Here is a 138214-nt window from a genome sequence, read left to right on the forward strand (position 1 = left end):
ATTATAAATTTGTTTCTATTTATTTAATTCTCTTGACTTACTGCTTTTGTTTAAGGTGTTAGACCAAATACTTGCGTTAAATATTTCAATTTTGGCATCTTGTATATTAGTTTTAGTGCATCGGTTTGATGGTGCGCCTAATGTGTGGATTGAGTGAGATCAATAAAAAAAGAAAATCAAATTTGTGCTCTACTTTTCTTTATTGTCGTGTCCTCTAAAAGATGTTAGATGGTAATTAACATGAAATATTCATCATGTTTATCCTTGTGTCATCATCATTTCTTTTTTTTTTTTTTTTTTGAAGAAGCAGATTATCTCCTTTTATTCAGAATTGAAAATTCAATACATGATGGAATGAAATCGACACCATGGTGACTATCAAAAGACCTAGACGCTCTTGCAATGATATGAGCGACTTGATTAGCATGTATCCAAACAAAATAATGAACCACATGCAACGTTTTGATTTTTTTTTTAGCAGCTCCCACAAGTGAATAATGGACCCAAGTTCTGTGAAACAAACTGTCATTGGCTAAGCAGTCAACAATATGCTTGGATTCCACCTCAATAATAACCTGCTGCAAGTTCAAATGTCTGATCCAAGTGATTAATTGCATCCAACAGTGTTATATATAGCTTCTACCTCGAACACTGTTTGTGAACTATATGGCCAAGATGTTCGTGCCAAAATAAATTCCACACAAGAAAAATATGATATCTCTCTTTTTAATAAATTTGATCTACAACAAGATGATTTAGTTGTACTAAATCAATTTATAAATTAAAATTGATTTTTTTGGTTTTGTAATTGAAGCATGAACATCAAATTATTATGAGGAAATGGCTTAATCAACAATACAATAGCGCTAAGAAATAATTTTATGCGTCCTTATGTGAAATGACTTTTTATCCTAAAAAGTTAAAGAAATTTTATAAAATAAATTTATGTAAGCAATTAAAATATGAACATGTAATATCTTTAAAAATCTTTTAGGAATTGAAAACAGTAAACTTAAATATTATGTTATAGAAACTCAAGTTAATTCTTATGGGTCTAACCTATTTCATATTTTTAATCATTATCAATAGTATATATTAGAATATTTACATATAGATTCACATAGTATATATATATATATATATATATATATATATATATAATAAATACAAACTTTTTTTTTTACTTTTTGTGCTAGTTAATATATTGGCAGAAGTCCTCGTGTGATAATACATTATATTCACTAATTTTAGAATTTCAGGATTCCGCAAACACATATAGAAGAAGAAGCAGCTATCATATTGTATATATCATTAATTTAGTTAAAATTTTAATTAGTATTTATGTTTTCATTAATAAACCTCGGAAGCGATTATCTAATTTTTTTAAAGAAAATTTATCATTTTGTTTTTCCTCGGATTGTGACAATACGAAAGAAAACATAATAAAATTGAACAAAAATAATTGAAAAAACAATTTACTAAAAAAAAGTTCGTGGGTGCAGATTTATTTATTATTCACCTAACAATTTGAACATTCTTACACTCTTCCTGCAATACTACAACAATTTTACAACCCTATTTATTTGTTTTTTCTATATAAAAAAGAAAAACCACATTTCCTACCATTGTGAGGGAGCTCTCACCTATAATAATAGGGTTCATTTGCTTTGCTCTCTCACTTTGCAAGAAAGGAGATGAAGGTGAAGAAGGGTTGGCTCGCGATTCAAGTGGAAGAAGAAGGGTCTCAAAGTTGTGATCCCTATTTCGTATCTTTATCACCCTCTCTTCAAGCACCTTTTGGATAATGGCTACCACACCGAGGGTCCTCTTAAACTTCCATGTTCAGTTGATGACTTTCTTCATCTCCGAGAAAGAATCCACTACCCATCACCACCAACATCATCATCATCATCATGGCCAACTTCATCACGCCTTGTATTTCCATGCTTGTTAATTCTAGCTCACTTTTATACTTTCTTTCTTTCTTTCTTTCTTTTTCTTGCTTTTGCTTGTGCTTCTTTCTTTCTGCCTAGCTAGCTTCACCTTTACCTCTTTTTTTTTTCTTCAAGAAATAGAGGAAAACATAAAAAGAAAGGAAGATTGACACCGCTCTGTAACTACACACTTGGAGAGAAATATTACCATGCTTTAGAGAAGTCTTTGTCTATGTAATTTTGCTTATTTGGAGGATTGGATCGATATGTTTATCTCTTTAAATTTTCTCTCATTTTCCCAAGTTTTCTTGAATTTGAAGAGAGCCCAGAATTAATGTGGTTCATGTTTATCTACTGTACGTACAGCATAAATTAAGAGTTTCACTGGACATGAGTTTATGGAGCTATTGTCTGGTGCATAACAATTAAGAGTTTCAGACAACTCAGATGGTGAGGCCTCAGCATTATGTTAACAGTAAAGCCTGTAATCATTCCCAAGGGTTTTCTTTGTTCTGGAAGCTATTTGTAGAACTCATTATAAAGATATTTCTTCGTTTAGTATTCAAGTTTTGTGTATAGAGCAGTGAATGAGTAGAGGGGATCAAGGTGCACTGACAATGTGGAAACATTCAATCATAACACTTTTTAAAAAGTCACTAATTTTATTTTTCTAAATTATCACGTCACATTAAATTTTAAACATATATGTATAGTCTATATTTACTTCTCACTCCTAATAAAATGATTTATGATTTATATGAAGAAAAAAAGTTTTAAAAAAACCCACTAAATAGTAGTAAATACCCTCATCAGCATCACACCCACATGGATTCTCTGTGCAACACGACCCCACCATTCCTAAACCAAATAAATAAATAACTAATAATAATAACTAATAACGCGTCTTATGCAACTTATTATCGACTTCAGTTCTTCCACTTAGATACTCCCTCTTCTCTTCATTCACATGTTCTTCTCTTATCTCTATCTCTTCTGCTTTGGAACCAAAACACAAACACAATAACAACATATCAAGCTTTAAGTGCAAGTAAACAAACACAACACAACCAAGGTTGACAAGAATTGAAAGTTGAATCCTGTGTGTTGCTGGTGCAGATATGGACTCAAACTCAAAGGCTGTGTGCTTCATAACCCACCAAGCCATTTTCAACGCGGTTCGATGTGGGGACCTTGAAGGGCTGAAGGAGCAGCTGAAGAACAAGGGTGAAGAGGGGGTTTCTGAGGTGATGTCTATGCAGAACGATGCAGGGGAAACCATGTTCTACATAGCTGCTGAGATTGGTCTTCGTGAGGTGTTCAGCTTCTTGTTTGGTTTATGTGACATGGAGGTGCTGAAGATCAGGGCCAAATCGGATTTGAACCCCTTTCACGTTGCAGCCAAAGGTGGCCATTTGGGTAGGTTTCCTTTAATTGATTTTTTGGTTCTTTTGTTTCATTTTTGACTCTTCAATTGGGTATGTCATTTCTAGGGGTTGGTTATGGGTATTGTTGTTTTATTATCAGCAAATGTTAATGGTTAATTTGTTAGTTTTTCTTGTTAGCACGGGGATCGAACCAGCAACCTTTTCCTACTTTCCTTTTTTTTAACCACCCAATCAACCTTATATCTTCAATGAGTATTGCTGTTGATGGTTTGTTAAATCCAATTCACTTTAAAACCCATTAAAAAAGATGAGATTGACAGCTTTGGGTGATAGTATGTATATGCATTTAGCTTCCATGGTTTCACAGCTTTTGAACTTTAGAGGGAATTCAAAAGACTATAAATCTTTTCACTTTTTTTTGGATAAATCTGTGACGTCACCCTAGTCCCTATGATAGCACTAATTCCCAATTATCAATTTTGGATTGGGAAGTTTTTCTGATCAAACTTGGTAAGCCAGCATTCCAATGTAAAGATTCCCGGGGATGAAAATGCAATACCTCAGCATTCCAAATTTGAGTTTTTAAGAATTTGGGTTTGCTTTTTCAATCTTAATATTCAAGTATTAAACTTCATGGAAAACACCTTCCAGACCTCAATATTCCACCTTCTAGGTGACATTTTTCTTTCCGTTCTTTCTTTTTTCAACACATTATCAGTTAGAAGGATTAAATATTCTACTTGAACCATTAATTGCTGCAGCCTACAGATATGCCTTATTTGATGTTGATTTTATTCTCTCTATTGAGTATGCTTTTAAATTGATCAAGTTAGTCATGAATTTCAGGATTTGAATCCTGATATGTTTGATTGTCAATCTTTGTCCAGATATTGTAAGGGAAATTTTGAGTACTTGGCCTGAGGTTTGCACGTTATGCGACTCCTCTAACACTAGTCCCCTATATTTTGCTGCTATTGGAGATCATTTGGATGTAGTGAATGCAATATTGGATGTTGATGTGAGTTCAATGATGATAGTAAGGAAAAATGGCAAAACTGCATTGCACAATGCTGCTAGGTATGGCATCCTTCGCATTGTAAAAGCACTGATTGCCCGGGATCCCGGAATAGTCTGCATCAAAGATAGAAAGGGTCAAACTGCACTGCATATGGCTGTGAAAGGACAAAGTACTTCAGTGGTGGATGAGATATTACAAGCTGATCTTACCATATTGAATGAACGAGATAAGAAGGGTAACACAGCTCTTCACATGGCTACCAGGAAATGCCGTCCTCAGGTCAATAGAACCGTAATTGATTTCTTTTATTCCGTGTTTGCTTCAGTTTTAGTATAAACTGGTCCATCCAATCTTTCATGATGTTGTGTTTATGTTAGCTTCTTAGTTTTCTTGGCCATAAACAGTATGAGGTGGCAGTTCACTCTTGCAAAGAGTCCTGTATAAGCATCTATTATTGCATTTGCTCATTATTCTTGAGAATAAACACTCAGCTTGACTACTCAAGAAAAAACTCACCTTGACTTGGTTGATTCTAATATCTGTCTTTTCAGAAACTTAGTTTCAGCCTTGTTTGAGTGGTTTAATGGATAAGAATGACAGGGAGTTTTTTTAAAAGTTTTGTTTCAACAGTATGCAAATGAAGATAGCATGGGCTGAAAGTTAGTGAGAGTTCACCTGTTCAGATGTGATAAAAATGTTAGGTTATAGACAGTGTCGTTGTCCCCTCCCCTCCCCCGACTGGTTTTAAGGGTGCAGGGTTTTATTTCTACTGTAAATCTATGGTTCATTCTATAACAATGCATTTTTCAAACCATAAAATACATAATACTTGTAATAAAAATTTGTTATACCCTTTTAATATATTATTGGTGCATCCGCTAGCAATAGTAGGACATACTTTCTTGATGCCCTGGAATCAGTTGTGTAAATAATAACATGGTGCAGAATCCAATTCAAGGAGAAGCAACTCAAACATCTTTTAATCAACTTTGGTCATAGATGACCTAGCAAGGGATTTTAATCCTGTGATTTTGTATGCTAGTAAAATAGTAACAATAAAATACCACCACCACACTGCCAATCTTGGATTTTGAGGAATGGGCTATGTAACTTTAAGTCATTGATTATCTCCAAACTGTCTTTGTTCATGTTTGGTTCTATGTTATGTTCAAGGATTTTTGGCTGCAAGTCAAACAGAACTTAGAATTTGTAGCTTCTACCTCATTTATCTGTATTTGATGCAATTTTGTTACATGACGTGTTTACATGACACAAAACCAAACTCAGAGTTCATGTGATACAAGATGTGGATCAGTTACACATAATTGATATTCAGCTAAAATAAACAAAATGCATGTGTTTGTTTTTATCTCTCAGAATTGCAGTGTGCCTTTCTTGCAATGAATTTTTCCTGCCTCCACTGACACATGGTCCTCCTTATTTCAGGTAGTAAGCATTTTGTTAACCTACACAGCTCTGAATGTCAATGCCATCAATAATCAGAAGGAAACAGCCTTGGATTTGGCAGATAAACTACGATATGGAGATTCAGCTTTGGAAATCAAGGAGGCCCTTGCAGAATGTGGTGCCAAGCATGCCAGGCATATCGGGAAAGTGAATGAAGCCATGGAACTAAAAAGAGCCGTGAGTGATATAAAGCATGAGGTGCAGTCACAGCTCATACAGAATGAAAAGACTCGCAAACGAGTTTCTGGTATTGCTAAGGAATTGAAGAAAATTCATAGAGAGGCAGTTCAAAACACCATCAATTCTGTCACAGTAGTAGCTGTCCTTTTTGGCTCAATAGCATTCATGGCCTTATTCAGTCTACCCGGTCAATATCGAAAGAAGCAACCAGAGGCAGGGAAGGCAAATATAGCCGATGATGCTGCCTTCAGTGCTTTCTGCCTTTTGAACGCTACAGCTCTTTTCCTTTCACTTGCAGTTGTTGTTGCTCAAATCACTTTGGTGGCTTGGGATACAAGGTCTCAAAGGCAGGTTGTGTCAGTGATTAACAAGCTAATGTGGGCTGCATGTGCCTGCACTTGTGGTGCTTTTCTTGCTATATCTTTTGTGGTTGTTGGAGATGAAACATGGCTGGCTATTAGTGTCACAGTTTTGGGGGCACCAATTCTACTTGGTACTCTAGCATACTTGTGCTACTTTGTTTTTAGGCGACGCTTTGGACTCCGCAGTGATTCCCAGGGATTAGTCAAGAGACCAAGTGGAAGCAAGTCATTCTCATGGTCCTACTCAGTTAATATATCAGATGTGGATGATTATGATTCTGATCATGTGAAGATATATGCTCTATAAGTGAGTATGTAAACTTGAACTGATATCCTTCCACCTAAATGGAAAGTGAAATGTTCACTCACTTGGATTCAGCTGCTTAATTTGCAGTTGACTAGCAAGTTTTACACGAGAAATTTGTTGGATAGGCTAATACATGTGACTGATAATCCGAAGTCGGATGCAGATTTTTGTACATGGTAAAAAAAATATAGAAAGGAAGTTCTCTTTAGCTTATATATCTAGCTCTGGATTTTTGAAAATGGATCCAGTGCATAATTTGGTTGGGGTTGGACTTTAATTTGTTGACTAATGATATATTAAGCATATTTGAGAGGCTTTTCTTTGCTATGAAGTTGAGATGGAAAATAAATTATTTAGGTGTTTAGGAGTTTGTTGTGGTTAAGCAAGGGAATTCAATGTGGTAATTTAGTGTCTTGAAATATTGCTTAACACTGCATCTTCCCTAATTACTTTTCCATTTTGAAGCATGATCTCCAATACAGCACTTTTTGGTTGGTAGAGGATTAGATAGATGTTCCTTTTTACGATTTCGAGGATTGTTCAGTTGGGGACAAGTATAGATACACATAATTAAAACTACAAATTGGTTGAACATACATACCCCTATGTTGGAATATCGTTTTCTCTGTATGCATTACTCTTCCATAAAGGCACTCTTCATATTTCACTACGTACCACGATTTATCCACCATTGATTATTTCTACTAATATTAAGCAAAGTAAGTGTATTATGTCCTTAAACTATAAAAGACTAGTTTGGTAAGATTATCCCGTGAAGTGATGCTTCCATTGTCTCCAAAAATGGGAGTCTTCTTATTATTTTTTTAAAAACCAACCAAGTCCCTTTATTTTTAAAATTAAGCAAATTTGATATGTATTGATTTTCTTCTACCTAACACCTTTAAGCTTTTATTTTCTACTCATTTTTTTCTTAAATTCCTCTTCAAACCGTAATTTCACATTACTATAAAATTCTTCAAATGTTATCAATTTTTTTTACCAAATTTCTAATTTATAAACTTTTAAAATTATTTTATATCCTAAATCCATCATAAACATATAGTAAATGAGAATTTAAGAGTTTCAAATATAAGAAATTTAGAGACCAAATTTGCTTGATTTGAAAAGCAAAGACTTAATTGACTTAAAAAAATATTTTGGAACCAAAATCAAATATAATCCTAATAAAAGGGACTATAATTAATCTTTTTGCGTGAATTTAACATCATTTAGTGACCAAAAACTATATATTCTCCATATTTGTTTGGTTAAGTACACGTCAGCAAATAAAGTCACGTCACAGCCGAAAGTGAATCAACGAACAGTGATCAACTCAACAATGATGAAAGTTTTATTATAGAGGATAGCTCTTAAATTCCTGGCAAAGTATTTTATTTAAAAAAATGTTTTTACTAGTCGTGGCTAATGATTAGAAAGGGGAAAAAAGGTCCCACGCAAATCAAACCAGAAGCAATTGCGTATCAAGGAATACTGGAATAGTGATCAACTCAACAAATGATGAAATTAAGTTGTATCTGATCCCTTTAAAATGCTAGGCAATTTCTCAGCAAAACCATCTTATTTTAATAAATGTTTTGACTAGTCCTAACCCACAAGTTGAAAAACAAAAATTACTCCTTTCCGAAAAGAAAATTCCTTGCGAAAGACAATTTGCAAAAACACACTAAAAAATAAAACTTAAATCAGGCAAAAGATGCAAACAATTTTCGCACCTTCTCTACAACACGAAACTAAATCATTCCATCCCTAATAATTTTTGCTTGCTTTTCACCAGTACGAGACAATCAAACAAGAGCTCCCTTAGCCATGGTTTAATCTCGCCGTTTCAAGTTAGTCAAGTAGAAATTTGTAACTGTAGACCCAAATTAAACAGGTAATCACAGGCTTTATGTCATGAAATTTAATCAAATGCTATAAACATATTCCCTTGCAGAGTATACTTTAGCCAATTGTGCGATTTCTTCGTGAAAGTAGCTAATTCCTTATATTTTCATATGGCAGTATATGATTAACAGGTAGACAAAAGACATTTTACTAAATCAAATATCTCCCTCTAGCCCACATGGTTTTTAATAAATAAAAAATAACATAACCACGTGGGAATCACGTTGTACAAAGTCAAAAGAATAGCCTAGGAAAAGCCCAAACTTATCTTGATTCAAAAACCCAATTTTTGCCATCCCAACTTCTATAACAAGTGGAATAAAACGAGCTACTATGATTTACAATTTTACAAATCATACCGACCCTTTCAAAGTTGACATACTTTAACTTAGACCCCATGGGCAGAAGCAATATTAAAATTATAATTGTAGCTGCCCTGGACCTCTCTTTGATGATGATCTTGAAGGAGGAACATTAACTTCAATAGACTGAGGTTTTCTTGGTTCTTCCTCTCTTTGTGGCTCCTGCATGTAATGCTGTAATAACATCATAAAACTGAACAAAGCAGAATAGCTCAAATGATGACAAAAATAATACATAAAAGAAAATATACTATGTTGAGCGATTAAAAATCAGGCACCATCTCCCTCTTCCTCTCCATTTCCAATATTCTTTATATTCTATGGATTTTTACACAACAATTTATGTGAAACATAAAAACAAAAAATACAAAATCAACATGCAGAATGAAGAGGTCAGCAACCTTTGACAATGAAGTGGACATATTGCGCAACTTTGCCTGTGTTTTGGTAAGCACCCGATGCTGATGCTGCATTTGCTGAAACTGTTGTAGCCTAGCAGCAAAATTTATTCCATTGCGTGAGCTACCACCATCTTTGGCTACGTCACCATCCTCAATGGTTCGAAATCCATCCGGCACGTTACGAAATTGGTATGAATCCCCTGAAGGCATTCTTTTCAACTGCTCTCCATTGAATGAATACAATGGCACAGCTTTTAAACGAGTTTTTAGTATCTTAAAGGCGGCACTTTGCTGCACAGTAGTATAAAAAGAGTTAATATATAAACATCAAACCATGTATTCCTGAAAGACGACCTGCCTAAGAAACAATAATTAACAAAACTATCCTCCCCATCCCACAAGTCTTCGTTATTCATTAAGTGTAGATAGTAGAGGGTATAACTGGCAGGAAGATCAAGTTGATACATTCAACAATAGTTATTATCATAAGAATCACAAGTCTTACTGGCCCGACAAACATCTCCAGGAATATATATATATATATATATATATATATATATATATATATATATATTACTGACACAATGGTTAAGAAAACATGCAAGTGAAACATAAAAATGATCTTGCAGAAGGCATTATATTCAATGACACAAGGGTGTCAAACCTTGTACCAATAGATTCTAAAAAACAGCTTAAAAACTAGGCATACCTTTTAAAAATGTATTCAGGCGTATAACATCTAAATTGAACAAATTTGGTCCAGCGGCGTATTAATCCCAAATAGCAAATGCCTCAAAAATGAGATGGATGCAAAGGAAAGTAAACATATGTAATATACCACATTCCTTCTTTTGACAAAACAGTGTCTTGAAACAAGAAAATTGGCTTTATTAAAAAAAATAAAGCAAAGCAAAATGCCACTTCTAAACAAAGAAAAGAATATAGAGAGGAGATAATTCAAGTATTGTAACCAATGCAAGTCTCAAAAATGACCTCCAAAGAAGGGTATTTGAACACATCCCATTCATACAAGGAAATCAATGCCTCAACAACTTCTCAATAGGTAAGAAGAAATTGTTTGCAGATACCTGAGGAAGCAACATCAGAAGACCATACAATGCCTTGAATAGCCAAATATATCTTCCAGGTTCAAGAAGCTGCAAAATTAAGTAATAACTTCAGCACATGAGAGAAACCATTTAAAAGGATAACTATCCCTTAACACAATTAAAAGAGGACCAATCATTACTTGATTCATCTAATGCAAGAGAAAATTACCCATATCAAACACAATGAAGAAATGGCAAAAACTAACATGAGGATTGGCAATAGTATAAGATGAGAGTGTCAATAAAGGGCACCATAAAGAGATTGAGAACCACATTAAATATTCCTACATATGATTTTATGTTTATAGAAACAATCAAGATTTCAAATTATAACAGCTGATGTATTCTATCATTTATTACGATAAGTTATATTACATATATTACATATTACATCAATTACAAAAATGGGATCTTTCTGAGTATCCACCCTTGATATTCAATCCATAATATTTAGTATTTACCAATACCATATTTATATAATGCTCTCTCAAATTATGATACAGGATTAACAGAGTTAGATAATGCTAGTAATGCCTATTAGAGAACTCATCCTATTAATATGCTAACCTCCACCTTTTAAGTTTTAAAAAATAAAAAAGGATAACGATTGCATCAGAAGTATGTTTATCACAGATTAATTGTCTGCTAGAGGTTTGATCCAAACAAGAATCATTTAGTATTTGGTGTGTGGTAAGATAAATGAAACCTAAAGAAAAATTATCATATATGGGATTAAAATAATTGTTTTATAGTTTAACAAAAATAAGCACAATCAACCATTCATCAACTCCATATCCATCATATTTTACCAGACTAAGTACAAAATATACATTATTAAAAGATACATGCTGATGAAACATGCTGTTTTAATTAAGCACCTGCAATCGAAGATAAGCAAAGATTGGAGTTTCCATCAAGCGAATCAATTTATCCAGTTGGACCAAAAATTTGACATTAATATCCTCCTCCTCCATTGATTGAATCACAGCACTGGCATGTTGGTAAGTCTGTCGGGGAAGAAAATTTTATTTTAAAAAAGGTCATATGGTTCATATCCACGAAAAGACATTGTTTACAATGTCTGCCCGTGGTATGTGACATGTGGGCACTTGCTAGACAAAGAAAAACTTGAAAAGGAAACCAATAATCAGAATCGTGTTATAGATTCCTACCTGAGCCAAAAAGCAAAGACTTATAATTGCCATAGGAGAATGACACCAAGAGGCATACAGAGAAACATACAAGTCCTTCCCAGCAGGATTTACCAGTGATTGCTTCAAAAGATCTCGAATCTCAGATAATTCTGATGATGTAAGTAAGATCAAATTCAGAGCCTGAAATATTTTAAAAAGGGAAAAAATTAAATGCAGATGAATACTGCTTCATTACATAGGACAGCCTAATTAAAAGAAAATCCATTGCGGCCATTTTAAGCACTTGAAAAAGTCACAAACCTGAACCATAATTGACGCAAAATCAAAGTCAGATTCTCTTTCTAATATTGTAGAAAGTTCACGGTAGACTCTCTCAGCATTCAAAAGAACACAAAGGCGACGGACTATCAAAGCACCACGCCTGGAATTTATAATATAAAATTAAAATTTTAATGAATGAAAAACTGGAAGAATTCATAGGATAAAGGAAAATAGCTTACTTCTCCAAAAGAGAATTATCTAGTCGGAAATTGTGCACTAGAAAAACAACAAGCTGCCGGAAGTGGTGGGGATCTCTTGCAATGCATGCATGAACATCAAGAACTAGAAGCACAACCTATTTAATATTACCGAATTGAAATGAATTAAGGTTAATTAAAGTGAATTATTGAAGGCATATACAAGATATTATTTGAACTAGAAGCACAACCTATTATTTGATACAACTTTCAAAGTATTGCTTAACAGTCAAGAAGGCATATACAAGATATCTATCTTGATGGCCTTCTAACAAAATCACACTCATTTTTCAGAAACAATTTTTCATTTAAAAAACCACTTGAAAGTGTTCTTAAGGACAATTTGTTAGAAGTTTGATAAACCCATATTTGACTATATTTTGATGTGAGTTTTCATGTCATAATCATGTATTTTGATATATTTTATTTGATAAAACTCACGGTTTGGTATAAGTTTGTAAAAGACAGGTGCTTATGGGCTTTATGTGGGAAAGAATTTAAACTCTTAGATTTTTGGAGTCAATCAGAAGACTATGGTTATGGTAATTTTTTGTGCATGTGGTAATTTTGTAAGCCTGTGATCCACTTGCATCACCTATCACTTAAAGATTACAAGGATCACCTGTCAGATTTAAATCCTAATTGATGAGATTAATTAAGGAAAGGTAGAAGGAGGCCTCCGCAGAATATTATAAATAAGAAATGAGAGCCTCTCTTTTTAGTGTTTTTTGTTCTATTTACATTTTGAGAAAGAAAAGGGTCGTGCAGAAGTCTCTTAGCTGCGAAGAAGCAAAAAGATCACAATTAGGACGAATTTTGGTCAAGTCTCCTTTTCTTTCGGTATGTCTATGTTCTTTATTCGGATTTCTAATTTTGCCATGACGATGAGCGGCTAGTCTCCCTAGTTCGGGATTGTGATGTAATCATACTCTTACCATTCACTGATCTTAATGAAAACCTCAATGTTTTCCAGTCAATTAAATATTTCTATTAAACCATGACCAAAGGTTAATAATTGAATTTGAGAATACTAGTGATCGACAATATTTGGGGTTTTGTTAGTGTTGGAATTACACACATTGTATGGGTAGTTGTTCCACACATTGCATGGGTACTTGTTCCAATAAAGAATAGTTATTAATGTACCTAGTTAGTCACATATTCATGTATCTAGGAATTCACATGCATGTACATAGGTACTAGAACTTCATTAATATTCTTGTAAATTTCACATTGTATTTACTCCCAAAGTCTATATAAATATAGATCAGTGAGTGGGTTAAGCACTCAAGCATTTCACAACCTCTAGTCTCTTCAATATGGTATCTAGAGCCACCTTGTTTGTTCTTTAAAGGTTTCTGCATCTGGTCAGCAAAACCTAAAGTCCCATCTTTGTCCCTTTGTCCAAACTGCAGCCTCAATATCAAAAACTCCAAATAGGAGGAAATTCAGGTGACGGTATTGAAACTTCTGTCATGGTATCTAATCGAGGGGGACAAGGTGATCATGGAAACCGAGGAGGACGAGCTGGAAGAGGAGGTCGCCCTCAATGTTCTTATTGTAAGAGAGTGGACCACATACAAGACACCTGTTATTCTATTCATGGATTCCCCGAAAAATCAGTGAATATTTCAAAGTCTGAAACATCTGAGATAGAGTTTTCGAAGGCTGACTATGAAGAGTATCTCCAGCTAAAAGTTGCCAAGGAATCTCTAACATCATCTACTATATGTGGTCATAACTCCACTGCCAGCATTTCCCAATTTGGTAATAATCAAAGTCCATGGTTAATTGATTCAGGTGTTTTTTATCACATTGCTGGTAATAGTTCTTTATTTTCATCCCTCTCTCCTCCTAAAATTCCTCATTTCATTACTATAGCCGATGGTTCTAGAGTTGCAGCAACAGGAATCAGTCATGTATCACCCACTTCTTTGTCTTTAAACTCTGTTTTGCTCATACCTGGTTGTCCTTTCAATATAATATCTCTTAGTCAGCTTACTCGTTCTCATAATTGTCCAGTAACATTTGATGCTAACTCCTTTGTCATACAGGAACGTGATATGAGTCAAACGATTGGCGTAGGACATGAATCTCATGATCTTTACTACCTCAAGCCTAATCTTTTTTGGGTTTGCAGTGCTGCCACATCACCAAAGCTCCTTCATGAACATCTGGGACACCCACAGATTCTACCATAGATATTCCTGACAATCTTCCACTTGAGCAGACTCAAAGATCACCCATCGTATATCAACGTCGTCCTCGAGTTCTTGACATAGAACTTGAAGGTAATGAAAGACCAGCTGAATCATGTCCTACTCCAGTAGACAACCCGACCATGGACCTACTCGAAGAGAATCTTGACTTGCCTATTGCTCTTAGGAAAGGTACTCAGTCTACACTTATCCTATTTATAACTTCTTAAGTTATCATCGTCTTTCTTCTTCATACCATTCTTTTGTTTCCTCTTTATCTTCTGTTTCTCTTCCTAAAAATCTTTTTGAAGCACTTGATCATCCGAGATGGCGACAAGCCATGATTGATGAAATGCAGGCTTTGGAGCATAATGGTACTTGGGAGCTAGTTCCTCTTCCCCCAGGCAAGAAACCAGTTGGTTGTCGATGGGTATATGCTATAAAAGTTGGGGCCAATGGACAAATTGATCGCCTCAAAGCTCGATTGGTAGCCAAAGGTTATATCTAGATTTATGGCCTAGATTATGGAGATACTTTCTCCTATGGCTAAAATGACTTTTGTTCGACTCTTTCTTGCCATAGCTGCCATCCGTCATTGGCCACTATATCAGTTGGATATTAAAAATGCATTCCTACATGGGGAATTAGAAAAGGAGATTTATATGGAGCAACCACCGGGATTTGTTGCTCAGGAGGAGTCTAGCTTGGTTTGCAAACTTTGGAGGTCTCTTATGGACTCAAACAATCCCCACGAGCTTGGTTTGGAAAATTCAACTCAGTTGTTCAGGCTTTTGGGATGAAACAAAGTGAAGCAGACCATTCAGTTTTTTATTGTCATACCTCATCGAGAAGATGTGTTTACTTGGTGGTCTATGTAAATGATATAGTCATCACAGGAAATGACCAAGAAAAAATTGTTCAATGAAGGAACATTTATTTAGTCATTTTCAGACTAAGGATTTGGGAAAACTAAAATATTTTCTTGGAATTGAAGTTGCTCAGTCAAAAGATAGGATTATCATCTCACAAAGAAAGTATGCGTTAGACATATTGAAAGAAACTGGTATGTCAAATTGTAGACCAATTGATAGTCTCATGGATCCAAATAAAAAATTGCTACCCAATCATGGGGAGCCTTATTCTGATCCTGAAAAATATCGGAGATTGGTTGGGAAGCTTATCTACCTCACTATTACAAGGCCATATATTTCCTTTGCAGTTGGAGTGGTGAGTCAATTCATGCAGTCTCCTCATAATGATCATTGGGATGTAGTAATTCGAATTTTGAAATACATTAAAAGGACCTCAGGACAAGGACTACTCTATGAAGACAAAGGAAACACTCAAATAGTTGGATTTTGCGATGCAGATTGGACATAATCACCCATTGATAGGCGTTCCACTTCAGGATATTGTGTGTCTGTTGGAGGAAATCTTGTCTCATGGAAGAGTAAAAAGCAAAATGTTGTTGCAAGGTCTAGTGCAGAGGCTGAATATAGAGCTATGACTGTAGCCACTTGTGAGCTCATTTGGATTAAACAACTTCTTCAAGAATTGAACTCAACAAATGAAGCTATGTTGTTATAATCAGGCAACCCTACATATAGCTTCTAATCTAGTATTCCATGAGAGAACTAAATATATTGAGATTGATTATGATTTTGTCCGGGAGAAAGTCCTTTCTAAGGAAGTTATTACTAAATTCATTGGTTCTAATGATCAACTAGCAGACATCTTTACAAAATCTCTAAGGGGACCAAAAATTCAAAATATTTGTTCCAACAGTTAGAATTAAAATTGGGAAAATTTGGGTTAAGTGTGAAATCACAATCCTAGGTTGCTTATTATAATTGTTTTCACATCAACTATCTTTGATTCTTATTTACTAAATTGAGTAATTGATCACGACTATCTTTCATTTAATTTAACTTTAATTGTTTAGCTTTACAAAATTGTTTGGGAACAAAACTGATCCTTTGGGTTCGATATCCGGACTTTTAGTTCACTATTACTACTGCATAGGGTACATTTGCCCTTGTGCAAGTTCTATTTTTACGCATCAAAGTTATTGCTCGTGATATCAAGCTTCACTAATGAAAAAGTAAAAAGTAAAAATTAAATTATAAAGCAACAACATTGAGCTTTCATCCTTCTGATCTTCAAATTTTATCATCTTCCATGTTCTCTCTCTCAAGAAAACTACATATCTTATAGAAACGATGATACTTCTTAAGAACCATAATAGGATGGAATGGGAAATGGCAACTGCCAACTTTCAATCACTATATCTATGTAATTGAAGCACAACCAACATCATCGTTTCTCAGTATAATATGGCTTGCAGTACCTAGATAACCCCTTTAGCCAATAGGGCATGTGCTGAATGGTCTTCCTCATTTTGTCCAAGGATGTATTGTGAAAGGAGGCACGGGCAGTTAAAAAGGGATATGAAAGTCTTCCCAACCATTAAAAAAAAAAGTCCAATCTCTTTGCATATCATCTAATATTAGAACAAATTTAATGTATAGACCCATAAAAAAATACTCCCTCCAGTCCTTTATATAAGAAACAAATTACTAATTTATCAAGACCAATGAAATTAGTTTAGTTAGTTAATTTTAATTAATAATGTCATGAACTAAATTGTATTCCCTAAATACCCATAGAATTAAATGGTTTAAATAGTAGCTATACTTAATGACACTACATAATTCAAGAGATAATTTTTCCCACCAATTACTGTGACTTAATAAACCAATAAATATATCCACCTGCATAGGGAATGAGTGGGTGTCTTATTAATAGATTTCACAATACATTGAGGATATAAAAGGAAATTAGCAATTCATACATCTAAAAGTGGGTCTATGTTTCTTATAATTAGGACAAAAAATGTACTCATTTGTTTCTTATATTAAGAGGACTGGAGATAGTATTAGAGAATAGAAATCCTAGGCCACTCCAAATTTCCAAACACCTAAGGTAGGTGATTAGACTTAGCATCTCAACTACTTGTGATTGTTTAAATTGAAAGGATATGTATGCACTAAAACTTATCTACGTAATATTTTGATAAACACTATGCACAAAGATCACAAGAAATAAATGATTGGTTTGATGAAATAAAAAATAGAAAGAAAAACATGTCATCACCAGGACACTACCTCATCAGATGAATCTGAAAGTGCTTTGAGTAGGGTTTCAAATATGTCATTCAGAAATGTCAAAACCTGTTTCAGACAAGGAAAGTCTTCAGTGAACATGGACGTAATGGAATCACACCCTTACAAAATATTTTGTGCAAATTGAAAAAGTAATTATTCAAAGGGGCTGACATTAAGAAAAATAAAGTTGTGCACAAAAGGAAAAAGATTTCCAAACTAGAAGGCTCGGATACAACACAACATGGACACAAATATACGTCAAAATTCAAAAATTGCAGGACATGGCACTTCTATAATATACATAAAATTAGCAGTTTTGCTAACATCAGTCCTTAGAGCTGATTTGTATACATCAGTCCTTAGCAACTAAAGGTGGAAAGTTTTTCTCTGGAAAGAGTTCATTATTTCAACTTTTGTATCTCCAATGCAATAAATACTTTATTTCCCAAGAAATAACTTTCCATTTGAAGTTGCTTCAAATTAGCTCTAAGGGATGTTGTTAACAAAACCGCAAAACAAAGCTGAAATGAACATAAAATAAAATTCTTAAAATACATGAGGGTTAATTCTAATAAAGAGCATGAGTCATCTAAACATAATTAATTAACTGCTACAATTTATCTTAATATTGTAGTATTCCAATTTGTATTGGTATCAAAGTTGTAAAAACTAAAAGTAATAAAATTTGTAAAATGCAGCTAAAATCGTTTGAAGTGCCCATGCCATGTCCAACATTAATGCATGTTTGACACATGGCTACTAATTAGAAGTATCATGCTTTCTTGACACCAAACAATAAATTTGTACACAAACTATATTTGTGTGTTGTGTGATAATAAACAAAGAAAAATTAGCATAAATGAGAATGCTAAGATATGTGGTCAGGCCACCGCCACACAAGAAAGGATAGGGTACAGAATGATTAAATATGAGGAGATATTAGTGAGGTACCCATCGAGGATAAGATGACACAAAATTGTTTAAGATGATTTGGACATATGCAAAGAAAGCCACTAAAGGCACTGGAGAGGAAAGTAGATCGCATGGCCTTTAGCCCTGTAAAAAGTGATAATGGGGGAACATAAAAGACATTGAAGGGGATCCTTAAAAGGAATCACACAGAGTAAATAATATCCAGGGAATTTGATTGTTGACTGAACCTAGTGATGTCACATGATCCATGTAGCCGACCTCATCCAATGGGATAAAACAATTGTTGTTGTGATAAAGAAAGAAAGTTATGTTATTTTATTCAGTTTGGTTGTCATGACAACATCATAATTATTTGCAGAATTGAGTGAAGGGCCTGGCTGTTAAAGCTTAGAAAACTTAAAATTCTATAATTCAGCATTTTTTTTTAAAGGTTCCTTTTTTCCAAAAGCTATTTTCAACCTCTGAGGAAGTCGTAAAACAGATTTTTATTTTAGGCTTTTGCTGGTTTTTTCAAAAGCATTGCATATTTATTCTGAATTTTTTAAGATATTTTTAATTAAAAAACAAAAACAGTTTTTTTCTGGAAAAGCACAAACAAGCATTCACTTAATGGCTAAGATCTTTTCTAACCATAATAAATTAAACCATATCAAATAAAATCAAAGTAGATCCCTTATTCCTGGAATAACCAAACGGAAAGAATAGTCTCATTTGATATTCAAGCAAAAGGGTAAAAATATAAAAAGAGCAAAATAGCATTAGTTACTGGTTACAGCCAAGTAAATTCTATTATTAATCAATAGAAATAAAACTCTCAAGAAAACCTATAATCAAGGGTCGGTCATGACATATAAGGGCATAAACAACAGAAAGGGGCATGGAATTGAGCTATATGACAAAGACTCCAAGGAACACATTAAGAGACTAGATTAAGTCACACAGATGCAGGTTGGGAGTGGAATTTCATATGGAGGAGATCCTTGTTTGACAATGAAATCGACTTGGCTGACAGCTTCTTGGGGGATATAGCGCGGACCCTAATCCAGCCACATAGAAGAGATAACTGGGTGTGGAAAGCAGATCCAAATGGCCAATACTCAACACAAAGTGCATATAATCTGGCTGATGGGGGAATCAATGAATGAGAATCTGGATGGAGCTTTTGAGGAATTGTGGAAATTAAAGATCCCAACCAAAACATCCTTTTTTGCGTGGAGGTTAATTAGAGACCGATTGCCAACAAAATTAAACCTACGAAGGAGACATGTAGAGATCAATGATTTACTATGCCCATTCTGCAGGAACAAGGAGGAGGATGCAGCTCATCTATTTTTCAACTGCAGTAAAACCCTCCTCTTTGGTGGGAGTCTTTGACTTGGGTAAACATCTCAGGTGCCTTCCCGCATAATCCGAGACAACATTTTCTGCACCATGCAAATGTGTTGGACGCTGGAATAAGGGCTAACAGATGGAAGTGCTGGTGGGTAGCACTAACATGGACTATTTGGCAGCATAGGAACAAGATAGTTTTCTCAAATGACACCTTCAATGGAAGTAAACTGATGGATGATGCAATCTTCTTAGTTTGGACATGGTTCAGATACATGGAAAAAGATTTTGTAACAGATTTCAATCAATGGTCGAGTAACCTAAGAAAAGGTTTTTGTAATCAGGAGAGGGTAGCAGATATAGGATCTAAGTAGTATACAGATTATACTGTAAGTAGCTTCTGGTTCCTATCCAGACTGTCAAGTCTGATCTTAGGAACCAAATGTCTACCCAATCCCAAACATGTAACTTTAGTACCTCTAGTACTCATATATATATATCTAACTTATTTTTGCTGAGCAAAAAAAAAAGTCTGAATATTAATAGCAGCCTAAAAATATATCAAAATAAAAGATGAATTAAATTGAATCACCTCACTACGATGTCTGGATAAAAGGGTTGATATCCAGTGCAAAGCTTCAATACGAGTAGCCTCCCATTCACTAGATAGTTGCCTAACCAGTCAAACCATTCCCAAAATCATTCTACAGAATAATAAATGCAAAACAGAGTTGGCTAAACAAAACAGACCCTCATAATCATTTCCCTTTATATTCTTGGATTCCCAAAGCACTATACAAATCAATAATTTTTTAATAGAAAGTATTTTCAAATTGAAACCTAGCCAATTTCCCGGGTAAAAAAAAAAAAATTACACCTCCTAGCAATGGAGAGGATTGCTCCTACATCAAATGCTTCGGCTGGATCGGCCTTGATTGCACGTAACTCTTCATTGGTTTCACGAGCAACCTTATACATAAGCCAGAAATTATTTCCAAAGCATTGTTTTCCAAACAAAATTAAACATCATACAAAACAGAAAATTTAAAAAGGTAAATTAAAAAAAAAAAGTAAAGAGGAGGAGAAACAGGGAAGGCTCAAGTAGGCCTACCACTCTAATTTTCTCTTCTTTATCAGATATGCAAGGCAAAACAGCTCCAAGAATGTCAGCATAATATGGAACAAGCTGATCTCCACCAAGTTTGACAAACTCATTTATCTGTTAAAACAAGAAAACACACATTATTTAAGGAAAATAATAATGAACAACAGCAAACAATACATAATAATTTTGACTAGATGCCAACACTAAATGAAAGTTTATTAGAATAAAGACTTATTTAACAAGTCAAAACATTGCAATACCACTCACCCATGTGATAGCTGTTAACCTAGTAAATTCATCTGGAGAACCTGCCCTTTGTACCAGTATTTCAGCCATTCGACCATAATCTACAGACTTCAAGAGTAGCACTGCTCGAGTCAGAAAATGACAAATGAACAAAACAATTTGCTTTTCTTTCAATATATTAGATGAAAATGATGCACACTTGTACATCAGAGTTAATCAACACAAAATGCACAAACAGAAAGGAGTCAGCAAAGAGATGAACCCCAAAAGATGGGAAACATATGAAAGCAGACAATGGCTGAAATAAACCCTCCCCGTGAAGCTAACACGAAAAACAATGCCCTAAAAGCAGAATTGTGGTCTGAATAGTTTCGAAAGACTTGCTACTCCAACAAAAAGGAAAAAAGATACATTAGTAGAAGCCTTACTGGTGAATTCTTAATCTCTTGAAGAAACTCAGAAAGAGCTGAATCAGCTTGTTGACGTATTTCATGACTTGAATCGCTCAACATATTAAACAAACCTGAGATGTTTATGAATGATTAGCTGGTTTACATTGATGTTGTATATAACATGTCAAGTGAATAGAAACATAAATGTTGATTCTTCAGCTGATACACTTACCATCAAGAAAATCAGGAAGAAAACCAAGCATGTCAATATCTGGGACACTGTCCAATACAGTAATCCATCCTACCAAAAACTGACGGACATATGGATTCAGTACATTCATGCGCTCCCTCAACAATGGTATAAATTCTTCAATACTGACAATCAAGAGATAAAATGGAGGGGCATGAAGCATTACAAATCAGTCAGAGATCTCTGTACTCACAACAGGATACAGAGAAACGTATAGCATAGAAGTAAGAAGGGGCACCTGAACTGATCACTTTCAGTCACAATATCCTGTTTGAATAAAGTAACATTTAATCATTATTTGTTAATGATAATGGAACAGTAATTCAAATCATTATTAGATCAATACCTATTTGGAAAACATCTAATATGTACAGTTATGCTCACATGCAAATCTGCTCAAAGGATTGTTGGAGTTCAGGAGAAAATTATTATTATATTATACCTTAACAAGTCGATCTAAGAGATGGGCAGCACTTTGTACATTGGCATCTGAGTCTGCAGAAAGCTTGCATAAGGCATCAAAGATCTGGTTGAAGAATATAATAAAATCTCCTCTCACAACCTACCATCAAAACAAGATTGACATTGGAGGATTGTACATTATCATATTAAAGGTTTATAAGGGTAAGCAGAATTAGATCTTCACCTTTGCTATGTTGTATAATGCTTCACAAGCATAATAACGAACTCTGCTATCTTGATCGGCAAAAGAATTTAATACAGGTGGTACAATTTGCTGTATAATACAAAATATGTAGGTAAGAAGGAAAATGAATACACACCAATTTCATACTTTTAGGTGAAATCATCTATTTTGTTATTTTAAACCTCGTCCTAAAATTTTGAACCATGTTAACATAGCTTAACAAAAAGAAAAGAACTAGCATCCAAAGTAATTAGCATATTTCATGTTGATAACAAGAACAGTGAAATTATGCCTATTATATTCCATTCACTGACATGCTTGAAATTGCAGTTTTATATTGCTTTCGTTTTCAAAATGCCTTGTGCTATAGATGCTACAAAAATGAGGCTAAAGAAGGTTCAAACTATGGTAAAAACTAAAAATCTGCTTATGAATTAGAAGACAAATAGTTTTTGCTGAATATTATAGCATTTCCAATATTACAGAAATAGATATACAGCTAAAATGTAAACACAACTTCTAAACTGAAAAGGAACTATTTTTATGGCAATATATTTGAAAAACATCCCCCAGGGAGCTTCTGACACATAGGTCTGATTAGATGGAATTATCTGCAGTGCTGACATAACTTATCAAGTCAATGTGACTATCAAGCAGTACCCTATTTTTATCTTAACCATAGGCAGAAAATAGCACCATGTCCAAATAATAAATTGTCCATACTCATAATGTTAAGAGAAAATCAAAGACTATCAAAATTAATCCATAATTAAAGAACATGAAAAGGGTTTTTAAGAACTTTATAATTATTTCCACACGTAACAGCATATTAAACAATTAACTGACGAAACATGTAGCCACAGCTGGTCCAAGGGGGGGCAAGTAGGGGTCTTAATCCCCCTCCCTTAGGACCCTTTGTGTATATATGAGGAAAAAAAATTAAAATTAAAAAATATTAATAAAGTAAAATATATAAGATAAGTATGTTTTTGAGTTGATATTTGCTTAAAATTTTTCTAGTAGTAGATCATATCTCTAATATTATCCATAAAATTAATAATAAATATTTTTAAAACTTATTATTTATTAAATCATTATTTATTAGAACTTAAATATTTAAATAATTATGTAAAAAAAAAAAAACGGTCCCCCCTTTAATATACTCCTGGATCCTTCCCTGACCATGAATATTCTCTTCCACTAAAACCCAATGACCACTACCAAGCTTCTAAGATACACCACCCAAAATGAAATTTGCATAATTTAAATATTTAATAAGTGGGAAGAGTTCAATCAAATCCATGACAAAAATAACTAGCGATAGGCAACCCCTTACCTCAAGATGCTGAGCAGCTTCAGTAGTCAACCCAACAGTAGCAGCAGCTAAGCTTATCAACCCTCCCTTCATTTAATTTAAAAATAAAATGCTCAAATTATTGAATTCAAACTATAATTAACCCAAATTAAAGATAAATAACATAATTAGCACTACCTTGCGATGATTTGCTTGTGGCGAATAAGTAAATTCCGTAGTCAACAAAGTGATCACAGCAGTTATCCTATCATGATCCCCAGCACCAGCAAGCTGCTTCACTATCCCCTCAACCTATAATAATAATAACAAAAGGTCCTTTAAAATTCACCAATGCCCTCAAATTTCACTAAATTGGAAACAACGACCAAAAAAAGAAAGGAAAGAAAAATCAAGATTCTTGAAGAGAGAAAAAAGAAACCTCAAGTGCAGCATTCTTGCGCTTCTCGTAGAGCTTGTCGGCAAGGTTGCGAAGCACGGCGGCCGGAATCACCGAGAGAGCGTCGGCCATGGCAATCAAAAATTCGAAGAACGAATTGGGAATCAAATTCGTTTGCGGATCTTTTCCTGCTCCAAACGCAACATTGTCGTTTCTTTCATTCACTTAGGAAACGGAAATCACGAAGTGAAAATTGGAAAATTGGAAATGGCGAGGTTTTCTTTGAGTTTCATTCGCGTGGAAAATGAGATTGAGTGGGAAAAATTGGAAATCGGATCTGAGAAAAACGAAAATTGAAATTGGAACTGAAATTTCTGAAACCTAGAATTTCACTTTTCCTTTCTTGAAGAGTTTGGTAATATTTTCTTGAAGAGTTTCCGTTATTTGTGAAAATGAAATGAAATTGGGAATTTTTTTAAGATACTACTAATAAGTAAATAATTACATAATTAAGCTGTCAGTGACCAAAGAATTTAGGGGAAATCACGGAAATGTCCTTATTGGGGGCAATGGTATCTTCATTTTTTGGTTTTCATCATAAAATTAGTAAAATGCATATTTTATTTAATTAAACTGTCATTTGATCTCTTATAATCTTAAATCCATAATTTCATCTTTTATTTTTAAATCAAAATATTTAATCTTTTTTATTTTTCAAAAATATTTATATACTGATAATTTTTTAATTTATAAATTTTGGTAATTTTAAAAAATTAATAACTCTTTACTAAGATATATAAATAAAATTTTTAATACATTTAACCAAATAAAAAGTGAGTGTTTTATCATCTTGTTTGTGAATAACTTTAGATCAATAATTAGAGTAAGAATAATCATGTATAGTAAAATAAATTTACAAAAAGAATATGAAAATAATTTTCATATTATTTTATGAAATTTAATTATAAATTGATGAAATAAAAATATTTTTCTTCTCTTTAAAATAAAAACATATAAATGATATAAAATAAAAATAAAAAGATTTTATATATTAATTTATAAATTTTAATAATTTGAAAAAAAAATAATTCTTAACTAATAATATATAAAAAAAATAATATTAATATTATTAATTAAATAAAGTAAGTATCTTAGTGGTATATTATTTTTCTTTCAATAAAAAATTATGAATTTAATTTTTATTAAGATATTATTGTTTACATAAACGTTGTATCATCTGATTTTACATAATGAATGGACCAATAAAAATACAATTTAATCTTTTATATTCTATAAGTCACAAAATATTTTAAATTTTATTTATTCACATAAAATAAATGATATCACTTTACATTTTTATGAGACAATTTTTTTTTTAATCAAGATATTTCTTAATCAAAAGTGATCATAAACTAATTTATTGAGATTCTGAGATTCATTTAAAAAATTAACATATTCCAATAGATGTTTTTTCATTATGTAATCGATAATTCCACATCACGCTTAATTTAAATGACAGAATTATTATTAATCGTGCTTATCATATGTTAAATTTTCTCCTCTCTAAACTATTTTTTCTGGTTCTAACCCGCATGCATGTATTTGCTATCATTAAACGAAAAAACTGTATTACATAGTATTCAATGTGTCCTTTTAAATTCAATTAGCAACTTTACTATTGCGTAACTGTTATACTCTCTATTTAAAATTTGACACACTCCGCATTTTATTTTCTCTTCATTCAATATTGCATCACTAAAGTTTCTCATCTATTTCATTCTCAAATCATTTTTCTTCTTCCATGCTCATTGTTTGTGTTTTCTTTTCTTTTACAATTACTATATTGTCTATTTTAGTAACATTTGGAATCTTTCTCATTTGATTTCCATTTTGATGTACATGAAGTTTTCCCCTTAAAACAAATGAAATATTTTTTCTTAATGTTCATTTTTCATTGTTATGTGCATTTTATTTCAGGATTATTTGATTTTTTTTTGTTTTGGCTATTGTAGTATTGGGTATGCTTGACATTTTTAGTATCGGGAGCGTGTGATTAGTTTTTATTTTATTTTCTTTCTCTCATTTTTGTTTTCTTTGTATTATCTCATGTTGTCTGAATATTTATTAACATTATGATTTACAGTTATATTGCTAGCCCCTGCATGAAGCATTTTAATCAAATTGGACAAAAGATACTATGGGAGCATGAAATTCAACAAATCATCGTTATCTTAAGTTATTTTCATTAACAACATGACATATATTTTTTGTTTGTTTATTAATTAATTTTCATTTTTAAATTAAAATTTTCCTATTACACACACAAAATAAATAAATATCTTCTGCAAATACATATATTAATACTAAAAGATTAACATGCAAATATTATTTTTTCCAATTTATGTCTACACAAATTAGTATTAAAAATATTAGGACTAACAAATACAGTAAAAAAATTATTATAACTAATTTTTGTATGTTGATTTTGTGTGCGTATTTAATATTTTGATGTAATGAATATAATTAATTAAAATTGAAATGCATCAAGACCATCAATTAATTTGTGTATGCAACATTTGCTCAGTTAAAATATAACTAATATAATCTTCTTCAATTTTAATATAATTATATAATTTATATTTAAAATGCTACCAAATCCTAAAAACAAAATATTATTTATGTACATATAAAACAATAAATATAATATAAATAAATCTAATTTTAACCAACTCCAACATCGTACGGGTTTAAAATCTAGTTACCCATGATAATTAACCTGGGATTTACTTCATTTGGTAAAAACAAATTTGTCTCTTTTGTTTAATCCCACTTTAGTTATTTATGGCTAAAATTTGAATAGTGAAAACACCCAAAAGAGGAGACAAAGTTCTTGTTTCTTGCTTGTCTCCTTGAGTCTTACCACTCATCGTTTCTCATTTTTCGTGCACCAACTAAGGTATGGAAGAGTTATTCATTCTTGTTCTTGCTTGCCCATGGAGTATTCAATTTAAGTGTATTGTAGGAGCTTAGGTAATGTCTCTCCATAAATCATTACTTTAGATAATTTTTCTTTAAATTTTTTGCTAAGATTGTTATAACTTGTAAATATTTGTCATTTTTGGTGTTCAATGGTATGACAACTTGTGTTGATATGATTCAGATTGTTCTTTTGGAAGCCATTGAAGGTGAAAAATTCTTTTTTTTTTTTAAGCTTTGCATTTGTTTAGGCTTAAGTAGGGGGTTACTCACACTTAAGCATGACCAATTTCAGGAAAAAAAATGCAAGCACAAGTGTTTTTGCCATGCAAATGATGCTTAAAGGCAAGATAAGTGGTACTTAAGCACAAGTTGACTTGTTTTTTAGTCTGCCAGTCACGTTTAAAGTGCAATTAGACTATGCTTAAGCACCACTCTCTCCAATACATGTCCTGAATGACTTCCAAATAGACATGAATTGGATTTTTCTTATAGAATAAAGGCTTCAAAATAACATGAGTAAGTTTTAATGTTATGTTAGAATAATTTACTTTTATTAAGCATTGATAAATTAAGAATTGAACTAAATTGAGTATGAATTCCTTGTATCTTAAGTGTTATTCTTGAAATATCATTGTTGGATTGAGGTTTGAGAAATTAGTATATGCTTGTATGATGACTTTGAAAATGATTAATGTGTTTAAGGATTATTGTGTTAACAAAGATTCATTGTGATAAACAATGAATAAAAACTAAATAAAAGTGTGAATCTAATAAAATATTAACAATGAATAAAAACTAAATAAAAGTGTGAATCTAATAAAATATTAGATTTAATAAATCTTAAATACCTTTATACACTGAAATGCATTTTTAAGACAATTATGATATGATAAATTATAAAACAAAATACATATATAGAAAAAGAAAAAAAAACTTATTTTGAAAATTGCACATCGAAAATCTATTTTGATACTAAGTTTCCAAACAACATTTTAGTCCAAAATCAATTTTCAATATGTTATCCAAACAAAAATTACCTTATTATATGATAACACTGCTTTTAGGTGCATCAGATATATGGTATCAGATGCAAGATTTTTGCCACCTGCCGCTGCTCTATGTTCACTATTGAGTGTCGCGAGACTCATGCATAATGTCTTCCTCCAACGCTCTCAGATCATCAAAACTGGTCTCATGGAATAGAGTTCGTACTCTCTCTCTCATGTTCTTTATGCACTATCGACTGTTTAGTTCCCAAATTTAATTCAACCATGCACATACTCTACTTTCAGACTATCATTTACTCTTATAGTGCATTTGGATTCACGCTTTTTATATGTACAAGGAGTTTTCCAAAAGGACGTTCTTAAGCTCTTTTGACGCCTTTATGCAGACTGGGAGGCTGCAGCAAACCCTAGCGGATTGCGTGGAGCGGCAAGGCAAGGCGTTGCATTCGGGAAAGGTTTCGACGGTGAGACTGTGTCCCGAACGCGCTTCCCGAGGCAGGTACTTCGATTTTCGTTCCAATTTCGTTCCCGCCTCTGTTGAATTCGCTCAGGTCTCGCCCCTCTGCACCACTCTGTACAAAGGCGGGTTCCGAATTCGAACCGTGGAGCACTTGCTTTCGGCTTTGGAGGCTTCGGGTGTCGATAATTGCAGGATCGAGATTGAGGATTCGGATACTCAAGGACACGACGCAGAGGTAACCTATCAATTTTATCCTTAGGGGGTGTTTGGTAGGAAAACAGTTTTTCTATTCCCGGCAATCATGGTTCGAATTATTGGGTTGGGAATGAATAGAATGTTTCAATTATTGGGAATGAATAGAATGAGTAACATGATATTTTAATTATTTTAAATGAGTAACATAACATTTCTACTACAGTACATACAAAAATTAAACTCAGAAAAGTATTTCACCTTATGTGGAAAAATAGTTAAAAAGACATTTGCGGGAAACATTCTTTCTCAGAAATGTTTATTTTGTAAGATAAATAACAAACACTGTGTTTGGTCTGCATTTGCATTTACATTTCCTGTTTTCATTTTTTGAAAATTCATTTTCAAAAGATTAGGATTCTGAAAACATGTTTGGTTTGACTTTTTATTTTCTGCTTTCAAGAAATAAAAACACTAAAAATGTGTTTTCAGAAGGAAATATATTTTTAAATTTGTTTAAAATTACATTTTTATCACCGCGTTTTCATTTTATCCAAAATGAGTTTTATGATTTCAACTGAAAACGAGATTTTATTATTTCCAGTTTTTGATTCGTTTGAAAAAATATTTTCATTGAAAATGAAAATAGAAATTCAACCAAACATATTTTGATCACCATTTTTTATTTTCAGTGAAAATGAAAACAGAAAACAATCAAACCAAACATCCCTTAAGATTTTCATCCTAGGATTTCCGGAAAGAACTAAACCAAACACCCCTTAAGATTCCCATCCTAGAATTTCCGGAAAACGAAAAATTTCTCCCCTACCAAATGCCCCAAGAGTACTATTTTCTATTCAAAATAGTTAAATGAAGGAAAAAGGTATAGAAGAAATCCTTAAGTATTGAATATCATGCTAAATTGTCTCTCAAAGTATTGGAAAATTCTTCAAATTAATTCCTAAATAATTAGTGAAATATATCAATATAAGGACTAAATTAATGGATATTCAATACTACTTTAGGGATTACTTTATACTTTATATAATTTTATTACTTTAAGGACTATTTAGGATACAATAATACTTTAATGACCAAATTGATAGTTTAGTTGAAGAAAATAGAGAAGAAATATAAAACAATATAGATGTATTTTCTTGTAAGTTTGGTTGGAGAAGAAGTGAAAAGGAAACAAAGGGAAAAGTTGCTAAATATTCAAAATTTTCCTTCCATTCAAATTCCAAGCTCTTCTGTCCTCTTATTTACATTCCACCTTACCAAATAGATATTCTGTTACTAAACAAATGTAAGAATTTAGGATTTCGTATAGGTTATCTATATATTGTTGATAAAAAGGGTGATGTTAAAACAAAGCTACTAATTACTTTTAAGAAAGTGAAGTGTAAAATTTTGATCCTGTAATATTTAGATTAGACTAGAAATTCTTAAGTCCGTTTGGATAAATTTCTCTATAAGCACGTAGGAGAAGAGAATAAGAAGATAAAATGAATTTTGAGTTTTTTTTTTTCCAGAAGTAAAAATCAACTAATCACCTCAGCTTTTGGAGAAGTTAGATGAAAGAACTTCTATAAAATTTAAAGTGCATAAGCTGATTTTAACTTATGGGAAAAATTCAATTGAGTTTACTTTCTTATTTTCTTCTCCTATAAGTCTTTATAAAAAGGTTTATCCAAACAGGTCCTTAATCTACATTTTGAATGACTTATATCAACAAATGTACACTCTACTATAGTTGGCAAAGTGGCAAACAGAATAATTAGTTCATCGAAAACTCGCTAACTGTCCCAGTTTGCAGATACTGGTTATGAAATGGATTCCCTCTAATCTATTGTATAGTATTGGTTTATTTTATGTTTCTTGGATATTTTCCTTTGCTCAGCTTTATCATAATAAAGATAAAGTATTTTGTGGAAAATATTGATGAATATTTTTTCTTTCCTCCTTTCCACTCCCCTTTATCTAGTTCTTGTAACCAATAGTTTGTATTAGAAATTTATGTGTTTCTGTCATTTCTAATTCTCATACAGATTCCTATATTTGATGGGTCTGCAAGGGAATGGGTGGCTGCAGTGGAAGAAGTTGGTTTGACAGTGGCCACTGATCTTGATGGCAAAAGTGTTGAGAAAATGGCACCACATGTGAATGAACCAGTGTATGCTTGGAGAAATGATTCTTTTGTTGCTGCATTTCCTTCAGAAGTGGTTCGAATAACTTATGGCATTAACTTTTCGCAGGTAAAGATAGGCTGATGATACATTGGATTGAGATTTGAGAATATCAATCATCAAAATTTTTTTGGCATGTCATTTAGAGATTTCTATGGGCTAGTTTGGATAAATTTCTCAAAAAGCACTTATAGGAGAAGAAAATTAAGAGATAAGAAGAATAAAATTTCTCGTATAAGTTAAAATTGGTTTATCCACCTCAGCTTTTTGGTTCATTTTACCTCCTCTTTTCTCCTATAAATACTTTTCAATAAGTTTATCTAGATTGGCCCTATGTCTTTATGTTTTTTTTTTTATTATACTATTCTTACCAGACATCTATTATTAAACAAAGGGATCGTGTTTCATGGATTTGAGCATTACCCCTGTTAATCTGCTTCCCATCATGAGAACAATGTCTAGATTTGTGTCTAAAGTCAAGATTATAGCATTTAGTATTTTAGTTTTACAGATAAAAGGAACTTGGTTGCTGACTGGGTACATTTGGACATTTGGTTGAAGTAGGCATTTTAAAGATATAAAATGCTAAATAAACTTCTGTAGAGGAAATGTAAAATGATGCTTACACTATAAAATGATGCCTTAGTATTTTTTTTGTAGGGCTCATTATCCAAGGGAAATGTAATGCTTGGCAAGTTATTTTAAGTTAAATATATAAATCCTGATTCTGGATTTAGATATTTGTGTATGTTATTTTTATTTAACTTTAATACACAGACACCCAAACACACATGGTGCTATGTCCCAATGTCTTGTATTATGTACATTAGCCATGTCTATGTGTCTGTGTCCATGTCTATGTTTGTGTGCCACAAACACCTCTAAGTGCCAAGTTTCAACTGTCCAAACTCGAAGGTTTCGTTGTTGGCAGCCTCTCCATGTACCACTTGAAGCCCGCAGCACCTAAACATATTTGCTTTGTTGGAACTGGGGGGAATATGAGACACTCTTTTAGGCTGCTTTTCCACGGATTCATGTGTATTAGAGTACTGTAAGAGAGCTGCAGTTATTCAACCGCAGTCTCGGGTAGACTTAAGCTAGTTAGTTAGTTCACTAAGGTAGTTATTTCCCCATGACAGCTGTCCTAATAACAGCACTGTCTATAAATACCAAACTGTACTCTTAAGTTCCCTCCTTTCTTTTGCAGGCACCTGTTATTGGCTGCCAGTGGTTTTCTACACCCCCCTTGGATAATTTGGTGTATTCCATGCAGATAGCTTTGTCAAGAACCTTCTGCATTTATGAAGAGGTTAGTTCTAATGTTTTTCCATTTATAATATAGTTATTCACATAATGGTTTGTTTTCTTTACTATATATCATATAGTGGAAAACCAATTAAGATGTTAGATGTCACTTGTATGTGGAACTTGAACATTTGGTGTTATGTTTAACTAGATATGAGGGTAGCCACACATTGTAGTGTACCCAATTGCAGTTTACTCATATGCCTCTCTCTGCCTTAAAATTTCTTGCAGGTTGAGCAAATGCGCAATGCTGGACTTATCAAAGGAGGTTCTCTAGAAAATGCCATTGTGTGCAGGTATATATTTTGCTATATGATAGATAGTGAACAAATTTGATAGCCTATGATACCGGAGTAAATAAGTTTATGCAGCATTACTTAAGAAGAGTTTGAAACAACACACAAATAATTTTGTGGAGATTCCAGACTTGGTTGTTGTCAACTGTTCATATCTAACATAAAATATTACTTTGAGATGAAATTAATCACATTGAATCTGTAGATTAGGCTGGAGTACACATGAAACTTTGATTCAGTAATATGCTGGCCAAATGAAATTATGTTGGTACAAAGTTGCAAACTGTGTAGATAGTTCTATGGGATCTGGTGATACACGAGAAAGTTATGCATTGAATCATTGATGATCCCCATGTTGCCAGATGTGCTTCTAGCTTTATGTTATTCATTGTATAATTATTATTTTATTTTATTTTTTGCAGTGCCAGTAAAGGTTGGTTGAATCCACCTTTGCATTTCAGTGATGAACCATGTCGTCACAAGATCTTAGACCTTATTGGTGATCTGTCACTGTTTGCCCAGTTTGGGAATCAAGGACTCCCAGTGGCTCATATCGTTGCGTACAAGGCATGTGCCTTTGGTTCTGTCTTCCCTATATTTAATATTCTCATTTGTCAATTTGACTTTCATTGTGTCAAGATGATGTAATTTGTGCAACCTAATTTATTCAATTCCTCCCTTTTGAAATATTTAAATTGGCTTTTTGTTGACTTCATATGAAGCAAAACATGCTATTCATGTTCTACAATCCTATTTCCGGATTTGAATTATGCTCAAGATCTGCGATGAGCATGATTTTTAATGCAATTGATCTATCCTTGATGCAGGGTGGCCATGCATTGCATACTGATTTGGCACGCCGCCTGATAGGAATGATTTGAGAGGCTATCATGTTGCCAGTGGTTTACTAAGAAGTTATTGGTATTTTAGGTGACTTCGTTGGAGTAGTTGTTCAACCTGATGCTTCTGAGCTCTTATTTATGTGCAGCCAAGGTGGAAGAAGAAATGCTGAAATTCCTAAACATCTTGTATTATTATTCTGTCTCTTCATTGTTTCTATCGTCATCAATTTTGTAATGAAAGCATCCAAGCAAACCATTTTGTAAAAGAAAGCCATTCAATTTTCCATCATTTCAGATTTTATAGGGAAGCCGTATAGCCATAATCAAGCTCAAAGATGCTTCGACAACATTTGATGGAATTATGATTTAATTCAATTTTTATGCTAATAGTAGGAATCCATCTTTCAAATCTCTCGAATGAATTTTGTAAACCCCCCTCCTCCCTCCTTTTATCTTCCAACTCCCCAACCTTGTGTTATTTTGTTGCTAATATTATTTTTTATTCTTATAAAATTGGAAAAGTTTGATTCTTGTTCCTGCAATTTTTTTGGGTATGTTTTTAGTCCTTCGTGGAATTAGGGTTGATTAAATGAATTTAGCAATTATTAGCAATATAGTAAAATTATTATACAATTGAGTATTTATATTAGTTGTTTATAATATCAATATTCATACATTTTTAATTGAGTTTATCATTTCAATATTAAAACTATATAGTATATATCGTTAATATATTTAATAACAAAAGAAACTATATTTAATGAGAAATTAATTATAAGATAGCTTTATTCAAAACTATTCTTTCTAATTGTATAAAATAGCAATATTAATAAGTACGTTAAAAATGAAAATGTGTATAAGAGAGGTATAGAAGAAATCGCACTAAACAATAAATATTTTTGGTCCCAGGTAGCATCGATAAAAGCAAAGGGCATCTGTCCATAGAATAGAATTGCAAGTATTCTACCAAGAAGTAAGAAGCACACCCATCCACCGTTCAACGCCTTCTACTAATACTTCTCCTTTCTCTTTCCCAAACACAAATCACTCTTCTCTTCTAATTCTTATCACACCACTCCCCTCTTTAATCATGCAACGCTCTCACTCTTTCCCTCTCTAGAGACCTCGCCCTGCCATGTCATCACAAACCGCGCCCACGGAGGCGCCGGAGCCTTATACGCCGCTTCTCCGCTCCCGCACCGATGCCGGCCGAGGTCCCGCCCCCGCGCTGGCGCTCCTTCTCGGCCGCGCCGGCCGCCGTGGCCCATCCATGCTGGTACGTGAGACGGCGGCGCGTGAGCTCGAGGAGCGCCGCGCTGACTGGGGCTACTCCAAGCCGGTGGTGGCGCTCGACATGTCGTGGAACATGGCCTTCGTGGTCGTCTCGGCGGCTATGCTCGCATGCACCACCTCCGAGCACCCGACCACGCCGATCCGCGTGTGGATCGTTGGGTACGCGCTGCAGTGCCTCGTGCACGTGTTGCTCGTGTGGCTCGAGTACCGGCGCCGGAGCCGGAGGGACTCTCGCAGCGGCAGCCAGAGGGCGCGGGACGTGGAGAGCGACGCCGGCAGCGGCGACGATGACGACTACAGTGACGACGGAGATGGGAGCTCTGGCAACACGTCTCGCTCCAGGTGCGTTCAGTTCAATTCAATTTTGTTCATATTGAGCTGAATTGTTCTTTTGGTTTCGATGTTATCTGAGTGGGTTCAGTTCAATTCAACTTGATTGTAGTGTTCTTTAGTCAGTAAATTTGTTAATTTATTTTGAATTTTTTGGATGCTAGGGTTTTAAGTTTTAATTTCGAACTTGTTTTCATTTTATATTTAACTAATCTAATATTTGATAGAAACATAACATGTCTTACCTGTATCCTAATGTTTCAATTTTTTTTATATACACAGTGTATCAGTTAGCTGTACCTGTACCTTTGAAACATTAACAACTTAAGATTTAAGGGGACTTGGTTTTTGGGATGGAATAATCTCTTTAATTCAGTAGAGTAGTGTTCAATCCTTATTTCCACTTTTCATTCATTAATTTAAGTTCAGCTCAAGTTTTGGATGGATTGGTGTTTTGTAAGAGATAAGATCATTTTTGGGCTTGCACTTGACAACATAAGCGTATAGTATAGTTGTTTAGGTGTCATGGATTTCTTGAAGATATTGAAGCATGTTATAGTTATGTAAATTAAGTTCTTTCAACATTAATTGATACAGGAGTGAGCAAGATAGCCAATCGGATGTGGCTTTCCTTCATAGTGTACTATGCTATACATGTTCTTTTAGATTTTACTGCGACTTTTTTACTGCTTTGCATATTACTTGTAGGTTTACAGATATGATTGCAATTAATATTCATTATTTTCCCCCTTGTATCAGCTTTCTGGTATAAAATTTTCTGTATTCTTGCGATTGTTTATTCTTGTGGTTATTTACTAATGTGATAGATTCATCTTTGGACCTAATTAATGTGATAGAGGAATAGTTGTTCTTTCTGCTAAAGGCTTTTAAGTATATAAAGTTTCCAAGACTTCATGGGTAGTTAAGAAATGGTATAAATTGCAGTCACTATAATGTTGTTGACTAAATAAGGGTTAGTCTTGATAGTTGATAAAAAGATTGTTAGTATATGTCTGGTAATATTGAAAGAATTTATGGTTTGATCTAGGCTTCAGTAAATGTTATTCTTCTGTAGATATTTTTGGCACATAAGCTTTACCTCAGATTGTGTACTGTAATGTGAGGACTTACCGCAGTCCACAGGACAGGACTATCATATCTTTGAGAAAAGGAAACAAGATATCTGTTCTTATCCCAAATACCTTGGCTGATGAAGCATGTTAATCTGCTATAGCCTTATATAATGTTTGCTTATTATATTTTACTTGATACTTCTCTGGATTGTACTATATAATTAAGTTTGGTTGACACTGATTTTGATTATTTAAAAAACAGATTCGCAAAACGATGTGAGTCGTTAAATACCGGGGTTTCATTCCTTTGGTGGATAGTGGGCTTTTATTGGGTTGTCTCTGGTGGCGATATACTTCTGCAAGATGCCCCACGATTGTACTGGTAAGCCTTTATTTCTAACATCTAAAATAATGTTTGTATATTAATTTTAATATTCTGATATCTATCTATACATGTAGAGTCACATATACAGATGATATTTGCTATTTGTTCAGGTGCCTGAACAATGCATATACATATGAGATCATTTTTCATTTATTTCTTTTGAGGAACAGAAGGATGGAGATTCCTTTGGGTACCTATTGTTTTTAAGAGGGTACTAGCTCCCATAGCAATTAGTGACTAATATTTAGCCATATTTTACACATTTTTTTAATTTTTTTTATTAAATGCTCATTGTGGACATTCATAAATATATCACTATGGTCTTTCAAATACAAGTGATGCCATCAAATTGGTCGTAAAAGGCTAAAATTGATTTCATTATTTGCTATTGATGGATTAATTTGATGTCCCCAATAAATGGAGAACAAATGAGATGCTGCGTGTAGTTGTGTGGACTGTGGAGGATCAAAATGGGCATTTACTGTATTCCACTTTTGAAAATAAGATAAGCTTTAGTTGTGCTGTATCCTTCTTCTCATGCAGCCATGTGTTTTTTCATATTATGTAGTGATTTGTGTTTCAAACTTTTATATCAAATTTCTTTTTGTCTCTTTAGTTATTCAATCAAAGGACATCTTTAGTTTTTTTATTTATTATCAAAACCCAATTTTTCCTATCAACATTAAGTGTAATGAAGAAACCATTTTTTTTCAGTTAGTTTTTGGGGTTAAGTTAGGCCCAAACTCACATTCTAAGAGTTTCAAATACATTTTATATTGTATTTTATTTTTTCTTGCCTATAAAATAATCTTTTAATTAAACCTATATTTTCTTAAAATATATGTTGAAGTTATATATTTTTGCATATATTCATAAATATCCATGCAATGTATGAATACTTGCTAATTCTTTTTATTTGATAAATTGTTTGCTGAATTTTGTAACATTACTGACAAAAAAAATCTGTTTTTTGTAATTCTACAGGTTGGCTGTTGTCTTTCTGGCATTTGATGTCTTTTTTGCCATCTTTTGTGTTGTCTTGGCATGCTTGATTGGCATTGCTCTCTGTTGTTGTTTGCCCTGCATCATTGCTATTCTCTATGCTGTTGCAGGACAGGTATGAACGAAAAATATTTTAGACTGACTAAAATATTTCAAAATAGTGAACCTTCTAATGTTTCTCCTATTGTTTCGGGATGACATAGGAAGGTGCGTCAGAAGCAGATCTTAGCATGCTTCCGAAATACAAATTTCGAATATTAAGTGATGTGGATAAACCTAGTGGTGGAGCTGGATCAATGGTTCCCATAGAAACCAGCAGTGCTTACTTGGAAAATGAACGAACACTTCTACTCGAGGATGCGGTATGCTCTTCTCAAAATGCAATTTATTTTTGTCTGATGTTCATCACTTCTATGAAATAGAAACTGATAATTCTCTGATTTTCTATTTTGGTCAATGCACAAAGATTTATACCGTGGCTTCTTGTGTTCATTTGTGTGAATCTGGTTAACCAGGAGGGAAAATAATAAATGCAATTTCTACAACTAGTACTGAAATTGTTGTTGCCAACTTCAAATAGTAGTTTCGTGGTTTCTTACTTTGGTCCCATATTCATGAGCTAATTTCTATAATCCTTGATATTTTACAAATTTGTGAAATAATTGATAGAGGTTCAAAGTTTGCGTTAAACATCTGAACTGGTGATATTATATTTTTTTCCCTTCCAAATTTAATATGTTAAGTTTAGAAGGTCCAAAGAGGTTACAACCTAGTACCTGGGTTAAAAAATGATTTATATGAAATAAAATAATTTATTCATTACCATGCACTACTATGAATGAAGTCTGAGAAAATCGAAAGAAACTATATTTGCATTTTATTCTCCACGCATAATGGCCCATGAAGCATTCAACTGGATCTCATTGAAAGTAAATGGAAAAATGCTTATCTTTAGCTGCTTTTATGGTGCACTTCTTTTGCTCTATTCTGAGTTCTTTTGGCAGTAAAGGAGGGGAGAAAAGAAGTGTACACTTTGACGCTAATTATAGATGAAATCACCAAGCAAATAATAATAATGAAACAAAAGGGTTAGCTAAGGAGGCTCTTATTAGGTGCTACTTATTTGTGTAGATAGTTTTAATGAAGATATTGCTAAACTATTCTTGAGGAACCTAGTTGAAAATGTATGTAGGCCTGAGCTCTTCTAGTATGTTGCTTCGTAGTCTAAACTCAATTATTATGATTTTTTATTTAATGCAAGATTCGTGCTTGAATATGTTCCTCTACAATAAATTATTTCCATTAGAAAAAAATCACTTGACTTTAGATTAGAACGCTTCATTTGTGGACTGTAAAAACAGTCTGCTATAATTCAACTTTTGATTTTCAGGAGTCTATTTTATTATTATCTGCTGTTGTTGCTTTTCAGGAATGTTGTATATGCCTCTGTTCATACGAGGATGGAGCAGAGCTGCATGCTCTTCCCTGCAACCATCATTTCCATTCGTCGTGCATTGTGAAATGGCTGAAGATGAATGCAACTTGTCCTCTCTGCAAGTACAATATTCTCAAGGGAAACGAACAAGTGTGACAGAAAACGAAGAACCTACCAAGTCCCAACTGGGTGTTTCAACAACTGTTGTGTAATATGTATATATAATTTCAAGACAAGAAAGAGTTTACTTCCCTACTCGCTGGGTTTTGATGGTTGTTTCGTTTAGCTGTTTCTGTAGAGAAAAGATATATAGAGCATTTATTGACGAATAAGTTAGCAACTGTAGTCTACTTAGAATTATTTCGTCCTTTGTTAGATTCAGAGATGTCCAATTTGTAGGTTGTTCATTTCTTTTCTGACGGAAACTGGATTGTTTCATTTGCTACTGGTTGAGTAATCGTAGGCTTTATTAAGTTGATTGTGTTACATTAATCCATCTATGTATCTTGTTTATTTATGGACTATGGTATGAACTTTCTTATTTTAAGATGTGAGTTTCTTGATTACGCTATGAAAACTACAGAAAGAATGCCCCCCATAGAATTTTAAGTATCAAAATGAGAGGGAAAAGTTTCTCATTTGATCCAATAAAGGAAAAGCAAACAGTTTATCCAGTCATTATAAACAGGATAGAGGTTTGGCACAAAAGGTTTGTTCATTTTTATCATGTAACTGCTGAATATGCAATCAAAGAAGTTGGTTCATGGCTTACCTCACTTAAGATTCTAAATTATAAAGTTGTGATGATTGTTAATGTGGAAAACAAGCAAGGTTCCCTTCAAACTAGCAACTTGGAGAGCTGCGCAATTGAGTCACACAAATTTGGTCAAACCTCAAAAAATTTACGTCATCTTTATATATGATTTCACCATAATGTGTTAGACTTTATTGCTTGTTTGGTCAAACTTATTTAATGCAGTCCATTATTATATTATAAGCAACCGTCTATGAATACTTGAAATATTTAATAAATATCATAATTAATATATCATATTTGAAGTATTAAAACATATACTATATTTATTTAATTTAATAAATAAAGAATTTACCAGGTATGCACTATTACTTTGTCAATCAATTAAAAATAATTATTTGTATTATTTTTAGGTTAAATGTAATTGTGATTTTAGTGTTTCAATGTAATTATGTTTTGTTACTTATGTCCCTTATGCATGTGCATAGAGCTACAAAATCTAAAAATAAATTAATGATGATGTAATGCTAATTTTGTAAAATTAGTATTTTTATTTATTTATTTATTATTATTTTTTGTTTGTGTAAAATAACTTAGAATAAAGATTATTTTTTTAAAAAAAAAAAGTATTAGATTAAATTAGATTTTGATAGAGGATTATACTCAAATGTTATATGATACTAATTTTGTGTCAAATTCAAGTGTATTTTAATTATATTTTTATTTATAAAATACTAACTTTTAAAAAAAATAATAAACAAGTTTACATGTACTTACTAGTTAAGGGTGAGAATAGGCCAAGTGAGTCCAGGCTTGGAAAGGCCTAAGCCTAGCCTACGATGAATTTTTAAGACATGAGTCTGACCTATAGCCCGCCTTTTTAAAAGCGTGGACTGATAGCCTTTTTAAAAGTCTTCTTCACATTAAATCTTTAATATTCATTTCTCTAGAGTAGAAAGTAATAGGAAAGTTAAAGAAAAAGAAAACCTCAACCGGAATAGGAATAAGAAAGCCAATAAAAATAATGAGGAATATAAATGGACACATGACTCACATCTAAATTGTAATTAAAGTTTTACTTGATTATAGGAATAGAAGTTATGAAGTAATCTAGTTTCAAAAAAAAATTAATTGTACCCAAAAAATAATATAAGTATATATTGGTACCTAAAAAATAATATATATATATATATATATATATATATATATAGGTCGGCCTATCAGGCTTATAAGACTTTTTAATAAGCCTAAGCCTGATCTATTTAATTTATGTAGGTCACGTCGTAGGCCCCTGTAAGTCCTGACCTATTTCCACTCCTATTAGTAGTTGATCCAATCCAAATCAATATGTTGGTGAACAATTTGTTTGAATTAGATATTACAAGAAATTTTTTTAAAAAAAATAATCGAATTCAACCGGAAGAAATTTGGTTTTGTTGGGTCATGGGATTGATGAAACCAATCCAACCTAATTCATGAATGAATACTCTTAAAATAAATAAATAAATAATGATAAATTCATGAATATCCCTAAAATAAATAAATAAATAATTATAGAAAAACGACCAAACGATCCTTACGAAAATTTCTCATTTCACAGGATTAGGAACATCTTATCCCGGTTTGCATCAAAACCTATAACCAAACACCCATAACTCTCTCTGTACATAAACCCTACAAAAACACACGCAAACCTAATCCCGCACTGTGCTTCTCATTCTCTTCTAAAAACGCCGCAGTCTCTTCTCTCTCAGAAACCCTAATGGCAGAGCGCGGAGGTGGCGAACGTGGCGGCGACCGTGGCGGTTTCGGACGCGGCTTCGGCGGGCGAGGGCGCGGAGGCGACAGGGGCCGCGGCCGGCGTAGAGGTCCCCGCCGCGAGGAGGAGGAGAAGTGGGTCCCGGTGACTAAGCTGGGACGCCTGGTGAAGGAAGGAAGAATCCGAAGCCTGGAGCAGATCTACCTCCACTCGCTGCCCATCAAAGAGCACCAGATCATCGACACGCTGGTGGGCCCCACCCTGAAGGACGAGGTGATGAAGATCACGCCGGTTCAGAAGCAGACCCGGGCCGGGCAGAGAACCCGTTTCAAGGCCTTCGTGGTCGTCGGCGACAACAACGGCCACGTGGGTCTAGGCGTGAAGTGCAGCAAGGAAGTGGCCACCGCAATTCGTGGCGCGATTATTCTCGCGAAGCTTTCGGTTATTCCCGTGAGGAGGGGTTACTGGGGGAACAAGATTGGGAAGCCCCACACCGTTCCGTGCAAGGTTACCGGGAAGTGTGGGTCCGTTACCGTTAGGATGGTTCCCGCGCCTAGGGGTTCCGGGATTGTGGCGGCTAGGGTTCCCAAGAAGGTGCTGCAGTTTGCTGGTATTGATGATGTTTTCACCTCCTCCAGGGGATCCACCAAGACCCTTGGCAACTTCGTTAAGGTTTGTTTTTGGTATTCTTACAAGTTTGCTGCTTTTGACATTTTCAACTATCATGAAAATTTTTATGGACGAATTAAGGTTGTAATTCCAATGTCACAATTAATTTAAGCTTTTTATGTAAATTATTAATTTTAAATTTAGGGACGAACTGTTGATGCTTTAACAGTTGCAATTGTGGAGTCCAATCTTTAATTTACCCTTTGTCTTTCATTTTTTTTGTGGCCTTTTGTGTATGAATGTATTTGAACAATCTACCAATTTTGTCTCCAAAGTGCTACTGTTTCTTGATTCTTCTAAGTTGTTTATAAGGTAATAGAACTATTTAAGTAATTTTCAAAATATTCAGTATTGAATATTCATCACTTAGTACCTATGTTATTTTACTTAATATGTGTTAGTCTATGGTGTTTTTGCTGCAATTGATGGCATTCAACATGTATCATCACTTGTGTGATTTGTTACTTGTGTATGTGTGTTTATGTGGATGATCTTTTGTTAGAGAGGCTAATGTGTATTTGTGTGCATGATCCTTTGGTGGAGAGGCTAATGTTCATGAAAGAATTGCTATGATGTTGTTTTTAGTACCCATAATAATGATGATGCTTTGTATTATTTACAGGCTACTTTTGATTGCTTGATGAAAACCTATGGATTCCTGACACCAGAATTCTGGAAGGAGACTCGCTTCTCCAAATCTCCATTCCAAGAGTACACAGATCTATTGGCAAAACCAACAGGGAAGACTCTAATCTTGGAGGAGGAAAGGGTGGATGCTTGATTTGCTAGTTTTGGTTTTATGGATGTTTTAGAGACATTGTTATTTACCTTTGTTGGTTCTGTGCTTTACTTTTGGTTTTGATAGACGGTGGTATGTCTCTGTATGGATTTTGATTGTTTCAAGTTTTAATTTAATTGACTGTAGTTTTGAATACACCATAGTTTTCTACCTGTTTTATTTGGTTGTTGCAGCTAAGTGACAGATTGCAGAGAGGAGCAAATGAGTTTCTGCGATGCCCTTTCAAGCTTTTCAGTAGAAATACAGTATAAATATAAATAATGATTTCAGTTAAAAGTTATTTTTTCAAAAAAATGAAGAACCGCTTAAAACAATGTAATGCTTACACGAGATAAGCTAATAAAATGATAAATATTTACACATAAAAATGAGATAGGGTAATGTTGTCCTTTTAGTAAATTATATATTGTAGAGAAAACTTGTATGAAAAAATTATAATATTATATTATTGTTATTATTTTTTGTTCATTATAATATATATAAGAAATAATTTCTGTTGAAAGTAGTGATTAGTCTTAATTGGAGATCTTAAACACGTAAAATAAGTATTTTTCTCTTAACACAATTAATTTTATATCCAAAAGGTAACATAAATTTGAACTCTAAATCACACAAGTACTATTACTATGATAGGTAACAAATAATATTTTAGATAAATCACAAAAAATACTCATGTTTTCTGATGGGGAAAACGTTATATATATAGACCGCACTAAAACTTTTCTTTCCTTGCTAACTTTCACCCAAAAACCATGGAATAATTTCTAAAATCTGCATTTTCCGTTCTTTTACTTTCTTTTTGTTGTTTTTTACACCAAACCAAGTCTGATGTCTAGAGTACAGAAACACCTTCATGAATCATAAAATTCTCGCAAGCATAACTATGGCACTACCTCTCGAGTTAGGCGTGGTGATTAAGTAAAATAAATGGTGACTAAAAGATTAATACCCATAATAATCACAGTTTATTTAGGATTTAATAATTCACTTCGACAGCAACCTACTACAATAATCACACTTTATAACATAACCCCAGATCTTGACGTTAATTTTTTTCAAAAATGATAATTATTAAAAAAATTAGCACAACACAAAACCAATCTGAAATACTGATCACTGAATACACCCTATTAAGAATTCTTGACGAATATGTGGTTGCCTAGAATAACCCAATAAAATATAAATCACTAAATTAATTGTACAAAACTCGTAAAGGATCAGATGAACAATCACAGTAATTCCCTTTATCCTGCATCATAACGCTGGAGACTATGTAAGTCTATGTTAGGAGCACATAGTATCAATAATTAGAGCCTTAAATTAGGAGCCAAGAGAATTCGTCGTTTAAGCTATCCATTGAGTCACCAATATGCACAGAACGTCTGTATGCAAACTAAGCATCGTGCTTCTGTTCCTCCAACATAAGCAAAAGTTCATCCTGGTGTACAATCTTTGCCTTTTTTCCTTTCTCCAAGACCAAAACTCCTTCTGCTACCCTTTCATCTTCAACTTGAAGCTCAGGCATTAAGTTTCTGTCTACCGTAGTTGAGTTACATAAGTCCACCGAACTGCACTTCTGAAATGTGAAGTTCGGACTCAAGCAGCTTCGAATGAAAGTGTCTGAGGTCTCTGCATATACATAGTTAGCTGAAGGAATGGTTACAGTTTCATTATTTGCAGGATCATAACATTGAATCCCCAATTCAGAATGAATTTTTTCTTTAAGGGAAGCCATCTTATGCTTCTCGCCGTGCACTAGTATAACATGCTTCGGGGAGAGAAAATTTACAAGATCCATTATCCCTTTAGAATCCGTGTGAGGACTAAAAGCCAACTGATGAATCTGTCAATTTAAGACGAATCAAAGTTATTCCAGAAAGGCAGAAACTAAATGAACTGACTCAATTCCCTTCAATGCCAATTTGTACAATATATTTCTCAATTAAAAATTTATATAGAATGTAGGCTTTACTACATGCCTTTCTTGATTTTGGATATTCAAGCTTTTCAAGACCTGAAAAACAATAATTTAAACAGAATTGCAATGTCTGCTTTTATTTCTAAAACACAAGTTTTCAAAACAACTCGTGACAAATGGAGGAACATCAGTGGGTGACAGCGATACAAGCATTAGTTGAAGTGGAACATGGACTTAAAATCAGTTTATAAGCATTACCCACTATACCAATATCAACTCAAGCAGACAAGGATAGAGTTTGTTTTTTTTTTTTTGGAAGGCAAAATTAGGAATATTATTAATAAACTAAACAGTACCAGAGGTACTGAAGATAGCAATTACAAGGCACTAGGTGCCACCTTCCAAAAACAGAAATAACAAAACCCCAACAGAGCCCCACACAAAGGACACCAATACAGATATCATTTAACCAAGGGCCTCCACAAGATTGGTAGACCAGTGGTTTCAGTTGTAGACTTGAGTCATTTCAGAAGCAAACTCATCACATCAAACACCAAACTCAGGAAGTTAGACTAATGTAATGATAATCTGTGAAAGTCAAGATGTTTATGTTCCTGCTTTCAATATACTTATCATATTATTTTAATCACTAAGCGGCTTTATTTACTATTTTACATGTACATTTTGCTAACGCCTTTCCCAACCCAGGTAGAACATGTATAAGCTGAAGTTCATAAAAATACTGAATTAAAAGTAGATATATGTACCTGGCAACGCACATCTATTTTTGTATTAGGATCCAGGTCAACTTTGTCATGCTTATCTGACATTAATTTATGACCTATTGTTCCAGGCACACAATACCTACAAGGGTAACAAAGTAACAGATTAGCAGAACAGAACTGGTATGTGAGTACATCAAAATAGAATAGATCACTTACACTTATTTTTTGGGTACTATTTATACATATTTTTTCTTAAAAAGAAAAAGAGAACTATGGAAGAGAAAGTAAAAGGAATGGGTAAGGAAAGCCTCTCCATGAACACAGTATATGTTGGGACATAGTGTACAATGCAGAAAGGCAAGGCCATGAAATAAAAAACTATACATAAGAGAACAAACCAAAATTCATAGTTACTTCACTTGTAACTGGTAACCATCATCTTCCATATTTTTTATGGCAGCATTATGTGCTGCCACCATCCACCATTAATAAAATTGCACTCAAGTAGAACCAGAGTGTCGTGTTTATTTTGTCACCAATCTTTCCCTTGTGCTTCTTTCCCTCCACAATTTTCTGTCACTGTTTTTTCATTTTTTACTTGTTTATTTATTTTACTAAAACCCTTTGCTTTCCATAAATAGTGAATTATTATGTTTTCTGTTCTAATTTTCTTTACTTAAATACGAGCTTCAGTAACTTACAATATATTATAGAAATTGAAATCCACATTTTGATTTATTTATTGAAATGAAGCAAAGAGGCATTGGATTTTGATTTGTCAAGCATAACAAGCAACAAAGTAAGAATTTTGATAGTCTCTAAACATTGGTTTGAGGAGTTGCAAAAAGCATGCTCTAATGGGGAAAATTTCAATCCCTAATTCAACTTTAAATTCTAAAACCTCACCTAGGCTCGCCTCATCAAGAATCAACCAGCCAATGAACCTAGACCCAAGAGATTAAACAAAATATGTTGGTATATTAACCATTCAATAATAAACGGTGATCAAATACATCCAATTCATTAACTTTTTGGGTGGATTTAATTGTTGGTTTCCTACACGTGCAGCTATCACCAATGTATTAATCCTAAACTTTATCCAAAAGAGAAAACTGTACCAAATTGATTAAGTTTTAGACAAACGTGATATTTATCATTAGAGGACAGTACTAAAATAGTTTGATATCCATACACTTTTCAACGTGACTTCTAATTGTGGGAAACATTAATCTGCATTTTGCTCATCATGCTATCAAATGGAAAATGTAAAGAGAAAGGAAGAAAAGAAAGAGAAGAAATGTAATGTAAAAACAGAAAGAGAAGAATAGGGGTGTACCCAGGCAAACTGACAAGGTTATTTTCTGACACTGCCCAGTGCTTAAAAACTTCAACTGAAAATCCACCGCTTAACATCCCAGGAGTGGCGAAAAGAACACAAGGGCCAGGAGCATCTATCATAGACCTTTCAAATTTTTGAACTGTAACATGCAAACCAGATGAATGAGGCATCAAACTTATCAAATGACACACATCCATGCACAAAATTAATTTCTATATGTTTTCTCATGAAATTTTCAATATGGATAGGTTTGAATAAGTTTGCTGTTCAAAAATAGATCTAATATACGCCATATCAGCAAAATTTCAAATATTTTGACATGATACTCCATTAGGACTTCTAGTTTTTTTACTTCCAACTTTTACCAACTGACCTTGAAACCTCAATATATAAGTTTGATTAGAGACGAAAGATAAATGCCTAACATAATAACGGTCACAATTTTCTCAATATTCTTCAACTTGCCCATCAAAGTTTAAGGACACAGAATCATTATATAATATATATTATTATAACACAATGAAAAGAAAAAATCTCACCAAAAATAGACAAATTGCCTTTTTCTTTTTTAACAAATTAAAATTTAGAGTAAATTACAGCAACACCCCCTGAGGTTTCTGGAAACTACACCTAAACCCCCTGCTTTTTTTACCATTACAGCAACCACCCTTATTAGGGTTCACAATGTAATGTTTTGCAAACAATTAAGGGGGGTTATGTAATGTATGAGGGGCGTCAATGTAATGCTCTTCAAACAATTAGGGGGTTTAGTGTAGGTGAAAAAATGGGATATTATGCATATTTTCAAGAAACCTTAGGGAGTGTTACTATAATTTACTCTAAAATTTATCAAAAAAAAAAGAACTACATACACAAATGTGAGTGGGTATATGAATGCATAATGATGCAAAACAGAAATTTTGACAAGATATAAAAAAATATTGAAATTACCATTCTTAAAATCAAAAGCATTATGTTTAGAGTATGTATCTTTAATCTTCTGCCTTGTCCAACGAATAAGCATCTTGTAATATGCATTAGCTTGGATTGTTAAACCTGGAAAAAAAATATTCAAAAGCAGCTACTAGTTAATTTAATAAAAGCACAGATACCTCAAGAAGTTACAAAACTAAGCCGCATTGTATTATCTTAATCTGATTGTTTTGCACAGGACAAGGGAAATTATTCTGCACAAGCATACATAGAGTGTAGCACAAGAGGCTTTCGTTTAAAGAATAAAGCATAATTAAATCCATACCATGATCCTAATAGACATTTCCTTACTCCTACCTATTGTATGTCTTTTTAAATAGTTTATTTGACATAATTGTAAATTTGCAATTATGTTATTATAATTGTCTTCTAAAGCAGAAAAAATTAAATGAAAGATCATTATAATTACAGAATTTGACAATGATAACTTTTCATTCGTTTGGTAGGGGCAGAATGATAACTTGTGTGTAAATTTGAAATCATGTTATTATACATTGAAAGTTATCATTATAATGACAATAATATGTTTTAGAATATCTAAGAACTAGGGGTAGAATGGTGCATGACATAATAATCCCTAAACTAACAAAAGGTATCCTAATCTATCATACACCATTCCCTCCCTTAAAATATTTTGCTCGTCTTCTAACAATATGTACCGATCAAAACAAATTTCTATTTTTGCAATTTCTATAGAATCACTGAATCAGAATGCACAAATTTCCATAATAAATCATTCAGGGAGCTTTCATCAAAGGAATCGTCAACCTTCTCCACTGACCCTCGCTGATTCCACTAGGTCTACCGCTAAAGATCCAACCCTATGTCCGTATCATCTCCATTTTCTGATTCACCTGAAACTGCCCCACTCATCAAAGCTTGTTGATTCTTCTTATTTCAGCTTCTCTCAGCTCCCTTCATGATTTTTGGATTTCTCTCTCTAGCTCTAATTCTCTTCTCCAGTTTTCAAAAGACTCCATCTTTTATTGAACCATGAGATCCTAGGATCGTGGGAGGAGCTCTAATACCAATTAATAGCATCCAATCAAAATTAGAATTTACTACTCCACGTATTTGTGAGACCTGTGCCCACCCTCTCAATCTTTTCTTGGTGTCTAAAACTTATTGTGTATACACTATCATACTCTGTCATCTCTCCATCTCAAAGTAACTAACAAACCGAGGTCAGCTCACATTTTGTTCGGGCTCTGTAGAAGCTCTGGAACATTTCTATCTTAATTTTTCTAATTTTGTTAGTTTGAGAGTAAGGAATCCATGATTATGATCTTTTAACTGAGGTTTATCTCTTTTTCTGTATTAAAATGGCTACTTCTTATCAACACACTGTTAAAAGAACCTTACATACGGATATTCCTTTAATGTTTCGATTTTAAAAACAAGATAAGCCCCTACACCAAAATTTCTGGGCAGGATTTAAGAATGTGACAAGGCAAAAAACATGTGATGATATTTGGCATAATTGAGTATATCTTTGAAAAAGGAACACTAACAACCTCAGTCCGGGTCCGTTAAGCCTCATGGCAGTTTTCAAACAAATTTGTGTGCTGTGCAGTGTGGAAGACAATTCCTTATTTAATGTATTTATTGTACATACTTAGCTTTACACAAATAAGTGTAAAGCTTAGGAAATAAGAGAAAATCTTGTTTTCCAAATGGGAAAGATTACCCTGAAATGATTATGTATAGTTTATATATGCAAAATAATAGAAGAAATGAAGAATATTGAGTCAAAGTTACAAGCTGATACAAACCTGCTGAGAAGTAGATAGGAACCTTCAAATTCATGCGTTCCCAGTAGTCTTCCAACAAAATGCATAGTTCCTAGATCTAGATATTGTAAGTTGCAACAACTTGGTAAATATAAGACTAGCATTACATATAAATGAAGGTTTTGAAAATTAAACTGATAATTTTAATCAGCAATTTGAGTGTTTTGCAGTTTATTAATCTAACCTTGGTCAAATTGGTTTTTAAAATTATGTTTTTAAATATATATATATATATATATATATATATATATATATATATAAACGGATAAAAAGCTTGTTTGGGACAGCTTAAATTGTAGGAAATTATTATTTATTTTTCAAAAGATCTCCCGAAAAGCAGGAAAAAAATAAGATTATTTGTTCAAAATAAGTTTAACCAAACACACACTTAGAATTTATAAGTGAAATAGTTGCCTGTACTTCACTCATTAGCTATAACAAGTGGAAAGATAAATTACAATCAGTGAGATGAATGGCGATCTTAATGAGAATACCTGAGCTCTTCCAAGTGCAAATGTTGGAATAAGCACCTTTCCTCCACAAGATACACATTTATGAACCTAAATCATTTAATTTGAAACTTAGTACCCAACATAAGAATAACTGTGGATCAGGTTCATTTTGAGAAACAAAAGCCGAAAATTAAAAGAAAAAATAATATAACTTGATGCTGACCCAAGAACACAGCATGTAACTATCCTGTTTTTTTTTTTTTTCTTTCAAAAAAAGACAAGAAGTCCTCATTAAAAACAAAAGTAACACTACAGCTATCAACACATCTAACATAGAAATTAATGATGATAAATTTTATTGCATAAAATATTTTAATTTGTAAACTATTAGTTTTAGCAAATGTCTATATCTGTATTATTTGATTACAATTAGCATTATTAGGGATATCATTTTGCAGTTATTGTTGTCAGTATAAATATACATGCTTGGGGTCAACATTTGACACATAATTACCATACATAATATGGTATCAATAGTTTAGGGTTTGATTCACACCAATATATACATGCTCGTCTAGCCAATATAGGTCGGTCAACAAGCCCAATCTAGTAACACTAAATTTTTTTCCTAAAACCGTAAGAGTCCTAATATTCTATTCCAATCAAATGTTAATGCACCAAATAGGAGCATAAATAGCACTCATCCACAAGACCTTGCCTTTTTTCACTTCAGTCAAAACCTCTTAATCTAATAAATAAAAATTGGTCCACACTGAGTACAAATCAAGGATTCTCCAAAAACACTAAATAGCCCAATTCGAATATAACCAATGACAGGTCAATGTAAAATGTAAACAGAAAAAGTATGACAAGATTAGCTGAAAAGAAAGGACTGAGAAAATGAGAGAAAGAAAACAAGACACCAAATTACATATGCAGCATTGCATCAGTTCTACAAAGTGTTGCAAATACATACAGCTTTAAGGAATTCCCTCTCTCGAGCATATCTTGAATCACGTATTGTAGTCGCATATGTGGATCTGAAATGAATTTTTTCAGAATCATATAAAAATGTATCCAAGAAAATCTGGCTTATAACTTCAAGCAGTAAATCTAAAATAGGATTCATGCATTTAAAACCCGATTGAACCATTAATCAATAGGAAGATAAAAAACTATGATAACATAGATGAAATGTTACTGTGCCTTGTTATCATGACACAAATGTAGAATGTATATTCAAAACTATGCACTGTACCAATCTATCAAATTGTATGTGAGATAGGCAGTTAGGCACAAAATCCTTCATCCAAACTATTAGCAATTAACAGAGAGCTGTTTATGTTGGGAGTACACTCTTAAGACATTAGCCTAAAGATTAAAAAATTTCACTAATTTGGTTTACATTTGATATTGGACCTGCAACTCGTTCCTGTACAATTTAAATGGTGCCTCTCTAGCACTAAGGAAAATTTTACCAAAATAGCCATAAGACCAATGTTGCTTTATAATGATACCTTTTGAAAATTATATCATGCAACTAATGCAGTATTGGAAATTATAATAATAAAATGCTTTTGGCCTCAAAATAGTAATAGTGAAAAAAGGAAATAATAATTGATCACATGACCTCTTGGTCATGTAAGGTTTGTGTTGAGATTAAATGACATAACTGAAAATCTATGAGCTAGCTTTTGGGGTTGAGGTAGGACCAAGCCCACATTCTAAGAGTTTTATACTATTCAAGGACCAACATCCCAAAATTTTAGGCTATTAGGTGCTAGCCAAGGAATGAGATTAATGGTAATGTATGCAGGTAAATAGTCCATGAAAAGTAAGTTCAAAATTCAAAATTCAAAATTATTGTAGAAAATTAGCAATAAACAAGCAAGAAAAGATCATTTATCACCCTCGCTACAATATTGATAACTGTTATAAGGTACATTTATACAACCGACTATGTTCTTACTCAGTTATAAGAAGGTCAAGTTGTAGTCGATCAATTTGATAACTGATATATGCAGGTAAATAGTCCATGAAAAGTAAGTTCAAAATTCAAAATTATTGTAGAAAATTAGCAATAAACAAGCAAGAAAAGATCAGTTATCACCCTCACTACAATATTGATAACTGTTATAAGGTACATTTATACAACCGACTATGCTCTTACTCAGTTATAAGAAGGTCAAGTCGTAGTCGATCAATTTGAGCTGCTCCAAGGTGTCTATCTGGTGTCATATTATAGTCTCCTGTATAAACCATTTCTGCGTCTCCCACTTTTGCATAGAACATTGCAGCTCCAATAACCTTCGCATAAAATATGATTAATGGCAAGCTTAAGTACTAAAACATTGCAGTTCTAAGGCATTGAAAGAACAAAAATATACTCTAACGATACAGATACAGATTACATAGGAAAAGTGAACCTAAAAGTGAAAAAAAAGGTCAAATACATGATGAAATAAAATGATAAATTATGTTACAGGGAATGTTACATCACCTCGCATGATTGATAAAGCTAAGGTAGGGCTATCATGAATGATATATTACAGAATCAGTTTTGGTATGGCTAGAAGAAAGGACAAGCTTCAATTTGATGCTTAACTATAAGATTTGGAATCATGTATACGATGGAAGTGGAATAGATATTCATAGAAGGATAACTTTAGAGACCATTCCACAATACTGAAGGATAACTTAAGAATGGATTATGTAATTAATATCTTTTCAGGAATTATTGCCTTGTAGCATACTGTGTCAGTCTCCCGTTAAGGTATTTTTTTTTTGGAAGGCAAAAATATATATATTATTAATATGAATCATAGCAGTACCAGGGGTACTGGTGAAGTATACATGAATACAAGACACTTAGTGTGTCGCCTTCCAACATAAACAAATACCCAACATTAATCCCACTACATAGGATAAATATACCCAGCCCATATTAACTAAAATATTCCACAAGGTTAGAAGAGCATTGAAAGAAATACTAAAGTTTTTCTCTCTGGTCTTTAACCATGACCATTTGAGGAATAAAGCATCATCCATCACTTTAGAAGGTTGAAAGTGATTGCCCTCAAATACCAATTGGTTCCTATGCTGCCATATGGAGCTAGTCAATGCTACCCACCATCTCCCGTTAAGGTATGCCATAGGAGAAATAGAGTAAAGGCCAAATTGTCGTGAACATGTCTCTGTTAATGAGTCTTTGTAAGAGATGGAGAGAGAGATACTTCATACTAGTTAGTTAGGCAGTTATACTTGCATAAATAGGAAATAGGAAGGAAAAACAATCAGTTTATATATTAAGACTTCCATTTTTTTTTTTTGATCAACAAAGATAATTATATATATATAAAGAAGTACCAGAGGTACAAACATTACAAGTAAGAGTTGTCAAGCATATGGTTCCAAATCAGACTAAAGACAGTCTGAAAGGGAACCAAACTGAGTAAATGGCCATGAATTGACAGCCAGAGATATACTATATCCTATATCCTATCCAAAGCATACTCTAAGATTAGAAGACCATTGATTATAATGTATTACAAAATGTGGCTCGAAATTTCTGAGCCAAGACCACAACAGAAACAGTGCATCGTCCAGCAATTTGTTGGCATTGAGTGTGCCATTAGAGAAAAGTAAGTTGTTCCTCTGCTTCCAAATTGTCCAAGTCAAGGCCAGCCACCAACACCTCCATCTAGTAGCCCCTATTCCAGCAGCCCTGCCAAGTGTATGTTGAAGGAAATGCATCCTGGGATTTTCTGGTAGAGCCGCGATGGTGTCAACCCAAGATAATGACTCCCACCAGATATGAATAATTTTACTGCACTGGAAGAATAAGTGCCCTGCAGTTTCCTCACTGGTCCTGCAGAATGGGCACAAGCAATCACTCATTTCAACTTGTCGTCTTCTCAGATTTGTCTTTGTTGGCAATCTATCTCAAATTAATCTCCAAGCAAAAACTGAAATTTTCTTTGGGACCTTTAATTTCCATAGCTCCGCAAAAACTCCATCATCACTGGCCTCTATGATTTCCCCTTGCAGCAGATTATACGCGCTTTGTGTCGAATAGATGCCGCTTGGCTCAGCTTTCCAAACCCACTCATCTCTTCTACATGGGTGAACTGTCTTGCCCTCAATATCATTTAAAAAGCTGTCAGCATTGATAACCTCACTGTCAAATAATGATCTCCTCCACCTAAAGTCCCATTCCCACCCAGAATCCGTGTGCACTCCCACTTGCTGTATAAGATGGTTTTGCTGATTGGAAATGGAATATAGTCTTGGATACTTTGCTACTAGAGATATGTCATCATTAATCCAAATATCCTCCCAAAATTTTATCCTATCACCGCAGCCAACCCTCCACGATAATCCATTTTAGTTTTCACCATTGCAAATTAGTAAAATGTTAATATAGTCCTTAAGCCCTAAGCCCTAATATTGAATGCTACCAGACATTCAACCTTTGCTAGTCCTTAAGCCCTAAAATTGAATGCTACCAGACACATCCATCTAGATTCTAGAACTTTGAGAAGGCTACCTCTTGCAGATGTTCAAATGGATTACCATACACTTTCATTTTATTCTGATTACTATAATAAAGATTTGATTTTCCAATTTTTCAGCATCTTATTTTCTTTCATCTTACAACCAAAAAAACGAAATAAGAACTTTAATGGGGAAAATTATCACCAAGACACTAACACATCTGAAGTTATACTTTTTGCTGAAAATGAAATATGACTTCAGAGATGAATCATAAGCCTTACATGTCCTGCATAATAGGCACGTATCTGCAGGTCTTTCTCTACTTGTACAGTCTGCCTCAGATCAACAGCAATAACTGCACAGGGAATCAAATTAAATTACAATTTTTATAATAGTGATACAAAATTGAGATGTAATGTCAGAAGCATGGTGGTTTTCGATGGAAACCTACTGTGTTCAAAATTTCAAAACAAACACTAAAATACCGATAAGTATAGCAGAATCTTTTTAATGAATCAGTGTTAAAATGCACACAAAAAATGTAAAATCATGTAATTGAAATCTACCAACATTTATCAATTAAAAAAACTTAGATGAAACATTTATATATCCCAAAAAAAAATACTTTTTCTTCATTTAAAATCCCTGACACAACAGCTGCACACAATTTCAACTTAACCCCTGACACAAAAAAAGGATCCAACATTACCTTTCTTCATGCACTCAGCAATTTGATCAGAAGAGAATAGCTCTTCCTCCCCCCGGCGATCAACCATCACTTTCCGATAGTCTTCCAACATTAAAGGAGCCAAAGCTTTTGTCGGGTACTGCTTAAAATCAAATAAAACTCAAGTTAAATTTACTGGTGTAAAACTATGACCTGGAAGCCTATGCTTAAGGACCTGTTTAGTTTGAGAAAACAAAATGACACCTTTCCTTCCTATTTTCAACATTTTAAATATATTTTCAAAAATTTGTTTTCTGATTTTTGGTTAAATTATAATTTTGGTCCCTAGACTTGCTTTTTTGTGGAACTCCACAAACCATTTCATATGTTCAGGCAAACATTTCATCAAACACGTAGCAGGATAGGGACTCACCGTCATGTAAACCGGTCCGTTATACCCCAAAACTTCAGTGAAGTAAGCTAAAGCACCAACGTGATCCAAGTGACTGCCCCATTTTGCAAACAACAACGCAACATCAAATACTAACAACAACAACAACAACAATAATAATAATAATAATAATAGACACATACAAGTGAGTGATGATGATGCAAGAGAGGGCAGAGTTGAGATCTCTACTGGGGGAGATGCGGGTGAAATCAGGGTAACGACGATGATCCAAGTAGCCCATGTGCATTCCGCAATCGAACATGATTCGCTTGGCGTTGATGGTTACCACCACGCAGCTCTTGCCAACTTCTTGACCAGCGCCTGCAAACAAACCAAGTAAGTGTGAGATTGCTGAATGCGCTAGCACCATAGGGAGAGGAAAAACAGAAAAAGGAATGAGGGAATACCCAGCACGAGCGTTTCAATCGCCATGGATGCTAGCGGCAACAACAACGTACACCACCAGAAAGAAGGGGCGCCAACACAACACTTGTTTCCTGATGCATAAACAAAATAAACTTTATATTATTTTCACCCAAATTTAATTTTACTTTTCGTTGTTGTTACCCACCGTTAAAAGTTAAAACCATGACAGCCCAACAAGTTTTCATTTTTTATATAAAAAATATTTTTTATCAATTTATTTTTTGTGTGACCATTAAACATATAATATTTTTTTCTTTCTTTTTCTTTTTCTTTTTATCATTGAGTCATCTTTGTAACTCTTAAGAAAAATTTTATTCCTACGTCCAGTGGCAGACCCACGTTTAAGCGATCCTGATTTTTTTTGTAAGTTTTAAAGTTCAATAGGATATTAGAGTTTCAGTTGCAAAGTTTCAAATGACAGCCTGCCCTTAAATTAGTCAAATTCAATTCTTCAAATATTATCAAAGGCACGTATAGGCATGATTCTATTGGTCTCATACTTTTTATTTTACATTATATACTCTTATTTTATTATTATTTATATAATGATAGAATTACAGTAGAGCAGCGTTAGCGTGAGATCATTGAAAGGTGTCAATTTTCCTGTAAAAATATATTATCATTTATTTTTTAAAATAAGTTTGATCAAAAAAGTATATTTAACTAAATATTAGTAATTCTATATTCTGTTTTATCTCTTGACCATTTTCTCACTCTAAACTATCAAATCAATAGTAATGTTATATTTCTTTTTAGAAATCTCATTTAAATATTATATATTTTATTGAATTTTAGTCGCTATACGGTAAGTTTTTATTCCTGACTTTTTTAAATTATAAATTCAATATTAATTTTATATTTTATTAAAAGAAATCATATTTGAAGATTCTGTCTACAAATTAATATTAATGATATATATTTACTAGATGAATCTTATTTTTTATGGTTGGTCTTTTGTCACCCAACTTTGGGTCTGTCCCTATCTACACCTTCAACCTAGCTTGTTACGTATTGCAACAAGGTGACACAAGATTCACCATCTCCAAATTTGTGAGTGTGTGGTATACATACGATGATGATGGTCATAATAGGAATGAAAAATTGTTAATATGAATACCAATACAAAAACAAGGGATAGTATTTCAGATAATAATTAGCTGAAAGCAAATTTTCTATCACTAGCATTGAATTTATTTTGGAATTCACAACTACAAAAATCACATCTTATTTTAGCTAGGAACCAAAGCTACTTACTTTAACCTTTCTTAAGGTCAGAGTTTGGGTTTGGGTAGAATAGAGTTTGGATAAAAAATTGTAAACGTACATTCGAGGTAAATATAAGTTTGCAAAAATATCATCATTTTTATTTTTAATTTATTTTTATGGCTGTTGTTAGGTGTACCCAACATTATTGCTGGTGCACCCAGCACTTAAGGCGAAAAGACCTAATTACCTCTGTAATATTTTTAAAAATGTTAGTGTACCCAACACTCTTTCTTCCGCGCGTTCCTTCTTCCTTTCGCAACTGTCGTTCATCTTCATCTTCTTCTGAGCGTTCTTCAGCTGCCGACGACGTGGTTGTTGTTGCACATTCTTCTTCAATATTGTTGATGTGCGTTCTTCTTCATCACCTCAACTTTGCGCGTTCTTCTTCAATATTGTTGTGGTGTGTTCTTCTTCATCACCTCAACTTTGTGCGTTCTTCTTCAATATTGTTGTTGTGTGTTCTTCTTCATCACCTCAACTTTGCGTGTTCTTCTTCTCTGTTGGTGTTGCTCCATCGAGGTAAGCGTCTACTTTCATACTTCCATTGTTGTTGGTTTAGTGTAGTTGTTAGTTTGTAGGCATTTCATTGATCCGCATAGGGGATTTAGGTCATCCGCAGTTGAGATAGCTTTGGGTATAGATGATCCGCAATAGGAAAAACATGATCCGTAGTGAGTTTTGCACCCCACCATTCATGCGGATCAAGTTGATCTGTAAGCTTCTTGCGGATCAACTTGACCCGTAAATGTTTATTTTAATTTTAAAAAAATTATAATTTGTGAAAAATGGTTTTTATTAGTATTTAGGGTTAGTTTTGAGGGTTTTTCTATGAAGTAGAGTAAGGTTGAATTTAGAAAATGCTATTTGGTTTGGTTTTGAGGCTTGTTTTAGTTGTTTTTTTTTGTGATTGTTACAATATTTGTTAAGTATTCTTTTTATTGAGTTTTTGGTTACTTTAAAATATTATTTTAATAAATTGTCTATTCCTTTATACTTCAATTCAGGAACGACCTGAGTTGAAGTTATCCTTCCATGGGAGGAAGGTGCATAAATTAGGTAGGCCTATTCCTGCAATTGAGGAGATGATTGCTGGGACATGATTAAGTCTTCTGATCGCGTGTTCAATAGACATCGGCGATCGGGGACTTATATCCTCGTTTGTCGAGAGGTGACACCGGGAGACGAGTACTTTTCATCTTCTAGTGGGGGAGGTATCCATCGCGTTGGACGACGTCGCTTATCTTCTTCATTTGTCGATCGTTGGCGACTTCCTCGCCTTTCAGCCTCTGCACATCGACGAGGCGGTGTTGATGTTGGTTAAGTTACTAATGGTCTCACCAGAGGTAGCCATGGTCGAGACATGACATTGTACTGGACCATACGTACGCCTGTCTTGGCTATGAGACATTTATCAACGCAGATGTCAGACCCAACACTGGACAACTGCAGCTCGTGCTTATCTTCTGCATCTTCTGGGTTTCACTTTTTTTGCTAATAAGAGTGCAACCCATGTTCATGTTGTGTTCTTAGACGCCCTGCTTGACCTCACTCAGACTAGAAGGTATGCATGGGGAGCTTCTGGTCTCGTCCATTTGTACGATCAGCTTAATGATGCCAATATCAGCACCCGCCGACAGGTTGTTGGTTACATCACGCTGTTACAGGTAATTAACATGTTTTTTATAATTTAATTACAAAAATGTTTTAATGAGAGTATTTTATTTCAGATGTTCATTTTGAAATTTGTATAATTTTCATGTAAGCTCTGTAGTGTTGGACATATGAACAATTTTCGTCAGTTGCGGAGTACAATGCTGATTCGGAGTACGACGAGGTGTCACCACATGCGTGTTAGTGGATTGCCACAAAGAAGACTATCAAAAAGATATCTACAGCGATGTACAGGCAGCGCTTGGATCGTCTCAGGATTCCAGATGTCTGTTGGATGCCATATGCGGAACACCGATCGGTCCAAGACTTTCATCCGATTTCATGTTTCTCAGGACAGCTCCGCTGGGGGCCTGTTGTTGTCAGATACAGACCGAAGAGGGTTATGCACCAATTCAGATACGTCCAGTGCATTCCAGCACACCCTGTCAATTCATGGGTGTCATTTGATGACGTAGACGATAGGTGAATGCACTACTCAGACCATCTGGCGCCAGCAGGTGACATATGTGTTGTGCCAGGTCAGTGTGCGCCCGACTACATCAACTGATTATTCCACATTTCGCATCCATTCATGACCGCGACATAAACATCAGATCCTCCGCGAGAGCCACATATCCCAGAGGCAGCAACAACATCGACACCTGTCAGTTCTGATGTGGACGAGCCCAGACATGTAGTGGTAAGTGTTACTATTTGGTTAGATGTGTCATTTATTTCAATTATTTTAATACTAATTTGTATAAGTCGTTTGTTTTCTATTTAACAAGAGGCTTGCCGTGCGATCGCTAAGACGTTGGAGCATTATCTCACCCTAAATGAAGTCATGCCAGACACATCGACACATGATGTCATCCTAAAATGCCTCAAGATTACCAGAGGTGTCACAGAAGATGACAATATGTACATAAGGTCTTGATGTAGGCGGCATACGGATCAACAATAGTTTATTCACACTTTAGATATCAGTTTTGGACGATGTATTTGATTAAAAATTTTGTATATTTTAAATTATTTTGGTTAATAATATTAGTGTTAACGTTTAAATGTTATTTTTAAATTACTTGATTCGAAATTCATCAAAATATTATGAATGAAAATAACTAAATTACAAATGTTATTAATTCGTCGAAATTATTAATGAAAATTGTTTTAAATTTATTATGGAAGTAACTAATTGGTTTAAATTTAATGAAAATTGATTTAAATAATTATTATTCAAATTTAATGAAACAAAGGTTAAAATATAAAAAATAGTCTTTTGCGGATAAGTTGGTCCGCAAAAGAAAACACGGGGTGCGCACGACGCTTCAAGCTCACGTTAAGCCCAAACCATTAATTAAGATTAGATTACTAATATCGAAGTTTAAATCGCAGTGAAGTTTCACTCACACACTCTCTCACTCGCACTATTTAACTTAAAAATCCGCAAACAAAGCCAAAAAGCGTAAAACAACTAAACAAACCTCACTCACTCATCACTAACGCACTGTGTTTTTTTTAACTGATTTGTTAAATCTCGCCTTAAGACGCGAAAACGGATTTAAATCGCAGATATAGAGAGAGAAACAAACAAGACAAAAGAGACATAAGGAGAAAGAAAGCAAGAACCAAAAGCATCTATTTCTCTCTCTCTCGTTTTCTCACACACTCGCACTTTCTCTCTCTAAAAACCACCATTTCCGAGGTCGAGTTTTCTGGCTCTATTTATATGGTGTGTAATCCGTGTTTCGTTGTTGCGTGCGCGTGCGATTTGGAATCTGGTGGTGCGAGGGGCATTTGAATGTGAGAGAGGATTTTTTGATTTTTTTTTGGATTCGCGGTAGGTAGATCGGCGATGGCGGAGGTTTCCGGCGACGGCGGCGGCGCCGCGCTGTCGGTGTCGGGATCGTTCAAGGAGGGGAGAGGCTCGGCAAGGCGGCGCGGCGGCGGAGGAGGAGTGAGGCCGCCGAGCATGGACGCCGACGAGTTCATGAATTTGTTGCACGGTTCGGATCCGGTGAAGGTGGAGCTCAATCGCCTCGAGAATGAAGTTCGAGGTGCGAAAATGCAGCTCGATCCGAAGTGTTCTTCGCCGTGATTTTTTTTTTTTTTTTGTGTTTTTTGAGTTTTGAATTTTGAATTTTTGTTTTTTTTGTGTGTGTTTGTGTTTGCAGACAAGGACAGGGAATTATCGGAAGCACAGGCTGAGATCAAAGCCTTGAGGCTCTCTGAACGGCTTAGAGAAAAAGCCGTTGAAGAGGTTACCACTGATTTTTCAATTATTGTTAATTATTGCTGTTCTTTGTTTGCATTGATTGATGGTGTCTTTTTGTGAAGATTGTCATGAATTATCCGTTTTTGTATTTATGTTATTATGCTAGTAGTTACTAATTACCAATTAATTAGATGTTGGTTGTGGTGTTGGTGTTAAATGAAGTCTTGTATTATTTTCTAGTGTGAGAGAGAAAAATGGATTCAATTCTTTCAGTTTATTTTTAATTTGCATCGATGCTACCTTTCTCATGTTAGCTATGGGTAGCAATTTCTTTTGCATTTTTTTTTCTAATACTTTTGATTTTTTCTAAATTAGCTGTAGGTTATACTAATAATTGTAGATATAGGAAAAATGTCTCAGGGAGGCTTGTTTATAGCTATTCTCTGTTACTAAGAAGTTTGGTTACATTAAGATGGACTAAGTGTAGCACAGTTCATATCTTAGATAAGGGTAGTGTACTTCTTAAAATTAGAGGAGAGGACAGTATATAATTAAAGAATCTCTTAGGGAAGGGATGCTTAATTTACTCTTTATTTTTTCTTTTAATTTAATCCATTATTAATTAAATAATGAACACTCTGTTTTACAAAAGTGCATTAGAGAATGCTTCTCTTGTTGAACAATCCCCTTTTGGCATTTGCATTGATGCTACCCTTTAATTTTTTTTTGGACTTTTGAAAGAATCTGTCTCAGTTAAATTTGGCATTCACTCTAAAAGTCTAAAGTCGTTGTAGTGAACTCTTTGGGTTGACTTGATCATAACAGAAAGTGCATTACTCAATGCCTAGTATTTTTTGTTTTTTTGTTTTTGTTTAAATAAGTCATTATCCAATAGTGAATATGACAAAGCTTGGGGATGCTATGATCCGTCCGATGTTTGTCCATTGAAGTTTCTTCTCTCATAAACTCGAATCATGAGAATGAATAGTTTTGTTGTCTAATGTTGTTAATTCATATTTGATTCATTAGTAGTTTATTATGTCATAAATCTTAGTGCATCAATTGTATTTTGCCCTACTGAATTGCTTGATGCCTTAATTTTATCCTTGTTTTATTGTACTTACTTTCTTTCCATAATAATATTTCTTATATAAAATAGTCCTTATATTTTGATTGCAGGTGATTTCTTTGAGGGGGTTTTGTATTTACCCCAATTGTCATGATATGCTTTTTTTTTCTTCCTTCCTTTTGCAGTTTAATAATTCTTTACATTATTTTTTATGAGGCAACTGTAGCACATTGAAGCTTTACCCTCTACCATGCTTTCACATGTTCATGTTTCTTAAGCTGTTTTGCATTTTCGTCCTATCGTTTGTATGCTTTAGGTAAACTTGAAATGTAACTTTTCTGTCTTTTGTTTGTGTTTAGCTGACAGAAGAACTGTCAAAGGTTGACGAGAAGCTAAAACTAACGGAGTCTCTTCTAGAAAGCAAGGTATTTCTTGAAGCCTCCATCAACTTTAGTAAATAGTCATTTTCCCAGGTTAGGTGGTATGTTTTCTGAATTAAATATTTCTGGCAGAATCTTGAAATAAAAAAAATCAACGATGAAAAGAAGGCATCAATGGCAGCTCAGTTTGCAGCTGAAGCCACTCTTCGAAGGGTCCACGCTGCCCAGAAAGATGATGACATGCCTCCAATAGAAGCAATTCTTGCTCCTTTGGAAGCTGAACTCAAGCTTGCTCGGCAAGAGGTATTACCTTGTTCTTGGAGTTCATATTGTAATCCCCTGGAGAAAGAGCTGATGGAAGGACTTAAACTGGCTTAAAATGAGTAATTTTTTGATTTGTACTTCCATTTATTCCTTGCAGATTGCTAAACTACAAGATGATAACAAAGCTTTAGATCGTCTTACCAAATCTAAAGAAGCTGCACTACTTGAAGCTGAGAGGACTGTCCAGGTTGCCTTGGCTAAGGCCTCCATGGTGGATGACCTGCAGAACAAAAATCAAGAGCTAATTAAACAGATTGAGATTTGCCAGGTATTGCAATCTTGTATGATTATTCTCTCTCCAGGTGTGTGAGAACCATAATATGTAACTTCTATCTTCGGACTTTGCCATCAACTTCCTCAGGAAGAAAATAAAATTTTGGACAAAATGCATAGACAGAAGGTGGCAGAGGTTGAAAAGCTCACCCAAACTGTTAGAGAACTAGAAGAGGCTGTCCTTGCAGGTGGTGCAGCTGCAAATGCAGTGAGGGATTATCAGCGGAAAGTTCAAGAAATGAATGTAACTTGTTAAAAGTCTTCAGCATGTTCAAACTCCCATTTGCTTTATTCTTCATTATATTGACTCTAGTTAAGATCATATTTATTTTTGCATGGTTTATTTGACATTCTTTAGGAAGAAAGAAAAACTCTAGACAGGGAGTTGGCCCGTGCCAAGGTAACAGCAAACAGAGTAGCTGTTGTGGTTGCAAATGAATGGAAAGATGCCAATGATAAAGTGATGCCTGTCAAACAATGGCTTGAAGAACGCCGATTCTTGCAGGTAATATTTTTTTGTTTTACTCTGCCAATTCATCTGAATTTAGTGGTTGAGTTTTTGAATTCCATTACTCTTTCTGCTTATATTTCTTTTTTATAGTAATTTCCCGCATCTGGCTTCGCTTTCCACTTATTATTAAATTGAATTCTTATAGGGAGAAATGCAGCAACTTCGTGACAAGCTTGCTATAGTTGAGCGCGCTGCAAAATATGAAGCACAGTTGAAAGTAATAATCTGGTTCTTATCTATTGACTTAGGTGATTAGTTCTCCCATTATTCATGGTGAACTTTTAAAATTTTTCAGGAAAAATATCATTTACGACTTAAAGTGCTAGAGGAGAGTTTGAGAGGAAATTCTAACAGTAGTAATCGCGGTACCCCCGAGGGAAGAAGTATGAGCAATGGCCCTTCTCGTCGTCAATCCCTAGGTGGAGCTGATAACTTCTCAAAACTAACCTCAAATGGGTTTTTATCTAAAAGATCACCATCCTCTCAACTGAGGTCATCCCTATCCTCTAGCACAGTTTTGAAGCATGCTAAAGGAACATCTAAATCTTTTGATGGTGGTACAAGGTCACTGGAAAGGAGTAAAATGCTGTTGAATGGAACACCTCCAAGTTACTCATTTAACCAATCTATGGAAGAAACCAAAGAGAGAGAGGCAAGTGATAATTGGAAAGGAAATTCAGATGATAAGCCAAATGATTTCCCAACTGTGGATTCAGTGGATAGTGTTCCCAGTGTTTTATATGACTTTCTGCAAAAAGAGGTCATAGCCTTGAGGAAAGCTGGTCACGAGAAAGATCAAAGCCTAAAAGATAAAGATGATGCTATTGAGGTAAGTGTTTGGTCTATTTATTGTGTTTGGATATAATCCTTGACTTCTTATGTATAAATGATAGTCCTTGCTAATTGTTTCCAATGGTCATCATCTATCAGATGTTAGCAAAGAAGGTAGATACATTGACCAAAGCCATGGAAGTTGAGGCAAAGAAGATGAGAAGGGAAGTAGCTGCTATGGAGAAGGAGGTAGCTGCTATGCGTGTGGAGAAAGAACACGAGAACAGAGCAAAGCGGTTCAGCAATATAAAGGGCCCTGTAAACATTGCTCAGCAACAGCTAATTTCTGGAAGGTAATTGTTATTTTTGGGGCTCTCCCTTCTTGCCTTAATATGCAGTTACTGACTTGTGACTGAGTTTTCAACACTCATAGTTGAGCCTAGAATTTTCCTCGAGTTTTGTTGCTGTTTGTTTTGTTTTTTTGATTAGTTAAACTAATTTTGAAGTTTAGAACGCTCAAATTTTTTAAAGGGGAATGTTAGGTTCAGAATGTGAAATATTTGTTATTTGGACTTTTTTGGAATATAGACAAATTCTTCCAGTATGATGCACTCTTTTGCTTTCTTTTGTCAGTTTTTTTTTTTTTTTTTTTTCCCGATTTCTCCCTCTTAATTTGGAATGACTAACGGAGTCTCTCATTTGCACAGAAACGTGACACGGGGTGGATTAACACGCAGCACCCAATGACAGTTAGTCTATGACAGTGGCGCTTGGGAGTAGTAATCTTTCATAGGCATCATTCTTTTGCCCTTCTCTGTTTTTTCCCTTGTGTTTTTGTCCAATTGAGTTACTGCTGATATTAGCCATGGATTGGGGATAAGAAAACAATTGCAGGATTCGGTATGCATCTTCTGACCTAGTGTTACGTTCTCTGCTTAGAGAGAGAGAGAGAGAGAGATCGGCTATGAAGGCAGCCAATGGAAGACAATTTAACTTGGACTAACCTTTGACTCTTTCAGCATTTCTGAGTGGTGTGGTTGTATAGGTAGCTTTATCCCCTCCTTTACTCCTTATAATTTGTAATACGCAAATAGTGTGATTGTGATGGTTCAGGCTTGTTCATATGTACTAGCGGTTGATCCGTGACTGTCATGCACGGAGTATATGTTTGGTTGTGAAATGATATCAATTCACAATGTTTCTAATTGTTAGAGAAAACACCTTGAAAATAATTCTTTTAAATAGTTATTGATTATAATTTGTGGGTTGATCTGTCCAAATACAATTTTTCATAGAAAATAAATGCAAAAATTTTAGACAAATTATTGCTGATAAATTTGAGTGTGATAATTAATAAAAGATTATCAAAATTTAATGAGTATTTAGGTTAATTATTGTCTAAGTTAAATAGAGTCTTCCGGTAAAAAGAAAAAGGAAGTATAGCACTCTAGCTCCATTAATTGAGTAACACGTAAATTTTTTTATTTGTCTTTTATTTTTGTGATAAAAAAAAGATTCTCAGAGTAAAATTTAAGTTCTTTATTTATTTATCTTATAATTAAAACTTCAAGTGAATTTTTAATTACTAATATATTAAAAATATTAGGGTGTTAATTTTTTTTGGTTGAAATAAGGATGTTAATTTTAAACTGACAGATTAAAAATATAAAGAATAAAATTAAACTTTTTATAGTATAAAAAATTAAATTAAATCTTTTTTATTCTACAATCAAACTAATTCTAATTGAAAAGAAAGAATTAAAATATAATTTAACCTTTTACGAATTAAAATAATATTTTATAATATTTTTTATGAAAATATTTTATAATATATATATATATAATGCTAAAAAAGTGTAATTTTCTATATTTTTGTGATTTTTTCTCACTCGATGCTTTTTTTTATTTTCATTTAACCATTCCTTTCAACGTAAACAACTCCTCAAATATACATTTTTTTTCCCCTTCCTATTTCTACTCTTTGCACACTACACACGTTTTCTTCGCCAACCTTTGGACTCTAGTCACTTTTTTTTTTTTTTTTTTGTGTGTGTGTGCTTACGATCAACACCAGTGCCGAACCCTACTTACTTATCATCCCTCCTTCGCAGCAGACACGGGTAACACTGCTTTTTGTTTTAAACACACCGTTTTGCTAACAAAACAATACTCTAAACCATTTTAATACAAGTCTTTTCTTTTAAATCTGAGAAATTGTGAATCCATTTAAGCTTTTGGTCAATGGTCAATGTAAGTTTATATTTTTTTGACTTTAGATTCCTGTAAAATCTTTTTTCATTTTTTTTAAAGTTTATGTTTTTTATTTTTGATTCTTAAAAGATACTTTTGTTCGTTTTTAGTTCTGGTAAGTTTAAATTTTTAAAATTTTGATTTCTGTAACACAAACTTAATGAGACTATAAATAAAAAAGTAAAATTTTAAAAGAACTATAATTAAAAAAACATAAATTTACAAAATTAAAAATTAAAAAAATATCAACTTACAATAATTAAAATTATAAAAATAAATTTACATGAATAAAAAATGAAAAAGTATTTACCTGGAACAAATCATATTTAATTTAAGCCTATTAACAATTATCACTTTTTATGTAACCTTTCACAACTTGCTATTGCCGGTTACATTTACTCAGTCCTTTTGTTTTTCCAACTTTTGGACATCTCTCCAATCAGAGTGTGCAACAAGTCATCTCTATTCATAAAATTTTATTCGATTTTTTTCTCCTCCAACTTTTAGACAACTTTTTGTTTAAAGCAAAAGACCTCAACACAAGTCAAGTCTATTGGTAGCTTCGTTGGGAAGTATTATTAGTTATAACATGTTTGGGAATGCGTTATAATTCATAATTCATGTTGAATGGAAAAAATACAGACACACTAGACAGTGAAAAGAACTACATTACTGAGCTTTCATTTTGATTCTCCAAAGAGTGTGATTGAGAAGGAAAAGGATCCAAAGAGTGTGATTGAGAAGGTAAATGTCCTGAATCAGAACCCTTGTTTATTTTGTCCCCTAAACATGTATCTATGTTCTCTGTATGACAATAGCCGTGCATCACTTAGGGTATGTTTGATAACCATTTAAAAAAAACTATTCTTAGTTTTCAAAAGCTCAAAAATAGAAAAAATAACAAAAAGAAAAACTTGTTTGATTGGTGAAATCAGTTTTTTAGTTTAGTTAAAATGGAAATAGCTACTGGTTTCCAGTTGTGACCTCCAGCTTACCTGTATCACTCCGTGAACCTTTCTTGGTTGGTGACTTGGTGCCGATGCCGGTTTTTTTTTCTACTTTTTTCTTTCTTCCTTTTCTCTTGCCTTGAGAACACAACAGTGTTTTTTGCTATTTTAACCTATCTGCTTCCATATAGAACTGAAAAGGAAAGCTTCTTTAAGCTGTTTTTCTGTTTTCTAGTTTTTAAAACTCTTTTTCAATAGATTTTGGATGATAAACTGAATGATAAGTAAAGGAAAATTGTTTTGAAAACAGCTTTTAGAAAAGCTACCTAACACTTCTTCACTGTGATACTCAAATAATCTTAGCCCAAGATAGCCAGCAAAGCTTTGGAGTTTGACATACTAACGGTGATTGTAGCCCCTGAAATTAGTACCTGAAATTGACATTGGCCCAATATTTAATCTTTACTTTAGTGCCTGTCAGTTTGATCCTATGTTTTGCAATTATGAATCCATTTAGTCCTTGATTTTGATTCCGTTCAGTTAATTTGGTTCCTAGCGAACTAAATGGATTTATTGTTGTCAAATTCAGGAATTGAATTTCTTTTTTTCATAATTTTAGGGACTAAATTAATTGGTGACTGAAATTTTAGGAACTAATTTGGTGTATTACTCATCTTTTAGCATACTTATATTTTAATTTCTACATACAAATATGATTAAACCATAATGTGCTTGTATTAGCGGGAGTCTATTGATGGGAGGTGATTCGTGACTTCTGTGTTCTGATAGAAAAGCAAGTAGTTCATTTTACAAAGTAAATGTAAACTACTTTAACTGTTAGCATCATCTAATTTTAGTATAGTTATTATGCTAATTGTCATGAAAGATTTTCTGATATGAATTGTACTACAACACTTTTGCACTTTTGATAAATTATAACAGTGGAGTTAATTGGTTACAAAGATGTAATCCACAATTCTCTTTGGCTGAAATCCAACTCTAATACTTAGGAATTACTTGTAACAACCAGAATGATTTCTTTGACTGTGCCCCATTTCTTCCGTGTCCTGACTTGAACCATTTTGATCTTGTTTCATTTACTCGAAAGATCATGGCCAAAAAATATGAGGGATGCGCAGTGGGAATCGACCTTGGTACAACTTACTCGTGTGTTGCAGTGTGGCTGGAGCAGCACTGTCGAGTGGAGATCATCCACAACGACCAAGGCAACAATACCACCCCTTCTTGTGTTGCTTTCACAGACCAACAGAGGTTGATCGGTGAAGCTGCTAAAAATCAGGCTGCCACCAACCCAGAGAACACTGTGTTTGGTAAGTTTTCTATTTTTATCAGTGCTTTCTTTTAAACATTTGCAGTTATGATTTCTCTGTGGACTTTTAGTTGGACAAATGATTGATCAGAATTTTTCAAACTTTTGTAGATGCTAAGAGGTTGATTGGTAGGAAATTTAGTGACCCCGTTATTCAAAAAGATAAAATGTTGTGGCCATTCAAGGTTGTTGCTGGTATTAATGACAAACCCATGATTTCCCTTAACTACAAGGGCCAAGAGAAACACCTTTTAGCTGAGGAAGTGTCATCTATGGTCCTCATAAAGATGCGGGAGATTGCAGAGGCATATTTGGAAACACCCGTAGAGAATGCAGTGGTTACTGTGCCTGCTTATTTCAATGACTCTCAACGTAAAGCCACCATAGATGCTGGTGCTATTGCAGGCCTCAATGTTATGCGGATAATCAATGAACCCACTGCTGCAGCTATTGCATATGGCCTTGACAAGAGAACTGATTGTGTTGAAGAGCGAAACATTTTCATCTTTGACCTTGGTGGTGGTACTTTTGATGTATCTCTCCTCACAATTAAGGATAAGGTCTTTCAAGTTAAGGCTACTGCAGGAAACACTCACCTTGGAGGGGAGGACTTTGACAACCGAATGGTGAACTACTTTGTACAGGAATTCAAGAGGAAGAACAAAGTTGACATTAGTGGGAACCCAAGAGCCCTAAGGAGGTTGAGAAGTGCATGCGAGAGGGCAAAAAGGATACTCTCATATGCAGTGACTACCAACATTGAGGTAGATGCTTTATTTCAGGGTGTTGATTTTTGCTCCTCAATCACTCGTGCAAAGTTTGAGGAAATCAATATGGAGCTCTTTGAAGAGTGTATGGAAACAGTTGATAGGTGTCTTTCTGATGCTAACATGGACAAGAGCAGTGTACATGATGTTGTCCTTGTTGGTGGTTCTTCTAGGATTCCCAAAGTGCAGGAGCTATTGCAGGGCTTCTTCGATGGGAAGGTTCTGTGCAAGAGCATCAACCCTGACGAGGCTGTTGCTTATGGTGCAGCTGTGCAGGCTGCTTTGTTGAGTAAAGGCATTGTGAATGTTCCAAACTTGGTCCTATTGGATATTACACCACTGTCTCTTGGTGTATCGGTACAAGGAGATCTCATGAGTGTGGTGATTCCTAGAAATACTACCATTCCTGTAAGGAGGACAAAAACATATGTTACAACTGAAGACAACCAATCTGCTGTCATGATTGAGGTTTATGAGGGCGAGAGAACAAGAGCGAGTGATAACAATTTGCTGGGTTTCTTCACACTTTCTGGCATTCCTCCTGCTCCTCGTGGCCATCCTTTGTATGAAACCTTTGACATAGATGAAAATGGTATTCTATCTGTTTCCGCTGAGGAAGAAAGCACCGGCAATAAGAACGAGATTACCATAACCAATGAGAAAGAAAGACTGTCAACCAAAGAAATTAAAAGAATGATTCAAGAAGCTGAATATTACAAGGCTGAAGATAAGAAATTCCTTAGGAAGGCCAAAGCAATGAATGATTTGGATTATTATGTTTACAAAATCAAGAATGCTTTAAAGAAAAAGGATATCAGCTCAAAGCTTTGCTCAAAAGAAAAGGAGAATGTCAGTTCTGCAATTGCAAGAGCCACAGATTTGCTTGAGGATAATAACCAGCAGGATGATATAGTTGTGTTTGAGGATAATCTGAAAGAGCTTGAGAGCATCATTGAACGCATGAAGGCCATGGGAAAAATTGGTTAGTTGTTGTTCAGTTGTAATTTTCTGTGGTGCTAACTTAGACTTTTGTGTGATAAATGCAAACTTTCATGATTGATGTTATCTTAAGCTCTAATAGCCGAAGTTTGATAACTTTGCAGAGGATATGTTCTTTAAATTTATTGCTATTACTGACTTGTTTTGCATAATATGAGTTGCGCTCGTACATTTCATTTTTCTTTTGCTGATTTTAGAGTTGACCTTTCTAGACCAGAGGTGTTAATAGAAACTAATTTTCTCACCTTAGTACACACTTGTTTTATTGAAAGACAATTTGGAGTATTTTAACAAATGTAAGATGTAATATGCTTCTTATAAACCCTTACGCTCACATGTTTGGAAAAATTATCCATGGTTAATTTCTAATTTTTTTTATTAGAATTTCATTTTTTTAATTTTAAGGCTTAAATACATTTTTAATTAGACTCTCATTTTTAAGCCATCATGAAGTCCAATAATCAATGAAAATGTAAAGAAATTAAGGTGTCACTTGAGATTGATTTGAATAAATTTGTAAAAGAAAAAATATCAAGTATTTGAATGAAAATGTAAAAAATAAAATGGATTCATTTATATTTTTATTCGAATAATACAATAGTTAATAACGTAGATATAGTTAATATATGTCTCCCGGTTGGATATAATCATAGGAAAAATATCATTTAAAATATACATAAGAAGGATAAATTTGAAAGACAAGAAGTTGAAACACGCGTTTGCCGTTCATATATATAAAAGAAACTACAGGAAATAACCGTGTTTTTTCTGAGCAATGAAGCAGAAGATTTTAGAATCATATCGCAACCACATTTTCTATGAAATGGGGACCTATCGAGAAGGACACAAAGTCATATTCTGCGCAAATGCATGAATTGATGTCTGAATATATATATATATATATATATAATCAAGACTAAATATTAAAATACTACTGTACAAGACAAAGTTATAAATTATTATTTGCTGAAAGAAACGTGCATCTAAGAAAGATTAATGATGTCATCTCATAAAATAGAACGCATGAAAATGCAGCTGAACTTTCCCGTAAGTCGTCATCGATCGCCAATGTACGTGTACAAGTTAAATGCAATTTTTAATCCAATTCAGCTGTCCTCAATGCAACACAGTTGCATTATTTGTACATCGAACAATTATCAATTAATATTATATTTCCTATATTATGTATACTTTTATCTCTCATTCTTTTTTATCTTCTCCATATACATTCATATAAAAAAATTCTCTCTCAATATATATTGAAAAGAATATTGTCTCTCACTTTAACGGTAAAGAAAAAGAAAAGCATTTTTTACTGCCATGTGAATTGTGATAGTGATAGTAAGATAGTTGTAATTAGAGATGTCAATTTTATGTTTATCGTTGTAATTAGGTAAAAACTAACCACAACATCATATACCTATGCATGCTTGCGAGTCCAATTAAAAGGGAAAATCACCTTCTAAAATCTAAAATAATAAATGATAAAAGGGTTACTCAGAAGGATCAGAAGCACCTATAAAAAAAAAAAAAGAAGGATCAGAAGCAATAACAAGTTGAGTTACGCGTTTTCTGTCGTATCAAACAAGATAAGGAAACAATATTAACCGACCTACCTTACTTTCCAAGTATCTAATAGTATTATTTTTAAAAAAGTAAAGCCATTACTTGCAGGTTTTGCCTATAAATAATAGTAACATTATCAATGTTTAAGAACAAAAAGGCATTTATATATAGACGTTTTTTCCTATATAACAGTAGTGGTGTTTCTGGTACGTATTTCATTTTCTTATTATCTTCACAATAATCGTAGAATTTACCTCTTTTATTCTATCACATCTTTATGAACCGTATCTATTGAGTCTCCTGTTATCTACAGTCATAGTTGAATTATATATATAGTTTGTTAATTTAATTATAATCAGTTATGACATATATATCTCAAAATTTCCAATTTTGCATTTTGAATTTTGACCATTACATTGATTTTCTATTCTTGTTGTTTTTCCTTTTGTTTCACCAGAGTTTGTGTATATTCACACACACCTGTCCTTAATTTCATCACAATCAAAAGTTACAAGAGATATAGAAATGAGTACTAAGAAGGGTTGTCCAAGCCATGCAGAAGCAATGCAATTGAAGCAACCAGGGGCACCATTCAAATGCAGTGGATGTAAACAAATGGGGTTCGGACCCAGTTACCACTGTGAAAGCAGCAACTGCAGTTACGTCCTCCATGAAGAGTGTGCAAACGCTGTTTCCATAGCCTTCCATCCCTTTTTCTCGAAGAGCAATTTCGAGTTTCATGAGAAAGCACCTGGGAAACGCACAAGGTACTGTGATGGCTGTGGAAAAGATGTGTTAGGGTTTGTGTACCACTGCTCCACCACAGGATATGATCTTCATCCATGCTGCTTGAAGCTGAAACACAACATTTCCGACCAAGAGGGGCGCGTGACGCTTGAACTGTGCCAGAAGGTTCCATCCAAGTGCGTGAAGTGTAAGCATAGGAATGTTGTGGAGAGAGTTAAAGGGTGGTCTTATGTGTCTTCTGGGGGGGATTGTTGTTACCATGTGTCTTGTGTGAAGGAACTGATTCTTGAGAATTGGAAGAAGGGTTATTTCTCTCAAGAAACCAATAATTCAATTGGGATGAGTAGTGACAGGGAGAACACTCAAGTTGCACTGAGAAGCATGGAGATTGTTCCAAGTGGAAGAAGGTCAAGGAGAATCAACAAGTACACCAAGATTGCTGTGTTGGTGTTCAAGCTAGTGGTTTCGGCTATTTTTGGAAACCCTATATCTGCCATTGCTGCTCTTGTGGAAGCCCTTGTTACTGATTGATCAGGATACCCTACGATTTTTTTTTGTTGGGACATAACTTAAATATAACTACTTATCTGTTATTTTTAGTGTTATTCTTCGATTGAAATTAGAATTTCACCTCGATAATTTAATTATGCTGACATTTAGTATAATTTTTTTATTGAAATGAAAATCTAGTTTTGATTGTTAAATTAAACATCACTAAAAGCATACTAAAGTAGTTGTATATAGGTTTTCTCTTTGTTTAATTGTTGTTGTTTGCTTTTTTAATAGTCACTGATGTTAATTAGTGTTGCTTTTTGATATTAGATTGGTGTCATATTGAATAAAGCTTCTGTAATATGTTCAATAATGATATGTGTAGAACAATAATCGTACTGGTACTTTTTTTGGGTTTGAATGTAATATATATATAAATTTAAGCTAATTCTTTTGGTTTCGTGAAAGAAAATATGCATGAAAATGAAGCAGTTCATATGCATAGCAACTTCGTGGAAATTTGATGTTAATGCACATTGTTTTCCACCACCAATTCGGCCATTCTCTAAGTAGCTACAGCGAAAGTTCATGACGGTTGGTATATATGTGATGTAAAATAAACAATAAACCAGCAAGCATTCTATTTTTAATATTTGCGAGAGATAAACATAAGGTGCGTCCTTCAGCTCCTATACACGTGGATACCAATTAAGGTTTTTCAAAAGTCTCAAAATCTTTATCCGTAGACGATGATTGAACTCTGTAATGTTTATATCCTCATGAGGCAAAGAAGACAAAAATTAAGAGATACTTAAATTTTTCTCTGTTTACGCTTTTTTCTTTGATATCTAAGAAATAAAAGTATTCAGCACTACAATTTCTTTTGACAACAAATTTCGTTATTATTATTCATTAGTGACTAATTTTCAATATTTTATTATTAATTTTAAGACTTTAAAAATATGATAGAAAGTTCTGATATATATGTACCCTTATTGTTAGCTTTAAAACTTCAGCGAACCATTTTTTTTTTCTTTAAGTTTTAAAGGTAATAATCTGGATGTTATAATGCCAATATATATATATATATATATATATATATGGTGTGATTTTTAAAATTCAGAAAAAATAATATAGTTTAGTTATCTCTAAAAAAAACATCTTAAAAATAATAAAATGGTGAGGTTCTTATGTTTGGCTTGACAATCTTGTTGTAACTACTGTTGTTGTAGGGCAAGCAAAACTACGTAGTCTAATAAATTTTATCTTGTCTAATCTTCCATTATACTTTTTGTATCTTTTTTTTTGCAAGTTGCCTATGAGAGTGTAGTGAAAATCATAACTCATATTCAAGGAACAATTTTAAGGGGGGACTGGGGGAGCAAAAGGAACACAAAAAAATAGCATGTGGATAAAGTGGATCATACATTCATATGCATGTAAGCTTAATTAAACGAGAAGGTGATCATGGTTTAAAGAAATGCCATGGCTCAATTTATGGCTTGTGGAACAGTACTGGAGGTGAAGATTTTTGAAAGATAATATCATAGTGATGTTATTAGGTTCACTAAAACAACAATTTTTTTAATGGCTTGTTGTAAATTTTTTGGTACTTGAATTCAATTCTTATCAATTAAAAAAAATACTTCAAAAATTATATGGTTATTTTGTTCTACACTTTATAAGACGAAACAATTCTTGACATAAGATGAAGTAGTTAGGACGAAACTTCTTGGTTCGTGGAAACATCTTACTACACACATGGCTTAAAGCATTAACGCATGTAAAATATCTATTATTCAATTATTACTTATTTGTTATCATTAAAATTAAAACATGATATACATACTTTATTAATAAAAGGAGAAAAAATTATCTTAAAATGATTAAAAAAATAATTTATAATTAAATAATTATATAAAACTGTTTTAAACTCAAAAAAATTATTTATATCCCATGTATTTCTAAGTATGTGCTCGATTTAAAGTTTAATAAAACTTAATTTCAAACTATTAAATGAAATGCAATCCATGCATCGTGTCACGTTCATTCTATTCCACCTAATATTTATTTTAAAAAAAATCAAAATAATAATGAGTGCAGGCAAATTCGGTTACGTTGATCTCCATAGTTGCTGCATTCACCCATGCAAAAACACAACGCGTAAGTTTTCGATATAGAAACCTGTGAAAACTGAAAAAGGGACGATTTTTCATTACATTACATAACCGTTTTTTGGGATCGGGTTCTGGTATTCGTCGTTGTTCCAAAATGGCGACCATGACGAGCTTGATTGGACTCATCAACAAGATCCAACGTGCGTGCACCGTCTTGGGCGACCATGGCGGTGAGGGAATGTCGCTGTGGGAGGCTCTTCCCACCGTCGCCGTGGTCGGAGGACAGGTGCTGTTACGTTCCCATCGCTTCTATTTCGTTGCGACTTTTCTTTGTTTTTGGGATTGATTGATTGTGTTTGTGATGAACAACGAACCAGAGTTCAGGGAAATCGTCAGTGTTGGAAAGTGTCGTGGGAAGGGATTTTCTGCCACGTGGATCTGGTAATCTTCACTTTCTTAGCATTTATTTCTTATTAGGAGTTTAATAACTATTTATATGAGCTTGACTGTTAATATAATTATTAAAGACTTAATAAACTTAACATATAATATAACAGTAATAGTTTGTGATTAAATAATAATATAAAATTAACATTTTATATATTTTTTTACAGTGGTATGTTACTAATCAGAAAATACTAGTATTAGAGAATAGTACTATAAAATTATTTAATGAAAAAATTATTAGGTTGTCCATGATTCAACTTGTTTAAAGTGATGCCAAGTGTGACATGACATGGAAAGGTATATTGATGCTTGAGCTCATCCAGAAAAAAACTGTAGCAATTTTCTTTTTCTTTAGTAAGTTGAAGATCGAGAGATTTTGATGCACCATTTAATTGATCTTGCGATAAGGGTTTCATTGAGTTTTGGAAGGTAAAGTTTGGCTTGCTGAGGTTACTTTGTCAACCTAGCCACATCTCATGAATGGATATGTTTGTTTCAGCTTTGAAAAAGAAAATGCTTTCATGACGTATTCAAAAAATATGTAACTTCATATCATTTGAACTTTTTTATTTTTTTTAAACATGTTTTTTTTAATTTAAAGTGATTTTTTGATATCTAAATAGTTATTTAAAAAAATAAGTCTAGTTTTTCTTGCTTTGCTTCGTAAGCCGGATTTTATTTTTTATTTTTTTGAAATTTTCAATGGCTAGAACGGGGTAATGGCCATTTTCCTTTCATTTGAAACAAATATTGTTCATTATTCCGTTGATGACAGTGAAGAGTGATTTTTTTATTCATCTGAATGCCTTTATGACATTATCTTTCATTATTAGGTATTGTTACACGGAGGCCACTAGTTCTTCAACTTCACAAGACAGATGATGGGCAGCAGGAATATGCTGAGTTTCTTCATGCATCAAGAAAGAGATTCACTGACTTTGGTAAATGATGTTTCTAACTATGAACATTTCTTTTCTAATTAAGTAAGATTTGCAGTAATTAATGATGAGCTGACATCAGGCCAATCCACTTGTGTAATCTTTAATTGAGTTAATGTTAATCATCCCATCTCAAGTTTGTTGGATGTATGGGATCAAGGACTGAAGATTCTTAATTGAGCTTAATGGACCACAGCCTTACCCATAGAGGGTGATAGATTTAACCATGAGCTACAGAATTTGTTGCTATGAGACAGAAATCCATCTGATTTACCTATAATTTGCAATTGAATTAGTTTTTCTTAAAAAATAACATTCATTAAATTAAATTAATAATACAGAATTATTTGTCTATATAGTAGAAGAGCTGTGGCTGCAGCAGATGGGATATAGACTCTCTCAGGGCCACTTTTGGCATGGGTATGATGCTAGTTTATATTATATGTCCATTGTTAAGCATGGCTAATACAATTGCAGTAACAATTAATTCAATTTTAAATTGCCAATTAAAGGATTTACTTGCTATATTTAACTAACAAATACATTACAAATTGGATTTGTCTATAGATAGAATGCTAATAACTCTTATATTGGGTTCAACTAGAGAGATTTTCTTTGCAATCATTAAAGATTGCCATCCATGAATAGCGCAACAAAGAGAGGCCATAATCAGAATTCAAAACCCTATTGCACAACATAAGTAAGTGAAATAAGTCCCTCTAGAAAGTGATATAATGTGGTCCAAGTCCAACAGATGCATCACAAAACAGAACAAATCACTAACTTAGATCAAGGTTTAGCCTCTTACTTTTGGCTTTGCTGCAAACTGCAAAATGATTTGTAAGAAACTAAGAAACTGAACCAAGGGGGAGGACAAACCCAGAACTTACTAAGAATTTCAGATAGATTGCTTCTCAATTGCTTCCCGACAATGCAAAATTAAACTGGCAACTATTTTTGAACTACTAGTCCTGCATGTTATAACTTATAATCAAATTGGGTGAGGGGAGGAATAGTTGAGGTTTGTAAATTTGCAGCATGTCAGTGGTGTTAATCCTATCTTCCTATTTGAGTACTGCGATCCAGAATAATTGTTTTATCTTATATAGAGCATATTGACTCCCAAATTGCCTTGTCAAGATGGAGCATCTTCTGACTAGGAGAAAGAATCATAATCTAAAACTATGACTAACAAGATTATGTACTGGAATAATTGGGAGTTCAGAGAATCTTATCTCAGTCAGCAGAAATTTGTCTAGAATCAAGTAAATGCATAAGGGGCTCTGATTTATTACCTTGTAAATCATTCTAGTTTTGGTAAAAAAGTAAACTTCCGACCGAGATTAGGACCCTGAATATGAAAAAATGATTTTGGATGGGTGAATTTTGTAAAGAACAGTAGATATGGAGATAAGGAAATGTCTCTGAGAAAGGAATATTCCACAGAAAAATTTCCTTTGACCTTATTTGAGATAAATAACCCAACCCCAAAGAAACATGGTGATTGTGGTCTAATCGATTTTTTTTTTTTTAACTGCAAATGTTAATTTGTTAGTTTTGTTAGAAATATTAGTTGGGAGATTCGAACCCACAACCTCTCCCCCCTCCCTTCTGCCTTCAACCTTCCCCAACCATTGGGCCAACCTTATATCTCCCTTCTTAGTTCACAACAGCCATTTAGCCACCAGAGCAGTGATTTTGGACACAAAATTTCCTAGACTGAAGAAATCACTACTCTTCTCTATGTTATGCACCCCTTCACAATACGAAGGCCCTTATAATATATGAGTCTTCGGAGCCCTATCAAACTGAAATGCAAAAGATGAAAAGGAATACTAGAAAGGAACATGCGCATTATTTTTGTCAATCTACTTTTTTTTTTTATCGGCAAAGATAAATATATATATAAATAAAAGAAGTACCAGAGGTACTATTACAAAGTTAGGTTCCATATAAATGGTTCCTAAAAGCAGACAACAAAAGTCTGATTTGGAACCAAATTATGAAAAAAATACACATGTTTTAATAAAGCTGAAAACCCTACTACTGCAAAAAACCCTGTCTTAAGTTACTCGACCATTGATTAAAATGCAATGAAAAGTCCTTCTCCAAATTATGAAGCCAAGTCCAAATTAGAAAAGTCGCGTCTTCAACCAATTTGTTTCCATCAAAAGTTGCATTGGAGAATAGAATTCTATTTCTAAGCTGCCAAATGGACCAAGTAACCGCCAACCACCACAACTGCCACCTCCTAGGTCTGATTCCAACTACCTGCAAGGAAGAATACTGCATAAAATGGTCTTTTATGCTCCAAGGATGAGCTCCTTTCAAGTTTATCCAAGACATTGTTTCCCACCATATAGGTTGGATCTTAATGCAGTGGATAAAAATATGAGAAGCATTCTCCTCCACTCTACTGCAGAAGGGGCAAGTCATATCCGGAATCTGCACTTGTCTAGCCCTTAAATTAGATTTTGTAGGTAATCTGTCCCACAGCATCCTCCAAGCAAACACCCCAATTTTACTCGGGATCTTGATCTTCCAAAGGTCCTCAAAACAATAATGAAGGTTCTCAACAGCTACCTCCTCCCAAAACAATGAGTAAGCGCTACGAGTAGAGTACAATGAGTAAGCGCTACGAGTAGAGTAAATACCCGACACATCTGCTGCCCAAACCCAAGTATCTGAACCAAAATTCTGAATGGATTTACCTTCAACTTCAGAGAGAAAAGAGATGGCTAAATCGATTTCACTATCAAACAACTGTCTTCTCCAATTAAAGTCTCATTCCCACCCAAAGTTACTATGCTTCCCCAAGAGACCAATCAGCTGGTGTTGATGAGCAGAATTCAAATATAGCCGAGGGTACTTCTCAGCTAAAGATTGATCATGATTAATCCACTTGTCCTCCCAAAATCTTACCTTATCCCCAGCTTCTACCTTCCACTTAATATGCTGATGAAGAGTCTTGCCATTATGGGACTGATGGATAACTCTTTTTAAATCCCTCCACCAGATTGACTGAAAACTTGAGATTCCCTCTTCATTTAGACCTCTCCAGCCCCCATATTTAGCTTCCAAAACTGCAACCCAAAGAGCCCCTTGCTGGTGCATGAGATTCCACATCCATTTACCGAGGAGGGCCAGATTAAACGTATGGATGTCTTTAATGCCTAAACCTCCTTTGTCTTTAGGTAAGCAAACTGTCTCCCATGATATCCATGCAATCTTTTTGGTATCATGACCTCCTCCCCAAAGAAAGCTTCGCTGGATTTTGATTAACTTGTTGATCACCAATTGTGGAACCCTGAAAAAAGAAAAATAATAAATAGGAAGAGAAGTAAGAACTGATTGGATAAGAACCACTCTCCCCCCAAAAGAGATATATCTCTGCTTCCACCTAGCTAATCTCCTCTCATATTTTTGGATAATAGGTTCCCAAACATGAGCTCGCCTCGGGTTGGCCCCTATGGGTATGCCAAGGTAAACAAAAGGAAGAGCTAGCTGACTACAATTGAGATAGTTAGCTGCCATTTGCCTCCACTGATCATCCTTACCAAAAGCACCAAAAGAACTCTTAGCAAAATTAATTTTTAAACCAGAAACCACTTCGAAAGTTCTTAGAATAGCTTTGAGAACTTTTACATTTTCCAAAGTAGCCTCCCCAAAAAAGATCGTATCATCCGCGTATTGCAACAAGCTGATACTGACTTCACTGCTTGCAATATTGAATCCTTTGTACAAATTTGCTCCCAACGCTGTCCTCGTCAAACCATTCAAAGCCTCAGCTACTATGTTAAATAAAAATGGAGCTAGAGGGTCCCCTTGTCTAAGACCCCTTTGAGGTATAAACTCCGCTGTGGGGCTGCCATTTACCAAGACTGAAATAGAAGCTGATTTCAAACACCCTTCCATCCAGCTGATCCATTTAGGACTAAAACCAGTCCTTTTCAACATATAAAGCAGAAAATTCCACGACACCGAGTCATAAGCCTTTTCATAATCAACTTTGAAAACAAGGCAGGATTTATGTCTCCTTTTAGCTTCATCAATCACTTCATTAGCTATGAGGACACTCTGAAGAAGGTGTCTTCCTTCGATGAAAGCTGATTGGGCTTCATTAATGATGGTTGGCAGCACCCTCTTCATTCTCTTAGCTAATAGCTTCGCTACAATCTTATACATACAGCCTATAAGAGATATAGGTCTGTAATCATTCAAAAACTGTGGGTCAGCTACCTTTGGAATTAAATGTTATTCAAGTGTTATTCAAGTGAGGGGATACTTTAAATCCTACCGGTTTAGATTCCTCTAATTTCTGAATAGAAACCTGTTTTCATTCCATTAAAACAAAAGGTTGAATCTTGAACATAATAAATTTAAGATGTGTGCTTTGTTTTATCATTATCTATTGAAATTATGGATGTCAATAACATTAAATCTCATAACTGTAAAAACTGAGCTCTCATTTCCTTTTCTGTCTCATGCAGCTGCTGTGAGACAGGAAATTTCAGATGAAACAGATCGTATAACTGGCAAGACAAAGGCAATCTCAAACGTTCCAATTCAACTGAGCATATATTCTCCAAATGGTATTTATTTCCATTACCCCTTGATAACATCACAAGTAATTAACATCACAACTGAGCATATATTCTCCAAATGGTATTGATTTCCAATTCAACTGAGTATTTAACTTACTTTTACCATATCCCTCCTTCTTATTGAACATTTTATTGTGGTAAATAATGGCAGCATGTGGGTTGAAGTAAGGATAAAATTTGTGTAGTTAAACTATTCTTCTCTTCTATATGGTTTCTTTCCCTTTGAACTAGTGTGCTGGATTATTTTTTTTCTAGTATAAGACATTATAATTTAAGTTGTAAGTTTCATTTTGAACTGCTTGCATTATGGATATTGAACAGTATTCATAGCATCGATAGTCAAGAGTCAGCCGAACATGGTGAACACATGTCGGACTCACTTCAACATTGTAAAAAGAAATTGGATACTCTAAATTTTGCTGTTCCATAGTGTCACTTGAATCTGAATATTTCACTGCAAGAATATTCAGATTCAATTTACCTTATTGGAAAAATTATCTTGAACTTTTTCTTTTGGTTTCAAAATAAAATGTTTCTAATACACACCTCCTAATTGAGAATATGAAACACAAAATTCTCCTTCACTTACATTGAACACTTTGATTTTAGTTGCATAACAGTTTTACATGGTTTTGTCTTGCAGTTGTGAACTTAACCCTCATAGACCTTCCTGGGTTGACAAAGGTTGCTGTAGGTAAAGTTTCACACATTTCATATTATTTTAAACAAATTGGATGTAATTTTGAGAGGACTCATCTAAATGATTAAAGAATAACAGAGTTTGTGCTTCTTTCACAGAGGGACAATCAGACACCATTGTTCAAGATATTGAGAACATGGTCCGTTCCTATGTCGAGAAGGTAATTGTACTTCTAATATAAGAAGAAAAATCAGATCTGATTGAAAATTGTAGTATTAAACAACTAAACAAGCATTCTATATGACCTTCACTAAATCAGGGCTATTAAGGATGGAAATTAAGTCCATATACTATAAACTCCCTCAAAGAAAGTACCATATTCCGGTAACCAGTCATTAAACTTCAACACTAGAAATCATAGATAAAAACTTATACTATGGGTTCCTAACAAGAAGTGTTTATTTCAATCACCTCTTTCTAAGTGGCCATCACCATTTGCTCATAAGTTATAAATTATAATCAACCATAAATTCATTATTAACCTGTTTTTAGCATAATCAAGTAGCTTTCATATGAATTCTGGAATTTGAAAATAATGGTTAGAACATGACTAGAATTTGGAAACTGTATAGAGACTCCTGTTTGAAATAAGGTTTAATCATTTGATCCCTATAGTTAGCAAAAACTTTACCTTTTCATTCCTACTTTTAGTCCCTATACAGGCATTTAGTTTTGTTTAATGTCTTTAAGAGTGGATGACCTGGTGCTGGTGTGGTGCTGAGGGGGATGTATTGAAAAAAATCCAAGTCCATGGGTTTAGACTTAAGTCATAGGGTTAGGGTTATCCTCATTTATATACTTTATCTTAGCACTATCTCTAGCCGATGTGGGACTTGGATTTTTCCCAATGCCTATCAACACCTCTCTCCTTTCTTCTCCTCTCCCTTCTCAGTTTCCTGCTTTCCTTTTTCCTGGTCAACACCTCTCTCCTTTTATTTTGCGGGTTATCTTTCTTCTACATTCTCTTACATCAACTAATTCTCATTGACCTATATTAGAGAGTCTTGAGGTTGTAGAGTTCAGACGCGCTTCTTGGACAAGACAAGATAGGCCACGAGTAAATTTTTGTGTTGACATTTCTTGTAGTGGCTACAAGTAACTATTTGTGTTGATATTCCTTGCAGTGATGCATCATTTTAGTCTTACTACGTAAAATGTTTGAAAACATGAAAGTTTCCATTTAATTCATTTTCTAGATCATATGATGCTTCCACCATGCACAGTGGCCAGAAATCATCTCTGGCGAAGGTGCTGGTGGAGGCATTTTCAGTTTCAAATGTTTGGCAGTTTAACAACCGTAAAAAAATTTAGGTGGTTTTATGTGCCAGTTTTGATTTTGTGATAGTGATAGAAATACTATAGCTAACAGAGTTACATGGCATGAATACCCTAGTGTTTAATCCAACAAGATGAAAATGATGCAACAAGGATATGATGCATTTTTAATCTCTAAGCATTTGGTCCTTCAACATCGTATATATATAAGCATTTTATGCATCAAGATTAAATGTATTTGGTCCTTCAACATCGTATTTGGTCCTCCAAAGTACAAATATTTTAATAACAATAGTAATAGTGTAATTTTGGTCAGTCATATTAAGCATACTGAACCAATAAAGATGCTTTGTCCAAATTCATTCTCTGTATTACATCTTATCATTTTCCTTCTCTATGTCTATCCTAATCTATCTAATTGAGTTTTTGATTGTGCAGCCCAATTGTATTATATTGGCCATCTCTCCTGCAAACCAAGATATTGCCACTTCAGATGCAATAAAAATTGCAAGAGAAGTTGATCCTTCTGGTCTGTCTTTTATATTTTTCAAATTCTGACACTGTTTCCTCTGATCATCTTTCTTTTTCTTTCCGTTTGAGCCAAGATCCATTTAGAAAGGCCTTTGTTATTTTATTCTATTTTCAGGGGAAAGGACATTTGGGGTGGTTACAAAACTTGATCTTATGGATAAAGGAACTAATGCCGTTGAGGTATAATTCTGTAACAACAGCATGGTTATCTTCGGTTTTGATGTTCTATACCAAATTGATTTGCTTGTTACTAAGATTGAGTCTATCAACTGGTGAAAAGTTATGCATTTATGTGAAACTTAAAGGTTCTTGAAGGAAGGCAATACAAGTTGCAGCATCCTTGGGTTGGAATTGTCAATCGTTCACAAGCTGATATTAATAAAAACGTTGACATGATTGTCGCTCGCAAGAAGGAGCGTGAATATTTTGAGACTAGTCCTGAATATGGACATTTGGCACATAAAATGGGTGCAGAATATCTTGCCAAACTTCTATCTGAGGTATTCTCAATAATATTTTTTTTCAGATCATTGTCCTTAACGATGTGGTCGTGTTGCTTTCTCTTTCTTGAAAGTGATTGTGAGTAATTTCCCTTCCCTTCCTTTACCGGCATTCATCGCTGCAGCATTTGGAGTATGTTATTAGGATGAAGATACCTAGTATCATTGCCTTAATAAATAAAGCCATTGACGAGCTTAATGCAGAGTTGGACCGAATTGGCAGGCCAATAGCTGTGGATTCAGGGGTCAGAACTTTGATCAATGCTGAAAACAATCTTCTTGCGTTTGAAACTTCTAGGATTTTGCTCTTACTAAGTAGTGTTTCTTTTATATAGGCCAAATTATACACTATTTTACAGATGTGTCGAGCATTTGACAAAGTATTTAAAGAACACCTGGATGGAGGGTAAGTTCCCTTATTCATTTACAATTTTAGTTGTCTACTTTTATAAAGCTTCTCTTTTATTTAATGCCCGTGCCCTTGTTTTAGAGTAACACATGATATTTAGCTTTGATATCCCATGCTTCTAGGTGATCTGGTTCATATGCTTATATGAAACTTTCAACAGAATTTCACTCTATCTTTCTGCTGAAACATATTATTTTCCTCGTGTGTATTTATTTCTTCATCCTCATACTGAAACTCTTTGCTACACCTTACGGATATTGTTCTTAATAGCTAGTCACCTTGCAATTCACTTTTATGCTATAACTATTTGATAATTGAGTATTTGAATATAGTTTTTCAAGGTATGAAAAAGGAAGAATGGACAATAGTTCTTTATCCCATGCTGTGCCAATTGGAGTACACCACTTAAAGTTTCTCAAACAAGCAGTCTAAGCTTTGATTTAGTAGTAATCCTTATAGAAAGAGTTTGAGAACCAAATTAATCAATATGAAAGTATAGGGTCCTTGACCACGTTTGACCAAAAGTATAGGGACTAAAAGCACAGTTTCCCTTTAAATTAGAGTTTAACTACAAGGTGAAATAGGTCTGTGCATTGTCCATGCTTCAACCCAAAGGGGTCATGCTTGATCTGGTTTGTTAGATCCATAAAAACATTATCAATTAAATTAACTTGATCTTTTGGGTTGATTACTTGATTTGTTTCTTGACAATGAATAAACTAAAAATGCTTGTCATTGTTGTTATTGACTCTGAAAATAAATTAAAAAGATGCTGCCTATTTTTGTTTCAAGACAATAGGGACAAAATCATGCAAGTACTTTTCAGGCATAAGTTTTACTAACTCACTTTAGAAGCACAAAGTGATTAAAAAATAAAAAATAATTGAGTTCCATTAGATACACCTTTATAGCATGCTATTTTTTTTTTTGTCATGAAATAATTTTATGCAACTACCATATTTGATTAAGTAACCAACTGCTATTTCAGACGTCCTGGCGGGGATCGGATATATGGTGTTTTCGACCACCAATTACCAGCTGCTTTAAAAAAGCTCCCTTTTAATCGCCATCTTTCCTCAAAGAATGTCGAAAAAGTTGTTATGGAAGCGGATGGTTATCAGCCACATCTAATTGCTCCAGAGCAAGGATATAGAAGACTTATTGAGGGATCTATTGGCTATTTCAAAGGCCCAGCTGAAGCCTCAGTGGATGCTGTAACTTTCTTGACTTTATTCCTTGATCTGTTTAAAATGTGATGGACATTGCAGATATTAACATGCTCGAGTACACTTGTTTATGAATTTATGTACAACGTAATATACATGATTTCTGGACATCCTGTTCATACACTATTTATGTTTTAACCGAATGGCTTATCTCCTTGCATGTATTGCACCTTGTCATCCTTGAACAGGAAGCTTCTGTTGAACTTTTACGAGCAGGTCCTGTCCAAGTCTTGCAATGTCGAATGAACTTTGGCATTGTCCGGTGTCTTTGTTCAGAGGGACTTTTTGGAATCAACACATATATTTCTTTAACCAGCATTACTTCATGCTGTTTTTCTCTAAACAAATTGCCTCATCAGCTTATCTTCTTCAATATCTTTTAGTCATTGTTTGTTTTGCTTACAAATTGTTTTCTGTCATCTACTTTTTCAGGTCCACCTCATTTTAAAGGAGCTTGTAAGGAAGTCAATTGCAGCAACTGAGGTAGGCAATGCATTTTTAAGTTGATATAATATAACTCTTTCAGAGAGGCCCCAAAAATTTTCCAAATAACACATCTTAGTGGGATTAACTTGATCTTATTCAACAGTTAATTCAACTTTGTGTTAGGAGTGATATTAGTGTTCCTTTGCTTGTGAGAAAAGTGAATGAATGCTTCTGCTGTGGCATCCCCTTCAAATACTAAGATGTGTTCTGTTTTGCTGTTGGAACAAGGAAATGAGAAATTGGAGTTATGAAATTGGAAGTAGGAGGAGAAAAAGGTTTAAGAAATAGTGTTTCATAATAAAATCACATAGCTCCTTTTGGGGATGGATTTGGTTGAGCTCAAGTTGACATAATACCTCATACTTCCTGTGTAAAAGAATATCTTTGAATTTGTGTATTTTTCATATCAAAGTTTAAAATTCTTATAGTGGAAACACAAGTTATGTAAACTTGAGCTATGTAGTAATTCTCTATCTTCCATTTATGACTCTAAACAAAAATCTGGAATGCACCTTATTCCACTCAGGATTCAGAAATTAAAAGATGAAATAAATCTTACACTGTTATAAATTTATGGCATGTAGGAATTGAAGAGGTTTCCAACCCTTCAAGCTGATATAGCTGCTGCTGCAAATGATGCTTTGGAACGATTCCGAGATGAAAGTAGGAGGACTGTGACCCGGATGGTTGATATGGAGTCTGCCTATCTAACAGTAGAATTTTTTCGGAAGATGCATCTTGAACCGGAAAAGAATGCAGATCAAAAGAACCCCAGTCGGAATAATCCTAATCCCCCCGTGGACAGTTACACAGATACTCACCTCAGTAAAATTGGTAAGTAATTTTCTACATGCATTCTCACTGCTCTCGCAACACAAACAAGTCCACATTTTAAGGTTTCAGAATTTCACCCTTTTTCTTCTATATCAGTTGTGTAAATTCTTGGTTCTACAAAATTATGAATAGGGTGCTTGGATAATCATTTATTTTAAGTGTCATGTTGAATCCGTTTTTGATTTTTGAATTTAAATGATGTTGAATGCATGTTTGGGAGATTTGTGTAAATTCTAGGGTTTTATCTTGACAATTTTTTATTTTTTCCTTAAAAATTATAAGATATAGATTTGTGATTATTAAAATATTATGTGACTCGTTATTTCAGGATCAAATGTTAATGGCTATATCAACATGGTTTTGGATACACTAAAAAATTCGATACCAAAAGCCGTGGTTCATTGTCAAGTTAGAGAGGCAAAGAGATCATTGCTTAACCATTTTTATGTTCAAGTTGGGAGGAGAGAGGTATGAGTCTATCTTTTTGTTAAATTTTTGCAAATAGATCCAATCCAATTTCCAACTCTTTCCCTTAAGGTGTTTTTTAAATGGTTAAAAGAATGATAAATTCTGATTTTGTTGGGTCTGCACAAGTTCACTTATGTTCCAACATGTCTGTTGGGTCTGAAAAATTTGCTAAACAGTGTCGTAATCTTAACAAACAAAAAATGATTTGAGCTTTTGTATATGTCATGGAGAATGTTTAACAAATGCTGGATATAATGAATCTAATATCACAAATTCACAATGATGTTTGATGAACTCTTCAAAGTTTTCTGATAAAGACAGTTAACTTGGAATGAAATGGTCTAAAAGTTGATGATAAAATTGATTTCACTTGTTTGTTTTGTTCATTTGTTCGCAATTGCTCAATCATCAATTGTTAGGGTAATGAAATTTGACTTTCATGTAATCTATAACTTCTATTTTCAGCTTTTGTTGGTCTAAGTCTCCTACTCTGTCAGTCCTTACTAAATCTTTCTTCTTGTGCTATAATTGTTCTTTTTTTTCCCCAACAAGTCTAAAAGTGATAATGAAAAATATTATATATCTGTTACTTTTATGGAATACCTACGTCCTCCATTGAGCTGCAATGGAAAACATCTTGGTGGTGATCTTGGGACAAACATCTAAGAGTATTAAGTGGGTTGTCTTTGGCTGTTATCTGCATTGCCTAGGTTAAGCTAACTAACACCATGTAACCTGCATGTCAAGCTTATACAACAACAACAAAGCTTTATTATCCCACTAGGTGAGGCTATCAAGCTTATCTATCACCAAAGTATATACAGAAAAGTTATATTCCAAAACAAATTGTACTTTCAGATTTGCAAAATATTTGATTTTTCCTTATATCTTTAACATCCCAAAATAATAAATACATGCTGAAAATATATATAACACCTACCAGAAATAAATAGGAAACAATGGCTTTCGATTTTTAAAATTAGAATATTTAATACATCTCAAGATATTTCTGAATCAATCTCGTATAGCTACAAAATGCCAATGTCACAAAAATAAATAAAAAATGCCACCTATACAAAGGAAGGAGCTAGCATACCAAAATAATGCTGAGAAAGAACATCGAATCCAAGCAGCCTACACAAATAAAAAATAAGGAAATTTATAATGTAATGTAAAGATGAAATTTACAACATATATATAATAAAGTTATGGGTTTTAACGTTTTAGGGTCACGCACGTGAGAACCAAAATTTGAAGGCTCCATCTCGTTAATAGCCCTCTTTTCTCCTTGGATTAATTCTTTACTATGAGTGATTCCATCTGAAGGAAACCCTTTCATCTGTTGAATCAAAACACATATATTATTTCATCTCACAGATTCCTCTGGTGTTAAGAAGTCCCACATCTTCTGTTTTAGTTCTCAAGGTACAATTTATATATTTATTGGACAACTTCAAGTTAATTGATTTTAACTTGAAATCTAATTGGTATCGGAGCATATCGCCTCCATTCCATTCTAGTGACTTTAATTACGATTTATGTGTCCCTTTATATTTTTCCTATTGGCCTATTCCCACTCCTACTTATCAATAAACAAACAAAGCTCTTAATAGTCAATACCAATTATTCATTCAAGCTAAAACTGATACTTTTTTTATTGATAAGATATTTGAGTATTCTCTAGAACTAAATCAGTTGTACTCTTTTTCCCATATCCTTCTTTTACCACCCCATATGTTGATAGTTCCTCGTGTAAACATCACGAGAGATGAAAAAAATCAACAAGGCCCTTCACTATTTCTATACATCAAAAAGTCCGAATGGCAAATCCCAATTCATGTTCATCAAGCCATCGTAAGTATCTCTTAGCACTTGGTTTTTGGATATATTAACACGACACATGCATGTGTGTGAAGCTAATGAACTGAGAGCACGGATGGGGATAATATTTAACTTTCAATCATATGTGAATGGCCAACATTAGCTATAACAAAAATCAAATCAGCTATCCCTCACCCTCAACAACATTGCTACTGCATCAATGATACTGTGAGCCACCCGTAAAACTGGTTTTCAACATTATTGGCGAGACCAAACATGTTATTTTATTGAACTTACAACTTCATGCTCATTACACCTACTGCATCTCCACAAGATCAATAATAGTGACTTGAGTCTGGATAAGTATGATTGATGATGCCATGTTAATGTCGAGAAGGTTCTTTTCGCAGAATCCACTATTAAATTATTCAGTGATGGAATTATCTGTTTTAGTAGTCAAATTTGAGTTAGAATATTTATATACAATACTTATCTGTTATTTTTTAGAACATACGATTTTCTTTTATGCTTCACTTTACTGGACTCTCAAGTGCTTTGTAGTGAAATACCACTTTTGACAACCTTGGTCACAAGGTTAAAGCAAAATTGTGCTGTGTATGCAGAAGGATCAATTGGGGGCTTTGTTGGATGAAGATCCTGCACTTATGGAAAAGAGAGCACAACTAGCTAAAAGGCTTGAATTGTACAAGCAAGCCATGGATGATATTGACTCTGTGGCTTGGAATAAATAATCAACATATGTTCCATTCATTACACCGGATGCTATAGGTTCAATTTTGCACATCTACTCTAATGAAGATTTCAAAGATTAATTATTTCATTCTTTGATCCTTTTTTTTTTATCAAACTAGAAAGCAAAAAGCATAGTTGCTGCAATAAGTTGTAATTGCACATTAGCATGTAACTCTTTTGCCCTTAGTGTATAAAAATCGGACGTTATGTTTTGCATCTTATATAACAAACAAGTCTTATTATGATGTTGGTACAAGGTCTTCTTCATTTAACTGTATTAGTAACACACTATTTATTCCAACTTACCCTTAAATAAGGAGAAGGACTACACAATTTTATGATTTTCAATAAATTTAATCAAGAGTAAAGAATTGGTTATGGAAAGAATGTGTTAAAAGTTTGTTTCTAACATTTCTTGTTGGAGGTTCTCCCAAAACAAAGTCTGAGGTGACGATTTACTTAGCTTCGCAATAACATTGAGTAACACTACTGGTGTAGAATTCAAATGCATAATCACCTGTGACTAGTTTTTTATTTCCAAAATAGTTCCTCCCTATCATTAGTCAAAATTAAAGCATTCAGCAAAAAAAAGCATAGGTCAAAAGCATTATTTTTATATTTCCAAAATAGTGCCTCTCTATAATTACACAAAACTATGCCGCCATTGCTGCCCTTTCTTGATCTCCACATTCACCAAGAAAAGCCAGAGAAAATAAAACAGCCACAAAACTATACTTACAGTAGCAGCAGTCTAGATCTGTGCTATGGAGGATCCATCCTTCCTGTCAATTTAACAAAGGAGTGCTAGCAACATAAACTATTATTAGTTGAATCTATTGAAAAACACTCAATTTAGTGGGTCATACTTCTTATTTAATGATCTTCGCTCATTTTGTAGTTTTTTTTTAATAAGTATAAAAGAAAAAGTAACACAAAAATAACATTCTAAAATATATTATTAGGGATATAAAAGGAAAAAAAATAATTAATATTACATTAAAAAATTAAAATAACATTTATTTTGGAACTTATGTATTTAATTTAAAATTTAGGATATATAGTAGTAAAAGGTGTTTTCCAAAATATTGGAAACTTTTGCATTGTGAAAGTAAATAAGGAATATAGATCTAAATTAAAAATAAGATGCCCATCTTAATAATATACTTTTTTTAATAACTCTTTGCTTATTAAATTTTATTAATCCAACCGTTAAGTTTTAAAAAATTATTAAGTAGATCAAGTCTATTTTTTTTATAAAATTTTAAAAATATTAACTATAATTAATGAGTCCGATGGATTGGTCTGATTAATCCAATATATAAAAACTTTGTTGACCTAAAATTCAAAAAAATAAAATAATATATAACATACTAACATGGTGTACTTTTATGTGATCTTATATTTTTTGTGATATAATACATTCTGTTATTTGGTAATGAGTTTCTAATTTTTTTATTATACTAATTAAGTTTATGTTTATTCAGTTATAGACGTCATCAAGTTATGGCATGACATGTAATTGTATTATTTGTTAAATAGTTTTATCTAAATCATTGGTTTAAAAGTATGATATTACATACAAAGAGAACCAAAAACACGCAATTGCAAGTTAGCACAAGGTAAAATGAATAAAACATAAATTAAATAAAAAAATATATGAAAATTTTAAGTCTAAAAAGTATTCAATGTGTAAATTGTTAGATATGTGAGTGGCAGCGATTTATAAATTCATGCAGTCACTGTGAGATTGAAAAGTTAGCACAAGGTAAAATGAATAAAAATAGAAATTAAATAACATGCATGCTGTGAAACCCATCCACAGTGATATTGAAAAGTTTCATGGCAGTCACTGTGTGTTAATAAAGATGGGAGTGGTAGTGATTGATAAATTCATGCAGTATGGATCTGGAAAGAAGTTGAGGCTACCTATGTCTGTAATTCCCAAATTCAAAGTGTTTGTGAAAGCGGTGAATTCTCATTGTTTCATTGCAGTGGAACTCTGCAACAATACAAATTTATGGTAGCATTAATTCCAACAAAACACAATAGTGATTTCTTAGGTAAAAGATTTATTACATGATCTCATCTTTATTTCAAATTTTGCAAATTCTAGGCGTGAATAACTGACCATGAAATTAAATCCTCACTTTATATTATGAAAGAGAACAGCCAATCAGATGTTTATGCTAGTAAATTTGAAAATTATCAGGCTTGAACCAGTGATGTCAGAATAGCTGATATCTTATTTATCCTAAGGAATACACACTCCTATCAGAAAAATGAAGGATATACTCATCATAAAGATATTTAATTTGGTGGAAGGACTGAAATATAAAAGTGAACATAAATTCATTTGTATGCCCCAATTCAGATATAATCTGTGTTCTGAACAGTTCATGGAGTCATGAGATAATTAACCTATGAATCAGAGTTGCTAAAACAAAAATTACAACGTGAAAGTGGTTATTTGAGTATTGACGGAAATATTAAAAAGTAACTTGTCTTTTACTAATATCTTAATCTGGTTACTTTTATGCACAACTTATTGGAATCAAACTCAATGAATAGGGAACTACTGTAGGATTGAACATGTAAAAATGCATTCTGCTTTCCGATCTTGAGTATGGTTATTCGTAATGTTACACCTACAGGTACAGATTCACACACTGCTAAGAGCCCATTTGTGAACCAATGCAACACATATTGCTCCTCTTCCTCCTCCTTTTACTGACCAGTACAATTCAAATATTGTGAAGTACCATAACTAGCTTAACTTTTTACCAACTTGAATGCGTCTATGATGAAATCCTTGAAGGGTCGTCAAAATCAAAAGCCATCACTATGCTTTGATACTGTCATAGTGAGAATTAGGCCGAGGCCACTCCATCAGGGATAAACATTTATGTTTTCTTTTTTATTTTAAGGCTGCTGGCAAATATTATTCGAAGTATATATGAGGATTTATTTTGACATTGAAATGTTTTCATGAGTCACATGTTCTCACTTGTGTCGTTCATTATTAGTTCTTTGATTGAAATTTCACCAAAGGATCTAGACATACTTTTGAATATAATTTTTTTTTGGAGTGAAATTGATGTACAGATGGCCCATAGTTAGGGATAAAGTGAAAATCATTATGAAAAATTAAATTAAGAATTTTTTATTATAAACACACCACTTTATTTTTTTTATTTTTTCATTCTCAGATGCTTACATAAAAAATAAAGAAGATAATTTTTTTTATTCCAAACAAAAACAAAATTAAAAGAGTGACATTTTTTTAATTAAAAATGAAAATAAAAATAAAAACAAAAACAAACAATTTTTTTTGTTTGAAAAAAAAATTGAGAACAAAATAGAATGCTCCTTAATTAGAGAGGAGATTTGTCTTGAATTCTTCCCATGTTACACCCTTTTGTAGATACTCAATATTGGCAGGGTTAAAAGGTCCTTTGATTCTATCTATGGACACTATCACTGCCCTAGCTGGAAGAATGCTTCTTGTTGGGTCAGGGGAGGTACTGTAGCTCAAGCATGAAGAGAACCCCTGAAAAGTGTTGCAATCAAATTTCTGTTGGGAGACATCTTTCTATAGAATAATTCAACAAATTAACAATCAGCAAAACAATTATTAGCACATTGGGGACCAACCAAGACTCTAATTAAATCAATTATTTTATTAGCATATAATATGTGAAACAAACTTACCTTGAAGATAAGCACATCAACTTCCTCCTGGTCCACAAGTGCATGCACAAGGAGTACTTCTCCTTTTGCTGATTGACTATAAGACTCCAACTTGGCAATCTCCTCATTGTGCCCATACTCTTCATCACTATCTTTATCATCCCCATCATCTTGGTATCTAATTTGCCTCCTTGCTGAACACAAAAGCCTTGTACCTCTTTGGTTGCTCAAATTCACATAGTTAAAGTCACAACACAAGATTGAATTGTGAGTGGAAATATTATTCATTAGAGAAGATGGTAATGGTATATGCTGCATAGGTGATGGCATCATCATTGTCCATGATTTGGCCACACTTTTCATGGGATGTGTGGTATGGTACATATTTGCATAGTATGGTGGCTCTTGTATTTGTCAAATTACCTTGTTTGCTCTAACAACCAAAAGCACTTGGAGATGTCGTGAAGATAAGGGTGGGAATTGGTGTGTTGGCAATTGTAGAAAGAAAGCCTTATCGGACCTCTAGAGGTTGAGAAATTACCTTTTTGGGCTCAGAAACAAGCTAGTTTGAGAACACTCCTATATTAGCTGGGTCGATGGGACCGTTTATGCATGTTGTGTCATGTGTGTATTGGATGCCAACGGGAGATTGGAGGTTATGTAAATGTTTTTTTATTTATAAAAAAATAACATAGCAAGGTTTTTCTTTCATGCATTAACAATATAAAATATTGAATTAAAATTATGTTAATTATAATTTTTTAAGTAGTTATTATATTATATATAAAAATCTATATATTATAACTAATTAAATTCATAAAATAAACCACTTCAACTCATTTGAGGTACAATATTTTTGATTGATTTTTATTTAATTATAAACTTTCTTCTCCGATCTCCGATAATACTATTAGATTGGGTCTTCCCTCAAATAATAAGAAAAAAAAAAAAGAATTAATTTGTTAACCTGGACCTCATTAGACAAGACACCTTAACATGGAGGGAGACATAACTGCACTAGACACTTGTGTTGTGTACTAATAAAACTACTTTTACGACACAATATAAAGTGACGTCGGCAAGTGTCTTAAAATAGCATTTAATATTAATTAAACAAAAAGAATCACATAGCATTTAATCATTTTAATGTTTAATTTGATTGGCGTGATGTATTTATTTATTAAATTAAATATCTTTCCCACCATTACGATTTCATCTTTTCTTCAACCCCTCCAAATCTTCCTTCTGATTCACTCCCTCACTCCTTCTCCTCTAGGGTTCTGTTTTTGTTTCGATTCTTCGTCCATGCACACTCTCCCACATTGTGTTGCGCTTCTCCGACTCTGAATTTTCGCCAAAACGACGTCGTTTCATGGCTCCCTGTGCGGCTGCGGCGGAGTTTCCGGTGGGTCTCCGGGTTCTTGTGGTCGACGACGACGCCACCACGTTGAAGATTATCGAGCAAATGTCCATTCGCTGCCGTTACCGCGGTTAGTTACTTTTTTTTCCAACTCGTATACGAAAGTCACTTTGAGAAAATAATCACTTTTTTTTTCTAGTTCACTGGCTTACCACTTTTGAAAAATAATCCGTTTTTTTTTTCTGAAAAAATAATACTTTGACTTTGTTTTAGGGGAACTGAGCTTAATGTCACTTAAACGATGACAATTTTGGTTTTGTTAGGGTCATGACTCATGAGTGACCATGCACCAGTCTTTCGGGATTTACCTAGTTTGACTTTGATTTGTACAATGCAAAATAGTTATCGTTTTAAGTTAGCCCTTTAAATATTCTGCTTAGAGTTTTATGTATTTCATTTCTAAATCGTTTAATAGATTTGTACCTATGGAAAGAAGGATGTCCTAGGAAGATTTGCATGATATTCTTGCTTTCACAGTTGTTATGGCAAAAGGGTTTGTGCCTTTTATACTTCCCCTTTCTAGTTTCTATAAGGCTCGACCTGTTGTTATATAGTTTTTTCGGTGAACAGTTGACGGCAATTTTGCCTTTCTGTGAATCCCCACTGTTTGAGACTCTGATGAAGATAATTGTAAACAAACCGGCGGATAGGATTTGTGATTTTTTCTTTGAATTTTTGGTGTTCTTATTTAGTGCGTTCAGCTATGTGTAATGAATGTGAAAAGGGTTTGGTTTTTTTGCATGTCTTAAGGAGCTGAACAAAGTTTTATTTGAATCTAATGGAGAATATTTATGTTTGTAGTCTATTAACTATGACCTGAAATTTCTATTAAAAATAATGTCCTGAAAATTTGGAAATGATTTCAATAGATATTGTAGATCTAGTAAATGTATGACATGGGTTGCTTCTGATTTGCAACTCATCTTAATTTGAACAATGTTTTGCTTCTTAATTCTTATTATGCTTTTATCTTCCAGTTACCACATGCACTGAGGCTACTGTGGCTTTGAATCTTCTGCGGGAAAGGAAAGGTTGTTTTGATGTGGTGCTGAGTGATGTTCATATGCCAGACATGGATGGCTATAAACTCCTTGAACATGTTGGGCTGGAAATGGACCTTCCCGTAATTAGTAAGTGTTGTTTCTCTTGTCCCTAGAATTACAAGTGTGTTAATAATGCTTAACTTTTGATATATGTTCTGCATGGTGCAGTGATGTCTGGTGATAGTACTACAAGTGCTGTCATGAAGGGAATCAGGCATGGGGCTTGTGATTATTTGATTAAGCCTGTACGTGAGGAAGAACTAAGGAATATATGGCAGCATGTTGTTCGGAAATTCTGGAATGACAATAAAGAACTGGATAATTCTGGCAGCATGGAGGACAGTGATCGAAATAAATGGGGGAATGATGACGCTGAATATACTTCTTCTGTTGCTGATGCAGCAGAAGTAGTTAAAGCACCAAAAAAGAGGAGCAGTTTAAAAGAAGAAGATATTGAATTGGAGAGTGATGATCCAGCTACATCTAAGAAGCCCCGTGTAGTGTGGTCAGTAGAACTGCATCAACAATTTGTCAGTGCTGTGAATCAACTTGGGCTTGACAGTATGAATCTCCTACAATATCTTTCTTTCTATTGCTTTTATTTTTTTATTCTGTAACTAGACTTCATTGGATTACAATAAGCATAAAACATACATAACCTTACAAGTATAATCTTTTCATTTTGAGTATTTAAGCGTTTGTTGCAATTTAGCTTACATGTTTTTCTTATTCTTGTATTTCAGAGGCTGTGCCAAAGAGAATACTTGAATTGATGAATGTCCCTGGTTTGACAAGAGAAAATGTTGCAAGTCATTTGCAGGTTTGTTTTTAGTTCAAAATGTGAAGTGATACTTTACCATTTTCCCTCAGAATTTACATCTTTTAATTTACAAAAGTTGGATACACAGCTGATCTCCTCAGTTAAACTGTATTTATGTTCTTCCAGTTTCCTTTCTACTTTTTAAAAGGACGTGTAATGTTGTAATCATTTGCAGAAATTTAGACTTTACTTGAAGCGATTAAGTGGAGTGGCACAGCAACAGAATGGGATGCTAAATGCAATTCCAGGGACTATAGAATCCAAGCTGGGTGCTACTGGAAGATTTGACATACAAGCTTTGGCTGCTGCTGGCCATGTTCCCCCTGAAACACTTGCAGCCCTTCATGCTGAGCTCTTAGGTCACCCGGCAACTCACATGATGTCTACAGTGGACCAGACTACCCTACTGCAAGCATCGATACAGGGGCTAAAACATTCCCATGCTGAACATGCTGTGGCGTATGGTCAGCCTCTTGTAAAGTGTCATTCCAACATTGGCAAGAATTTCTCTCCATCTATCTTAACTGTAAATGATACGTCATCAGGATATGGTACATGGCCATCATCTAATAATACAATTGGTTTAGTGAGACCCAATAGTAGTGTTGAAAGGGTGGGTATTCAGAATAACAACATGCTGATGGATATATTAGAGCACCAACAAAGCCAGCAGCACCAGCAAAAGCAACAGCTGCAGCAGCAGTCACTGATACATGATCAAAGTTGTTCAATCAATGTTCAACCATCTTGCATGGTGGTTCCCTCTCAATCCTCTGACACTTTCCAGGCAGTAAATAGTCCTGCTTCTGTCAACCAGGATTTCAGTTTTGCCAGGAATGCCATTATTGATTATAGTCTATTGTCACAAAAATCAAAGAATTCATTTAGTGCATCTCAATTTCCTGGTGGGGACACAAAAGCTCGAGGTGTTCTCTATGGGTATTCTACACCCTCCACTTGTTCAACAAGCTCCAGCAATGGCAATAGACAACAGCTTCAAAACTCCACTTTAACATTTGGTGCTGCAAGACCTTTGCCTAGTCTTTTGCCCATGTCTGACAGAAAAGATCCCTATGGTTTTAAATCAGGTGATTTACTTGATCAAGTATGCTTTAGGAATCTTGGGTTTGTTGGCAAAGGTACCTGCATTCCGAGTAGGTTTGTAGAAAATGAAATTGAGTCATCTGTAAGTGATTTTAGTCAAATGAAAGTCAATGTAGATAGCAGTGGCAACACACGGAATCAGGAGCCAAATTTTATAAATATTCCAAAAGTGAGCCACCCTATCATAGAAAGATATCCATCTCGTGATCATTCACGTGTGTTCACTGAATAGGTAAGTTGATGACTAATTCTTTGAGTGTTATGTTTTATAACATTGTGAATATTAGTTTAACTACATGGCTAGTGATTTGAACATTATATATTATTAGAGCTTATTATAAGTATAATGAAGATTATATCTATCTTAAATTCTTAATAAATTTCTTCTTTAATAAATATTGAAGAATTATTTAGCTATTTTTCCAACCATTGTATATGTTATTTCTCTGCATAAGTTGTCTACTCTTTAATAATCTAAACATCTAAATTAGTGTTCCTGTCAATTAGTGTTTTATCCGTATTTTTTGGTGCCTGGATACATGCATTTGTATTGTCTTCGATATTTTCCATACATAGATATATAATAAATAACTACTGCAGAATAAAATGAGTTCGAAGTTTAATAAAACCATGATTAGGATGTTTGGCAAGTACCATACTTATTTTTCTTCCAAAATATGCTAATAATTAAATACCAACTGGGAGTGTTCCTCAAAAAAAAAAGGTTAGGAGTTGAAGATATTGTACCAACCTGCAAGCTTTGGGCTCTCACAAGTTAATTATTATAATTTCTCACTCTTTCTTTCTTCTTTTGATGTTCCTTGTTTATCTTCATCTGCATTTTGCATAAAATTTAATAGAGGAAGGAAAAAAGAAAAAGTTGAATGGGCTTGCTCCTTTTCTCCTCCTCCCTTGTGCTTCTGATTATTTTGTTTGCATTGGTCATTGTTATACCTCGATTCTGTAATTCCCTGCTATAAGTTCATATATTTTAATTTATATTTGTCCTTGTTATATTTACGTTGGTTGTGAATGCCTGAATCTTGTTTGCAACAGGTTCAAATATTTGTTGAGAAGGCCTTTCTATACAGGTACAGAGTCAGTAGTAGTAGTAATCCTTTAGAGTCTGTCTTCATTGGGCTCTACAATGCACCAAAGAATCGATGGGAAGGCCTTTCCATAAAGGTACAGATTGTTTCCTCGCTTCATTCTCTTGGACAGTAACTGTAGTTAGTTTTTGTCTTCATGGAGCTCTACAAGACCTGTGTATAGAGCCCCATGAAAACTGACTCTGTAGTCTGCATTACTTCTAAAAACTGAAGAGGAAACAATGTGTAAAATTATGAAAGACCTTCTCACCAATTATTTGGTGCATTGTAGTGCCCAAGGAAGACTGACTCTGTATAAAGGATTAGTATCTATAGGTGTTCGTTTGCTCGTTAGTAGCTGCACATGTATCTAGGGATGTTCTATAATCTATAAACTAGTTTGTAGGGAAGTAAAATCTTCTGCTAACTTCTACTGTTTGAATTGATGGCTTGTTGCCATCAAAATTTTATCTAGGGATTCTTTGTTTGTAATGTTAAACACTTGGTAGTTATCCATTATGAAAGTTGTCCAAGTTGTATGGTGTCTAATCGTACTTTTGTATGTCGTATTAACTGCTTATAGCTGTTAGTTGAGACTTGAGACTCGTCATATTTAGGGACAATTACAATGTTTACCCTTATTTGTTTCCCTTAGAAAGTTCCATTGTATTTTCCATTCTTTATATTTGTGGTCAAAGTATTTTCATTTCCAATTCACCAATTTGAGTGTGTTGGCCCCATTATTGAAAATTATAAATTTTGATGGATCTACTTCTCATTCAATGATTGTCTCTCCTAATTAATTTTGTAGTTCTTGATAAATTTCAACCAATGATAAAATGTGTTAAGAGAATGTGTTGCTAACAGTCTTCAATCAATAAACAAGAGCAAACATAATCACCGGACGAGAGAAATTATGCACTGCTTGTAGTCACTGCTGCATGCTTCCACTTTCACCGGTGCACAGCACAGCATTGTTGTTTGTTGTCTCTTATCACCTATAACTATAGACACTCTGTTCACACTTAACTGGGGTTAGAGGTTGTTGAAGGATGAATAGTTCAGCAGCACCAGGTAGAAAAAGATTATAAAGAAGGCACAATAACTTAGAAAATGACATTGCATTTGAGAAAAATAACCCCAGTTGTATATCCAAAAAAAGAAAAATAACCCCAGTTGATGCCCAAATCGTGTCGAATCATCGTATTCATATCATAACAGTACACAAGCTGTGTTTAGATACCCTTAATATCACCTTAATGAAGTTAATTGTGCAATTACTCTTATACCCTTAATGTGACCCTGCAATTGAATTGGCATTTTCAATTCATCCAATTCTACTCCATTTCCCAATGTTCAATGTAAAATCTCATTTCTTCGTAAAATAAATAAAAAGAATTTTATTTAAAAATTAAGTTTTTAGAAATTAAATAAATGAGAGAAAAAAATGTTAATTAAAATAAGGGTTTCGTAATACTAAAAAATAAATAAAGTAAGATGATGTTTTAGAAAATAAAGAGATGTTTTAATTGGTTATTTATTTAATAAAATAGTAAAATAAAGTTTATTTTTATAAAATAAAATAAATAATAAACTCAGAGTATTTTAATAAAATTAGTTTTGACTATTGAATTTAAATATTTAAATAAGATTTTAAATTTAAATAAAATAATTATTATAAAAATTAATAAATTTAACATCCATCCGAATGCCATAATTAAAAAAAAAATTATAAACCGTTCTAATTAAATTATGGTGCAAATTATATGATGGGCTAAAACGATAGTTTTTTCTAGTCTTTAACTTATTTTCTATCTTCCAAGAGTAAGAGTTATACATGGTATAAAATAGTTTGAGGAAGTCATTTAATGATAAAATTCTTCTCAACCACCTAAAAAATCTATTTTGTTAACAAAGAAAAAGACAAATGTGGAGGTTGTGAGCCTTAAAGCAAGTAATAACCAAAATCAACGAGGCGTGTCCCAAGCTTCCTTACTGTTGCTTCCGTTTTGTCAACGGAATTAACTCATTCTTCTCTTCCTCTACCATCCACCACTCACTCACTTTCTTCAACATTTATGTTCATACCACTCTGAAAACCAAAACCGGGTCACTTCCAAGTTCTTCTCCTTTCCTCTGTTCTCAGTTTGGTCCAACTCCATCAAATTTTTCTTCACCCAAATGGATCAAGGAAGAGATTCTGCACTTACCCAGATGAGGAAATCCGTTGAGAAGCTTGGTTCTTCTGCAGAGGTAACCCAATCTGTTATTTTCTTATGTAATCTACTAATACGAACATGTGTTCCAAGTTCTATTATTATCTTATGATAAAATGTCATAGGTTCCTCCATTTTTGGCAAAAATTACTTTTAATTTTTATAAAATAATGATTTTAATTCTTGTATTTTTTAGTGAATTTCTTCCAATTTTTTTGGAACTTACTATAAGTTTTTTTATAGGTTCCTCAATTTTAAAAATGATAAAGTATAGAAGCCAAAATAATTTGGACTTTATATTTTATTATTATTATTGAGGAGGGGTTTTAATTTATGTATGTTTTGTAGGGGTATGGGGACCCTACGTTGATGAGGTTTTTGATAGCTCGATCGATGGAGGTGGATAAAGCAGCAAAGATGTTTCTGCAGTGGAAGAAGTGGAGGTCTGCCATGGTGCCAAATGGATTCATTTCAGAATCTGAAATTCCGGATGAATTGGAAGCAAGGAAGATCTTCTTGCAGGGGTTGTCTCAGGATAAATTCCCTGTCATGATTGTTCAAACCAACAGACATTTTGCTTCCAAGGATCAGATTCAATTCAAGAGTAATTGCCTCCTTTAAACTCTACTTAAATTGCAATTTTAAATTTATAGCATAATTGCTTTTGAAGTTAGAGGTGTGTCCTAACTGCAATGAATGAATGAACTCATCTAAACTTTTGTATAAAAAGAAATTGTGTTTCTGATTTCTTGTGATGATAAAAAAAAATAAACAATTTTTTTAAGGATTAAAAACGGTTGTCATCTCATTTACAAATAATAAAAACGTTTTTAATTCAGGATTTTATTAGCATTGATCTTTGTAATTGATTTACAACATTTAAAAGTAATAAACCTATATTGAAAATAAGTATTCACTATATAAAAAATATAAAATATAAGAACTATATATTTTTTTGGTGAAAAATAAAAGAATTCAATTAAAATATTCTGACAGTGTAAATTGTCATTCAAACATAAATGCTAGGTATAATAATTATTTTGTAAGTTATATGTAGAGTCTTTTTTAATTGCTAAAGTCTAACTAAAATTCCGAAGTTAATGTCTTTTGTTATTTGGATGTGGAGAGTTTGATGACAGTACACTCAGTTCAAAGATGGCATTTTCATTTAATTTGTCTCAGTGGCTAATGAGACCGCTAGGCGAATATTCCACAAGAGAAAAGCTACTCAATTAATTAATGTGACCAATTGGTTTCACTTGGTTCTCGTTCTTTGACCTTTTCTTTTCACGCAAGAAATTAATTAAACTACATTATTGGTCCCTCAAAATCCAATTTTTTTGGATATGCCTCTTAGATCAAGGTTATTTTAATGCTTTGCTTAGGGTTACCCCCTGTATGATCCACTTCTCGTGCCGGGGCCTCTGTTTGTCTTCTTCTCGCACGATCAAGTCATTATTAAATTTAATAATTAGAAGATTTTAGTTGGGATTTCTAGTGGAGTTCATGGGTATATACAAGCCCTAAAATATATATATATATATATATATATATATATATATATATATATATATATATATATATATATATATGGTTATTATTATTATTATAATAATAACTAGAGGTATGCACTTTAAGAGCAGTGTCCTTGTTTTTTGTTGAAATATGAAAAAGGGAATAATATTTTTTAGTCATTATACATTTGCTTAAACTTGGTTTTGATGCCTATACTTGGTGAATTTAGTTCTCTATTAAAAATATGTTCCATCAATCTTTTTTAAAATGTAAATTTAATCTCTTTTTATGTTTAAGTTTAACATCTAGGGGCACTTTTTGATTTCCACAAAGTTAGAGTAGAAACTAAATTCACATATTTTCTAAAATTGAATAACTAAATTCGTCAATTTAAAAATACAGGAATCAAATCAAGTTTTACTGAAAATACATCCAGCTATTTGCATTAGAAATGTGGTATTGTGGTTGAAGATTAATATAAAGTCGTGGAATGAATTAATTAGACATCTGGTTGTGGTGGTATAAACCAAACGTTCTACTTAAAATCTTCATATATTGAACCTAGTCCAATTGTCTCCTAATATTAATCTGTCTCTTGCTTTCAAATTATACGATTCGTGAAATACGTCACTTTACATTTTTGCCCTCAATTAAGACACGCCTTTAAATTGTTAGTTGGTATATATGTCTTTATCCAATGTGCATATGGTTAAAGATAGATAAGCTGGGAATATACAAGTTGATGTATGAATTAAGCCCTGAATAAAGGTTCAGTTTTAAATCCGGTGTCACTATTGACTATGAAATTGTGAATATAGAAAAATTATTCAATATAGACATGAAGCTAGGAATTTGCATATGACAAGGTCACTTAAATTGTTGGCCCTTGCCATAATAGAAATGTAAACAAAGAAACCATGATGATGACTCTTGAGAGGGTGTAGACCTTCAAACATTGCCTAAAATAAATAAATAAAAAATCAGGTAAATGAAAAAGAAGAGGAAGCCGAGTCATATTGAATACATAACTTAGATCATACTAGATTTTTCTTTTCAATTCTTCCTTTTTATTTTCCCATAAGTCCATATCTGATTATTAGTAGTATTAATTTATTGATTCTTAATTGGTTTTGATTTGGTTTTGGCACTGAACATGTGTAGCTCAATAAAATTATTTCACTAATTCCTTTTAATTTTGCCAGTTTAGCTGACTATACTCTGTTTTGTTTATTGATTCAGAATTTGTTGTATATCTACTGGACAAGACAATTGCAAGGTAATATAATTTTACCTATTGCCTATGCATCTGTTTTACTTAATGAGATTGATATTTTATCTCTACTTTCCATAACCTAAGGCTAAATTGAGTTCCCAAACTCGTGCTTTTAACCCTATTTGGTGTGCCACTCATAGTTTGATCTTTCTCACTTTCCAATCCTCGCTGTGGTTTGTTCCATCATCATATACCAATCTTTACATTTTTTCAATTTATTTTGTTTAACAGAAACAGCTTTGGATAGGCAGATATATTCACCGAAGTCTGTTTTAGGTGTTGAAACACATTAAAATAACTTAGTTTTATATTGTGCATGCAATTATGAATGTCTCATTGAGTAAAATAAGAAACTTAATGTAGTACTCACGAATTATGAGGTTCTCCCACTTAATAGACTAGTCTTTCGGGTTGCATTTCCTTGTGTTTAAGTCATAAAAATTGGTACTTTTGCTAAGAGTTAGTACCTATGCTAGCTTAAGGAAGTTGAAGGGAGTGGCCATGGCTACCCATAGGCTGGATTAAAGAAGTCGCTATGAACATCGGTTCTTGAAGGAAGTGACAATGTGATGAGTCCAACATTGAATAAAATAAAATAAAAAAACTTAATGTAATAATTAAGTCATGAGGCTCTATAAGATGGTTATGATATAATGGAACAAACCAGAGGGCAATCTGCCTCATTCAAAATGAAGATTGCACACTGAAATTTCACTTTGGGAAAGCAGGTGTGTACTTGTTTTGTCACAATAAAGCCAGTTCATTTTAACATCCTAACAACAATAAGGGTTTTATTATCAAATAGTAATTTTTCATTTGTGTTCTGTCTTCTATTCTCTTTATCTTATAAAATTTCAGAGAATAACATTTTAATCGTTTTTTATCTTCAGTGCTTTCAAAGGAAGGGAGATAGGAACTGAAAAGTTGATTGGAATTATTGATCTGCAGAATATTTCATATAAAAATATTGATGCACGTGGGTTAATCACAGGTTTTCAATTTTTACAGGTAACTTTCCTTGTGTTTTTCCTTGATACTTCCATGCATATCACAAATGCCAATATATAAAATCATACTTCCACTTTATTGAATTTTTGGTCAAAATCCATCTTCATAACATGTATGAATTAGCATCAATTTAGTGTGGCATTTATCAACATTTATTGGAAAAGTAAATAGAGCATATATTTAACTTTTTGACGGTTATTGGTTGAACTTCAGGCTTACTACCCAGAACGTTTAGCAAAATGCTATATGTTACACATGCCATGGTTTTTTGTGAGTGTTTGGAAACTAGTTTCTCGCTTCCTAGAGAAGGCTACATTAGAAAAGGTACATAGTAACTATCTTAAGTTGAAATTTTATGCTTGTGCACAGTTGTAATTAATTGGCTATATGCACCACATCTTCTATAATCTCCATGTCTTTAGTCTCATTAGATTGTCAACAATAGATAGAGTGATTATAGTTACTCCTTTTCATAACTTACCGAGCAAGAAAGCTAGATGTTTTCTTGTCCCCATTTTATAAACTTCCTCCTATGAATAGCCATGAAGAAAGGCATTCTTAACATCGTGTCGATCCAAAAAGGCCAATGATGATAAGCTTCCAAAGAGATGAATAGGTGAACTCAGATAATGCAGCCATTAGAGGTTTCGGACTACACGACATAAGTGTGAGCATAGTCCTTGGAAACCACTCAAAGCCTTGAGACAAAAGCAAGGTCCCTTTCTAGGTCCTTTACAATAATCATAAATAGCGGGTTCCCCCGAACAGAAACATAATTCTGTTGCTTTCATTTTTTTTGTGGATCCACATTTGTGAGGTCAGTCACTATACCTGATGCTGGTAACTTCTCCTAGGAGGAAACAAAAATTTTCCCTGATCCTTGTTAGTCATCTGCAATTGAATGGTTCAGAATTATAGTCTATTCATCACAAAAAAGTAATCATTTCATCAGCTTCAGACCATCATTATAGTCTATTTCTCCTAGGGTTTTGTATGTTGGTTTATACTTTGAGTAATTATTTTCTTATAATATGATTTTAAAGCATATTAATTTATAAGCTACATTAGTCAACCTTTTATTCATATGAAGAGAAATACTTTCTGGCTTCATAGCTTAAAAGTTTGTTTGACCACTTGGAAAATATTTAAAACCTATCAATTCCCCATTTTTAAGGCCCCAAATGAAACATGTTTAACTTTGATGAGGTTTGGATGGTGGATGCAGATTGTAATTGTATCCAATGAGGATGAGACAAGGGAGTTTGTAAGAGAGGTTGGTGAAGAAGTTCTCCCAGAAATGTATGGTGGAAGAGCTAAGCTTGAAGCTATCCAAGATGTTGAATTGCCACCCCTAGAAAACGGAACAACAAACTGATTAATATGATTGCGCATACAGTCATTGAGGAGTCTTGTAGGGGGCATCTGATGCTTAAAGTCTAACCCTGTCATCTATTAGAACTTCCTTTCCCAGAAACATGTTTAATAAAAGCTAATCTTGTCAAAATAATAATTTCATAATTCATCTCTTATCCATTCAATTTTACAGCCTTGTTTTATTAACATGCTTAGTTAACTTTTATTTTAAGAGAAAAAAGATTATATAGTTACACTATAAAAAGTTTTACACTTAAAGTACATGACCATTAAACTCTTATTTTATTCAAATTTCATATTAACTTTCAAATACTGGTCTTAAAATGTTTTCATAAGGTTGGTTTTTCTAATTATAATGGTAATATTTTAAATCTTGCAAACATCATACACCTTTTATAATATTTATTAGATTATTTATTTTATTTTAATAATTTCAATATATTACAAGTAAAATGTATTCTTAATAAATAGAATCTAAAATAGTTTTATTGATCAACTGCATAATGTGCAGGTCTTTAAGTCAATTCTAGTTTTACATATAAGAAAAAAAACGTGGACTACTATATTGGTCTCGAATATAAGTGACACTTAATATTTGGTCTATGGAATTTGTGTTGAATATGCATTTTTTTATTTGGTCTATGAGAATTGATTTGCGCTCGCTGTAAAAGGTGAGTATTAATTTTTGACTGTATAAACCGCAAAAAAATTCTTAATACAGTTTAATCACTCTAGTCAAATATTTTTTTGACGGTTTTTAACAAAAAAAAAAATTGCTGTAAAATGTAATTATATAATAATAAAATAAGTTATTTTAGCTTAGTAATGCACTGAAACAGTCTTAGAAATCACAAAAATCAATCTATTTTATATTTTAAAATTACAAAAATATCATTTACGGATTAAAATGTGAACCATTAATAACATCAAGAACTAAAATGTCTCTCTTTAGTAATCTGAATGATTAAAATGAAAATGTTGTACCAGTGATTAGCAAATAATATTTTCCATTAAACATATGGTTTAGATATTCAATTTTCACAGCCGTGTATATCAAAAAAAAATTGCTGGAAAAAAAAAATCAACCTCCTAAGTAAATCTTAAAACTTTTAGGGATTGATTCTTACCTTTTGTGTGAGGAATGTCCACTACAAAACAAATTGCTAATTAGCTATCACAATTCTCTCACAAAAGGCATTTGCGAGGGATATGTCCCCTAGCTAAAAATCAAGTTGCAAATTAGCTACGAAAGCGCTTCCTCGCAGTTCCTTCGCTAATTTCGCACATTTCCCTTGCAAATTCTTTGCAAAATTTCTCGCTAATAATGTAGTCAAATTAATGCAGACAATGCTTTCACCAACTAGCGATTATACAAAAAGCCTTGTCAAATGTGACTTGATCATTGATTAAAGTGAATTGTGAAATCTTTCTCCAAGTTTCTAAGCCAAGTCTAGCTTAAGAATATTGCATTCTCGAACAGCTTGTTGCCATTGAAAAGTGCATTGAAGAATAGAATTCTGTTTCGCATCTGCCAAATGGACCATGCTATAGCCATCCACCAACATTGACATCTCTTGACCGTTATTACACCCACTTGAACAAATGAATGTTGAAGGAAATGATGTCTTGGGTTAGATGGAAAAGTACTTTTAATATTCATCCAAGACATGATTTCACACCAGATAGATAGGCTGGATCTTTATGGAATGAATGAATAAATGGGAAGCCTCCTCCTCCATACAACCACAAAAAGGACATGACAAATCCATGATGTGCACTTGTCTCCTCTCCAAATTTTTAATCTCCAAGCAAATACAACAATTTTATTAGGGATTTTTAATTTTCATAACTCCTCAAAACAATCCTCCTTACTTCCAACTGCTCCTCCCCCCCTCCCACTGATAATTTGCAGGTCTTTAAGTCAATTCTAGTTTTACATATAAGAAAAAAAACATGGACTACTATATTTGTCTCGAATATAAGTGAAACTTAATATTTGGTCTATGGAAATTGTGTTGAATATGCATTTTTTATTTATTTGATCTATGAGATTTGATTTGTGCTCGCTGCAAAAGGTGAGAATTAATTTTTGATTGTTTAAACCGCAAAAAATTGCTTAATACAGTTTAAGCACTCTAGTCAAATATTTTTTGACGGTTTTTAAAAAAAAATTGCTGTAAAATGTAATTATATAATAATAAAATAAGTTATTTTAGCTTATTTTAGAGTAATGTACTGAAACAGTCTTAGAAATCACAAAAATCAATCTATTTTATATTTTAAAATTACAAAAATATCATTTACGGATTAAAATGTGAACCATTAATAACATCAAGAACTAAAATGTCTCTCTTTAGTAATCTGAATGACTAAAATGAAAATGTTGTACCAACATAATCTGATTAGCAAATAATGTTTTTCATTAAACATATGGTTTAGATATTCAATTTTCACAGCCGTGTATACAAAAAAAAAACATTTGCTGGTAAAAAATCTACCGCATAAGTAAATCTTAAAACTTGTAGGGTGTGTTTGGGTTACATTTTCATTTTCTATTTTCATTTCTTGTTTTCATTCTCTGAAAACTGTTTTTATTTTCAAAAGATAACAATTTTAAAAATATATTTGGTTTGACTTTTTGTTTTTTGTTTGCAAGAAATAAAAGCACTGAAAATGTGTTTTCAGTTTCTTGCTTAAAATTACATTTTTTTTCTACCATATTTTCATTTTACCCAAAAATGAGGTTCCTGGTTTCAATTGAAAATGAGATTTTATTGTTTCCATTTTTGGTTCGTTTGGGAAAATATTTTTACTGAAATTGTTTTAAAAAATTCAACCAAACACATTTTCATCACCATTTTCTATTTATAGTGAAAATGAAAATAGGAAACAATCAAACCAAACACCCCTTAGGGATTGATTCTTACCTCTTATGTGAGGAATGGCCACTACAAAACAAATTGCTAATTAGCTATCACAATTCTCTCACAAAAGGCATTTGCGAGGGATATGTCTCCTAGCTAAAAATTAAGTTGCAAATTAGCTATGAAAGTGCTTCCTCGCAATTCCTTCGCTAATTTCGCACATTTCCCTTGCAAATTCTTTGCAAAATTTCTCGCTAATCATGTAGTCAAATGCAGACGATGCTTTCACCAACTAGAGATAAAAGACCCTTACTAATCCTTAGCAATTTGCTCCAAGTTAAAAAAATGTCAATTTTATAATTTTGGAAATTAAATTGATAGGTAACTATAATTCCAAGGAGTAATGCAGTATGTGATACTCTTTTCGATATACATATTTATATAATAAAATACATAAAAATATGGAATTACATGAAATAAATTTTATTTTCTAAGCATAAAAGAACTCACATGAATAAAAGGTTCACATCCACGTTAATCATCAAGGGTATGAAAGCATCTTCGACCCAAAATAAGGCCATCCAATTTTTCTTACAAAAGGAAAATAAATTAAGTAGCGGAACAACATAAAGTAACATATTCAAAACATTATACAAATAATATAAAAACCCATGTGGCAATGTCATCCTATTAGAGTGTTGTGTCTCAGCGTCCTCTAGTATGAGATTTTTTAAAATCATTCACCTTACAATTTGCTCCCACAAACACAAGGTTCGAGATCATCATAATATCCAAGCATAAACAACACACGGGGAGTAAGTTATGTATTCCTAAAGAGGTAGAGATAAGCAAAAGTGCGCGCGCACACACACATAAGTATAACAAGCTCAACTTAGCACAATTCACGTCATTTTACCACTCATTGAGTAACATCACTTGTCCCAAGGATTTAGTTATAAAATCACATTTGACACATTCACATTAATCAATGTTCAGAACAACACATCTCAAGTACAACAGAATATCCCACACAATTCATTACTCACCATCAAGTAATAAGTCACAATGATCATTACACATGCATTATGCAACAAATACACTAAGACTCAATCTTATATGCAATGTGGTAACATGTATGTGAAAAACCTTGTCGGACGCCTAGGAATACTTGACAAGATAAACCATAGACTGGTAAGTATGATCACTCTTATTAGGTAAAATCATAGGGAGACCATTTAAGGTCACACTATTTTGCGAGAATGCTCCAATCATGTGGGATCAACACAAGTTTAAAGGAACACTCAAATCGAGTGTATTTACCCCTAAGGCCTAGACTCCAAAAAGTTCGTTAGGACCTCCTTCCTCCGGATTCAAGTCCAACTCAGAAAATATTTTAACACAGAAACTTTATCTATGAACTATACAAAACACATGACTTCTAAATTGTTCTCAAAATAATTTTAACTCGCTGCGCGTCAAAATGATTGAACTCGTCGAGTTCGCACAGTAGATTACATCACAATATTCGTCGCACATTAACCTGTTGTCCTTAAAGAGTCTTACAGTTATGTGATTGTATGGTTCATAACTCACAATTCAATACACACAACATTTTAATACAAGTGTGATCTCACAGTTTAACACACACACACACACACACTCAACTTATCACTTATACACAATTTATCACATTTTTATAATCTCAAGACATCACATTATCACATCTCAAATTATAAGGATTCCTCTATGATCAACCTAATTAATTTTGTATGAATATGCCATAATTTTCAACCTTCTCCAACCTAAGGGAAGAATATATATATATATATATATATATATATATATATATATATATATATAAAGAAAAAAAAATAATGTAACATAAGCTAAACAAATAGATTTCCACCATGCTCTTTCTTTTTTGTGACTTTAACAAAATTAGCATAATTTCTTTTTGAAGAACTTAGTCTCTCTCACCATCAATTGTATTATTAACCATACTTTTGGAGCCATTCTAAGAAACCTTTCACCTCTAAATATTGCTGCATATATTGGTACTTTTACCTTGATATATGGATTCTGCACAAGATGCTTCATATACAGTACTTGAGACTAGTCAAAAAGCACACTGCATATATCCATGCTCCATGAAATAACTTAATGTATCCTAACAATTTTTCCCTTCCATTTTCTTTGTTTCTTTTATTCCAAGCAAGTAGCTTATATATGTTATATTTGCAAAACTAAGCAATATTGCAAAATAAATGTAACCAATCTCTCTATAATTGTTCTACAAGGTAATCTTCTCATTAAACATCAAATGTAAATCATGTTTTTCTTAAAAAATAAAAAAAAAGGAATGGTGCCTTTATTTGACATTATCATATAAATTTCAGGTAACATAATCAATTGAACACTATGTCCAAGACAATTCAAATGCATGGAATTTGATTTATTGTTCGTTATTTGATTTTAAATTTAGAATTTGATTTCATAATTAGGATTACCTTGTAATTTGAAAATTTATCCTCATAATGCCAAAAGATAGAAAATTGATTGTTTCTCTTATAGCATTCGATCATGCCAAAAATTATAATTCTTTCAAATAATTATTTTATCTTAATAATTGAAGTAAAATTTTAAACACTTTGAAGTATGATGTCAAATTCAAGGAAGTAAAAAATAACATATCGCTTAAACCCAAAAGCTAAATATAGAAGATAGAGAGTGCAACACCATTTGATCCTCAATTGAACAAAGCATTCAAATTCGCACTTGCAATACAAAACAACTCCAATACAAAAATTAGTAAGAAGATATTATAACAACTCCAACACAAGTTTCTTTTTTCATATAAAACACACCCTAAATAATGATAAATAAAAAAACCCAAATACTCACCGAAAATCCAACAGGATCCAATACAAGAATTAGAAAAAAAAAATATTATAACTTATAAGATGATTATTTCATTCTAAATTTTATCTTTACTGATATTAATTAATTACTCGTTGTACCTAGAAAAATTACTATTACATATTGGAAGTTGTTCTGAGATACTTTCTTCCGATGAGGAATTGAGTTATTTTACCTTTATCCTTTTGAAGTCAACACTCCAGTCCCAAGTGAAAGATATATTTTTTTCATACTTAGGCAACAAGGAGTCGTCGTTGATTTGCGGGAGAATAAAGGAAAAATAAAATACTAGACTTGGAATTTGCAAGGGACAAGCCCCCACCGTATGAGTGTTCCGCAACCCACTATCTTTATTTTATTTTTCAACATCAATTCGAGACAGGACTTACTCATCGAACAAATAGTCAATGCTTTTAAAAAATGTTATGCAGAAAATTAAATGTCTTTATAAATAAAGATGTGATCAAATATAAGTTCATGACATAAATCCTTCAAATGCAATCATAATCAGAAGATTATATGATAAGTGTTCTTCAGAAATAAAGATGCATTTGAATGCAAAAGAAGAATGTAAATACAAAAATAAAACGAAATGCAAAGTTTAAATGAATAAAGAAGTAAACAAAATGTACAAGAAACAGAATATAAAATGGGCAAAATGTAAATAAAATAAAAGAGTTTGAGTACAGAAAAGAAATGATGATTTAATAAAGTAAATGACTCTGCTTATAATCGGTAGTCATTTTCAAGTGCAACATATTGGTGCATATCAAGAAAAATGACTCCCAACATGTCTAAACACAATTACATATTTACAACTTATTCGAATAAAATAAAAAGCATTATCCGATAATGTTTTGAGGGAACTATTCCCTTCAAAATTACAAGTCAACAAGTCAAGCAAGTCCTGGTGCAGAAAAAAGTTTTCTAAGAAAAAAATGGTGCTTGTTGAAGAAGGAGTCGTCTTGGATTTGTGGGGGGGAAAAGCAAAGTGATAGAAGTGGGTCCACAACCATTCTTTATGTCTTTGGAATTTGGAAACTTCCTTGTCCACGTTGGTGAATTCTTGCTGCACTCAATGAATCTATTTGTACGGACTAGTACATCATCATCATCCATATTTTATATAAATAATATTTTTAATATGTAAATATAATTTAAAGATTAAATTAATAAAAATTATATGATATCAATTTATGAAAATTATATAAAAGAATTATATGATATCAATTTGATTAATAAAAATTATATGATATCAATTTATGAAAATTATATGATATCAATTAATAAAATTTATATGATATCAATTTGATTAATTAAAATTATATATATAAAAGAATTTGGAACTCCTTCACTCAGGGTCACTGCATATCCAATGGAGGGTTAGTGAGTGTTGTTGACTTCACATTGACGATCCTTTTTTTTTCCTGTCTGTTTGCTTCCAATTTCTCATACCTTCAATCTTCAATCTTGGGTTAGTCTCAGTTTCTTCATTCTTTTGCTCATTTTTTCACATGGTGGGTGTTCATGATCACTTCATCATGTTTATACCCACAGAAAATTTATCTTTCACGTCTGGTTTATTGTTACCGTTTGATGTAATGAACAAAGAAAACTACTTATTGGGGTTGCTAGTATGGAAGAATTCTGTGTCTTTCTTTGACAAAGATGCTGCCTTTCTGTCAAGTTTGCCTCTTTTTTTGTTTACGATTATACTTTTTTTTTAATTTCATGTGTGATTTCTTGTTATTGTTTGATGCATTGGGCAAAGAAAATCACTTAATGGTTGCTGGTGTGGAAGAATTCTGTCTTTCTTTGACAGAGATGTTGCATTTCTGTCAAGTTTGCATTTTTATTTTGTTTTTTTTATGATCATATCTTTTTCTTTTTTTTTTGTATTTTAGAAGATTGGAGAACAGCATTGATTGAGTTTTACCACACGATCGTAGAGCTTCTGATATTTTTCGAAGAGGTGAGCACATATGAATATTTTTATGTCTAACAATTACTTTGTTGGGCAGGTTTTTACGAACTAAATGGGTTTTTCTTTCCATGGTTTCTTTGACTAGGACGTCTTTTTGGGAAGAAAATGTAAACGTAAATCACATTTTGGGTGGAAGGAAGAGTGAGATATCAGAATAAAAAAAAAAAGAGAGAGACGGTAGAGAGATAAAAGTGGTAGATGTGATAGTTGTCGTATGATTATCAAAATCCATCTTCTTCATGGTCTCGTGTTTTGTTTATGAATTTTATCAGAAGTTATTTTTGTTAGAGGTGTTAGGAATTTTTACCTTTTTAAGGGTCAGTTTGGAAATAGAGTAGAACTGAGCCGGGGGGGGGGGGGGGGGGAGAAGGGTGTGTGTGAAAAGTTCTTGGATCATTTATTTTGTAATTCACAAAAGTAAAGAAAAAAAAAATCCATCGATTAGTTTTGTTATTAAGACTGAACTCAAAATTTATCAATTTTACATTTATACCGTGTACAAAAAAGGTTTAATTGATTTCTATCTTCCTTTGAATTTACTTCTTTGTCCAAATGGCTGACAGCAAAGGGTTCTTGCAATGTTTGTTGATCCTATATAGCTTGTTTGTTAGTTTTTAACCAACTTTTTTATGATTGAATCCACATCACGAACTACAACTAGGGCTCTATTGCTGCTTCTTATTTTGAAAAATGAGGTAGCATAATTTACTAGATATCAAGAAGAAATGTAATGCTAAGGTTTGACAGTTTTGTGTATACCATAGACTTTGTTTAATCTTCTTTTTGTGTAATTTCTGTAGCTTTAAATTCTTTGAATTTTACTCCTTTATACTTATTGATAGCAGCTGGAGGACAATTAAAGTTGCTGACATTGTAATCCATCGATTATGTAGTTCCTGAGATAAGTGGAAGCTGCCTTTACATATTTTTATGAATGAACCATCTGTATTTTGAATCTGAATATTTTCCTGAATTTATGATCTAACTGACATGTTACATTCAAAGCAAAGGTTTCTAGAAAATGCAGGCTAAAGGTTGAACAAGTTCTTGACATCTTTTTTTATTTTCTTCTTTATTTTTAGTTCTTTTGGGCAATCAGTTTATGCAAGGGAAAATTCATTTTCTCTTGTGGAACATTTTCCCTTGAATGTTATTTAATGTGAAACAAATGAAATAGTATTAGGTATTATGATGCTAGGCTACAATCTTCTATTGACAATAATTTCTCAATGTTTTATCCCAGCTGCCACAACCTTCCTACTTATATAAATAATTGGAGGTGGGACTCTTAGCATAGATTACTATGTAACTAGAATTAGTTTTGTTGGTTAATCTCTATGTAGCCAGAGTTAATGAGTTAGTTACTCTTGTAACTAACCATATAACCAACTGATATAACTAACTTTGTAAGCTGATTCATTCTATGCAATTCATTGCTTCCTTCATCTCTTTTTCTCTCTAACTTCCTCTGCAAGCTTTGCATTCATTCATTCATGGCAGACATGAAATTTATGAGGGACTTCGATAAGTAGTGCTGAGTTGCTAAGAGTTGTTTTCTCTTTTTTCTCTTTTGTTTTTTTTATGTCTAGACATAATCTAGGCTTGACAAAAAAGGAAGGTCCAGAAATTTGTTGAGAGGTATTATGCATTCTTCAAATGAATCAAATTGTTAAAATACTTTTAGGAAATTCAGTAGAAGTATACAATTATGGTATGTTTGGAAAACCATTGGAATGCACTTTTAAGTCCGTTCACACTTTCCAAGAGACAAAACATAGATGCTAGATTTTGTTTCTCCAGGTGAAGGTTGGTTTCCGTTGTGATGACTGTGAAACAGACCCACTAGTATTTATCTATGTAGATTCTATTTTGTATCTAAAGTTGTCTGTCCCTGCAAATTTGTGTTACAATTATTTCAACTGTTTGATATATTTGCTGCTTTTGAAAGATATAAGGGATAACTACTATTCTTCTGGCACCATAAATATGTTTTGTTATATCAATGTGCCTACAAAGTTTTTCTGAATATGGTTTGACCATATGGACGCTTTACATATTTAAGTATGAAAAGGAAAAGGTTCAGTTACTTTTAGGAAACTTACTTGAGGACAAAAAAGAATGCAATATAATATCTATGTAGATTCCATATGGTTTCTAAAACTGTTGCTACGCCGCAAATAAATCTTGCACTTGTTTTCTTCCTTTTAGGGATGTTGCCATTTTCAAAAGACACTATGAATCTTTTTAAGTTTTGCTGACTATGGTTTGACTATAAGGACCTGTTGCATATTTAAGTTTTACATGCTTAACATTCAGTGTAAAGTGAATAAATTTTGAAGTTGAACCTTTCCACTTTCCTGTTGCGAGTATGCTGGATTTCTATGTTGTTCATTAGTTCAAAACACTTTCCAGTTTCTATGAGTAGAATATTTAGATTGTTATCTGCAGTAAGAAATGAATATGTGGAACACAGTTATTTCTCAATATTTGGTTAAAACTAAGCCTACACTGTGAACTTATGTTTAGTCGTTTAGACTTCAGTGATATTTCTATCATTAAGAAGTGATTAACATGTTGCAAATGTAGCGAACATAAATTTAACAAATTTGGTGGATATGCTCAGCGTATAATGTGTATATTTACCAGGATAATGTTCGTGAACTTCAATCTGCTTTAATTATCACAAATTGTTGTATCTGCTTGTTAATATAAATTGATATATTTTAATTACTTGCTGTGGAATTATAATTTTTCCACATCTGTATTATTTCCTTTTTATAATTTTTTTCTTCTTTTATCCAGGAAAGGCAAAAGAGTTAGCATTTAGGATGGGAAAAACAATTGAGTTGTATGGATTCCCTACATCTGTGAATGTGTCTGATGTAAAGACATTTGTAGAGCAGTATACTGGTGAAGGAACTGTGTTCGCCATTAAATTAAGACATGGAAAAGGTCGGGTTCCAAGAGCATTTGCAATTATTCAATTCACCACCGCAAATTCTGCTACATCTATGATGTCCAGAGCTAACAACATTTTGAGAACATTGCGGTATGGGACCTCCTATTTAAAAGCTCGGGAAATGGAAAGAGATATTGTGCCAAGGCCAAGGGTGTTTTTGCATAGTTTGGATGATGTGAAACTGTCTTTTGGCTGTCAGATCTCAAAGGGAAGATTCTCTGTTTTATGGAAAAAGCAGGATGTTATTGTAAATTTTGGGAGTGGAATGAGAAAGATGCATTTCTTATTTTCCCACAACAATGTGCAATACAAACTTGAGCTTTCATATGAGAACATTTGGAAGATTGAGCTGCATCGGCCACGGAATGAGACTACACGTTATCTGTTGATTCAGGTTCTTAAATTTGATTTCTGAATGAAATTAATGAACATGTTAAACTTCCAATTGGAGTTGAATCATGACAAATACATAGCTTGGCTTTGAATCCAGGAGTTTGCAATTGGAGTATGGCAATATTAAATATTAAGTATTAACTTGTAAGTTTTGCTAAGCTTGTGGCCTGTCCTGTCGTTGGACTGGGTTTCATTTACCAAAAATGAAAATGCTACCAAACTGACAATTGCAGAGGCTACCAATTAAATTATATGCCTAAGCATCCTGGTGAAACCAGAACTCAGTTACTAAAAAAACAAAATATACAACAACAAAGCATATAGTGCAGTCTTGGTTATCTGTTGAATGAACTATATTGAATGTTTTGCATGTGTTTTCTTTTTAACTTATCATGTTATATCTGGTTTTGGATTGTTTTCAGTAGGCATCTACTCTTTTAGTTTAGAAGAGTTTTTCCTTTATTTCTATGGCCTAGATTAAATTTATCTTTGGAATTTATTTTTTTATTAAACTGTGTTGGTTTACTATAGAATTTTCATACAAAAACTAAGATAATATTTTTAGGTTTGTTGTTCAAGATGATAAGGAAAGGTGGTTTTAATGTTTAGAAATGGTTCTGCAATTAAAATCAAAGTTTATTGAACTTGGAGCATTTATGGCTACTACATTAAATAATATATAGAAGAAGAAATACATTTATGGCCACTACATTTCACACTACATCTTGAAAATTAGCTGTTCTGCAATTTTATATGTAATTAGTTGTTTTCTTAATCATAAGTTTCTGAATCTTCTCCTACATTTTGTCTTCATGTATGTTTTCTTTCAGCTAGTAAACGTAAGATTATCTCCGAAATCAAAGTAGTTATTTTATTGTCTCTCAAATTTTCAATTATGATATTTGTTACCTTTCATGTTGAGCAAGTTGTCCTAATTGAAATTATTCCATATTATATCTTCTGCAATAATGGGTTTAAGAAATTTTGTTTTGTGCTAAATAAGTTACAGTCTATTACTTATCAGAGATAAAATTTTATGCAAATTAAAAATTTACTGCATTAGCTTTTACTGAAAGGCAACGTTTTCATCTTTAATATATGAACTCTTATCATCGAATTTTATGATCGTCTTTTTTCTATAATCGTATTTTACTATGATTGCTGCAATGGACATATGCTGAATCTTATTCATTTCGCTTCAATTGTCAGTTACTTGGTGCTCCCCGGGTTTTTGAGAACGATGTACCTACATCAACAAATATCTTTGATGATCCTTTGTTCAACTTCTTCAAAGATGCCCCTGATGAGCAATGGATCCGAGCAATTGATTTCACTCCAGAAAGTCGTATTGGGCAGTCCTCCGCCATATGTCTGGAGCTTCCTAATGGCCGACAACTTCCAAATTTCAGGGAAAACTTTGCTTATTATGAGGAAAGTGAGAGGCAATACACTTTACAGACAGGAGTTCCCTTTTCTCAAAATTGGGGTCTTGTCCCCATTGTTGCTCCTCCTCTAGGTGTTAAAATATCATATGACATCTTGTTTAAAGTCAATTCATTGGTTCAACATGCATGTCTTGCAGGACCTGCACTTGATGGTGACTTCTATCGCTTGGTTGATCCACGTAGAATGCCCCGTGAATTTATTGAATATGCTTTAGAAAAGATTTACTATTCAAAGGAATTTTGTTATGAACCCACAAAGTGGCTGACTGATCAGTACAAAACATACCTTGAGTCAAAAAATCATCCTCGGTCACCTGCAATATCCTTGGATACAGGGTTGGTATACGTTCGCAGGGTTCAGATCACGCCTTGCAAAGTATACTTTTGTGGTCCAGAGATGAATGTCTCAAATCGTGTTCTCCGTCATTTCCGTGAACATATTGATAACTTTCTACGTGTTTCATTTGTTGATGAAGAATTGGATAAACTGTTTTCAACTGATTTATCATCACGTTCACAGAACAAGAAAACTGAGATATACACCAGAATTCTTTCCATCCTTAAGAATGGCATAGTTGTTGGTGATAAGAAGTTTGAATTTCTAGCATTCTCATCAAGTCAGTTGCGGGAAAACTCTCTCTGGATGTTTGCTCCTACAGAAACTGGATGTACTGCTGCTTACATAAGGAAATGGATGGGAAATTTTAGCCAGATTAGGAATGTTGCTAAATATGCTGCTAGGCTGGGGCAATCTTTTGGTTCATCTACTGAAACTCTAAGTGTCCATAGGGATGAAGTTGAAATTATTCCTGATGTGAAGAAGCTTACATATGATGGAAACGAATATGTCTTCTCTGATGGAATTGGGAAAATATCTCTTGAATTTGCCCAGAAAGTGGCTAAAAAATGTGGTTATGATTGCACTCCATCTGCCTTTCAGATTCGATATGGTGGGTACAAAGGAGTTGTGGCTGTTGACCCTAAATCATGCTACAAGTTATCACTGAGGAAGAGCATGCGGAAGTATGATTCAGATAACACAAAGTTAGATGTTTTGGCCCGTAGTAAGTTTCAGCCATGTTATCTGAATCGGCAGTTAATTTCTCTCTTATCCACTCTTGGTATCAAGGATGATGTTTTTGAGAAAAAACAAAGAGAAACTGTTAATCAACTGAACACTATACTAACAGATTCATTAAAGGCTCAGGAAGTTCTGGACTTAATGTCTGCTGGAGAGATCACTAATGTTCTGAAGGAGATGCTCATTTGTGGATACAAGCCTAATGAAGAACCATTCCTTTCAATGATGCTTCAAACATTTAGGGCATCAAAACTTTTGGAATTGCGACTTAAATCTAGGATCTTTATTCCAAAAGGAAGAGCAATGATGGGATGTCTAGATGAAACTAGAACCCTAGAATATGGTCAAGTATTTGTTCAGTTCTCTAACAATAGGCTGCAGAATCTATCTGATGATTTTTTTTCATATGATTTGCCAAAGAATTATATGGTTAAAGGTAAGGTAGTTGTAGCAAAAAACCCCTGCTTGCACCCAGGTGATGTGCGTGTTTTACAAGCTGTGGATGTGCCAGATTTGTACCACATGGTGGACTGTGTTGTTTTCCCTCAAAAAGGACCAAGGTAAATATGCTTCTTAAATATTTCTATTTTTATGCATGTTCAACACTATTTTATAGAGTGATGTAACATTTAAAAGTTTTATCCAATAAAAAAATTAGTCTCTGAAATTGAAATAAATGAAACTGGTGAAATAATGGTTACTTAGCTACTGTCTACATTGCTTTTGTATGTTTATGGGTGTTAATAATATGTATGTGATAGGTACCTCTTTTATATATCTTGAAGACTGGGACTAGAACTTAGAATTTACTGGAATTAAAAGGATTTAGAGAAGGAACAGAAATTAAAGATAACCCAAGCTTGAGAGAGGCAGAGGCTTTAAAAATCTTAATTCAATCTTTGCATCTTTGTTCCGAACACTTTCCTCTCACTAACACTCCTGTCTCCACTGCCAGGTGTGTCTAGGAAGATACAAGAAAATACCTTCGCATAAACCTTTCAATTTATTTTTCCTCTGATAGACTCTAGAAATAGGAGACTAGCCATTAGTGTGCTTAATGGATACATGACTTTACTGCCTAATATGGATGACTTTTCCATATTGAAAATAATTCTAAATAAATATGATGTGCTGTGTTGCTGCTACTTGATGATTTGGATAGAAGTATGGTACTTGATAGAACATTATGGCGGAAGTTGATCCATGTAGCCGACCCCACCTAGTGGGATAAGGCGTTGTTGTTGTTGTTGTTGTTGTGTTGCTGCTACTTCAAACCAAAGATGCATCCATATTCAAAAAAATTGTTTTATTTTCTTCTTTTTTTCTGGACTAGGTGTCAATTTCTTTGTTTCATGGAGCATTGCTATTTTACCCTAGATGGTGGCACCTTTTAGTCTGTCAAGATACTAATATCTATATTTTGTTACTCTGTAAAGTTAATTTTTCTTAGGTTTTCTTTCATACTAGAAAATCGGCTGAATGTATAAACTGCTAGGCAATTTCAGTTTATTAGTTTCCTGTAATATCATCCTTTTTTTTTCTATTGGCAATGTTACTTAAGCAACTATGAGTATGAAATCACACATACAATTACATCTTATCTAAATAGAGTTCTGAAAAATATTTCCATCCATTAATGTAATGCTCTGACTTCTGCCTGCACTTGGCATAATACTTGTTTTGTAAGTTTTGTTCCCTGTGAAATGTCCAGAGAATTAGATTGAGTTCCAGAGAATTTGCAAGTACCTAATATTGTTTTGCAAGTTTTGTTGTCATTTATAATGTTATTTTGCGAAGATTTCTCCTGGAAAATTGAAATGTTAATTTTTCTGGTAGTCAAATGATTTATAATTTTCTTTTAACAGACTTTTTTACACCAGTCAGCAGAAAATAGACTGGTGTTGATGTTGATAAACTCACCTAGATAAGGCTTTTGTTGTTTTTGTGTTATCTACTGACACCAGTAACTAATTTTTTATATCAGACCTCATCCAAATGAGTGTTCGGGAAGTGATCTGGATGGAGATATCTACTTTGTTTGTTGGGACCATGAATTGATTCCTTCTCGCCCAATTGATCCAATGGACTATACTGCTCCTGCAACTGTGGAATTGGATCATGATGTGATGATCGAGGTATTGTTTTTAGAGCTTGGCTAACATAGGCACTCTTTCATGTATTCTTTGCATTTGTCTTTGGTTTTATAATTTTGTGTTTCCACTGAAAAATATCTTTGCAGTTGTTTTTGCATTCTTTGTTGTTGCTTTGATTATGTTGCCATTTTGTCATATCTATATCTTTGGTTTTGTTAAAATGTTGAATGGATTTCCATATTCCATTGTTTTCCCTTCCACCCATGCAAATACTGTAATGGATGCTTACTTGTTAGAATGCCTTATGTGCTAGATTCATAACTCCATCATCTGGCTAGAACAGACTTATTTTAACCGTCATTGTTTGTCTTTTACTACACTCCCATGTTTATATTAGTAACCACACATTTTTATCCCCAAAATTTTTCACCCCTTTTCCTAAAACTATCTTCATGTCTATGGACCCCCACATCTTTATCTTCAATGATTCCTTTTCTATATTCCTCTATTGAAATTCAAAGAATTGTTTGTTTTTGAGGTGTCATTGTTATTTAAAGTAACCACTCTAACATGCCTCTATATTTAGTAATGACTAATGCAATATAAAATTAATTGTATTTGTTAGACCCCCTTTTTCTTCTTGTATTTGTTTTATTCTGCAGAATGATATTTTAGAGAATGTTTGTGACATGCTTTCCTTATGCAGGAGGTTGAGGAGTATTTTGCCAATTACATAGTCAATGACAGTCTGGGAATAATTGCCAATGCACACACTGTCTTTGCAGATAAAGAACATTTGAAAGCAATGTCTGATCAATGTGTTAAGCTTGCAAGGTTGTTTTCAACAGCAGTTGACTTTCCTAAAACTGGTGTTCCAGCTGTTATACCTCCTGAACTTCATGTCAAAGAATATCCTGACTTCATGGAGAAGCCTGACAAACCCACATACAAATCGCATAACGTGATAGGAAAGCTCTTTAGGGAAGTGAAAGAAATATCAACAAGTGCCGGCTCAATTACATCCTTCACAAAGTTGGTTGCGAGAGACTCTTACGACCATGAAATGGAAGTTGATGGCTTCATGGATTATGTTGATGATGCTTTCTATCACAAAACCAATTATGACTACAAGTTGGGAAATCTGATGGACTACTATGGGATCAAAACTGAAGCTGAAATCCTCGGTGGGAATATTATGAAAATGTCAAAATCTTTCAACAAAAGGAGGGATGCAGAAGCAATCAATATGGCTGTGAGGTCCCTAAGGAAAGAGGCCAGGGCCTGGTTCAATGAAAACAGCAGTGGTGATGTAGATTCAGGGAGTAGTGATGTGTATGCAAAAGCTTCTGCTTGGTACCATGTTACTTATCATCCAAGTTACTGGGGTTGCTATAATGAAGGCATGAATAGGGATCATTATCTAAGTTTCTCATGGTGTGTTTACCCTCTTCTTGTCCAAATCAAGAAAGAGAAACTCAGCATTAGAAGGTCCTCTTTGGAATACAGTTTCAGTGGGTTGCGTTTGAGTTGACAACTTTGGACTTTGCACTCCCTATTTTCCAGTTGGATTTCTGAGCCAGGCAGCTTGTTTATATTTTTATAGTAACTATGCATGTATGTTCTATGGTAATGTCGCTATATAACATGTATGAGTGAATATATACATATTCTATCAAGGAATGAGGGTGTGCACTTCCATTCCCTTGCTTTTTTTAAAATTATATATAAATATTTTGAATGTGTAGATTTTGTCTTTCTCTAATTTTTTATATTTGAACATCTTATTCTTAATTTTTTATTTCCTTCATAATAATTATTAATTTTATTTTTTAAATAGATTGTCACATGTGACTTAAGATCTTTACATCTGTGACGGCCTAAAATATAAAAGACAAAAATAAATTTTATTGAAAAGATAAGAAATCAAAAATATATTATAATTTACATTTAAACAGGATAATCAAGTATACAAGTGATATAACATCGATTTTTTTTAATAAATAAACAATTATATTTGTATGCTCATTCATCTTTCAATTTTTATAATAAATTCCAAACAAAAAAATTGATTTAAAAAACAAATTAAAAACAATATTTAATAATTCCTAATGCTGACTACCTTGAGTATTATAAATTTGAAATTTTATTTCTAGTGAAATGAGCTTAAATTTATGAATATTAAAATAAATGAATAAATCCTATTAATTCGAGTGTTATTTAATAACCATGATATCGTTCACTGGTTAAGCTCTAACTGCACACACAGGAATGGTTGGGGGTCCTTTGACATTTTCTTATTGTTAATGTCAATCTTCCTGAAAATTGAACTAACATCAAAATACTCCTTTCGTGAAGTTTCATATGACATTAATTAATTTAAACCATTTTTTATGCCGTTTTTTGTGCCACAAACCTTTAAATAACAAAATTGGTATTAAATTAAAAAAAAATATTGATATATTAAATGTTAAAGGACCAAATAAAATGTACGATTTCATGAAAAGGGCCTTGGAGCTTTGCCAACGACAGTATCCTAACTTTCATTTAATACCAAAGTCACATTAAATTTTCATAAATAAAAGTTAGTAAATTAAGTAAACTTATTTAAGAAAAAAAAATCTCCACCTATATTCTTTTGGTTCGCAAATTTTATACCTAATATGTTACCACAAAAATAAAAATTTTGTCCCTTAAAATTTTCAAAATATAATATCCTACCATGTTTAATGAGTGGTCCAACATAAGTACTAGGATACAAATGAGACAAATACTTGTGCCGAAAAACGAGACAACCAGAAAGAGTCTATAATCTTTAAATCGTCTCAAATCCATCGCCCCACTCATAAAAGGTGTATGGATTCTCTAAACGTCTGAAATTACCAGCAACTCAACTTGATCTAACCACTCATGAATACTTGGACGAAATTAGGCACATATAAGGAGTATGGATCCCCTAAAAGATGTACATAAAAAAATTAACAAACTACCATGCCATGGTGATAATTTTAGCTCATTTAACAACGATAAGCTATTAAGTAAAAACTAGACTTTGTTAAATATATATATATAAATTTAGTACTATGTTAAACATAATTATATTATTAATGAAAAAATTGATTAATTATATTTTTAATTGAGTTAATTTTATCTTAAAAATTAAGTATATTAAAATTTATTGTAATTTTTTGTTCATTTAAGTAATAAAATGTACATAAATAAAATTATCCATTTTAAATATTTTTAGTAGTGAAACAAATATTAAAATATTAAAATTAAAAAATAATGTTAAATATCATATTTTTAATAAATATGTGTTCTATATAAATTTATTAAGTGTGTTGAATTTCATTATAATTTATTTTTCTCCAAATAATAATATTAATAAAATACTAATATGAAACAGAAGCTAAAGAATAGTAAATAATATATATATATAATGTATAATATTTATTTAAATTTGAGTGTGTATTTATGATAAAAATTTAAATATTTTTAAATTTGTTGAAATAATATGAATTCTGTTAAATAAATATGGTCATTAATTATTTTTAAAACTATATTTTTACTTATTTTGAATATATTAATTTTGTGTAATATTTTTAAAATTTCAAAGTTTGAATTAATTAATTTTACTATGATATAATATAAATTGAATAATCTTTATTTAATTATTATTATTATTATTTATTTTTTCTTAGTTTTAGTTTTATTTTCATTTGCTTACTAATTTTCAAAAGTTATTTATAAAAATAATGTCAATTTTTTATAAAGCACCAAGTGAAAAAAAAGTAAGAAACAAATAATATATTATACTATTTTAATATATAATAATAATAATAATAATATCTACTATTTTATTATATATAATAATAATGTCATATACAATTTTAATACATAATATTATTTTACAGTATATAATATTATAACAAACAATTCTTAAGCCCCCATTAAAAATTGTCCTATTTGACTATCTAAAATGAGATGTGGATTTCATATTTAAAAAATATACAATTGTAACTAATAATTAAAAAAATTAAAAGAATGATTTTTCCCAACTTATTATATAAACAAGTATCTTATCACAAAGTGAAAGTCAAATTCACTAGATTACTACCGCAAACAAAACTAATACACATACCATTTCACAGCATCATGTTCACATCTAAACATCCATGGGTCAAAGGAATGTTCAAGAGTTCATGGCTGGAAAGAAACCAACTAACTATAATACTATATGTACAAGTTTTCCTGATAGAAATCAAGCATTTTAAGGAGCAGAATCCGATACAGAACTTTTCTCAGTAAAAACTAGGGATAATATACATGGAATATCAAGGAAACCAATAATATTAATTGTGTATTAAGATTTTAAGAGCAGCACAACTGAGCCTACATCCTCAATGACAAAGTAAAGCAAAGTACAATGTATTTATAATACCTCTCATCACCACCACCACCTTTGTTCCCAGAGCTTAACAAACTATTTTTTGTTCCGAAGAAAATGAAACTATTTGTCTATTTGTTCTGAAACACAGGCTAAGCCCTGAAGCAATCTCACTATTTCAGTTGTATCATCCAGGTAGTACTTAGCCTTACTGGGTTTTCGACAAACCGTGCACGCGAATACCTCGGCCTTTGCCGCGATCGGACTCCCCATCGAACTGGTGATTACCTCAAACATGTCTTCATCAGACCTGTCATCGCCTATACACAAAACAAAATCAGGGCACATCCCCTTTTCTTCCATGGCAGAAAGTAGGCGTGTGGCCACTAGTCCCTTGCTAACACCCTGCATGGGTACACATACACAAGTATTTATTAGATTCAGAGGCTATAAGTAGAAGTGTAGAACAATAAAATGGATACTATAAACATTTGACATTTCTTAAAAACATAACCACATCAAAAAGAAAAAAGAATATCTTCCAAAGAGTGGATCTACATGACAGTTCAACAATAATTCACATGTTTCCTTTTACAGTTGTTTTACAAACACGTTCAAATAAGAAAAAGAAATTGAACATGTTAACTAGTATCTACAGTACATATGAATATTTCTAAATTATGATAAAAATTCACCAATTAAAAATTGACTAACTGACAAGCTTTCTTTCAATTCTGTCCTTTCTCTGATCTATGATGCCTACCTTTTTTTACATATATTAATATCAATTAAACCCGAAATTCACTGAACAAAAGACACTTACCCTTGATTTTATGCTGAACAGTCCTACTGTGCCTTTATTGATCACTCCAACCCCAGTAATTGATTTTGTTTTCAAATTATGCCTTAATGCAATGCATAACAAATTTTGCAAGCTTTTTTTTTTTTTTTTGATCAGCAAAGATAATATTATATATATAGATTGGAGTACCAGAGGTACTGATAATACAGAAAAGTACCATACAAATGGTTCCACAATTAGACATTCATATTCTGAAAGGGAACAAGTCTATGGATATAGTTTGCATATGAAATTTACATGTATTAGGCTCGTAACTATGCAATCCTCTGCTGATACACAAAACTTTGTGTAAAGCTACTTGACCATTGATTAAAATGGACTGTGAAATCTTTCTCAAAACTCCTAAGCCAAGACCAAAGTAGGAATGTTGCATCTTCAAACAAATTTTGCAAGCTTACCCACCAGTTTCTTATTTGGAATTAGTTTATGCAAAAATTTAACTGATGATGTGGCAGCTAACATCAATATCCAAGATATAAAATGAATATATATATATATATATATATATATATATATATATATATATATAGTTACAACTAAATTCCTAGAAGTGGAATGTTGTACACACCTGTGGTTTAACCTCTACATTGCTCTGGCCACTCTTGACCGTTACTGGTTCATTTGCAAGCACACTTTCAAGATGATCGAGAAGTTCCTTAGCTTGGCATGATCCAAAGTCTGGATCTGCATCCTCATAGCACCAAACAAGTGCAGTCTCTTTGTCTTCAATGGTGGATCCATCGGTTGTTTCAGTATAAAGTTTCATTACAGGTTCTGCAATTTGTTTCCAACTAGTGTCTGTTGCCGCAACATGTGTTTCCCACTCTTCATCTCGCTTCATTCTGAAACCATACATCATATAAAAAGCAAAGTCAACCATTAATTATACCTCAGGAAAGCACTGATGTTGAAAAGGCAAGAAGCATAAGTAACTTGCCTTAGAAAGTAACCATGCTCAGCTGCAACTCCCAGATTCTCACAAGGACAAAACCATTCAGAAAGCATCTTTCGGCTTCTAGCACTAACAAGGAAAACCATGTTGTTCTTATCTCTACACAAACTACTAAGAATTTCAATGGATTTACTGCTTGGACTCTTATCAATGGTGGATGATTGAGGCATTAGTGTACCATCGTAGTCAAGAAGGATTGCCCTAGTTGCCGTCCGCTTGTAAGCTGAAATTATGTGCTCCATTGAGAGCTTCTTGAAGTTTGGATCAAGCGCAACAACTCTAAAGCTTAATCCAAAACCAATCCCCCACCACCTTCGTCGCACATGATCACTACAGGTCCTTTCCAAATCTTGCAAGAAGCTTCGAGCCCAGTACCCGACATCATGAGTACTAACATATCTATAATGCTTTTCATGCCTAAGCTCCTTCTCCAAATCAGCCATTTCCAGCGCCGAGTCCATTGCATCAGCTACTGCATCAATATTCCAGGGGTTCACTCTGATTGCTCCACTTAAAGATGGGGAACAGCCAATGAATTCAGACACAACTAACATGCTTTTCTTCTTAGGGGAGGAAGCTAGACCCAAAACTTTATCCAAGGTTTCATTTCCTTGACGACTGATGATATATTCATACGGTATGAGATTCATTCCATCCCTTACTGCAGTGACTAAACAACACTCCGCGACAACATAGTAAGCAACTCTCTCATAAAACTTGAGAGGCTCCTCGATCAGAATGACGGGATCATACCCGGGTTTCCCAAATGTTTCATTAATTCGTTTCACCGTGGCCTTCGTCTCGGCTTGCACTTCTTTCACATCTTTCCCTCGCCCCCTCGCAGGATTAGCTATCTGGACCAGCACCACCTTTTCCCGATACTCAGGATGCTGAATGAGAAGCTGCTCCATGGCCAACAACTTCAAACTTATTCCCTTGAAAATATCCATGTCATCCACACCAAGCAACAATGTCCTGCCTTTATCAGAAAACTGTCTAATGAGCTCGCAAACTTTTTCTTCAGTCTGAGGCATCCTCAAAACCGATTGAAGCTGACCCAAGTGAATACCGACAGGAAGAATTTTGATACTAACAGTCCTACCATAGTACTCAATCCCAATATATCCCCGCTTGGATTCGTAGGTAAGGCCAAGCATCCGGCTACAACAGGAGAGGAAATGCCGCGCATAATCGAAAGTGTGGAAGCCGATCAAATCCGAATTAAGGAGGGCTCTCAGGATCTCTTCCCTAACAGGCAATGTTTTATATATTTCTGATGAAGGGAATGGACTGTGAAGGAAGAAGCCCAGTTTCACCCTGTTGAATCTCTTCCTCAAGAAAGTCGGCAACACCATCAGATGATAATCGTGTATCCACACATAATCATCTTCAGGGTTAATAACTTCCATAATCCTATCTGCAAAAATTTTATTGACTGACACATAAGCCTGCCACAGTGACCTATTAAACCTGCCACCGAGCTCAGGTGACAAGGGCAACATGTAATGGAACAGTGGCCACAACTGCTGCTTGCAAAAACCATGATAGTACTTAGTAAACTGGTCAGCGGGGAGAAAAGTCGGGATACACTTGAAGGTCTCAAGAAGTGTCTGTGAAACTTCATCTTGTTCACTTGGATGAACCTCCTCCTTAAGGCATCCAACATAAATGACCTCAATATCATCATCCCCTAACCCATCTTTCAGCTGAAGAAGTGCATTCTCATCCCACTCAAAAGACCAACAACTCCTATTATTCCCATTTGGTCTCCTCTGAGCCCTTATGGGAAGCTGATTAGCCACCATGATTATCCGGTCTCGGTGCGCGGTTGACGACGACGGATCAGAGCACACACTCTCCACTGGGTCATCATCAACATCAGATATCAACCCAGCCACAGTCATAATCCTTGGAATTCTCCTGTTCATGTACCCAAATGACGGAGCCTCTCCAGAGGCCAACTCCAATAGGTTTGAATAGGATTTTGACACCATCCTTGTGACCTTGTAAACCTTGCAATCAATCAATCAATCACAAGCTAACTCACACTGATTTGAGACAATATATACCCACATAACAAACAAGTTCCATCCAAGGTAGTCAATCCTCAATAATAACCACCAATATTCATCTCACAAACAAGGTCCACACCACGAAGGGTAAACCAAATGGATGAAGAACAAAAGGGTGTGAGGTGAACCACTGAACTGGACAAACCAAAAGACTATGTTTTTGAGATAAGGGTCAACTTATACTTGTCCTGAATTGAGTGAAAGAGAAATTACAAAGCATGAAATGGCAAGAGGTGCAGGTGGTGAATCTGTGGTGAGTAACAATGAAGAGCATCAAAAGGGAGAGCAGAAGAACTTGTCTTAGCATGAGTTTTGAGAAAGGGATCAAAGCAAGCGACAGATGAAACATGTAGTTGCCACCAGCAATCCAGAAGAGAGAGAGGAACAAAAGGAATGGAATAGATTCAGATCACATAAACAGCTACAACAACAAACAGCAACCAAACAACCCCCCGGAGATTGATGTCATAAATGTACTGAACTTGGGAAGTCAGAACCAGATGGCCTAAAAGACCAAAGGAGCTAAGGAAAAAAAAAAAAACAAGGAAACCCAAATGGAATTTAACTAACAGTTCAAGAAAATTACCAGTTTGGTTGAGAGACTTGAATTCCAATTTCATTTTCACTCAGTGAATGTAAAAAATAAAATAAAAAAATCAGAATCCATCAATATCAGATAAATCATTCAAGAATAAACCACCTTATAGAATAAGAAAAAAAAATAGTAATAATAGTAGTAGTAATATAAATGACCAAGAAAATAAAGAGAAAAAATGTTGAATTATCTTTGGGAGAGCTTTCTCACTGATCCACAATGGCCACCCAACACAACCCCATGATAACTCTTTTCCCACTGAGCCTAGACAGCATGCAACAGTGTGATACTTTTGGAAGCTCATTTGTTTTCGTGGGTCAACCACTAAAAAATTAACTTCTTTTTTTTAAAATTTTTATTCATCGAAGATTGAATGCTCTCCACCGTTGGATTTAGTCAAAAGGCTTAAAAGTAATAAAGATCAACGCTTGCCTGATGCGGCATACATTGTTAGACAGATGCATGGAAAGTAGCGTGTAATGTTCTCATGAGTTCGTCCTTATCTTTTGTCCTTCGGCAAGTCCGTCACCGAGGATTATGTTTTCGCTGTGGGACCCACATGCGAGGGGTTGTCTGAAATTAGTTGCAAAGGCTCGTTGGTGGCGCCACGTTTCGCGCGCTCATTGGATTCCAAATCACCCCTCGGGACACGTGGCGTGTTCATGTCCGTTCATCGCCGCATTGAGATTCGTCAACTGTTTTTGATACTCACTGCATGTCATCCTAATCTTGTGTCCCCGACACTGGGGTGCGGTGCTCCGGTGCACCGGAAGAAGCGTGGGCCTGTGGAATGGGCCAATCTGAATTGGACACGTGGCAACGTGAAAAGGGTGATTGGTTGTGTGTGGCATGAGAGGATAACATTGAAAGTGTGAAAAATGGAGCCCCGACTCAGTAGAGTGGACAACTGGATGTCACATTGAACTCTGTGCCACGTCATTGATGGGACCCAGACCTTGTGCTCAGTCCAAGAAGCCATTACTTATAATAATAATAATACTAGTATTACTATTGCCTAAATAATTTACAATTAAAAAACACAAATTATTAACGATAATAATTATTTGTGAGTATTTCATTAAATGTACCAAATTAACGTTTAAAACCATAAAATAAAACATGCTGTATTTCTTATCTTATGGTAATGATCTTTTATCTTATTTTACGAGAAGGCTAAAAATAGTGGAAAAAAATATTTTTCGAAACAAAAAATATTTATAGGATAGAAGATTTTTTTTTTTAATTTTATTTTAAAATATAAAGTATAAGTTCAGAAATATACTTTTTATTTAATTAAAAATTATTTTCAATTATTCAATTTTTATTTGGTTTACGAGACATATATAAATATTTTTAAAAAATAATTATATAAATAAATCAAATAATTTAAAAACTATAATGATTTTTATCTTTGATTTTAAAATATAAATAAGAATTAAATATACTAGTAAAATGAATAAATAAAAAATAGAGGTAGTGACTCTTAATGTAATTAAAAAGTAAACAATTGCAGCTAGACTTTGTAACTAGTAATGATCCAAATTTATTTTTTTTTAATTACCAACAATTTTCCCTTCATTATTTAATAGCTTTTTACATGATATTGGCAATTGATCACAGGTCACAGAAACCAATTATAACAAAACTCAAAATAAATATTGCATTTTCATTAGAAAACTTAGTTTCTTTTAAAATAGGGGCTATTGCTTAATTCTAATGAATTCTTTGGTACGGTATAATTATGACAGCTTGTGTAGGATGACTACTTAAATATAGTCTTTAATTACTATTAAAAACCTAAAAATGTACAGAAAAAAATTTAATGTTTACATATCGACAGTCATTTAATTAAAAAAAGTTTATTTATTTTAAAAAATAACAATTTTATTATATATTATAAATTATGTTGTGATTAAATAATTTTATGAAAATTTTTCCAGTACATAATTTTTTTTCTGAAAATATAATTCAGAACAAAACTTTAAGAAACATTAATGTTGGATGTCCTTAAATTGGTTGAATTAAAAGTGCAACATGGATTAGGACCAAACAAGGAGCAGCTATATGGGCACGCGGTAGATTCCTAGAATACCACGTGGTATTCATTTTCTGAATTTGCTTTTATTGGAAAAAATGAAATGAAGAGAAAGAGACAAGAGGAACCGAACAGGGACAGGACGGCAATTTCACAAATTTTCAAATAGTCGCGGATAAGGCTTTCAACTTGTCTTCGCTATTTCACACTTTTAATGTATAATTAAAAAACCTTTTTCGATGAAGATAAGGATCACAGTGTTTTGCTTCGGTGTGATGGCGATGCACCACAGATCATGCCCTCATCATCAACCGAAACTCCCTGGCCGTCGGATTACAGATAAATCACAATACTGTTATAAGATTATCAATCATTTCGAATTCAGTCTCAGAAGAAAAAAATATGTTTGAAAGGAAAAAATTGAACTAAACCTGATGAATCAGATATTCTGATCAAAATTATTATCAAAAAGTAGGTGAAAATTTTGTATCAATATCATGTTAAAAAGAGTTAACATGTTTATTTTTCAAATTTTGTAATTTTAGTTGCTTTATTTTTTATTAAGACATTTCATCTTTTATTTTTAAAAAATTTATCATTTAATTTTTTTCATTTTTTAATTGAGATATTTTTTTCCATTTTAAAAAAAAATAATTTATCTCTTTAGTCAATTTTAAACTTACTAACGGTTTATTTTTAATTCTTTTTTTTACTAAATTAAACTTATTAACAATTAAATAATTTTTTTAAAAAAATATTAGATTAATATTTAAAATTGATTACAAGAACTGAAATTATTGATTTTTAAAGAGTGAGAGATAAAATATCTTAATTAAAAAATAAAGAGTTAAAATTATAAACTTTTTAAAAATAAAAGATTAAATATCTCAATTAAAAAATAAAAAACTAAAAGCATATATTTAAGAAAATAGAGAGACAGAAATTGCATTTTAGCAACAAAAAAAAAATTCATTATAATTTTGGTCCTGTGAAATCAATCTTTACAATCTTAATTTAAAACAGTACAAATTCTTTTAGCAGTAAAACACCTTTAAAATTTGATGTTTTAGTTTAGAAATTTCTAAAAATCAAAACCAGTTTTTGTTTTCGTTTTGAGTTTTAAATTTCAATTTAATTTTTATTTTTAAATTTAAAAAGTTTATTATAGACTAAAGATGGTAAAATGAATCAATCATTTTATTTTATATCATGTTCATGGTAATGATAATAATAGTGAAAAAATGGTGGTAATAATGGTGGACTGGAGGTGAAGATAATAGTGTGTTTTTAAAAATTAAATGTAAATGTATTTTATTCTAAAAATTATATTTAAAAATCAAAAATAAAATACTCACAACCACCCTTATACACGTATCATAATCGATTTTGATTTCGGGCAGCTGTGAAGAGTTCAAGCTACCCACAATTTTATTTTCCCTCCTCCAAAATTATGAGATTTTCTTTATTTTTTATCATATTTTTTTTAAGATTAACTTCGAATTTTCCAAATTAATGGGCTTGTTTTTTTAAGGAAAAAAAATGGCTAATAGGTTTTTTTAAAATAATGCTACGGTCGGGCTAGGGCCACCATTGCCCTAAACAATTCTCAGCTTTTTAGTCAACCTGCTTGGACACAAAGATCGAGTTAAGTTAAGCAAGATCACCAAAATTGACAACTCTATTAATTGGGCTTAGAATATGAAGCTAGTTTGGACTAGAAATTTTGTTTGAAGAAAAATAGAGTAAAATAATTTAATTAAAATGTACTTATAGTTTTACAAAATATAATAGAGAGATTTTACATTGAAAATTTATTAATTATACAGTTAAATAAATATTTTAATTAAAATTTAGTCATACATATAGTATTAGATATATTATTTAAAGTTAATTTAGTCATTCTTTCATAATATATATATATATATATATATATATATATATATATAACTTTTTTGGGTATTGTATTGTATAAACTTTATCTTGTTAATGTTATGGAAACTTAGTCCTTTTTCTTCATGTTTCTTTTTTTTATTATGTTAACATGATATAAAAAATCTAATTTGTAAGGCAGAATTACTCACTCTAGTATTATGTAAAGCTTTTGTGGGATTAAATTTATATTTGTTTGTCACTTAGTTCAGTTGTGTTTATCTTTGTGATTTCACAACTCCAATTTCATTATATTTTTTATTGGCGCATCATCAGATTGTTGCAGTCTTCTCAGTTTTGTCGCGATTTTAGTTGTGTCAGATAAGATATTTTAGTTAATTTTTATCTTTTTTTATTAGCTGAATTGGTCAATAAACAAACCTTTTTTAATAGTTTCTAGCATTTTTTAAAATGCTACTTGAAATAATATTTTTTTAAACACTTATAATTTAATAAGTTAGTTTTTCAATTTCTAGTTATTAGCTTTCAACTTCCAACTAATTTTTTAGTTAGTTTTGTCATACATAGTCTTTATTTCTATTTCAACATGATGATTCTAATAATTCCCTTTATTGTGTTATTCTTTTATTGTTGCACTCTATTATTGTTTTGGTCTATCAAATATGATTAGGGAGAAGGATGATTATCTTCAATCAATTAGTGTACAGTTGAATAGACCAAATTATCCATATTAAAGCTATCTAATGAAAAATTTATTGGAAAATAAGAAAAAAGACTAAGATTCCATGACATTAACAATTACAAATCAGTACAATACAAGATATTATACAGACTTTATAATTACTGATGTTATAGAATACTTAAAATTTAAAACAGAATAATTATTGAAATCAAATCAATAATTTGTCCATTTCTATATCTTGGGGTGAGGCAAATTGTTTTGACCTATGACATAGGTCCATGACCAATTAACTTTTGTCATGTCAATTTATATTTTTTTGTATTTTTTAAAGCAGGCATTTGGGAATTGTGGCTCTTGGCTTCACAAAAGGTTCCACAAAAGCTGAGATAGACGACAAGAATATGTTAATTTTGATCTCCATTCTACTATTTTCTACTTTGGAACGGATAATTTCCACAACAAACCAATCATGTCATTGCAACTGACCAAATAACTTGTTGGCCCTATCATAATTTGTTAATTCGATGTGTATGTCATAATAAGCTCCCTTTGCGTTTTCGTACTGCGGCGTGCAGATTAATAACACCAAAACCCAAAAGCCACAAATTAAACTAATTAAAATATCAAGTTGATAACCATTATTTGTAGCCTAAAAGGAAGCGCATTATCTTCGCATCTTTTTCACCAAGAGTAGACTGATTGGTGAGCATTTAGCATGTGATGAATGAAAGACTCAATTTAGCATAATATTAGGGTTAAATTCTAATTTTAGTTTTTTTATAATTTTAAATGTGTGATTTTGTTTATCATATTTCTAGATCAAGACATACGTAGGTTGTATAACCTGAAATTTATATAGACTATTAACAAGATGCTTATATAAAAAAATTAAATGGAGTAAAAACTAAAAAATATCTTAATAAGAATTAAATTCATGATTCTTCATTCAATAAGCAATAAATTACTAACTCACTTACTTTGTTTAATTAACTATATTAATATTATTTTATATGTATCATTAGCAAGAGTTATTAATTTTTTTAAATTATTAAAATTTATAAATTAAAAAGTATTTAATATATAAATATTTTTTTTATTTTACATTATTTTATATGTTTTTATTTTAAATAGTTTACATATTTCTATTTTTATTTTACTATTTTTATTTAAATTTCATAAATTAACATGAAAATTATTTACATGATTTTTTTTAAAATTGATTTTAATTTTAATCTAATTATTTACATAAAATTAGTCATAGACAAGGTAATAAAACACTTACTTTGTTTAGTTAACTATATTAACATTATTTTTTATATTTATGTTATTAATTATTTTAAAATTATCAAAATTTATAAATTAAAAAATATTTAATATATAAATATTTATAATTTTACCTAAATAATTAGAGTAAAAATAATTTATATATTAAAATCAATTTTAAAAAATTATATAAACAATTTACATATTATTTATGAAATTTAATTAAAAATTGGTAAAATAAAATATGTAAAGTATTCAACATAAAAGTAATATAAAATAAAATTAAAAATATTTATATAAAATATTATTTAAATTATAAATTTTGATATTTTGAAGGGAAAAAAAACTAATTACTCTTGCCTGATAAGACAGATAAAATAATATTAATGTAATTAATTAAACAAACCAAGTGCGTTGATGATTTTATTATCTTGTTTGTGAATAATCATGAAT

At 33.0% G+C, this 138214-nt stretch overlaps 15 protein-coding genes across 25 annotated transcripts; 11 read left to right on the plus strand and 4 right to left on the minus strand.

Moving 5' to 3' along the window:
• Positions 1 to 2829: 2829 nt before the first annotated feature.
• Positions 2830 to 6956, plus strand: LOC100807492 (ankyrin repeat-containing protein At2g01680). Its single transcript, XM_014765823.3, has 4 exons — positions 2830 to 2956; positions 3029 to 3350; positions 4207 to 4616; positions 5784 to 6956. Exons 2-4 carry the CDS (start codon positions 3053 to 3055, stop codon positions 6651 to 6653), a joined length of 1578 nt encoding a protein of 525 aa, XP_014621309.1. The 5' UTR covers positions 2830 to 2956; positions 3029 to 3052; the 3' UTR covers positions 6654 to 6956.
• Positions 6957 to 8703: 1747 nt separating this feature from the next.
• On the minus strand, positions 8704 to 28211 carry LOC100813929 (protein VAC14 homolog). Of its 2 annotated transcripts, XM_014765838.2 has the most exons (21): positions 28073 to 28211; positions 24099 to 24244; positions 23858 to 23971; positions 23702 to 23767; positions 22366 to 22455; positions 22162 to 22281; positions 21958 to 21986; positions 21702 to 21844; positions 21506 to 21600; positions 21099 to 21185; positions 20838 to 20945; positions 20604 to 20695; positions 20319 to 20400; positions 17465 to 17530; positions 12085 to 12200; positions 11885 to 12005; positions 11603 to 11764; positions 11309 to 11437; positions 10410 to 10478; positions 9322 to 9612; positions 8704 to 9094 (listed from the first exon to the last, which is right to left on the minus strand). In XM_014765838.2, exons 2-21 carry the CDS (start codon positions 24186 to 24188, stop codon positions 8978 to 8980), a joined length of 2187 nt encoding a protein of 728 aa, XP_014621324.1. In that variant the 5' UTR covers positions 24189 to 24244; positions 28073 to 28211; the 3' UTR covers positions 8704 to 8977. The 2 variants fall into 2 exon arrangements, with proteins under 2 accessions (XP_014621324.1, XP_003519996.1); XM_003519948.4 differs by lacking the exon at positions 28073 to 28211 and having other exon boundaries at positions 8704 to 9082; positions 24099 to 24524.
• On the plus strand, positions 28099 to 33710 carry LOC100814465 (probable UDP-3-O-acyl-N-acetylglucosamine deacetylase 1, mitochondrial). Its single transcript, XM_003519949.5, has 7 exons — positions 28099 to 28239; positions 28429 to 28737; positions 30743 to 30949; positions 32088 to 32189; positions 32417 to 32481; positions 32904 to 33048; positions 33309 to 33710. Exons 1-7 carry the CDS (start codon positions 28189 to 28191, stop codon positions 33360 to 33362), a joined length of 933 nt encoding a protein of 310 aa, XP_003519997.1. The 5' UTR covers positions 28099 to 28188; the 3' UTR covers positions 33363 to 33710.
• A 476-nt stretch (positions 33711 to 34186) lies between these two features.
• On the plus strand, positions 34187 to 39327 carry LOC100808028 (E3 ubiquitin protein ligase RIE1). The gene is made up of 5 exons (XM_003518564.5): positions 34187 to 34958; positions 36282 to 36401; positions 37389 to 37521; positions 37610 to 37768; positions 38836 to 39327. Exons 1-5 carry the CDS (start codon positions 34459 to 34461, stop codon positions 38995 to 38997), a joined length of 1074 nt encoding a protein of 357 aa, XP_003518612.1. The 5' UTR covers positions 34187 to 34458; the 3' UTR covers positions 38998 to 39327.
• A 1851-nt stretch (positions 39328 to 41178) lies between these two features.
• On the plus strand, positions 41179 to 42957 carry LOC100809096 (40S ribosomal protein S2-4). Its single transcript, XM_006574752.4, has 2 exons — positions 41179 to 42026; positions 42646 to 42957. Exons 1-2 carry the CDS (start codon positions 41358 to 41360, stop codon positions 42802 to 42804), a joined length of 828 nt encoding a protein of 275 aa, XP_006574815.1. The 5' UTR covers positions 41179 to 41357; the 3' UTR covers positions 42805 to 42957.
• A 963-nt stretch (positions 42958 to 43920) lies between these two features.
• On the minus strand, positions 43921 to 56200 carry LOC100814997 (cleavage and polyadenylation specificity factor subunit 3-II). Of its 2 annotated transcripts, XR_005889467.1 has the most exons (14): positions 56059 to 56200; positions 55795 to 55972; positions 55634 to 55706; positions 55243 to 55360; positions 54815 to 54888; positions 52210 to 52346; positions 51016 to 51079; positions 50082 to 50147; positions 49570 to 49639; positions 47756 to 47860; positions 46802 to 46943; positions 46372 to 46409; positions 45508 to 45604; positions 44627 to 44665 (listed from the first exon to the last, which is right to left on the minus strand). XR_005889467.1 is itself a non-coding variant. In XM_006574753.3 (13 exons), the coding sequence occupies exons 1-13, from the start codon at positions 56081 to 56083 to the stop codon at positions 44216 to 44218; spliced, it is 1599 nt and encodes a 532-aa protein (XP_006574816.1). In that variant the 5' UTR covers positions 56084 to 56200; the 3' UTR covers positions 43921 to 44215. The 2 variants fall into 2 exon arrangements, 1 of the variants encoding a protein (XP_006574816.1); XM_006574753.3 differs by lacking the exon at positions 46372 to 46409 and having other exon boundaries at positions 43921 to 44665.
• A 4260-nt stretch (positions 56201 to 60460) lies between these two features.
• Positions 60461 to 65754, plus strand: LOC100815530 (microtubule-associated protein 70-2). Its single transcript, XM_006574755.4, has 11 exons — positions 60461 to 61050; positions 61168 to 61253; positions 62637 to 62702; positions 62790 to 62960; positions 63079 to 63249; positions 63343 to 63498; positions 63613 to 63759; positions 63911 to 63982; positions 64061 to 64594; positions 64696 to 64889; positions 65244 to 65754. The coding sequence occupies exons 1-11, from the start codon at positions 60849 to 60851 to the stop codon at positions 65281 to 65283; spliced, it is 1839 nt and encodes a 612-aa protein (XP_006574818.1). The 5' UTR covers positions 60461 to 60848; the 3' UTR covers positions 65284 to 65754.
• A 1530-nt stretch (positions 65755 to 67284) lies between these two features.
• LOC102667578 (heat shock 70 kDa protein 4) lies at positions 67285 to 70981 on the plus strand. 2 transcript variants are annotated; one of them, XM_006574756.4, is made up of 3 exons: positions 67285 to 67530; positions 68842 to 69064; positions 69175 to 70981. In XM_006574756.4, exons 2-3 carry the CDS (start codon positions 68845 to 68847, stop codon positions 70815 to 70817), a joined length of 1863 nt encoding a protein of 620 aa, XP_006574819.1. In that variant the 5' UTR covers positions 67285 to 67530; positions 68842 to 68844; the 3' UTR covers positions 70818 to 70981. The 2 variants fall into 2 exon arrangements, with proteins under 2 accessions (XP_006574819.1, XP_006574820.1); XM_006574757.4 differs by lacking the exon at positions 67285 to 67530 and adding an exon at positions 67624 to 67807.
• Positions 70982 to 72500: 1519 nt separating this feature from the next.
• Positions 72501 to 74038, plus strand: LOC100816065 (uncharacterized). 2 transcript variants are annotated; one of them, XM_041011607.1, is made up of 3 exons: positions 72501 to 72601; positions 72853 to 73480; positions 73520 to 74025. In XM_041011607.1, the coding sequence occupies exons 1-3, from the start codon at positions 72535 to 72537 to the stop codon at positions 73671 to 73673; spliced, it is 849 nt and encodes a 282-aa protein (XP_040867541.1). In that variant the 5' UTR covers positions 72501 to 72534; the 3' UTR covers positions 73674 to 74025. The 2 variants fall into 2 exon arrangements, with proteins under 2 accessions (XP_040867541.1, XP_003520000.2); XM_003519952.4 differs by having other exon boundaries at positions 72853 to 74038.
• Positions 74039 to 75914: 1876 nt separating this feature from the next.
• LOC100809639 (dynamin-related protein 1C) lies at positions 75915 to 90959 on the plus strand. The gene is made up of 16 exons (XM_003518567.5): positions 75915 to 76037; positions 76129 to 76192; positions 77032 to 77139; positions 81627 to 81728; positions 82384 to 82434; positions 82539 to 82600; positions 84154 to 84244; positions 84362 to 84426; positions 84552 to 84746; positions 84872 to 84991; positions 85082 to 85152; positions 86144 to 86369; positions 86814 to 86864; positions 87452 to 87701; positions 88030 to 88169; positions 90614 to 90959. Exons 1-16 carry the CDS (start codon positions 75915 to 75917, stop codon positions 90740 to 90742), a joined length of 1848 nt encoding a protein of 615 aa, XP_003518615.2. The 3' UTR covers positions 90743 to 90959.
• Positions 90960 to 94099: 3140 nt separating this feature from the next.
• LOC100810515 (uncharacterized) lies at positions 94100 to 94983 on the minus strand. 2 transcript variants are annotated; one of them, XM_003518569.5, is made up of 2 exons: positions 94452 to 94983; positions 94100 to 94290 (listed from the first exon to the last, which is right to left on the minus strand). In XM_003518569.5, the coding sequence occupies exons 1-2, from the start codon at positions 94812 to 94814 to the stop codon at positions 94111 to 94113; spliced, it is 543 nt and encodes a 180-aa protein (XP_003518617.2). In that variant the 5' UTR covers positions 94815 to 94983; the 3' UTR covers positions 94100 to 94110. The 2 variants fall into 2 exon arrangements, with proteins under 2 accessions (XP_003518617.2, XP_014621347.1); XM_014765861.3 differs by having other exon boundaries at positions 94100 to 94332; positions 94452 to 94964.
• A 592-nt stretch (positions 94984 to 95575) lies between these two features.
• On the plus strand, positions 95576 to 100449 carry LOC100817125 (two-component response regulator ORR21). 2 transcript variants are annotated; one of them, XM_003519954.5, is made up of 6 exons: positions 95576 to 95920; positions 96828 to 96980; positions 97062 to 97454; positions 97637 to 97713; positions 97889 to 99049; positions 99874 to 100449. In XM_003519954.5, exons 1-5 carry the CDS (start codon positions 95803 to 95805, stop codon positions 99047 to 99049), a joined length of 1902 nt encoding a protein of 633 aa, XP_003520002.1. In that variant the 5' UTR covers positions 95576 to 95802; the 3' UTR covers positions 99874 to 100449. The 2 variants fall into 2 exon arrangements, with proteins under 2 accessions (XP_003520002.1, XP_040867547.1); XM_041011613.1 differs by lacking the exon at positions 95576 to 95920 and adding an exon at positions 96090 to 96343.
• A 1392-nt stretch (positions 100450 to 101841) lies between these two features.
• LOC100811048 (phosphatidylinositol transfer protein CSR1) lies at positions 101842 to 107435 on the plus strand. Of its 2 annotated transcripts, XM_003518570.3 has the most exons (6): positions 101842 to 102158; positions 102470 to 102725; positions 104876 to 104912; positions 105800 to 105917; positions 106131 to 106241; positions 107143 to 107435. In XM_003518570.3, exons 1-6 carry the CDS (start codon positions 102087 to 102089, stop codon positions 107290 to 107292), a joined length of 744 nt encoding a protein of 247 aa, XP_003518618.1. In that variant the 5' UTR covers positions 101842 to 102086; the 3' UTR covers positions 107293 to 107435. The 2 variants fall into 2 exon arrangements, with proteins under 2 accessions (XP_003518618.1, XP_014621358.1); XM_014765872.3 differs by lacking the exon at positions 106131 to 106241.
• Positions 107436 to 114318: 6883 nt separating this feature from the next.
• Positions 114319 to 124770, plus strand: LOC100811587 (RNA-dependent RNA polymerase 1). Of its 3 annotated transcripts, none has more exons than XM_006574759.3 (6): positions 114319 to 114545; positions 114976 to 115043; positions 117858 to 118408; positions 119617 to 121493; positions 122918 to 123068; positions 123733 to 124770. In XM_006574759.3, exons 3-6 carry the CDS (start codon positions 117884 to 117886, stop codon positions 124555 to 124557), a joined length of 3378 nt encoding a protein of 1125 aa, XP_006574822.1. In that variant the 5' UTR covers positions 114319 to 114545; positions 114976 to 115043; positions 117858 to 117883; the 3' UTR covers positions 124558 to 124770. The 3 variants fall into 3 exon arrangements, with proteins under 3 accessions (XP_006574822.1, XP_006574823.1, XP_003518619.1); XM_006574760.3 differs by having other exon boundaries at positions 114979 to 115043; XM_003518571.5 differs by lacking the exon at positions 114976 to 115043.
• A 2587-nt stretch (positions 124771 to 127357) lies between these two features.
• Positions 127358 to 132205, minus strand: LOC100812116 (alpha,alpha-trehalose-phosphate synthase [UDP-forming] 6). Of its 2 annotated transcripts, XM_041011623.1 has the most exons (4): positions 131883 to 132174; positions 129210 to 131236; positions 128841 to 129114; positions 127358 to 127815 (listed from the first exon to the last, which is right to left on the minus strand). In XM_041011623.1, exons 2-4 carry the CDS (start codon positions 131216 to 131218, stop codon positions 127534 to 127536), a joined length of 2565 nt encoding a protein of 854 aa, XP_040867557.1. In that variant the 5' UTR covers positions 131219 to 131236; positions 131883 to 132174; the 3' UTR covers positions 127358 to 127533. The 2 variants fall into 2 exon arrangements, with proteins under 2 accessions (XP_040867557.1, XP_040867555.1); XM_041011621.1 differs by having other exon boundaries at positions 129210 to 132205.
• Positions 132206 to 138214: the final 6009 nt, after the last annotated feature.

Source organism: Glycine max, chromosome 2 (assembly GCF_000004515.6).
Source record: "Glycine max cultivar Williams 82 chromosome 2, Glycine_max_v4.0, whole genome shotgun sequence".
In the NCBI taxonomy this organism is placed as follows: domain Eukaryota; kingdom Viridiplantae; phylum Streptophyta; class Magnoliopsida; order Fabales; family Fabaceae; genus Glycine; species Glycine max.

Bases quoted from the DNA above. Each gene is read 5' to 3' on its own strand.
- LOC100807492 (XM_014765823.3), top strand. From the start codon at position 3,053: ATGGACTCAAACTCAAAGGCTGTGTGCTTCATAACCCACCAAGCCATT. The intron at 3,351-4,206 runs GTAGGTTTCCTT...ATCTTTGTCCAG, and splicing joins AGCCAAAGGTGGCCATTTGG to ATATTGTAAGGGAAATTTTG. The intron at 4,617-5,783 runs GTCAATAGAACC...TCCTTATTTCAG, and splicing joins CCAGGAAATGCCGTCCTCAG to GTAGTAAGCATTTTGTTAAC.
- LOC100813929 (XM_014765838.2), bottom strand. From the start codon at position 24,188: ATGGCCGACGCTCTCTCGGTGATTCCGGCCGCCGTGCTTCGCAACCTT. The intron at 21,186-21,505 runs GTAAGGCTTCTA...CTACTCTTGAAG, and splicing joins AAGAGATTAAGAATTCACCA to TCTGTAGATTATGGTCGAAT. The intron at 11,438-11,602 runs GTAGGAATCTAT...CTTCCCCGACAG, and splicing joins GTCTTTGCTTTTTGGCTCAG to ACTTACCAACATGCCAGTGC.
- LOC100814465 (XM_003519949.5), top strand. From the start codon at position 28,189: ATGTCTTCCTCCAACGCTCTCAGATCATCAAAACTGGTCTCATGGAAT. The intron at 30,950-32,087 runs GTAAAGATAGGC...TTTCTTTTGCAG, and splicing joins ATGGCATTAACTTTTCGCAG to GCACCTGTTATTGGCTGCCA. The intron at 32,482-32,903 runs GTATATATTTTG...TATTTTTTGCAG, and splicing joins GAAAATGCCATTGTGTGCAG to TGCCAGTAAAGGTTGGTTGA.
- LOC100808028 (XM_003518564.5), top strand. From the start codon at position 34,459: ATGTCATCACAAACCGCGCCCACGGAGGCGCCGGAGCCTTATACGCCG. The intron at 36,402-37,388 runs GTAAGCCTTTAT...GTAATTCTACAG, and splicing joins GATGCCCCACGATTGTACTG to GTTGGCTGTTGTCTTTCTGG. The intron at 37,522-37,609 runs GTATGAACGAAA...GGGATGACATAG, and splicing joins TCTATGCTGTTGCAGGACAG to GAAGGTGCGTCAGAAGCAGA.
- LOC100809096 (XM_006574752.4), top strand. From the start codon at position 41,358: ATGGCAGAGCGCGGAGGTGGCGAACGTGGCGGCGACCGTGGCGGTTTC. The intron at 42,027-42,645 runs GTTTGTTTTTGG...TATTATTTACAG, and splicing joins CCCTTGGCAACTTCGTTAAG to GCTACTTTTGATTGCTTGAT.
- LOC100814997 (XM_006574753.3), bottom strand. From the start codon at position 56,083: ATGGCGATTGAAACGCTCGTGCTGG. The intron at 55,361-55,633 runs GTGAGTCCCTAT...GATTTTAAGCAG, and splicing joins ACGGACCGGTTTACATGACG to TACCCGACAAAAGCTTTGGC. The intron at 47,861-49,569 runs GTTTGTATCAGC...TTTTTTTTCCAG, and splicing joins TCCTATCTACTTCTCAGCAG to GTTTAACAATCCAAGCTAAT.
- LOC100815530 (XM_006574755.4), top strand. From the start codon at position 60,849: ATGGCGGAGGTTTCCGGCGACGGCGGCGGCGCCGCGCTGTCGGTGTCG. The intron at 63,760-63,910 runs GTAATATTTTTT...GAATTCTTATAG, and splicing joins AAGAACGCCGATTCTTGCAG to GGAGAAATGCAGCAACTTCG. The intron at 63,983-64,060 runs GTAATAATCTGG...AAAATTTTTCAG, and splicing joins AATATGAAGCACAGTTGAAA to GAAAAATATCATTTACGACT.
- LOC102667578 (XM_006574756.4), top strand. From the start codon at position 68,845: ATGGCCAAAAAATATGAGGGATGCGCAGTGGGAATCGACCTTGGTACA. The intron at 69,065-69,174 runs GTAAGTTTTCTA...AAACTTTTGTAG, and splicing joins CCCAGAGAACACTGTGTTTG to ATGCTAAGAGGTTGATTGGT.
- LOC100816065 (XM_003519952.4), top strand. From the start codon at position 72,535: ATGTTTAAGAACAAAAAGGCATTTATATATAGACGTTTTTTCCTATAT. The intron at 72,602-72,852 runs GTACGTATTTCA...TTGTTTCACCAG, and splicing joins TAACAGTAGTGGTGTTTCTG to AGTTTGTGTATATTCACACA.
- LOC100809639 (XM_003518567.5), top strand. From the start codon at position 75,915: ATGACGAGCTTGATTGGACTCATCAACAAGATCCAACGTGCGTGCACC. The intron at 76,038-76,128 runs GTGCTGTTACGT...ACAACGAACCAG, and splicing joins TCGCCGTGGTCGGAGGACAG to AGTTCAGGGAAATCGTCAGT. The intron at 82,601-84,153 runs GTAATTGTACTT...TTGATTGTGCAG, and splicing joins TCCGTTCCTATGTCGAGAAG to CCCAATTGTATTATATTGGC.
- LOC100810515 (XM_014765861.3), bottom strand. From the start codon at position 94,814: ATGTACCATACCACACATCCCATGAAAAGTGTGGCCAAATCATGGACA. The intron at 94,333-94,451 runs GTAAGTTTGTTT...ATTATTCTATAG, and splicing joins TTGATGTGCTTATCTTCAAG to AAAGATGTCTCCCAACAGAA.
- LOC100817125 (XM_003519954.5), top strand. From the start codon at position 95,803: ATGGCTCCCTGTGCGGCTGCGGCGGAGTTTCCGGTGGGTCTCCGGGTT. The intron at 95,921-96,827 runs GTTAGTTACTTT...TTTATCTTCCAG, and splicing joins CATTCGCTGCCGTTACCGCG to TTACCACATGCACTGAGGCT. The intron at 97,714-97,888 runs GTTTGTTTTTAG...AATCATTTGCAG, and splicing joins ATGTTGCAAGTCATTTGCAG to AAATTTAGACTTTACTTGAA.
- LOC100811048 (XM_003518570.3), top strand. From the start codon at position 102,087: ATGGATCAAGGAAGAGATTCTGCACTTACCCAGATGAGGAAATCCGTT. The intron at 102,159-102,469 runs GTAACCCAATCT...TATGTTTTGTAG, and splicing joins AGCTTGGTTCTTCTGCAGAG to GGGTATGGGGACCCTACGTT. The intron at 105,918-106,130 runs GTAACTTTCCTT...GTTGAACTTCAG, and splicing joins CAGGTTTTCAATTTTTACAG to GCTTACTACCCAGAACGTTT.
- LOC100811587 (XM_006574759.3), top strand. From the start codon at position 117,884: ATGGGAAAAACAATTGAGTTGTATGGATTCCCTACATCTGTGAATGTG. The intron at 118,409-119,616 runs GTTCTTAAATTT...TTCAATTGTCAG, and splicing joins CACGTTATCTGTTGATTCAG to TTACTTGGTGCTCCCCGGGT. The intron at 121,494-122,917 runs GTAAATATGCTT...TTTTTATATCAG, and splicing joins TTCCCTCAAAAAGGACCAAG to ACCTCATCCAAATGAGTGTT.
- LOC100812116 (XM_041011621.1), bottom strand. From the start codon at position 131,218: ATGGTGTCAAAATCCTATTCAAACCTATTGGAGTTGGCCTCTGGAGAG. The intron at 129,115-129,209 runs GCAAGTTACTTA...GTATGGTTTCAG, and splicing joins GAGCATGGTTACTTTCTAAG to AATGAAGCGAGATGAAGAGT. The intron at 127,816-128,840 runs GTGTGTACAACA...GTACCCATGCAG, and splicing joins ATGTAGAGGTTAAACCACAG to GGTGTTAGCAAGGGACTAGT.